At 38.0% G+C, this 144,179-nt stretch overlaps 1 protein-coding gene across 2 annotated transcripts; it reads right to left on the reverse strand.

Annotated features, from left to right (window-relative positions):
- Nucleotides 1-358: 358 nt before the first annotated feature.
- Nucleotides 359-81,234, reverse strand: IL15 (interleukin 15). 2 transcript variants are annotated; one of them, XM_058721303.1, is made up of 7 exons: nucleotides 81,121-81,234; nucleotides 14,737-14,835; nucleotides 13,691-13,788; nucleotides 11,739-11,823; nucleotides 6,425-6,469; nucleotides 4,317-4,454; nucleotides 359-1,367 (listed from the first exon to the last, which is right to left on the reverse strand). In XM_058721303.1, exons 2-7 carry the CDS (start codon nucleotides 14,746-14,748, stop codon nucleotides 1,260-1,262), a joined length of 486 nt encoding a protein of 161 aa, XP_058577286.1. In that variant the 5' UTR covers nucleotides 14,749-14,835; nucleotides 81,121-81,234; the 3' UTR covers nucleotides 359-1,259. The 2 variants fall into 2 exon arrangements, with proteins under 2 accessions (XP_058577286.1, XP_058577287.1); XM_058721304.1 differs by lacking the exon at nucleotides 81,121-81,234 and adding an exon at nucleotides 80,573-81,084.
- Nucleotides 81,235-144,179: the final 62,945 nt, after the last annotated feature.

Here is a 144,179-nt window from a genome sequence, read left to right on the forward strand (position 1 = left end):
TTTCACTCATATGTGGAATTTGAGAAACTTAACAGATGACCATAGGGGAAGGGAAGGAAAAAGAAGATAAAAACAGAGGAAGCAAACGATAAGAGACTCTTAAATACAGAGAACAAAATGAGGGTTGATAGGGGGTGGGGGAGTGGGTTAAAGGGGTGATGGGCATTAAGGAAGGTACTTGTTGGGATGAGCACTGGGTGTCATATATAAAAGATAAATCACTGGGTTCTATTCCTGAAGCCAAGACTATACCATAAGGTAACTAACTTGAGGAAAAACAAAACAAAAGAAAAAAATGAAAAACAAACAAAAACACCATAAGTGAACTAGGTGAAAGAAATGGTGATAGACAAAAATATTTCATTTTAGTCATAGTTTTATTAAAAAAGACCTTGCAAATTTCAGACAGTATACTGCAAAAATATATAAACAATTACTTTATGTCAGATAATGCTGGCTCTAACTAACCAGCAAATTTTTTATTATACATGCATGGCAAAAAAAAAAAAAAAAAAAAAAAAAAGTGAAAATAAAATACCTGCACTTGGGAAAGCATGGAATACAAACATCATTACAACCATTAGTTTCCTATACACGATTCTACCTATCTACCTCAGTGGAGCTTTATTATTGTCACTCCCACCAAAGATTTACTGACGCATATTACCTGCCAGGTACATGCACTTTTTGTCTTTTATAACAGGTGCTTTATATATCAATTACAGAGTAAAACATCGGTTTCACACCTATTTCTTCCTTTCTCATTGGTAGTTAATTCTTCCTCCTTGTGCTACACCTAATGGAGAAGTGAAGGCTGGTGGTCAGTGGTCCTAGGCTGGCTGGAACATACGGTTTCCCTGCCCCAGGGGTGCTCAGCCCCACAGCTTGTGCGATTTGACTATTGCCCTTGAACGAATGTCCCCTATTTTCTTACAGGAGGTAAACATCAATGCAATTTCGAAGGATAAAGTATATACACAATTTTATTCAATACTTTATATTATGCTACAAATATGTACAATTTCAATAATAAATTAAGAATAAATGAACAAAATAAGTACGAAGACAGTTCATAGACACCATGTTGCTCAATGACATTTTTCTGCCTTCATTTCTAAGAGTTCGTGTGATCCAAGATTCCAGATTGTCCTCTTGTTAAAAAAATTGGGGCAGCATGCAAGAAATGAGGAGTTTCACAGCCTCTAAGCCGCAGGAAGATGTTTGCTAACAGTAGAAATGCTGAAGGGGATCAATCACAATCAAGAGTTGATAAACATTTGTACAATATGTACAAAACTCTGCAGAAATTCTTTAATGTTCTTTTCTTCCAGTTCCTCACATTCTTTGCATCCTGTTTCAGTTATATTCTAGTGAATAAGAAGAAAGGATTAGATTGCAAAGACTACTATATCCCTTTCCTGGGAATATCACATCATTTGAACCATACAGTGAGGTCTTGAGACATAAAAACTTTGGCACATTAATGTCATATTTGGAAAAACCACTGGAAAAAAACTGGGAGATCTGGTTTAGGCTTATTTTTCCTATAATGGGTTAAGGACATTGGAGAAATAAGCCATGTCTATCAGACCATGGACTTCCTGCTTAGAGCCCTTCAGTAGTTTCTGATCATCTACCCCATAAAGACTATGCCTCCCTTGCATGGGACACAGGCCCTCCTTGAGGGGTTCCTCACCTGTTTCTTTCACCTGTCCCTACCACCTCCAATGACATACCCTAAGTACAATGAGCTCATGCCTTTACCCCCACATACACATCATGCTATTAGATGCCCCACTGCCTTTGTTCTTCTCTCTGCATATTCCACACTTGCTATTTTAGCTACCACTACTCAGGCTGAGATTACTCAGGTCCTATCTCCATTAGGAAGGCATTCCTAAACCTAGGAGTTCCCCAGGTTGGGCTAAATGTTCCATCTTTACATTCTCAGAACTCTCCCTCATATATCAATCATATCACATCATATCATATCATATCATATCATATATTGATATTAGGGAGTTTTTTGATTTTTGTACCACTAGTCTCTAGGCTTTTCTAAGAGCACAAGGCCACATATTTTTGTTTCCCTAGCCTTTAGCATAAGGCCTAGCACATAGTATTCCCCCAGTCATTGCTGGTTGAACTAAACTATTTAGGTGAATACCACAAATTGTAATTCAAACACCGTTTCATGGATAACTAGAATATTCCGAATGTAGTAATCATAAATAAACTACTTAGAGATCATCCAAACCAGGAAAGCTGTACCAGCAAAAATCAAAATTAGATTTTATGTCCATTAAGCACTTGAAATTCAGATTCACCAACATTTATCAAGCACATACTCTATGCCAGGGACTGTCATATTCTATGTAGCGCTGTCCTATTTGGAAATAATCATGTCAGATAGCAAGGCAGAGATATTACACGATGCATCTCAGTTGACATAACCAGTGAAATGCTCTACATCCAGCTCTTCTGACTACAGTCTTGCCAGCTCCTTCTACTACACGTGCTACACATACCAGGCCATGATGACAGTGACTGTGAACATGCACATTGAATATTCTACCAATAACAGAGAGGTAACCTATCACAAGAGTATTTTAAACATCAGTATAGGCATTTCATAAATATATTAAGTGTCTAGAATATGCCCGGCATCGTTCTGGGAGCTGGGATACAGCTCTAAAACACACACACATATACACAGACACACAGAAATACCTGCCCCTTAGACACTGACATTCTAGTAGGGAAAAGCAGACAAGTAAGTAAAATGTCAGATAGTGGGGCGTGCAGAGAAGGGGACAGGGTGTGGGGGTGGATTGCAACTGTGAAAAGGTGACATCACTGAGAAGGAGACATTTAAGCAAAGACCTTAAAGCAACCTGGCATTTTTAGAGCAGTTCAGGGTGTCCAGCCCTACTCGCTCAGAGGGTCTTGGAACATTCAGTTTCCTCTGCCTGTTAAACATACTTCCCCAGATAGGAGGCTCATTCCCTCATGTCTTTCCAAATGTCAGCGTAGCAGGTAAACCTCTAAAATAGAACCCCAGCCCTCTTACCTGCCTTCTTTTTGGCCACTGATTTAATAAATAACTGAGTCATTATTCATTTCCTTTTGCTTGCTTTATTTATGATTTACGTTTTTACTTATGTCCCTTAAGAGCAGAGACCATGTGTGTTTTTTCACTTCTGTTATCCTGAAGGCCTACAACGAGGCCCCAAAAGTATATGTTAAATTCATGAATTATTGTTATGCCTTCTTTGTTTGTAAAACTTCCTTCTGTCCACTCTGCTTTGGCCACTAGTGTTTCGCCATGAAAACCATCATTCTTTTACTTCAGGGCCTTTGACCAGCACACCCTCAGGCCTGCTGTGGGAGTCCTTCGCATTTTCTCTCCTAGAACCATACTTCTCGTGGTGCATGGCAAGGCCCAAATTCTACTTGAATTTTTAATATTTTTATTATTATCCTCTTGTGGCATTTGTCCGTCCAGTGGATAAGAAGAAGACCTCCCCTGAAGCGAAGCCGCTTGGGTATGAATCTGGCTCCCCATTTTACCGGCTGTGTGGACTGGAGAAAGTGATTCAAGCCCTTGGTGCTCCGATTTCTTCAACCTTAAAACAGAAACAAGGAGGGGCACCTGGGCAGCTCATTTGGTTAAGAGTCTGACTCTTGATCTCGGCTCAGGTCGTGATCTCACAGTTCATGAGTTTGAGCCCCACATCGGGCTCTGTGCTGGCAGTGTGGAGCCTGCTTGGGATTCTGTCTCTCCCTCTTTCTCCCCCTTCCCCTTGTGCATTCTCTCTCTCTCAAAATAAATAAATAAACTTAAAAAAAAAAAAAACAGACACAAGGGTAACTCACAGATTTATTGTGAGGATGTAATGAATCACCATTTAAGCCTCAAAGAACAGTGTCTGGCATAGAGTAATTACTGAATAAATGTGAATTGCTATTATTGATGCTAAACACTTAACTATGTAATTAGACCGATGTCTATCCACTGCACCTGGTAATAAACACCTTGGGGCCAACGACCTCACTGGTTCATCACTGTCACTCTAGCACAAAAGGGCCTGGAATCACGCAGTAAATGTTTGTTGAATGAATACACTGATAGACCACTTTAGGATTTTGGACACACTACTGATGGTGCCAGTTCCGAAGGTCACTCCGCTGGCATTAACTCCCTCTCCCGAGTGCCTCTTCGAACAATCTGCTTGTTCATTACATCCAGCTAATGACTTCTCCCAACCAAGACATAAACATCCGATATAGCTCTGTATGACGATTGGGTAACTCACCCTGTTAGAAGATAAACTGCTGTTTGCTAGGATAATAATGTTTTCTACTGTTTGATGAATGGTCTCATTTTTGGACTCAAGCGAAATAACATGTAACTCCAGGAGAAAGCACTTCATCGCTGTTACTTTGCAATTGGGCTAAAAAAAGAGTTACAAAGAATCACTTTGAAAAAAAAGTATCTTTCCATTATGCACTTTTACATAGATGCAATTTTGATTTTTTAAAAAGTTAATCCAAATATTTTATAAAGAAACACAAAACCCCTAAGAAGTTTTACACAGGAGGCAATTTTTTGCTTTGTTTTGTTTTTAAATCAAAACCAAAACAAACAGACAATAAAACAATCTAAAAAGATGGCAATAGTATACAGAAGAAAGAACACAAAGCTAGAAAACATGGAAATAACAGGCCACTTTTTCTCAATGAGAGCATTTCCTCCTTGTAAAATGGTAGTAATACCAGCCTGAGACTCTCAAAACATTAGTATAGATAGTGTGCTAAAAGAATTTTTAGAATCAGACTGTACTGTTAATATCTGAAACAGTGACAGCTGCTGGTCATGCTAGTTCCATAAGTCCCAGAGCTCCAGGGGCAGAAGAAATCCCAAGAAATTTATTAGAAAAATCAGGGTAGGAGTACTGCCCATTCACGGGCTGGCCACATCAGAAAGGTACCTTTCAGATACCACAAAAATATGTTTCCCACAATAGTGACTTTAACAAAATCCCCAACTTAAAAGAAAAGAAGCATTAATGATCATCTGGGGATGTGACCATGGATTGTCTGACTTTAGGTTCTCACTGCCTTGTACAATGCCTGGGATCCTACAGGCACTTCCAGAATGCTTACAGAATGGATGAAGGGAGGAGGGAACACACCCACATGCCTGGCATTGGCCATATTCCTTATCTCCCACAGCAGCTGCTCAGAATTGCAAGGGTAAATACCATCCCCACAGACAGATACGTAGGTAGGTAGGTAGGTAAGTAGGTAGATAGATAAAATAATAAATAAAACTGAGGCTCATAAATGTTTAGTGACTTCTTAGGCAATGCACCTAGGAAGTGGCTGAATCAGAGTTTACATCTAAATTTCAACCTCAGCTTCTTTCTATAAGCCATGAGTTACAAGGTTATCTTCTTGCAAAAAAAGCAATCTCAGGTTGCTGAGTTTGGGTGGTTACCTGCCTGCTCTCTACTTTGAAAGAAAAATGGAAAACATACTAAAGCCTAAGGAGGAAGACAATGTCTATGTGTAGCACCACTATCCAAGGGGTTGATGAATATCTGGTTTTTCTAGCTTGTGGTGAAGCCCTCTTCCCAAAGCTGAAAAAGCCTTCACAGGTGCAAATTCTTCCATTTCAGAGAAGTTCTAATTGAGCAATCACAGAGAGTGGACTCACTGTTTTCCTCGCACACAACATAGAGTTTGTTTTCCGTGAGGTGAAGAAGTTGGGGATTTGTTTCTTGTTTTTTAGTAGCCAACCCAGAGGGAAAGAACAGCAACATAGCTAAAATTATACATGCCTTAGGCAATGTCAGTGTATTAATGAAACAAGTTCAAGATCACTTTTTAATTCTGATAGGTTTTATGAGCTGTGTTTATTTCTTTTCTCACATCGAGAGTAACTGGCCAGAATTCTTTTCTGACAATTGTAGAGATTCATGCAAAATGTGGAACATGAGTGCATTTAAGCAATTTGTAGAAAATATAATTAAGCGTGGAAATACAGTCCAGGACTGGAAACAAGGGCTATGGCGGACAGCTTTAAACTGAATCCATTAACCTGATTTGTGCACTTAATTGCATCATGATCTAATTGCATCATAAAATATGTAGTATGTTTTGTTTGACATTGATGGAAAAGGCTGTTTTATATTTTGATTTGGTACCATTATGAAAATAGCATCTATGTAAGCTCTTTGTCCCCAAGTCCCACAACCTCAACAATTACTTACAAAATGCATTGATCGCATGTTGTCAGAACACAACAAAAGTTAGACTTAAAAACTATACATCCTTCAGTAAGTTTATGAAAATATACTTCTTCAACTTTTGAAAACTGGAAAATATAACAATTTTCAAAAAAAAAATAAACTCTACTCACATGAACATCACTTTCAGTATATAAAGTGGCATCGATATGTAAGGACTGAAAGGAAACAAAAGTAGATAATATGAAAAATTATGACCTCCTTTAGATATAGTGAAAACAACTTACTGAACATTTTAAACTTTTTAAATTACATTTTTTTAATTTTGAGATAATTTCAGTTTCATATGCAATTATAAGAGAAAATGTAGAGAGATCCCACAAACCCTTCACCATTCCTCAGTGGGAATATCCCGAATGCCATAGTACAATACCATAACCAGGAAACTGACACTCATATGATCCACCCACCTTGTTGAGATTTCATCAGTTCCATGTGCACTGATGTGGCTATGTAGTTCTACTCAGTTTTACCAGATGTGTAAATTCATGTAACCACCTCCACAGTTAAGGCACAGAACAGTTGCATCACCATTAAAATCCTCCTCCCACACTTCCATAGCCCAAACCACCTTTCTCCCTACACACTCCACCCCCCACTTTCTAATCCCTGGCACCCACTTCTCTCATCTCCATTCCTATATCACTTCAAGAATGTTATATAAGTGGAATCATATAGTACAGAACCTTTTGAGACTGGCTTTTTGAAAAACTTAATAGACTATTCTTTGAGCAGTTGTAGGTTTCTGGAACATGAGAAGAAAGTACAGAAACTTCCCAAACTTCCTTGTCCCCCTGCACAGTTTCTTCTATTATTAGTATCTTGCATTAGCGTGGTACATCTATTACAACTGATGAGCCAATACTGATACATCTGTAACAAAAGTTCGTAGATTACATTGGGATTCACTCTTAGTGTTGTATATTCTATGAATTTTAACCAATATATAATGACATGTACCCACCATTACAGTATCACACAAAATAGTTTCATTATAAAAATCACCTGTGCTCCATCTATTCATCTCTCCCTTTCCTCTAACACCTGGAAACTACTGATGTTTTTACTGTATCCATATGACATTCTTATCCATTGGATACATTCTGCATCCACTGGATATTCTCATCCATTGGATATTCTTATCAAATGGATACATTCTGTATCCATTCTTCCAGAATGTCATAGAGTTGGAACCACATGTAGCCTTTTTAGATTGGCTTTTTTCACTCAGTGATATGTTTTTAAGGTTTCTCCATGTCTTTTCATGTCTAGAAGCTCATTTCTTTTTATTGCTGAATAATATTCTATTGTATGGATGTACCTCTGTTAGCTTATTCAGACTGGCTTTTTTTCACACAGCATAATAATACTTTGGAGAGCCATCCAACTTGTTGTATCAGTAATTTTTTTTCCTTTTATTTGCTCAGTATTATTCCATGATTAATGTACCATAGTTTATTCATCTGTTCAAGGGCATTTGGGCTGTTTTCAGTTTTTAGCTATTATAAATAAAGGTCTATGAACGTACATGTGCCTGTTTTCCTGTGGAGGTAAGTTTTCATTTCTCTGATATAAATGTTCAAGAGTGCAACTGTTGGATCACATGGCAAATGTGTTTTATATTGGTGGCAAATTTGTTTTATAAAAAACACCCAAACTATTTTAGAGTAGCTATAAAATTTTACATTCTCATCAGACATATGTGTGATCCAGTTTCTCCACATCCTTGCCAGCATTTAGCATTATTACTTTTAATTTAAATATTCTTACAAGTGTATAGTGATATGTCATTGTCGTTTTAATCTGCAACCTCTAAATAATATGCAGCAATTTATTGGTACTTTCTTCCAGAAAAAAGTCTTGGGGTGATTTATAATTTCTTCCTTTCTAATCTGCCCACGTTTAGTTCTTGTTCTTGCCTTGCCAATTTAGCTAAAGTTCCAACACTGTTTTGAATAAGAGTAGTGAGAGGTGACATATTTGCCTTGTTTCTAATCTCAGCGGAAAAACATTCAGTCTTTACCCATTATGTATGATGTTAGCTCTAAGTTTTTTGTACATGCTTGGTATCAAGTTGAAAAAGTTACTTCTCTATTTCTGGTTTGCTGAGAAATTTTACTAGGAACAGGTATATTTTAAAATGTTATTTCTCCATCAATTGATCTGATCATAGGATAGTCTACTTTAGCCTGTTGATAAGGTGGATTACATTGACTGATTTTCCAATATTAAGCAGGTCTTGCATATTTGGAAACAATCCCTTTGGTCATGGTGTGTAATTTTTTTTAATACACTGGTGGATTTTATTTGCTAATATTTTATTGAGAATTTTGCATCTAAGTCATTAGAAGTATTTTCTGCTTTCTCTTTTGGTACTGCCTTTGTCTGGTTTTAGCATCTGGGTAATACTTGCCTCCTAATATGAGTTAGAAGATGTTCTTCTATTTTTGGAAGTTATTGTAAAATTGGTGTTAATTCTTCTTTAAGTGTTTGGTAGAACACTCCAGTGAAACCAGCTGGGCGTAGGGATTCGTTTGGGGGAGTTCTTTTTGGCGAATTCAGTGTCTTTTAATAGTTATAGCAGTTTGGGGATTGTTTATTTCATCTTCGTTAAATTTTGGTAGTTTGTGTTTTTGAGGAATTGGTCCATTTCTTCCAAATTGTCAAATTTAGAGAATAAAGTTGTTTATAGTTTTTATTATCCTTTTAATGTCTGCAGATTCTGTAGTGATAGTCTCTAATTTCAGTCCTGACATTAATGGTTTATATCATCTCTCTTTTAATCTTTGTCAGTCCTGCTGGAAGTTTATCAATTTTACTAATTTTTTTCCCCTAGTAATGAGCATCATGTTTCATTAAGTTTCTCTATTGTTTTCCTGATTTCAATTTCATTATTTTCTGCCCTTATATTTACTTTTTTCTTTCCTTCTGCTTGTGTTAGGTTTATTTTGCTCTTCTCTCTCCAGTTTTTTGAGGTGGGAACTTGGCTAGTTGATACAAGATCTTTCCTTTTTCCTAATATAATCACTTAGCTTTACAAATTTCCTTCTCAGTAATGCTTTACCTGAATCCTACAGATCTTGATATGTTGTATTTTCATTTTCATTCAGTTCTATGTACTTTTTTTTATAAACTTTGAGACTTAATCTTGACCTATGGAATACTTAGAAGTATTATTATTTAATTTTCAAGCGTTTGGAGACTTTCCTGCTATATTTATATAATCGACTTCTACTTTATTCCACTGCGGTCAGAGAACATACTCTGCATGATTGCAATTCTGATGAACTTGTTAAAGTTTGTTTTATGGCCCATGATATGTTTAGTCTTGGTGAATCGTGCCTGAAAAAAATACGAATTCCCTGTTGGTGGGTGAAAGGTTTCATCTATTGTTGGCTGACTGTGTTGTCGAGTTCTTCTATATCCTTTTTGATTCTCTGTCCAGTGATTCATTTGTTACTTAGGAAGCGGTAAAGTCCTCCACTGTAATTGTGAATGTGCTTTTTCTCCTTTCAGTTTGATTCGTTTTTGCTTCTTGCCTTGTCAGGCTCTGTCATTGGGTGTGTACACATTTAAGATCACATTTTCCTGGTGGATTGATCTCTTACCATTTTGAAATGCACCTCTTGATTCTAGTAATTTTACTTGCCGTGAAGTCTACTTTATCTGATATTAATATAACTACTTCTGATTTTTAAAAATTACTGTGTGCATGTGCATCAGCTTCCTAAAGCTATTGTAATTAAGTATCAAAATGAGGGCTTAAAACAAAAATAATTTATTCTCTTACAGCTTTGGAAGCTAAAGGTCCAAAATCAAGATGTCAGTAGGGCCATGCTGCCTCCAAAGGTTCTAGAACAATCCTTGTTTACCTCTCCCAAGTCTCTAGTGGCTCCTGGCAATCTTGGGCCTCTTGTGGCTTATAGCTGCATCATTCTGGCCTTCTTTGGCTTGTAGCCGCCTCCAATTTCACATGGCCTTCTTCCCTGTGAGTCTCTCTATGTTCTGACCTCTTCTTGTAAGGACAGCTAGACATTGGAGTTAAGGCCCAACCCACCCCAGTATGACTTCATCTTAACTAATTATATTTGCAAAGACCCTATTTCCAAATAAGTTCACATTCTGAGTTTCCCAGTAGACATAACTTTTTTATGGGGGCAGGGGGGCACTATTCAAACCATTATAATATGGTATATTTTTTTCTCTTTTCAATTTCAACCTACTTATGCCACTGGGTTTGAAGTATTATTATTTAATTTCCAATTGTAGACAGCAAAATGGCAAAATGTGGTTGGTGTTTTGTTATCAATTTGGCCAATCTCCCTCCTTTACTGTGTTCTGTTTCTCCTCCCTTTTGAGATGCTAATGCTAGGAATGTTGAACCTTTTATTATCCCAAAGATCCCTGAGGCTTTTTTCCCCCCAGTCTGTTTTCTATTACTCTATCTTCAAGTTCACTGCCTTTCCTCTGTCACAGTCATCCTGCTCATGAGTCTCTCCAGTTTGTTTTGTATTTCAGGTATTGTATTTTTCAGTTCTGTCATTTTCATTTGGTTCCTTTTACATATTGTATTTCTTTGCTAAGACTTCATTTTATCCAGTTGTTTTCAAAGGTCTGTGTAATTGCTTGGTACATTTTTATGATGGCTGCTTTAAAATCCTTGTCAAATAATTCTAACATCTAAACCATCTCCATTTCAAAGTCTATTTCAGAGACTTTTCTCATTCCAGTTGTGTTTTTCCTGCTTCTTGGTACAATGAGTGATTTTCAGCTGTATTCTGATATTTTAGCTTTATGTTAGGAGACCCTGGTTCCATCTAAACCTTCTATTTTAGCATACAGCCACCCTGTTTGGGTTGAGGCTCTGACTTACATATATTTGCTGTGGTTCCCATGACAATTTAGTTTTCAGAATCTTTGTGGTGCTAACTTGAAATGCTCAGTTCACCAGATGCCCCTGGGATGCCCACTGGCCCCTGCTGTATCACCCAAGGGGTGGAGGACAATTCTCTTGGCCAATTGTCAGTGGGACTCCTGTTTTCTTCCCCCTGCTAGCTCTGCCAGGCCAGCTGGTGTCTCTAGATGAGAGACGGGGTTCTCTGGCCACAGGACAGAGAGCTCTTCCCTGGGACAGGCCATCCCCCCTGCAAGTGCCTCCAGGCTACCAGGTTTCTTTGGTAGGAGAAGGGAGTCTCTGGCCTGTGGTGATAGAGAGCTCTTCATACTGGGCCACTTATAAATTGAGTTTTAAAGATAATTACGATCCGAAAATTGTTAAGTAAAAGCATTGAAGGTTTTACCAGGCTCATGAATTTCTACAAAAATATTGCTTCAAGTGAGATTTCATTAAGACTGACAGCGAAACACAGGGAGAGGCATACTCCACAGCAATCATACCAGATAGCTTATGGAAAAATGAGTACTCACTTGAATAAGCTTGTCAATTATTTTCAAATCACTTATTACATCCTGCCAGTTTGCCTCTGTTTTGGGAAGACCTGCACTGATACAGCTGAAAGCAAAACCAAAGAGCAAAACATTTTGAATAAGCATAATACTGGCTTGATGAATACATAGGCAAAAGAGCAATCAAGATTTTCTTATTCCGATCAGCGAAAAGATAAGTGTTATCCTTGCCTTTGTGCATTCAACAGCTTTGTAGATGAATATAAACACAGAATATACAGTACAACCCCTTGACACTTTAGACTAATTTAAGGGCTGACCAACTGGGATTAGAGAAAAACCTAATTTGGGAGGATAACTATAAATAACCTGGTGCAATTTATCACAATGAAAAACACACAGCACGTAATGTGTGGTAGTGCTCAGTAAATGTTTTTGAATAAACTGCTGATATTCTTTAAGTAGAAGATCCATCAGACTTTTAAGTCTATTAAATTGGTGCAATTTTATATATATATATATATATATATATATATATATATACACACACACATATATATATACATATATATTTTTTTTTAATTTTTTTTAACATTTATTTATTTTTGAGGCAGAGAGACAGAGCATGAACAGGGGAGGGTCAGAGAGAGAGGGAGACACAGAATCTGAAACAGGCTCCAGGCTGTGAGCTGTCAGCACAGAGCCCGATGCGGGGCTCAAAATCACAGACCATGAGATCATGACCTGAGCCGAAGTTGGATGCTTAACTGACTGAGCCACATAGGCGCCCCTATATATTTTTTAATGTTTATTTATTACTGAGAGAGAGAGACACAGGGCATGAGTGTAGGGAGGGGCAGAGAAAGAGAGAGACACAGAATCTGAAGCAGGCTCCAGGCTCTGAACTATCAGCACAGAGCCTGACACTGGGCTTAAACTCACAAACCACCAGATCATGACCTGAGCCCAAGTCAGACGTTTAATGGACTGAGCCACCCAGGTGCCCCAGGTGTGATTCTTAAAATAAGCAATAATCACTTTCATGGAATGACTCTGATAGTAAATATTCTTTACTATAGATTCAACATGCACCTTGCACATTGCTCAGGCTACGACTATGCTTGCCCTAGCTTCCTTCATAAATATTACAGACTTGAGCCAAATCTACTAGTCTTGAATGATCATACACTTACTCATTTTGGTAACACTGAAATTTAACATCAGGACAAAAGACTCATCATACACTGACCAAGTGACTGTGGAATGATTCTTCAAACTTCAGGAACCAATAGCTGCTCCCTGATGGATCTTGTACAGAAGCAAGATAGCCAATACTAATTTTCCCTGTGAGCAAAGATGCACTACACACATCCACAGCTCCCCACACCAGGAGGGCATCAGTAAGGGAAAGTGAGCTGGGAGTCATACTACATAACTACAGGTTGGGTACTTTGAGCCAACTGTGTACAGAGTGTTAGCTACATATAAGAAAGAAGAAGAAAGTTAATAAAGCACAGAAATGTCTGAATGTTTATGAAGAGGAAAAGCAAAAGGCCTAAATAAAGAAATGTTTCCAATTGAGGGAGGATAAGGTTCAAAGGACAGGAGACTTCAGTGCCAGGGATAGATAACAGAGTAACACGAACAAGCCCTCAGTATCTATTTTTTATGTTGTGAAAATCATGTAAGATGTGAATAAGGAATGTACTTCCAAGTTTAGGTAAATGTTAAGAGATCCAGTTTATTGGAAGGGTATAACACTTAGCTGGGATATTAGCAGAATGTAGAAATGTTCAAGTGGGTGTTAACCAAACTTCCTCTGAGTGTTCATAATCTGCCCTCTATTGTTCCCAAATACTTAGAGCCTAAGGATTTAAGCAAACTGGACATAAACCAATTTAATAGAGAATATGCTGAGTAACAATGATCATGGCCATTAACATGATGATATTTAGGCTGAAAGATACAATTACCTCAAAATGAAGACAGGAATGCAAGCTTCAGTTAAAAAATGGCTGTTCAGAAGTAAACACAAGTAGCACTGGATGGAAGTACTTCTCAAATATGGTTTCTGAAAAACAGAATCATATGCAAAGCAGCTAAAACATGTTTAGTTAAAAAATGATATACATTTAAAATGATATTTTATCATGTTGTAGGTTCCAGGAGGTAAATTGATCAAAACTTCAGAATTAATGCTCTCTATTAGAATTAATGAAGCTAGAATTTATCTTTCTTCCTTTCTCCCTCCTGCCATCTCTGTCTCCTATGTGCAAAATTACTTACTATATATTTTTCCAGATGCATTTCAATGACGATAATTTTAAGAAAATTCCCATATTACTAATCTATGTATATACTAATATCACTACTTACTTTGTTTCTATTATCCTTATTCTCCTCATATTTTTTTTTCCTTTTTAATAATTCAACATATATTTTTTGTTTGTTTCTAATTCTCTATGGCATGCTCATTTTTTTTTTCCTTTGGGTGTCACTGAAAATAGTTACAGAACCAACTGAAGATACTCTGTGCCATCCTAACAAGTGATACATAATAATTTTTCTTGGTGATTTAGGGAAATATTCATCTTAGAACTTCTCAGAGTTTTGATATGTTTGCCTGCCTCTTTCACACTGTCAAAGCCTTTACAGTTTCAGAGAGCCCTTGAACCACTAAGAATCTGTTTCATTTAGTCTACACTGGAAGGATGAATAATACCTAGACCTTGCCATCAAAGACTACACCATTCATTGAGTAGATGAAAACTCGAAGAACAAAACAGGGTGAGAAAAGTGAAATGATACATTTACAATGGCATGAAGAGCCCATCAGGGTGTTAGTAGAGTTCAAATACCTATTCCACTTACTTTCAAAATAAGAATAGTCCACACATGAATAGACCCCTGGGACACAACAAGATCTTTGGAGAATTGTCATATAACTTATCATGAAGTATCTGAGATTCAAGTGATCCTTTTGAAAAGTCCATATACTATCTCTACTAATTTTCCTTACCGAAATTCTCATTACTCAATGCCAGAGTAAATCCTTAAGTGTTGAAGAAGAGCTGGCTATGACAGTGGGATTCCAGCAGCCATCCATCCAGAATACTTCCTACAATACAATCGAGGGTAAGGAATTAAAAACACGGTGGACTAGTGAGGAAAAGGACTAGTGAGGAAAAGGAAGGAAGAGAATTAATATTCACTGAGCACTTACTTTTTCATGGGCACTCATCAGTCACTTAATATATACATCACTTTTAAATTATGTTTTAAGTTTATTTATTTATTTTTGAGAAAGGGACAGAAAGAGTGAGCAGCATGGGGCACAGAGAGAGAGAGAGAGAGAGAGACAGAGACAGAGAATCCCAAGCAGGCTCTGCACTGTCAGCACAGAGCCCGATGTGGGACTTGAACTCACAAACTGTGAGACCATGACCTGAGCTGAAACCAAGAGTCGGACCTTTACCCCACTGAGCTACCCAGGCGCCTCTATACACATCACCTTTAATCCTCACAACAATCCTACGGGGTGGGGTTACCAGCATTTGGGTAAACTGCCCAGGCCCCAGAGCAAGTCCAAGACCACCAGGATCTGAGACCAGGTCTGTCTGAAGACAAAGCCCAAACACTTTCCACTATAGTATGTTCTTGAATTGGCAAATTCCAAAGTTGCATATTTACTTAGTAACCAGTAGAAGTCACCAAATACCTGGCTTCATATAAACCACTGACTGTTAATTTAATTTACAACAGAAGTATCTACTTCTACAGACATTGAACAGCTGTTTTCAGTCTTTAAAATAAATCACTGTTAATTGAAATGTTATTTGAGACTTTCATAAGTAACAAATTCTATTTTTTCTAATTCAAGGCAATGAAGAATGTGAGGGTTACACAGTCCCATATTCAACTCCATTTTATTAAAGTAAAGATTAAAACTAAGACATATAAAATATAAACAATTATTTTTGCCATCCTTTAAAAATAGTATGTATTTGTTGACCTCTCCACAAAAATCAAAATCTGCTTTGCCCCTGACATAAATATTCATTGCAATTAAGTTTTGTAAACTCAATTAATTAAATTATTTTATTTTTCACATGACTGTTTTATGATATATGATGTATAAATCTTTATTTTTTTAATGTTTTATTTATTTTTGACAGAGAGAGTGCACACGCACATGCATGCATGAGTGGGGGTGAAGCAGAGAGAAAGAGGGAGACAGAGGATCCAAAGCAGGCTCCGGGCTCTGTGCTGACAGCAGTGAGCCTGACAAGGGGCTTGAACTCATGAACCGTGAGATCATGACCTGAGCCGAAGTCGGACGCTCAACCGACTGAGCCACCCAGGCACCCCTGATATAAAATCTTTAAAAGAAAAACTAGTATTTATCTACATGTTAAACAAGACACTATGAGAGTACCTTCAACAGGAATGCCTCTTTTTCAAAAACATATTAAATTCAGTCATATGACCTGAATCATATGCACGATTTTAATTAAAGCAAACTCTCCTTATTCCTCTCAACCAATAATCATTCTCTTTGCCTGTATTATCTCAATGCTTCAAGTTTTTACAAAACTTCAGAGTTATCTCGTAATTGTCCAAAGCCTCTTAAATTCCTTCCATCGTTTTGAGCTATGGTATCCCAAACTTCACATTGATCAAATAACAGTATCTATTGACCTGGGACTGAGTGGTACTGAGGGTGATGGAGGTGTTAATAAGGCCTTGGGAAACTACTGCAGTAAGCAATGAGGACTTCACTTCTGGGCTTTTGCGGCAGCGCATCTCCCCACGTGCAGGGTGTCTGACCCTTACCAGTGTGGCAGTGGACTTGTACTGCCCCGCCCAACCACCTCCAGCTGGCATAGGTCAAGGAGACTAAGTGCTGTGCTCAGAATGCTCCTACCAAGCATGGTGGAATGCAGCAGAAAACCACATCAAAAGCTTCAAGCAAAATAATGTTAATAGAGACCAATGGAGGGGAAAAGGACACTTTTACAGCTTTGCCACCAACAAAAGAACTGATGTGGTTTCCTAGGCTAAGAGCAAAAAATCTGGCTTTCCAAGCAGCTTTGGAAGCATTCAACCTGCCACCTACTAGTGCTGTGGACCAGTAATTTTACTAAAATATGTGTGAGTGCAAGCACGCACGTGTGTGGGTCAAAAATCAGTGTGGATCTTAAAAACTGAAAAGGTAGAATACCCTATTCCTTTCTCTTTAGCCAGGACTCAGTGTTAATTATTAATATAATTAATACTAATGACGGTAATATTATAATATGTATTGCTTACCTAGTGCTTTCAGTTTATAACATTATTTCCTATACAGTACTACATTCAATGCTGGCAATATCTTATAGCGAAAGACATTACTCTTATTTCACAGTGATGAAATTGAGGTTCTGAGAGGTTAAATGACTTGCTTCAGGTAAATGTCATGCATGTGGCCATGAAAATCTACCTCACAATCCAAGTTGGGCAGAAGGAGGAGGGATGCAAGAAACTGAGAAGTGTAAGCCCCTTAATATAGGAAGTAGCTGGGGCACCTGGGTGGCTCAGATGGCTGAGCATCTGACTCTTGGTTTTGGCTCAAGTCATGATCTTGGTGGTTTGTGGGTTCAAGCTCCACATCCAGGTCTGCTCTGGCAGCGCAGACCCTGCTTGGAATTCTCTCTCTCTCCTCTCTCTCTGCCCCTTCCCTGCTCTCTCTCTCTGTCTCAAAATGAACAAACATTAAAAAATATATACATATGTGAATAATAAAAATATATATGTGAATATATATATATATATATATATATATATATATATAATAAAAAGCCCTGCTCTCTAACAGTTTAAAAACAGGTCTTTCAAATTTCTTGTGTGAAACAGAATTCAAGTTCTTCCACATCCATTATTCCATGTGATTCTCACAAAACACTCGCTAGAAGTGGCTGAAACCAGGTTAATTACTTTCTGAGAAGACAAATCTAGGTATGAAATAAATTATCCACTTCCCTTTATGTCATATTTTTGGAGAACTGGGAAAGCAGTGTTTAATCCTGGCGTACTAATGGCATATGGTCACGAAATGTCCTCACAATCAGCGTCTTTGGTTTGCCCTTCATTCAACTGGGTGCACGACTCCAGGAAATAAAGAAAGACTAAATCCCAGCCCTACACCCAAGTTGTTCACAAAGTTTGAGCAGGAAATTTTTTGCGATCTTGTGATTGGGTGTCACTGCAGGGTGGCTGTTGACCTTATGGTGGCACTGCAAAGCTAGCAGGATGTCACTGCCCAGGGGTAAGACATTGGGAAGAGTTGACAAATCAACACAGCTGGGCAGCTCTAAGAGCTCTAATTCCGGAGTGACTTGTGGAAAATAATTGTGCACATCTTGCATTCCATACCAATATTGTAGTCCTTCCCGGTGAGGAAATATAACCTAATGCACTGCCGTTTGGCCTTGTTTTATTCTGTTTCATTATTTACTCGCCTTGTCACACATTTAAAGTAAATTTAAAAAGGCTTAGCACAAAAGAAGAGTTATAAGTATTGGTTAATTTGGTAAACACATTAATCTGTTCACTCAAAAAAAAAAAACTAAAAGTGAGGGCAAACCAACGTTGCGTGCTTCTGGAGAATATAGAGAATGGAAGACAGCATTGCTGCCCCTTATGCATTTAGTAAATATTTACTGAGTACTTACTATGTGCTAGACATTTCTCTATGACCTTGGGATACATCAATCAATGCAGAGGACAGAGAACCTTGGTTTTAGGGGGAAAGAGACCATTTGTAACATACATAAACCAGTTAATTATATATTTGATTAGAGAGAGGTAAGTGATATAGGGAAAAGAAAACACAAAGTAAGGCAAGAAGGATGTGGTCGCGATTTTGAATAGGTGATCAGGATAGAGTTCAGTGAGAATAAAATCACATCAGAGATGTAAAGGCAGGAAGGGAATGTGCCCTAATACACCCAAGTAAAGAGCATTTGAGGCACCCGGAAGAGCTAGATCAAAGGCACATTGGCACCTGCATGTCTGTGAGTCTGAGGATCAGAAAAGAGGCTGAGGGAGCAAGCAAGGCAGAGCATAGTCTGAGATGGGGTCAGAAAGGTGGACAGGGAGGGGTGGCTCAGATTGTGCCCTTTCAGCCACTCTACACTCTAAGGATCTGAAGTGAGAAGTCACTGCAGCATTTTGGGCAAATAACTGATACCTTCTGAATGACATTTTAAGCAATCTGTCTTGGCCCCTGTGTTAAGGACAGGCAAGGATGGAAACAGAGGTCCTGAGACTACAGGAATGCAGGTGACACACAGTGGTGGCTGCAGTGTGAGGGGTGGCAGTAGAGACAGGGACATGTAGTTGCAGTCAGGAAACATTGATATGACAGAACAGGATTTCCTGACAGACTGGATGTGGGCCATAAGACAACAAAATACTCCCAAGTCTTTGCCCTGAGCACCTGAGATCTGAAGCTGCCGTAAACTGAAACAAGATGGACTATGGGCCGAACAGATGCTCTGAAAGGAGGGGTCGTATCAGGAGTTTTCATTTTGGACATGTGGAATTTGTGAGAGGCCAAGGGCACAGCCACACAGAAACGTCAAACGGGCCGTTGGATGCAAGAATCTTGAGTTCGGGAAAGTGGTTTGAGCCTGAAATCGATATGGAGCTCATGATGCTGGTGGACTTCACAGAGGGAAAGGTAGAGAAGAGGACCAAACCTGAGCCAAGGTATTTCAATATTAATTAGTTGGGGGGAGGGGGCAGAGGGGGAGAAGGACCAGCAAAGAAAATCTCAAAGGGAAGACCAGTGAAAGGGGGGGAAAAGGAGAGATTGTGATGTTCTAGAAATCAATGAGAATTATATCCAGGACAAGAAATGACAATCACATCAAAGGTGCTGAGACTTCAAAGAAGATACAGATTGAGCCCTGACCAGTGAGCTTGTAACCTGGGGGTCATGGGTGACTCCGACAAGAGCACTCTCAGCAGAGTGATGGAGACAGAAGCCTGCCTGAAATGGACTGAGGAGAAAGTAGGAGGAAAGAATTTATGAAATGCTAAGTACAGGCAATGTTTTGCAGAATACTGCCCCAAAAGGGAGAAACAAAAGATGGTGGTAATAGGTATTAGAAGGTAGAGATGTGCTGAGGGAAAAATCGAGGATGTTAGCGGGAGAAAGGACCATTGCCACGACCGTTGCCAGATGACGTTCTTGAAAAGGCAGGTGAGGATGAGAAAGGAATTTCATGCACAAGTGGGGTGGTGGCTAGGTCACCTGTTGTCATGGAAGGAAGGCTGAGGGTCAAGGTAGTGCAATAGCTAGGTGGTAGATAACTGTGGTGGTATATGTCCTCCACTACTGCTTCAATATTCTCAACGAATCAGGATAAAAAGTCATTAGCAGACAGTGAGGACAGGGAAGGTGTTGGCTTGAGGACAGAGGAAAATATATGACATAGGAGAATGACAAATGTAAGTAGGGTATGAGAGCCATGCCTATTGGAAGGAAGTCCATGGCCGTGAATGGTCAGAGAGTGAGATTCATCAGCATGTGCGTGTTTTCTGCAGCCACATTAAACGGCAAGGATCAGGCAGGCCTGCCATAGGTGGAGAAATGGATTTGATCATGGTCATGTATGCTAGCAAGCACAAACAAGAGAGAGGCAAGGGACTTGAGGTTATGTGAGAAAGTACAATGGAAATATGGCCAGTAAATCTAAGTTTTTGTTTTTACTGTAAGACTTCATGGAGGAAGTGTTCCTGGAATCATACCTTAAAGAATGATTAGATTTTAGGGGCGCCTGGGTGGCTCAGTCGGTTGAGTGTCCGACTTCAGCTCAGGTCATGATCTCGCGGTCCGTGGGCTCGAGCCCCGCGTCGGGCTCTGTGCAGACCGCTCAGAGCCTGGAGCCTGTTTCAGATTCTGTGTCTCCCTCTCTCTGACCCTCCCCTGTTCATGCTCTGTCTCTCCCTGTCTCAAAAATAAATAAAATGTTAAAAAAAAATTTAAAAAAAAAGAATGATTAGATTTTAGATGTGAGTAAAGACAGAGAGACAACATTCTAGGTTAGGTAGAAGAAAGAGCCTGAACAAGGACATACGCACACAAGTGCAGTGTGTATTCAGAGGAAAATGTGTCATTTGATAATAGTGTGAAAGCAGTGATAAGGAAGAATGGACAAAACTGTTGTGAGTATATAAAGCAGGGATTGCCAAACATCTTCTCTAAAGGGACATATGTCAGCCTTTGTCTTACATTCTCGGTCACAACTACTTAAGCCTGCTATGATAGTGGGAAAACAGCCATAGATGATGTATGAATGAATGCATTCAGAACAGACAGTTGGTGAATTTGGCCCACAGGCTATCGTTTACAGACCTCTGACTCCTGGGGATCTCTTAATCAGTCCCAATTGGAATACAGCTGGGAAAGCGGTATGTTTAAACGTCTCAAATTGTCCTACCATTAACGGTACCAGCATTTTTTTCAGTAATTGCTTTTTAGCTGTTTTCAATTGACACTAATATGAAATTTTCAAATATGAAATTACATTAAACACAATCTGTGTTTGATATTAAAGCTTTAAAAAACACCCAATTTGGACTATGTTACTGTGGGTTCCTTTTTTTTTTTTTTTTTTTGAGAGTGAGAGAGCGAGGGAGAGGGGCAAAGGGACAAAAGGAATCTTAAGAATCTCAAGCAGGCTCCATACTCGGCACAGGGCCCAATGCAGGGCCCAATGCCACAACCCTGGGATCATGATCTGAGCCAAAATCAAGAGTCAGACGCTCAACTGATGGGGCACCTAGGTGGCTCAGTTAGTTAAGTGGCCGACTCTTGGTTTCGGCTCAGGTCATAATCTCACAGTTCCTGAGATCAAGCCCTGCACTGGGCTTTGTGCTTAAAGTGTGGAGCCTGCTTCAGATCCTCTGTCTCCCTCTTTCTGCCCCTACCCCACTCAAGCTCTTGCTCCCCACCCCCCTCTCTCAAAAATAAATAAAATTAAAAAAAATTATTTTTTAAAGTCAGACACCCAACTGAAGGAGCCACCTGGGTGCCCCACATAAGGTCACTACTTTGACTTTTAAAAATTAATTCATATAAGATCTGAAGTTGGTATTTAATTCTCTCATAAGGCCACACATCATGTTAACAGAGCCTGTAAATCTCACAATTTATCAAAATAAAAAAATAAATGATTAAGATGTTTCTTCTTTTAAAAATACCATTTCATATAAGGTTTACAAAATACATATTTTCAATATATATTTTCAATTAAACAATGGTTAAGTTTTCGGGAATACTTAAGACAAGACAAATTGCTTAATTATAGTGAAAAGCTTCTAAAGCAAATCACAACAATTTACATGCCTATACTGCCAAGGACAAAGGTAGTGATAAAATCTGGACACCTCAGTTACCATGACTACTCAAAAAACATTAATTAAATAGATGGTATAAAAAATGAATATAGAGACACTTCAGGTAGTTTATCATCTAACAAAGACGATGGTACGTAAATGTAGCTGGAGGGCATATACGCTCATACCACTCTATGATCATGGTTCCATGTAGCAATATGTTCATGTGCTTTTTTTTGATTATTTGGTGCAAATGTTCTTGAAAAATGTGTTGTGTGTTTTTGAAAAATGGTAGCTAGTATAATTCTCTAGGGCAGGTATAATGGACAGCTTGCCCAGAATAGCACAGCTATAATATTTAACCTACTGTCTAGGAATAGGTAATGAGATCTGTTCCTCTACCCCACTTTCCAAAAGTACTGCATTCAGAACGCTTGGGAAAGGTGAAGAAATTCTCCCAAACCAGAGCACAAAAGGAAAAATATGGAAATTATGAGATAGATCTAGAAATTCCAACATAGTACTGAAGCAGAACTCCAGAAAGAGCAAAGAGAATAGAGAGCAAGAATTAATTACAAAATGATTTTTACAGGGGCGCCTGGGTGGCGCAGTCGGTTAAGCATCCGACTTCAGTCAGGTCACGATCTCGCGGTCCGTGAGTTCGAGCCCCGCGTCAGGCTGTGGGCTGATGGCTCGGAGCCTGGAGCCTGTTTCCGATTCTGTGTCTCCCTCTCTCTCTGCCCCTCCCCCGTTCATGCTCTGTCTCTCTCTGTCCCAAAAATAAATAAAAAAAAAAAAAGTTGAAAAAAAAAATGATTTTTACAAATTCTACAGAGTTGGAAAAGGACGCTAGCTTTTACATTGAAGGGACATAAAAAGCATAGATAAAAAATGTGGTATTTTTAATTTAAACTCTCTAATTCCAGGATAAAGAAAACCATGCTAATAGTATTCATGGAGTAAAACCAAGTTACTTTAAACACAAGAATCAGAATGAATCTGATTAAATCTGTTACTTAAAAGACAATAGAACTAACCTTCACACTTTAATGGAAAATGGACTTGACCCTAAGAAGGTATTAAAGAAAGAGGGAAAAAATACTGTTTCATAACAATATCTTAGAAAATGTAAGATCCACAGAATGTGAAAAAATAGTGTGAAAATGTATTTTGGGAAAATAAAAATGTCCAAAATAATAGAAAAAGATGTGGGATGTAAAAATAGGAAGCATAAAACAAATAACATTTATATTTGGGTCTAAATAATGGCACCATTCTTCTGAAGTATGTGGGTTTTTACCTACTTTATTCATTCATTTATTTTGCAAAAATGTGAGATCCTTGGGACACCTGGGTGGCTCAGTCGGTTAAGCTTCCGACTTCAGCTCAGGTCATGATCTCATGATTATTGGGTTCAGGCCGTGTTGGGCTCTGTGCTGACAGCTCAGAGCCTGGAGGCTGCTTCCGATTCTGTGTCTCCCTCTCTTTCTGCCCCTCCCCTGCTTGTGCTCTTTCTCTCTCTCAAAAATAAATATTAAAAAAAGTAAAAATAAAAATAAAATTTGAGATTTTTGTGGTTAAAAACCCTACTTATCGTGTCCATTACGTACCTCCAACACATAAAAGCACACTAGATACATAATAAGCACATATTCTATGTTTGTTGGATTTGATTTTTCATTTGTTTGCAACTACATTGTTCTTGTCCTCACAACCATCAACCTCTTCACTGCACTTACTTCTCCATCCAGATGTCCCAGTTAGTCACTGTAATACTATGCTACGTGGCATCCTAAATTCCCTCCACGTTTCATCTTTCTGCTATTTTTATTTTGCTAATTTCAAATTACAAGCTACAAAGCACTGCTGGAAAAAATGCATCATTATAACTTCTTGAGAACTGCTGGGCCTTTTCTACATCCAGCCAATAATTTCTTGCTCTCCCTGACATTCTCCACCACTTTTAAAATCCACTTTATTGAGGTATAATTTCAACATAATAAAAAACACCTATTTTAGGTATACAGTATGCAGGATTTTAACAATTGTATACATCTTAAAATCACCATGGCAACCCTAAAACACATAGATAGAAAACATATACATATAATCACAAAAATTGCCTTCAAGCGCCTTTACAGTCACTCTATTCCCAAACCCAATACCAGGTAACTACTGACCTAAAATGTACTTTCCCAAATAGTGATGCGGAAGGAAAAGTACAGATAATCTCTGTGGGAAAAGAAGAGGAAGTAAACACATGCTAGGATCATTATTTACTTACAGAACATAAAACACATTCATGGTGAGTAACTGCAAAACAATCAAGATAAAAGCTTACTACAGAAAAAAAAAAAAAAACTAAATATATATTATCATTATAATTTCCAAACCCCGCCCCTCCCCCCAAAAAAAGGAAAATAAGGCAATGAAAACTTGAGGAATCTAACAGAAGACAGCAGAGGCAGAAAAGGAAAAAAAAAATAGAGGAAGTATAGTAAAAAAATACAGAGTAAAGTGGCAGTGGTAAGTCTAAATATACAAGCGTATCCCTCCACACATGCAATGTGATAAAATTGTGATATGTGATAAAAACTACACCTGCTTCCTGAAAGAACAGACACTGAGACTGAGTTTAAAAAGTAGAGAGACAGAAAGACAGATGAATGTTAAAATATGCTATTTATAACAAAAGGAACAAAAATAAAATGGCACGAAAAGCTTGAAAATGAAAGAACAAAAAATGATATGCTTAAGCCAATATGATTACAGTAATAATAAATTATGGAAAAATTAGAATTCAAGTGGCAAGTACTAAGCAACACAAAGGCTGATACACATGGATAGAAGTTATAATCTTCAAAATATATAATAATCATGAACTTTATGAACCTAATAACATGGTTATAAATTGTATAAAGGAAAAACTAATAGAAAAACAAGGGGTTATTATAGATTTTAGAACATTTTTCAGAAATTTAAATATGAAAATGAGTAGGCCTATGGTCTGTGGTGTGCAAGTAAGCTGGTTCTTTAAAACAAACAAACAAACAAACAAACAAACAAAACACTGATACATAGCATTTGCCAATTTCTAATGTGGAAAATACCCACTCATTCTGATTTCAAGCCACCAATGGTTTAACAGCTAGTTCACTAAATGCCTGACTAGCTACTTACTTCCACAAGCCAATTAGAACTGTTTTCAGCAAACCATTGCCTATGGTAAAATTTAAAAGCAGAATGAATAATGTTTCATGTAGTATGTATGTCTTTTAGATTAAATAGATATAGATAGATGAAAACATTCTACCCTACAGAATAGCACATAAAATACTCATAAAAGTTGCCCATGACCTAGATCTAAAATGTCCATGTGCCAGACCTAAAACAAAGCCTCAAAAATTATAAAAATCTGAAAGCATATATGCCACATTATATGATCACAAACCAATAAACGTTGGATTACTGAATGGAATCATATTGAATTACAATAATATTAGTAACTTTGAATTAAAATCAATAATAAAAGAAAAGAAAAATTCTAAAATCTGCCCACTAAAAAATGTAAAATGATACTTTTAAATAATGCTAGTATAAAAGATAAAGTCAATATGAAAAGTACACTTCATTAAAAAAAACTGGGGGCACCAAAATCTGATACCGATACTAAATAATAGTATCTCAAAAAAGAAAATTATATGGCAATCTCTTGTGAACACAGATGCAATTTTCCAAAATAAAAAATTAACCAATTCAGGGGTGCCTGGGTGGCTCTGTCAGTTAAGTGTCTGACTGTTGACCTCAGTTCAGGTCTTGATCTCACAGTCGTGAGTTCAAGACTCGCATTGGGCTCCATAATGGGCATGAAGCCTACTTAAAAAAAAAAAAAAAAATTAACAAATTCATCAAGCAGTGTTTTCACAGAGTACAATTAAACGACTAAGTAGATTTCATTTTTGAATTGAAAGGATGATTAACATCAGGAAGTTTATTAGTGTACTTGCTATATTAAGAGATTAAAGGAGAAAAGTCATGTGGTTGCCTTCATAGACAGGACAAAACTCAGCATAAATTCCTAAAATACAAAATGTCAAAATATTCTCCAACTGATAAAGACTATTTAATACAAACCCGCAGGATTCTTATCTGGGGCCATTTTCACTATAGGTACAGAACAAGGAGGCACACAATCAGGGCTGCTAGTCAACACTGATATATGATCACAGCTACGTAGGTTCAAATCCTGGCTCTCTCACTTACTATCAGGGTGACCCTAAGACATGTATATACCTTGGTTATTTTTCTTTCTAAGTCAGTGAAATGGAAGATGAGCTCAGAACATACCTCCTATGATTACTGTGAAGATGAATGCTTTACATGTAAAGCACTTTAGACACTGCATGAAACAGGAAAGAGTCGTAACAATATTTATTAACATTACCTTGGCAATTCATCAAGAACCTTTGAGAAAATATGGCAAGCATCATTATTACAAATTACAAATTTAAAAAGTAAATTACAAATAAAGAAAGTAAAACTCAGAAGTTGAGTAATTTGCCCAACATCACACATGCTAAGAAGGAAGTTTCAGAATTTAGTCTTGGCTCCTTCATTCACTTATACATTTATCAAATATTTACTGAGCCCCTAATATGTGTCAGTAAGTAATTCTTCCTCTAAGGATACAGCACGGAAAAAGGGGGAAAAAAAAAAAACAGAAAATGTGTAATTCTAAAGTTTGACTACAATGTCCTCAATTACTATGGAGAACAATAAATGTAGCATGTGTGAAATTAATCTCTGTTTTGTACAGGATGGCAAGAAAGACCTCACCAATAAGATGGCATTGCATTTAAAGAAAGAGGGTTAGCAAACAGTATCTGAGGAAATAGCTTTCCAGGAAGAGGCAACAAGAAATGCAAAGACCTTGTGGGAGAAGTGTGTTAGGAACAGCAAGGAGGCTAACTGAGTCAGAAATTCAACAGGTAAGGTCAGGGTTAGGTAAGGGAGAGTGGCAGGAAGTATATCATCAGGTAAGGACTTGGGTTTAACTGGAAAACTTGTGTGAAGCATCTTGAGCACTGGAAGGATGTGAATTGGCTTAGACTTTAAAGGCCGCACTCTGGTTGCCATATTGAGAAAGACTGTGTGGGCAAGCCTGGGCACAGGGAGACAATGTAGCACAGGGTTGCTACAATAATCCACAATAATAGTAATAGAGATGCAGAGAGGTATATGTCCTGATGAACTGGATGTTAGGTATGAAAGAAAGAGAAGTGTCAAGGATGACTCTGAAGGCTTTGACCAGAAATGGTAAGAAGAGTATTACCATTTATTAAAACAAAGGAAGCTGTGAGAGGAACAGGTCAGAGAAAAGAGGAGTTTGGTTTTAAAAAGATTAAGTTTCATGGTTATTAAGTAGTCAACTTTATCAAGACATTGGGAGAAGCTTGATTTCAGCCCGAGATCCCAGAAAGAATTATGGGAATATTGATAATATACCAAATAAGCAATGAATCGGTGAGTGCAAAGGAAACCAGAGGCCTATTGGTCTTTACGATTCAGTTCTGTACAGCAGATATTTACTGGGTATCCACTATGTGCCCGACACTAGGGTTATAAAGGAGAATAAGCAGAGTCCTTGTTCTTGAAGAAGTTACAAAAACACACATATACTTTCATTATGATATCATAAATACTAAGACAGTTTGGGTATCCAGATTTTTAGGTTGAGAGAAATCCTAGAGGAGATGACAAAAATAGATTCCCTGAGAGAATAAATAAAGTTAGCCAATCCAAGGAAGAAGAGAAGGACTAACCAGGTAGAGGGGAAATAATGGGCAAAGGCACAGAGGCAGGAAACAATTAGGGAGCATGCAGGTAAACCCCAACACTGTGAATTTCCATATCAAGTTAGAGAAAAGGAGTGGTAGTGGTATAGTAAATGATAAACGGGAGCCCTGCCTCACAGGAGAATTTGCTGTTCACTGGGTTCATGAGTGCTGTGGCATGATTAAATCTGCATTGGATATAGATCATCTTGACCACTGGGCAGAGGGTGTACGTAAAGGAAGCAAGACTGAAGGCAGGAAAATGAGTCAATTATTATTACGGTAGTCAACATAAGGACTAAACTGAGGAAGAAGTGATAGGAATTGAAAAGTAATAATAATATTAGTTATCATAGTAATACTTCCCTGCAAAATTGGCAGGTCCTGTTGGCTGTCCTAGAATGTACGCTGAGGTGGGGAGGAAGAGTCTAGGATGACTAATGGCTTGTATGCTTTGATGGTAGGGTAGTGGGATCCCTAATTGAGATTGGACCCAGGCTGGGCTCATTTGAAGGGAAGATGATTCACTCAGTGTTGGAAATGTCAAGTTGGGAAGGCTGGTGGGACACCAAAGAAAATGTTCAGGCACACAGATGAATATGCAAATCAAAGCTGAAGAGATGGCAGGGCTGGAGACAGAAGGCATTGGCTTAAAACCGTGAGTTCGGAGGAGAGCAAGCTAGAAGAACATGTAAAGAGAAAACTACGGTGAGAAAAGAGAGAACAAACATCTTTAACCTTTCTTTAGATAATGGCTTCAGTGAAAGGCTCCTAATTGCTTCAGGTTATTGGTCACAGCTAACGTGATCACACAGCAAGCAATTATAGCACTCTCATGGACTCTGATGGCACATTTCCTTGAATGTAAGAAGCACGTTTTTTCAATGTGAACATTTCTGAAATAGGGTCACGTCTTATAAATGATCCCTATCGTCATCCTCAGAAAAGCTGCTCTTAAAAAGACTGTGCTTAAAAAAAAATGACGATGTTTCACCACCGGTGCACTGGAAAAAGAAACTATGAGGGATTTATGTGCAGGACGTATATTGAGAAGTGCCTTTAGGATCAGTATCTGTGAGGGAAAAAAAGCTCAACTGGGCAGAGGGAGAAGTAAGGCCATCACCACCTGGGCTTTGTGGAGCTCTAAAGCTGGGATAGCTCTCAGGAGTTGCACCAAGTTGGGGAAAGGAGGGCCTTTATAACACTCCCTCCCAAGAAACACTGGATGCAGGCTGCCCCAGGGGAGTGGGTGTGACGTTGGACAAGGAGAGTCTCTCCCAGAGAGAACTGTCCCCTGAGACTCTAGCAAGCAGTACTCCCAGCAGCAAGCATAACAAACTCTTCATTCCTTAAGATGAGTATACCCACAGCACGCATCCAATACTAATGATTATTTAGGAATGAAGGAAATGCAGCATTTTTATCTCAGCATGATGTGATCTTACTATGATCATGAAGTATTAAACATAAATTTTCTCTGGCACAACCCATTTCAAAATCAATTTTAGTAAAAATATAGGCCATCTGAAATCCTCCCCTGTTGGGGATAAAGTAGAAAAAAGAGCATTATTTCTTTAAAAAAATTATGTAAGGTCAAAAAAGACATCCACTGCAAAATTCCTAGGGATTTCCTCAAAAATATTTGGCAATGAAAGAGTAAAATAATCATGGTAAGAGCTAACCTACTGAGCACTTAGAATGAGAGGCAGATTTACCACAAACTCAGTGGTGCTCCCATACCTCTGTCTTGCATTGCCAATGGTGAGGAAGCAACAGTCCTAGCCCTGTAGTGGGACCCCTGCTTTTGGTCACCTTCTACCTCCTAGAAGTCATACTGGGTTTGTAAGCAGCTACTACCTGCCGGCAGGCTGCCGGAACTTCCTTCAATCTGTTTGGACTCTAATGATAATCTAGCCCCATTGGACCTCATGAAGAATCTGGACCTTATCTGTGACTCTAAGGATGTGAATGCAATGCATCAGGGCCACTATGGGTCCCAGGTTCTCAGCCACTTTATATGCCTTGCCCCCATCTCTCATAGCAAGACCTCATCCACAGGGTAGGGATGGGGAGCCAAGAGGGAACAGTAAGGACCTGGCCAAGCTGTAGAGGCACTGCCTGTCTGAGATCATGTCAAGTGAAACCCAAAAGCTGGATTTCTCCACAGTTTCCCTCCAAACAAGAAGGACCGCCTGAGCATGACGCTGTGGAAACAGAAATGCAGTGTTTCTAGTAATGCATTATCAAGGTAAATGAATACTTCCTAAACCATCAATAATAAGAAACAAATTTCTACCCACACTGCTATAGACAAAAATAAATTTTCTATTTGCTTTATAAAAAAATATTAAAAATCATTACCATATAAAAGAGGAAATCTGAGTGTATGCAGACAAAAATTTGTAGGAAATAAAGTATATAAAGATGAGTTAGGGGGGTGTGTGGGTGGCTCAGTCGGTTAAGCTTCGAACTTCTGCTCGGGTCATGATCTCAGTTTGTGGGTTGAAGCCCCGCATCAGGCTCTGTGCTGACAGCTTGAAGCCTGGAGCCTGTTTCAGATTCTTTGTCTCCATCTCTCTCTTTCTCTCTCTCTCTGCCCCTCCCCCACTTATGCTCTCTCTTCTCTCAAAAATAAACATTAAATTTTTTTTTGAGCTCACGTTCTTTAAATTCTATGCTATACTGAAATAATCCATTTATAGATTCTTTTGATGCACTTTGATATGTAGCCTTTCATTTATCATTCAACACTTACTAAGCCCCTTTTTTGGTTAAGGGAATGTGCCAGGTGCTGGAGAGTATCAGGCAGATATTATATAGTTCCTACCCCCCACAAACCACAAAGACTAATAAGGAGACCCAAAATGCTGCAACGGAAAGCACAATAAAATACACAGGTTTTAAAAAGTGCTACAAATAAGTAAAGGAGAAATAGTGAATTAAACATTCTCATCTGCCAGGTGAAAGAGAGTGAGCAATGGTGTATGAACATAGGATACGTTTTCCTTTCATTCATGGAACATTGGGGAGCTAATGTGACAATATTTTAGAATTTCAACTCAAGATAGTGGATATATTTGGGTAACAAATTTTTAAAGTTTCATTTTAGGACTAATTAACACATATTTTCTGAGTACCTATGATGTGACTGGCATTTTGATAGGTATTTGGTGATCACATTGGGAAAAAAGTTTGTATCTGGAAACAATAACAGAGCTCCTATAATCTACCCTCTTTTGTAATGAGGAAGCTGAGGCCAGAAAGATACGTGGCATATGTTACAAGAGTCGTCTTTTTCAGGAAGCCTTTCCCTAAATGATCACAATCGGCTACCATTTTACTTTTTTCTAAACTCAGCACACTTTTATGGCTCTTGTCCTTTAGTTGGGTACTTGTTTTTTTATATGGAGATCATGAGCTTTTTAACTCTTTTTTAAATGATCAATGGTACCTTTAGATACATAGCATCTAAAAGCTATACGCTTTTTCCTCAGAAAAATGCACATAAGTACATGTCCAAAAACTTAAATAAAATCATCTTAATATTACAAATTCAATCCTCCAGAGGTCTCAGGATCCCAGATTAATAATCTCTCTTCTGGATTGCTGGCTTCATAAAATGACTTTTTTCTTATCTATGCCCATAATACATGCGTAAAATACATTTATCTGTGTATCTCCCATAGTGCTTAAAGTTGCAATCAATATGATAGAAGCTTAATAAATTTCCACCAATTCGAATTATCCGAGAACTAAATTGTAGCCAACTGAAGACACGGAACCAGCCTCAACTGCCTGCCTGGTCATGTCTTACACTATTTCATGATTTCTCTTAAAAACAAAAAACACCTAATCATTGCCATTGTGGGCTCAGTTTTACAATGGAGGTAAAATAAATGTCCAAGTACAAACTTGGTATAACCACTTAGATATGACGGTACACGGAATAACAATTCATGTTTAGGATAGGGCAGCACCTCTAACACAGAAAGTACTCAGTAAATATTTGGAGAGTGACTGTGAACCCATAAATAAATAAATAAGAAATAAGAATGAATAAATGCTACTGCAAATGGAGAAAGCTTTGGGATGTAGTGGCGATTGTGGTTACTATTGAAGAGTGAGCTGTGAGGAACACCAGATGTTGTCTGGAAGTGTTGACTCACTATATTGTACAGCTGACTAATATTACACTATTAGTATGTTAACTAACCGGAATTTAAACAAAACTAAAAAAAATAAATAAATAAGTGACTAGAATTTGAATAAGAAGGAGGCTAGCCCAGCTAATATTGATCCAGCATAAATAATAACACCTGAGTATGAGAAAACCTAAGAGGTGCCATTGAAAAAAAAGGTATCAAAGGAAGTCAAAGGAAATTGTAGAGAAGCAAAATTTGTCATCCCAGGACGTGTCTCTTTGGCATGTAGATTATTCTAAGCTGATTATTTTTAAGAAACAGAAGGTTCCAGAAAAATCTTTGGCCTTCCCCCAACTGCCTGAAAGAATTTAGAGGACCCACCCTGGGAAGGGAGCTACCACCAGAGATAACAACAGTATATAATATGAGCTAGGAGTGGTAGAAAGGGAGGAATTTAGCAAAATCTGTTTGGTAAAATCCTTCTCTATGCCCCATTGCTTCTGTATCACCTAGCAAATATTTGTTTACCAAACATTTGGTCTTTTTCATCTTGCTGTGAATTGTCTTCCCTCCCATTGTAGTCCCAGACCCCATCCTCTTCTCCTTAGCTCTGGATGGCACATAAGCCTCAAATGCCTGACTGCTTATGGGCCTCATAATCTTATGGAGCCCCCTACATACATAATTCAATTTTATTGTCTCCTGTTAATTTGTCTCATGTCAACTTAATTCTTAGACCAGCCACCAGAATCTTAAAGGGTACAGGAAAATTTTTCACCAATAAAACACATTTGAATAGTCAGGCTGGTGTAGGATTACATATGACCTACAAAATGAAGCTGAGGGATCTGATTTGCTTTTCTAAGCAATGGGATACTATTTTAGATTTTTAGACAGTAATGTTACCTACGAGTTGTCCTTGACAGGAATTAGTAATTAAATGAAAAACTGAAGAGAAAAATGTCACATATCATTTTTTTAACATCAGCTAGTATGAATAGTCAGACTAGCTGTTCATCTATTAAACTATTACCTTAATCTGATAAACAGTCCTTCTACTTTAATAAATACATTTGTGATTCCTGGTAATTGACAGTCATCCCTTTTACAGGAAAAGGGAAGACCTGAGAATTTGTAGCTGATTTAATGTTGAGCCCATGTGTTAATTATTAGCTGAAAAAGTACAGGGTTGAGTCATAATTAGTTGGTATCCATATCTATATGAAATTTTCTAGCATCCTCAGCACATATGCCTAATAGGATCTCTCTTCTGGATTGTGACCCTCTTTGGCTACTAATGCTCTTCATTATTCAATCTCTACAAATCCGTTCACGGTATGATTGGGATATAGTCCCCTCTAGAACTCTAACTAGGAAGCCAGCATCCATCTTGCTAATTCAGATGGAAAGATAAACACTAGAGGTCATATCACCCCCAATGCATGGCTGGACCAGGCAAGAACACACATGCTCAAGGGGCAAGAAGGTTTACTTACTATTCAAAGTAACTACAGGACAAGTAGTTAATCAGCACTAATGAAATCTCTCACATACAGAACAAAATCTCAGATTCCAAGTCTATTGGGATGGTACAGACGTCCCAAGGACCAGATGGAGTGGCACCAGAAGTTATTAAGTAGCATCTGCTAACATGACCCTCAGGGCCTCCAATCAACAGTGTCCACCTTCTCAGGAGACCCTTGCTCCAAATTTTGCCCTTAAAACCCCTCACCTCCAAGACATCAGAGAGTTTGGGACTTTTGAGCATTAGCTCCCCATTTTCCTGGGTGGTGCCACACCAATACAGTATCTTTGTTCACTGTAAACGCTCAGTGTCAGTTTTTATTGGCTTGCTGTGCACTGAGTGGACAAACTTTCATTTGGTTCAGTTACAAAACTTTGGTGGGAAAATTTTTGTAACATTATTAAAATTAATTCTATTGGTGGAATTCAATTATCAATATTTTCCAAGGTTAGATTCAATAAAGTATATTCACAGTTAATCACTGTTAAGTAAAGTTTCCCTAGTGTTCACATTTTCTCTCAACAAATATGGATTTAAGAGGGAAGTATATATAAGAAGAACAAAGCTGGATATTAAAATATTAATAATTTATATGAGAAGCTAATAGTTAAACTTGCCCTTGTTAACTCCGAACAAAGGTTCAGAAAAAAAAACCACAGTTTTTTAGCAAAATAGCAAAAAATAAAATAGCAAAACCTATTTTAAAGGAGGAAAGACACACGAAAAGAACAAAATCTTACAATAACAATCTCTATGGTAGAGTACATGCATTCAAATGTTGTATCTAATGTTGACTCTTCATCAAAAATTTTGGGGGCGCCTGGGTGGCGCAGTCGGTTAAGCGTCCGACTTCAGCCAGGTCACGATCTCGCGGTCCGTGAGTTCGAGCCCCGCGTCGGGCTCTGGGCTGACGGCTCGGAGCCTGGAGCCTGTTTCCGATTCTGTGTCTCCCTCTCTCTCTGCCCCTGCCCCGTTCGTGCTCTGTCTCTCTCTGTCCCAAAAATAAATAAAAAAAAAAACGTTGAAAAAAAAAAAAAAATTTAAATAAAAAAAAAAAAAATTTTGAACAATTGTCTAGAAAAATCACTGCTCAGCAGAAGATACTTCAATATGAGCTATAAGTCTGTGAATTTAATTGAAATCCACAGTCTGTATGGTGCCAAAAGAAAATAATGAGTCTTGGCCTCAGGAACAACAAAATGGGTCACTTAATGTCTGGGAGTTACATACAACAAATGGAGAGAATAAGCCTTCTGTACTAACAACCCTTATCAAGCCAATTAATGACTTAAACTGAGCACCGAGAGATTCTGTGGGCTATTGTCTGAAAAGAAAGAAAGCTTTATAATAGGGTAAAAAGGCCATGCAGAGGAATTGCCTTAGGAAAAAAAAATGTTTTCTCAGTTTCCAGTAGAAATATATGAAACATAAATTATATGGGAATGAGAAATATGTTAAGAATCCTGCTATTTCACTTTGATTCCCTTGGGCACCCATTATCATGCTAGAACTGAATATTTACATAAAATAAACACCATTAGCAGAAAAGAAGATGACAGAAAATTCCTTTCCCACTTAGAGCATTTCAACATCTGGGTTACCATGGGCCATTAAAGCACAATGAAACAGTCTGCCTGGACTGCCACATACCTTTTTATTTATTTATTTTTAAAGGAAAATGTGAGGAAATATCTGTATAGTTTAGTCTCCCTTTGTATGCTGAGCAACCTGTTTCCAGGCAGAACAAAAGATTACTATGACTTCTATTTCTCTTTTAAAAATGTCTTCTCCTTTTTACTCAAGTTAATTAAACACACCAACTCATATGAAAAAAAGAGAAGGAAAGAAACCATGTTTCATGGGTTATCTCGTGTTCGAGTTCAGAGCAACAATCTCAAAGTGTTTGGGGGAAAGAAGAAAAATATACAGTAATGGAAAACAGGCAGTCTCTCAGGCTCTCCCTGTTTAGGCAAAATGGGACCACTAATAAGTTACAGAATTACAGGGAGAATTTAGGCGTGTACTGGCTGGGCTGAAGGTCATAGATATCAGCTAATAAGAATACGAAGATAGGCTACTGAATAGCTTCTGGCCACAAAACGTAGGTGGAGAACAAGAAATTTTAATACAGAAGAACTGCCATTAAAGAATGTTGCTTTCAATTTAAAAATCTTCCTAAAATCTTCAGTTGATACTCACTGGGGACTCCCATGCGTGAAGCAGTTCTTGGGAGCTATTCCTAGAGTAATAAAAGAGGAAATTACTGAACATCAAGGATTTTTGGTCTTTGACAATGTAAATATCCAAGGAGGACACCCAGAAAGCTTGGTTCTAATGTACACCACGGGTGAGTGGAAAAAGACTATGGAGCCCCTCCAGGAATACTGGGGCGGGGCGGTGGGGGGGGTGGGGGGAGGTGGTGTTTTGGAGAAAGAAAGCGAAAGGATGAAGGGTGTGTCCAAATATACTGGGCAAACACAGCTCTGAGTTAAAACTAACACTCAGGTTCTGAGCTTTTAATAGCACACGGGTGGCAACTCTAAACATAACTTCCGATCACATTTTATAGGACTTCCCTTTATAGCCAAGACATAAAGCCATCTCCATGAAGGAAGCTTTACAACAAAACTTTCCATCAAGTGTTCAGCAGAAACAGAACCCACTGACAAGTCTCTGATATTCAAAGAACAACAACAACAACAAAATAAAAACAGTAATCCAATATTCATTCAGTAGAATGAAGCACATAAAACACAGGAGATAGCTCACTCCTGGACATGGTATTGGTGGCATTAGGCTTCCTGCCTTGAACACTTAGAGTCACACTCTCCCTCCAGCTATAATAAAATATTGCTATCCAGCTAGAAAATCAACACATTGGCTTCCAAAGCACATGGACTCGGTAGTTTTCCTATCAGAATCCTACAGCTTTATGAAGCCACGTACTGATAGAATGGCGGTGTAAAAAGAAAATAAAACCAAAAGAAAAACAGACAAACAGCTGTTTCCCCTTGCATTAAGGCATCACTGCAAACATATAGTAGTATAGGCTCTTACATAGTGAAAACTCTTTTTGTTCTCTACGTACTGAATGACAGCATGAATAGTTACGTTCTGTTTTGGTTGCTATTTTCCAAACTTTATTACCAGAAAAATCATTCCCTATGTGTATGTTCCCCATAATATCCTCCCTTCCAGGGAAAGAAGTTATAGCTCAGACCCCGTTTCTAATTTAACTGTTCATTTAATTTTCTTTAACACTTTAAAATATCAACAGGATGCTTTGACTTGTCACAAGTGGGCCATCAACTTGGAAGAGAACCCATAAGAATGACAATACCAGTGTTTCATACAACGTAGTTCACAAAGAAAGGCGCAATCAACTTTACCAAGTTGTCTTTAACAATTCAATGCAAGACAACTCTGGCCATAGTCTGCTATCATGATATCTGTGCTTTAATATATTGGTATTTTATCCTAGATAGAAGAAATATGAACATCTCATTAAAGGACAATGATGCATAAATTGTGACCAATAACAATCCAAGTAAAAGATTTCTGGTGAAATAAGAGAGACAGGATAAAAATGGAACACTTATTCAAGAAGAACAAAGTGTGCATAAAAGTCAGAACCCAAGAAAGTATTCTTGTGTAAAGAAAGAACAATCCTATAATTTAAGTATGACAAACCCCATATACGTGCCAATGAACTTTACTATAATACTCATGCAAGTTCAACTGTAAAATTTTGTCATATGTCTTTATGAGATCCAGCAAACAAATTTCTAAGCAGTCAAACCAAAATAAATGAAATATTTCCGGCAACTCAGAAACTAACCAAAATATGTCACAGATGTGTTTAAAATGTAATAGAATTTTAGCACTGCCTATTTCAGAGATGTCTAGTGATCCCAAATTACTTAGCTATTGAGAAAACCAGGACTGGACTTTGTTTCGCACACAAACTGCACTGTTCCTGATACAGTTGAGGAGGTTATAGTCTGTACGGCTCTGCTTGACCTAGTAAATCATGGGGAACAAAGCAGGTGCCTATTAGTGTCTTAATGTGGTGGGGGGGAGGGGCGGTGGAGAAGAAGATTCAAAGCTGCCAATAAAGAAATCAATGGTTCTCTCAAAAATGTTAGCTTCAAGAGCCTAAGAAATACATGATACATAATTGTTTATGTTATTTAAAATCAATAAGATAACACTTATCTGTTTTCCTTTATTGTGGTATACCCCACTTCCAATATTCTGCTTCATAAAAACATGCTTCAGGGGCGCCTGGGTGGCGCAGTCGGTTAAGCGTCCGACTTCAGCCAGGTCACGATCTCGCGGTCCGTGAGTTCGAGCCCCGCGTCAGGCTCTGGGCTGATGGCTCGGAGCCTGGAGCCTGTTTCCGGTTCTGTGTCTCCCTCTCTCTCTGCCCCTCCCCCGTTCATGCTATGTCTCTCTCTGTCCCAAAAATAAATAAAAAACGTTGAAGAAAAAAAAAAAATTAAAAAAAAAAACAAAAACCATGCTTCATGTGGTCTCCAGTCAATGGTAGCTTTGTTTGATCAAGAATGGAATTTTTCTTAATTGGCTTTATATCTTCTGCAATTAGTTCCTTTAGCATATTGCTATAGGAATCATACTCAAATTAATTCTTAAAAGTATATAAATAAAAAGAAAAACCATTATTGCACTCAAATTTCCAAAAGAAACAAATGAGCCTGACTCTCAGTTAACCAAATATTTAAAGTGTGTTTATAAGATAAACAGTGGGAAGACAGGGTACAAAGTAGAAACCAAAGCCTGAAATCAAATAGGGCAGACTAAACAGACATTAGCACAAATCACAGAAATATGTAGAGCATAACAAAACCTAATTTATGTGATTCTTGACCATCTGCATCTCCTATTTTACAGGACCAGTGTGCATGTAAAGCTTGTGTTGGAACCCTCCAAGGCAGTATTTTTTACAGCAGTCTGTGGCACCAACACAGTCTGGCTATATAGCAGTAAGGCTGGTCTCCATAATGCCTATGGATAAAATCAAACCCTATGATCAATGTGATATAGGGACAAAGGTCTGTCATTCACCCAAAACCCAGGCTTGACCTCCAAATCTGTCAATTACTGTTTTGAGTAATAGGATGTAGCAAGCACAATTATACATCCCACCCCACCCCCCAAATCCCACCCTAGATGTGCATATGATGAAATACCACTGCTGCGGTTGTGTCACATTATATGGGTATAGTCGACCTTAATAGGGAGATTATTGAAGGCGATGGTGCAGGGGGAGAAACAGTGGCTAATCTAATCACACGAATCTTTAAAAACAGAGAACTCTTTCTGCCTGGCAGAAGAAAGGGAAGTCAGGGAGTCTCAGATCATAAGGACCACACATGCCTTTGCTGGTCTGAAGATTGAGGGAGCCATATAAAAGGGAATACTCAGGGCACCTGGGTGGCTCTGTTGGTTAAGCATCCGACTTTGACTCAGGTTATTATCTCGCGGTTTGTGAGTTCGAGCCCCACACCAGCTTAGAGCCTACAGCCTGCTTCAGATTCTGTGTCTCCCTCTCTCTCTGTCCCTCCCTGGCTCATGCTCTATCTCTCAAAAATAAACATTTTTTTTAATTAAATTAAAAAAAGAGGGAATACTGATGGTTTCTAGGTACGGTGCATGACCCCTGCTGACAGCCAGCAAGGAAATAAGGACCTTACTCCTAAAACAAAGAACTAAATTCTGCCCACAAGCTGAATGAGCTTGGCATGGATTCTTTCCAGAACCTCCAGATAACAACAGCTCAGTCTGGCAGAAACCTTAATTTCTACCTTGATACTCTGAGTAGAATACCCAGTAGAACTTGTCTGACTTTTAATCCCCAGAACTGTGATATAGTTAATGGGTGTTACTTTAAGTCACTAAGTTTGTAAATATTTATTACACAGCATAGAAAACTAATATATCCCTATATGTTCATTTATTTAACTTCCAGAGCTTCTGAAAAACATAATAATACAAATAATAAATGGTTGTAATGAGAAATAATGAGGTCCTGCACGCAACGTGCCTAACGCAGTATTTAAGGTGCAGTAAGCATTTAAGATGCAATTACTGTACCTTTAAATACTTTATTTTCTGAAACTTCAGAGATTTCTGACACATTTTATAAGTTGACCTTTCTGAAATCCTCTGCAAACTCATTTGGTTAATACTTCTGCCTTCATTCCCCTATGCACTGAAGAGATATACAGGTTTGTGAAAGCAGAATGAAGTTTTATAGGAGATATCACAATAAAATAATCAGAGGATTCCACAAAGCACATGTGAAAATCCGTTTCATTAATCTGTATGTGCATCCTATGCATGCTGCATTTCAGTTGACCATTAAAAAAACAACAAAAGGGATTCACATCCTATTAAGTAAACAGAGGTTGGAAGTGCTCTAGGTTGTGGTTTTATACTACAACAAAGAATGCCCAGAAAACTGCCTGAAACCTACACAAATCTAGTGTCAACCAAGCTGGCACCCAAACCGGAAAGACCAAGTGCTACGTGCTGAGTTTCATCTGCTTGTTCAATGCTCCACATTATTGGGAGCAACAAACAAACAAACAAAATCACTCCCCATCCCCACTCTATGCTCTATAAGCCTTGGTTATGCACGAAGAGGAAAAAAAAAGTTGAATTAAAATACATTTATCTTTCTGTCGTTGAGGAATAAACGTGACAGCTATTAAGAGACAGCATTTATTTCCTATTGCTAAACCACTGAAGATACGGTAATGATCAACTAAGACTTTAAAACTCTTCAACTAGTAGATTTCCTATAGATGCAAACAGATCCTTCACTCAAGCCACCAGCTAGATGTGGGTGCAAGTTTTCTTTAATTATAAGCAATTACTATGAGCTGTAGAGAAGGCCACCATATCTTATCTCATATTATTATTTGCTAGTAATGATTACTGAAGCACAGAAAAAAAATATACAACTGTTAGCCATGGTATATAGAAAAATATTTACATTTTATCGAATGTGGAATGAAGACACACCACATTACAAACATGGTCCTAAAATTTTGTCCTGTCCCTGTGCTCTTACTTCACCATTCCTCCCATCAAGAGCTGGAATCTACTTCCCCTCCCACTAATGTGGGCTGGTCCTGTCCCTATAACTTTCTATGACTGAGAGGATGTGGCAGAAACAATGAGTAATCTCCAAGGGTAGGTCCTAGGGGGCCCTGCCACCCTACTGTCGCCATCTTGAAAGAAAATCCAGGGAAATTACTAATGAAGAAGCTACAGGGAGAGAAAAACTCAGACCACAGCCAGTCTCAAGTTCCTAGATATGTGAGTAAGGAGATCATGGATAAGACCGGACAAGACCAGCAGAAAAGCAGCCCAGCCAATAGACAGAATCATGAGAAATAAGTGTTGTGGCTTTAAGCTACTAAATTTTGGATGTTTTGTTATACAGCAACATATAACTGATTCACTATATATAAATTTTTCAATCACGAGATTTAGAAAATATGTTAGTAATTTCTTGTCAACGTAACCCTCAGACTACCACATGAAATCATCTAAGCTTCCCTAGCACTCTGAAGTACCTTCCACACCCTCATTTTTTCCTCATATAACCTATGAGCTAGTTATTGCTATTCAGATTTAAGGAGGAGGAAACAAAGGCTGATTAGTTTACCTAGCTAGTAAGTGTGCCCACAAAACTGAGTCTTCCCACTGGTCTGTGAGCTGCTTTAGGTAGGGGTTATCCTACACATCTTTGTACCTCAAGTATATGCACGGTGACCAAAATAAAGAAGGTTATTTTTAAAAGGTTGGATGGATAAATGGGTGGATAGATAGATGGATAAATGGATGAATGGATTAATCTGCTGCTTCTGCTATTTTAAATATTGGAGAAAAATGATATACATGTAGCCCACCCCCACATCCAGCCCCTTCAAGGTCTTTCTTTTCCATGCTAGCTGTTTTGACTATTTTTCATCTGAGTTAGTACCTAGATATTTTATATTCTCGGTTGACTTCTCCTAAGTCAAATTCTATTTATCAATGTTTCCCTCAAAACTTAGAACCTGAAACTGAACATAATATTGTGCTTATCTAAAATAATTTTTTTTTGTAATATGAACTCTGAATCTGCGAGACAGTAATATTCTTTGTAGATTTCAAAAGTTTATCTGAAATAAAGAAAACAGAATAATTTCTGGGTTTTAACAGGAAAATATTCAAACTCTCTAGAAATCTGTTGTAAAATGCAAAATGCTTTTGCCAAATTTACAATCAATAAAATTCAGTTAGGAAAATGTACTTCCTCCATAGTAATCTACTTGAATTGAGGGAATAAGCAGACTCATTACTTTTGGCTATTTTAAGAATCTTCTTTGGATTGCACCATTGATTTTGGTTAATTTGTATATAATTAAAGAACTCAAATTGTTTTATTAAATTATTTCTATTATGCATATATTTCGGTCAGTTTTAAAAGAATACTATTCCTTCCAATCCCACAGTTAAAACATAAGTAATCCCAATGCCTTGAAGCCAAATGCAGCTAGCTACCATTCTTATGTCCTGTTTCATTCTGTAGTTTATCATGATGAGAGCATCATAAACCAAAAGCTTCACTTTTTGTCTCTGCAACACCCAATAAGTCAAATATTATTTTACATCAATTTCTATGGAACTATGAAATCAAGAATTCTCTGAAACAGTTTAATTGTTAAGTTCTAATCAATATTTTTAAAACATATCTATGTTAATTTTACTGAATATACTTTTGTATATGTTGATAGAGAAGTTTTTACAATGTAACTTTACAGAGCTCACAAAATGTAGAACATCATTTTATAAAATCTATTTCTAGGCAAAAATTTTCTCACTTTAAATATTTATATAATTTTATTTTAACAACAATATTCAATTTGAATTAGAATACTGTATATAGTGTCCGTGCTCACTAATGATTTCTCAAATCACATCATGCTAAAGATGAAGAATTCTAAATCTCTGACCCCAACAACTCTGCCAAGGTTCTGTTCTTTTGCAGTAAATTACAGCAGGTGTTGGCAAACTATGTCTTGATGGGGCAAATCAGGTTGCAGCCTGTTTTTGTTCTACAATTTTACCTTTTTTAAAAAATCAAAAGCAGAACTTAGAAAATTTAAAAAGATTATGTAACAGATTCCATATCTGGCCCACAAAGACTAAAATATTTACCATCTTGCCCTTGACACAAAACGTTTGTCAATTCCTGACCAATTGGTATTTCTACCTGAATGGCCTATCACTATCTCAAAATTAATCTAAAATCAAAATTTTGGGGGAGCCTGGGTGGATCAGTTGGTTCAGTGTCTGATTCTTGATTTCAGCACAGGTCACAATCTCATGGTTCGTGAGATGGAACCGCACATTGGGCTCTGCACTGACAGCATGGAGCCTGCCTGAGATTCTCTCTCTCCCTCTCTCTCTGTGCCCCCCCCCCGTCTCTCTCTCTCTAAATAAATAAACTTAAAAAAAATAAAAATAAAATAAAAATTTTTCTGCCCAGGCCTACAAAAACTCTTAGAGACTATAGCAGAGAAAGGAATACTTCCCAACATGCCCCCCCACACACAAAATTCTGCCAGACAATACTCTCTTCTGACAAATCTCCATTTATCTGAAATTCAGCAGTGGCCAGAACCTCTGTCTGACCCCAGATGGCCATCTCTATGTTTTCCTGTATCCCTGCTGCTATTTGTAACAACTTAATCTAGGCTTGTGTGTCCTTAAGGCTGAAGTGCCTTGAGTACAATCTCTCTCTCTCACTCTTTGATTCTACTCTTTGTATTCCTTATGGATTCATTTAAAGCAATATTACTGTCACCCATATTTTATCAAATCTTCCTCCTGATTACTATTATGTCTAAATTCTATGGCACCTTCAAAGTCCTACTTAATCAGGCACCTGCATTTCTAAATTTTCCATTTGGTTGCCAATAAGAAGTTACCTATCTCCCTCCAGTTGGGTCGATCACTTTACCACATTATACTTATGTTCCAATACTTTCAGATATATTAAAGAAGGATAATTTTTGGAATGTGGTTAATAATATTAAAATAATAATTGCTAACAAATACCAAATACTATGTATCAGTTACTTTTCTAAGCTATACATATATTTTTAACTAAATTTTTTGTGATGGCAACTTTCTAAGGAAGGTAATTATTATCATCATTTTAAAGGTGAGAAATCTGAGGAACAGAGAAATTACATAACACACCTAAAGTTACACAGCTAGTAAGTAAGTAGCATCACTAGAGCAGGAAACCAAGCAGCCTGGCTTACGTCCCTGTTTTTACCCCTGTGCTACACTCTTCTCAGTTAAGTCAATATTTACTCCTGTTTGGAAGATCCCTACCACCTAGCTTTCTGGAGGCTTCTACCCTGAAAATGAAACTTGGTCTAGATAGAGTTTCTCTCACAGTAAAGAGTGAAAACACTATCTATGTATAAATGCTAGAAAACAGGTTGCCCTCGGAATCGGAAAGATGTGATGCAAGTAGATGTTTCAGCCAGGAGGGTAAGAAGGCTAAGAGAAACAGAGGTTGAAGAAGACATGTGTGCAATAAATTCTCCAGCCATGGGTGGATACCCTTGGGAAAGTGGGTTGAGAGGGCACTTGGTCCTGCCTCCCTGCTTCGCAATTCCTCATGGATACCAAATGTGATATCCATTCGGGAGGTAGCCGAATGTGATAAAAAAAGAAAAAAAAAAAACCAAAGGATTAGCTAAGCAGAGGAAAGGACTGAGGTAACACAGCCAAGCCTCCTCTCTGGAAGGAATTCAGGCGTGTCTGCCTAAACCCACAAAGGAACACAGAAGATGGCTGAGAAAGAGCCAGCAGCTTGCACAGGAGAGGCAGTGGTGAGGTGGCGTAAAGGAAGCTGACCCTAGGACAACAGACATGGCTTAAAAGCATGGCCTGGTAACACAGACGAAGGCTCAGAGGATCTGTGGCATCTATCTTTCCAAACGCCTTCCACTCTAAAGAAAATATATCTCCACAAGGATACGCATATATTTTCCGGGAAATGTGGCACTAAGTATTATCTCTATCTCAAAAGCAATCATTTAACAAATTTTAATAAAATTACAAAGTGGCTTAACCACAATTATAAAATATGTATTAGTAAAAGATAATCATGCATCCTGTATACTCATTTAATACACAAATTCCAACTCTGTAAAGTGAGCTTTACTAACAACAAAGACAGCAGACGAAGCTTAATATCCCATAAAATGTTAACGTCGGGTCAGCTTTTCCATCGAATATTTAAGTGATCTACTGCATCAGAAAATTAAAATTTAGATAGTGAATTACATAAGCTTACTAAGTGAGGTTAGCAAGTGAGGTTCATGTTAATATACATATATGACCAGCCCTCAGTATATATGTGTATATGGCTACCCCTCAGAGTGTTTTGACAACTTCCTAAATTATGTGCACAATACCAAGACAAAAATAACACATTTCCTAATATCACCCACTATAAGAGAACTAAAAGAAAATAAAAGTGTTTGAAAGGTTAGCATTTGACTTTACTCCACCCTTCCTTCCTATAACTGAATAAACAGAGTCCTGAAAAGTAGAAGACAAACTTGTTTCCTAATCCTGCTGACTGGACAAAGCAAGCACATTTTTTGTTTTTGTTTTTTTTTTTTTAAGGTGAGTGGCATGCTGAGAGTGAAAAAAGGGGTGTGAGTTAAACCACAGGTGCTCAAACACAGGGTGGGCGGATATGTGCTCTGACAAAGACAGGCCACTGCTATCCAAGATTCCAGTCAGACTTGCTTTGCTGAAGTTCATTCACTGTAAGTTATCCCATAGAAAAATCATACCATCACCTCAACAGATGGCAATAATAGTCATTGCTTACTGAGCGCCAACTATATTACAAGGGCAATGAAAAACACATGAAAGGCTTCAGCTCATGTGCCATTTATAGAATGCCTATGAGGCAGGTATGATTTCTATCTGCACTGTATAAATGCTGACACGACTGCATAAGCCACTAGCCCCAGGTTCCAATGCAATGCTGTACTAACCAGTAGAGCAGGGCTTCAAATTCCAGTCAGTCCAATCTCTTAAATACTGCATCAGTTGTGCCCTAAAAATACCTTTGACAAAATTCACTACCCATTCTTTTTTTTAAAAAATAGTAAATTCTTAGTAATGAGGATAGAATAATTTCTTAATCAAATCTTCCTTAAACTAATACCAACTTCAAACCTACTAGCAAATCACTGTAAGTATCCCCACTGTATTCAAGAATAAGAATAGATACTCTGATGGCTATTTTTCGGCACTTTCTTGGAATTTCTAATTAATACACATAACGTATAAAAATAAGAAACTACAATTATAATTATATTCAAAAACATAAAACTATTACTTACAGATTATACAATTGTATTTTTAAGTTTTGTGGTTTTCTTTCTTCCTTTTTTTTTTTTTTTTTTGAGAGATAGAGAGAGAGAGGGAGACAGAAAGTAGTGGAGGGGCACAGAGAGAAAAGGAGAGAGAAAGAGAATCCTAAGCAGGCTCCACACTGTCAGTGGAGAGCCAGATGCAGGGCTCAAACCCATGAACAGTGAGATCATGACCTGAGCCCAAACCAAGAGTCAGATGCTTAACCGACTGAGCCATCCAGACACTCCTCTACAATTGTTCTTTTTTATTCTACAATTATTTAATTAACAAAGCTAAGCAAATTACCTGAGACATCATACTGGACTAAAACAGCAAGGTTTTTTTTTTGTTTTTTTTTTTTTTTTTAATGTTTATTTTGAGAGAGAGAGAGAGAGAGTGAGCAGGGGAGGGACAGACAGAGAGGGAGAGAGAAAATCCAAAGCAGGCTCCTCACTATCACCCCAGAGCCTGACACAGGGCTTGAACCCAGGAACCATGAGTTCATGACCTGAACCAAAACCAAGAGTCTGACATCTGACTGACTGAGCCCAGGAGCCCCTAAAATCACAAGTTCTATGAGACAGTTTATAAAGAAATGAATGAAAAATAAAAATTAAATAACTACTTATTTTCATATTCATCATTCTATATCTTAGCAAGATAGAAAATTATCTAATTCACATTACTGACAAAATTATACAATACTCAGGAATGAATAGGATAAGGAATGTACTAGAACTATATAAAAAAATCAATAAAACTAGCTTGAAAAGCAAAAAGGACAATCAAATAAGTTGAAATGCATATTTTATTCCTGGATGGTAACAATGTATATTACAGAGATATCATTTTTCCAAATTATTTCACAAGAAATGAAATTGGAAGTAAAACTGACAAAAAAAATTGACAAAGGAAGTGAAATTGACACTATTATTTTTAAGTTTATGTGGAAAAATACACTGGTAAAAATAATTTTGAAATATAAAAGTAATAAAAAATAACTAGGCCTAGTAGATGTTGAAATTTACTACAAAATGAAAATAAGCTTGTCACTGAAGGATTGATAGCTGTCTCAGTGAAAGAAATCTTAAAGCAGCAGGTAAGAGAATGTTTGCTATTTCACAAAAATTCTATACAGTCGCTGGTTAGCTATTTAGGAGAAAAATTATATTCTCATCTCACTTCATATGACAAATTCCAGTTTGTAAAAAAAGACATCTAGAAAACAATATGTAAGTAAGCATCTGATTTCTGGATAAGCTTAAAGCAATTTTTTAAAACCTCAACAAAATAAGATTGATAGATTTGACAAAATAAAAATGATTAATTTCTATAAATTAATGTGCAATGAATAAAATAGGATAAACAGACTAAAAATGTGGAAATAAACATCTTAAAATGTACTAGTTCCTTATATATGAAATGATTATAAAATTTTGTAAGAAAAAAATCTCTATAAAAATTTGAACAGATAATTTCAAAGAATAAAAATATAAATAACAAATGAACGCTTTATTTTTTTTTTTTTTTTTTTTTTTTTTAAATTTTTTTTCAACGTTTTTTATTTATTTTTGGGACAGAGAGAGACAGAGCATGAACGGGGGAGGGGCAGAGAGAGAGGGAGACACAGAATCGGAAACAGGCTCCAGGCTCCGAGCCATCAGCCCAGAGCCCGACGCGGGGCTCGAACTCACGGACCGCGAGATCGTGACCTGGCTGAAGTCGGATGCTTAACCGACTGCGCCACCCAGGCGCCCTTTTTTTTTTTTTTTTTTTTTTTTTTAAATTTTTTTTCAACGTTTTTTATTTATTTTTGGGACAGAGAGAGACAGAGCATGAACGGGGGAGGGGCAGAGAGAGAGGGAGACACAGAATCGGAAACAGACAAATGAACGCTTTAAAGAATTCAACCTACAGTAATCAACAATGCAAGATAAAATATGATTAAATTTAAAAATTCTCAAAAAATTACATTTTATTTTTTCTGGGAAGGTAAAACATGGTTGAATAACAAAACAATACGAAAAGGTATTCAGTTAGAAATTGTGTTGTGATTCTTTTCCCTGTCTATCTATATTCTCTCCACATTCTTCTTTTTATTTAAACAACCTTTTGTATTAGCTCCTGTGAATTCTTGAAAGTTTCCTAATGAAATGCAAGCAAATTGAAAAGCATATACTTATATTCCCATATTCCCTAAATAAAATTAAAAAACAACTAAAAAATTGCATGAGGTTGAATATTTTTAATGAATTGAAAGACTATTTCTTGTTACATACACTACTTGTATTTCTTGCAAACTGTCTATTCATTATCATTATCTTTTTCCATTGTTCTACTGTTTTTATTTCTCCCCAACCCCACAGTTTCTAAAATATATTAGAGAAACAACTCTTGATGATTTCAGAGGTAAATACTTTTCCCCAGCTTATCATTCTTCTTTAGAATTTCTCCAGAGTTGCTGCTTTTTGATTTTGTTGTCAACCAAAGGATTTAGTGAGTCAGATTTGTCTCTTTTTTTCTCTCTTTTAGATGTTAGAATAGAATCATAGTTAGAAATCTTTCCAGTTACATTTTTGGGGGTTTTCTAAGTATTAAGTCATCTACAAATAACAGTTTCTCTTGTCTAGCTTTGTTGATTAATAACTCTGGCATACTATAACAAATAGGTGTGAGAGCTGTGCGCCCTTATCTTGTTTGTCTTTTAGCGGAAATAGCAGAAGTGCCTCTAGCATTTTGCCATTATTTTGCTGTCTTTGGGCTGAGTTTGTGTGTGTATGAATGTGTGAGTGCATAAATAGTTTGTCATGGTTACAAAACGTTTAACTCTTACCGTATTGAGTTATCTCTTTTTTTAAAAAAAAACATCCAGAATGGCTGTTGAATTTTGTTAAATGAACACTCAGCATCTATAGAGATTAACACATAATTTTTCCCTTAGATTAATTAATATGATGAATTATTTTTAGTAGAGTTCATCATTTTTCATTCCTGGAATGATCTCTCCTTCATCATGATATATTACTCCTTGAATGAGTTGCTGGAGTCTTTCTCTTGATAATTTTCTGAAGAGTTTGCATTCCTATTTATAAATGAAAGCATGGATAGTTTTCTTCTTGTGAAATTTTGACCAACCTCAGGTGTCAATGATATTATGACTTCATGAAAATAATTTAAAGTTTGTACTACTCTGAAAGGAGTTAAATCATACTTCTTTAAAAAATCATCAGAAAGAATATAATACACAAATGAGGAATATCATAATATCTAGTTAATAGTTAATATCTAGAGTACAACTTTAAGAAGATGCATGTTGCTGGGGCGCCTGGGTGACTCAGTCAGTCAAGTGTCCAACTCTTGATTTCAGCTCAGGTCATGATCTCAAGGATCATGAGTTTGAGCCCCACATTGGGCTCTGTGCTGACAGCATGCAGGCTGCTTGGTATTCTCTCTCTCCCCTCCTCTGCCCCTCCCCTGCTTTCTCTCTCTCTCTCTCTCTCTCTCTCTCTCTCTCTCTCAAAATAAATAAACTTCAAAAAATTAAAAATTAAAAAGACACACATTGTTATATTTAAGGTAACATATAAGAGTAAAATAAGATTAATTAACAAATTAATAGAAGGAATAATAAAAAACTGATTAATCCACCCAAAGGCAAGAAAGGAAGAAAAAGCTACATAAAGAGATGGGTCAAACAAGAAACCATAGTTGGATGGTAGATATAAACACAACCATATCAGTGATTATTTTAAATGAAAATGGACTAAATACTCTGAAAAAGACTAAGATTGTCAGGTGGAATTCAAAACAAAAATGTAAAACACAGCCACATGTTGTTTACAAGAGATGCACCTGTAACATGAGGACAAAGACATGCTGAAGGTAAATGGAAGGGAAAATATAGATCATGCAAATATATTGGAAAAAGCAGATGTTAAGCCAAATAACTTTATTAGAAAGACTGGAGGGTATTTCATACCCCTGCAAAGCTCCATCCACCAGGGGGATACAATCTAAAAGATAACCCTCTAAAAACCATAGCTTTAAATTTTATAAAGAAAATGAATAGAACTAAAGAAAAAACAGGCAGATGTCCCATTACTGTGGGTGATTTTAAAATATCTCTCTTACAAGTTAATAGATTGACAATAAAATAAAAATTCAGGAATGATAGGGTAGGTCTGAAAAAAAAAAACAAACAAATAATAATAACTTGATCTACCTGACACGTACCCAACAGTGGCAAAATTCACACTTTTTTTTAAGTTACTACTGGAATATTGGCCAAAATTTACCATATGCTGGGCCATTAAGCAAGTCATTACAAAATTAAAACGACCAAAATTATTCAATGTTTCTTCTCTGATAGAATTCTGGCTGCAAAATCAATAACAAAAAAGGTAACCAGGGAATTTTTAATTGCTTGAAAATCGAGCAGTATGTTTTGTGAGTAGCAAGTGAATCAGAGGAGAAATCCCAATGGAAACCAAACAATAAAGAAATGAAATCATCATCAGGCACAGAAGTATTCCATTAAGGAGTGGGATTCCAGGCAAGCAGGAGGAAGTGAAAATGGGAAAGAAGCAGGAGAGGGGAGAAAGCTAGCAGAAGGGCTACTGTGAGGCTGGCCATTTCTAAGTGCGCACAGTGACAAAAAACGCACCTTCGTGGTTATTCACAGGCGGAGAAAAGGGCAAGAATTTGTTACTAACTGCTGAATCACACTAATCAGGATGAGCTACAGAGCCTGTTAATTTGTTCACATTTTCATGTCAGGAGGAAAGTCCAGGCAAAAAGTCCATGACTTGGCCCCACCTGGCGGGATGCACCTTGGGAAGTCCCTCGGAGTTTTTAAGAGGTGGTTCATGCATCTCTTCTGAGCTCCTCAGCTTCGTCACTGGAACCTGCCACCAAGTTACACAGCCCCCCTTCCATCCAATTGCATTCCACTCCTTTTTGAAAGATGTACTCTGTGAGATCTGCTACCAGTGGAACAAAAAATCTTTCTCCATTTCTTACAGCAATGACTTCCTGCTGGAGCTTAGTTCCCACTGGGAACAGGGTTCTTTCCTTGTTGGACTACTTATCTGCCTGTGACTACTGACATTTGCAACAGGGCCCCTCCCATACTGCCATTCCTCTGTGTCACTCGGCAGGGCTTCGTGCACAAATTCTGCTGGCCTCAGTTGCTTTTGCCTACGCTGACACATGTTTTGGATCTTATGGCTTTTCATTGTCTCTGTGGTTTACGATAGACTTAGTTTTGAGTCTCCCTACAATTCCATTCTGTATGGTTTCTAGGAGGAAAATTACCTTTGGCCCAAACTACTGCCCTATTCATTGTGGAACCAGGAAGAATTGTTTTAAAACCGTTAAATGTCACTGGTGAGGATGCAGTGTCATTAAGACTCACGAAATGGTGACGAAGGTATAAATTTGTACATATTTCCTGCAATATGTGTTGAGCCCCGTTAAAATATTTAAGGTGTCAGACATCTTAATTCTCCTCCTAGAAAATTTTTCTTAACACAATTGTCAGAAGTCTGGACAGTAATTTATTCAAAAATAAATTCACATAAATATTATTTTGAATAACCACAAATTAACAAAATCATAATGGACTGTGATACATTTTTTGTCATTTTATTTATTTATTTATTTTAATGTTTATTTATTTTTGAAGGAGAGAAAGACAGAGTGTGAGTGGGGAGTGGGGCAGAGAGAGAGGGAGACACAGAATCGGAAGCAGGCTCCAGGCTCTGTGCTGACAGCTCAGAGCCTGACACGGGACTCAAACCCACAAACCATGAGATCATGACCTGAGCAGAAGTCAGACATTCAACCCACTGAGCCACCCAGACACCCCTATTTATTTTTTTAATTTCATTTATTCATTTTGTGAGACATAGTGAGCAAGTGAGCATGAGCAGAGGAAGGGCAGAGAGAGAGGGAGAGAGAGAATCCCAAGCAGGTCCTCCTAAGCTGTCAGCACAGATGCTGACATGGGGCTTGATCCGATGAACCATGAGATCATGACCTGAGCTGAACTCAAGAGTACAATGCTTAACAGACTGAGCCACCCAGGCACCCCTTTTTTAAACCTCAGTATTATCCTCACATTAAAATAGTATTAAAAATACTCACAGTATTAATACCTCACAGTATTAAAAATAATACTTACATTACTTTTATGTAATGTCACAGGGAAATGTCACTGTCTGCTGTTAAAAAACAAAACTACAAGGCAAATTTTCAAACCTTTTTATATCAACTATGTAGAAAAAACAACAATGCAACAAGTTGCCGATTAGTAATTGCCTTGCTGGTAATATTTTCCCCACTTTATAGTTTTCTGTAGTGTTCACTCTTACTATAATGAGCACATACTACTTTGATAATCAGAAAAATAGTAAGAGAAAAATTTTAAACTTGACATAAATTGAATTAAATGATGGTGACTCAAGGCCACCCAAGCCTGGAGGTTGCAGTCCTGGACAAAATAAAAGAGGAAGGGGCTTTGAGTGAACGCATGCACAGATGAGAGCCTACATAACCTGGTCTGTACCCAAATTCATCTTCCTAAGTGCATTTTTTTCTCAGAATATAAGAAAGGAAACAAAGATAATAGTAAATACTACAAGTGAGATTCAGTTAGCATAAATGTCAATGCAGCCAAAATCTCTTGAGCATAGTCTAGTATGTTTCCCAACAGATTACCCAAAATAAAAGCTACCTTCAAAGGAACATCCCACAGAAATAAAACCTTTCTGGATCCTTGTTACAGTAACCCAGGTGCTCATTAAGGAGCATCTTAAAATTGATGGTCTGCTTTTACTATGCAAATTGTAAGAGATACATCTTTATTTCTACCGAGCCTGTATTCTTCTCAACCCTCCCTCACATCAGACAAGAACAACTCTCACAGGCCTCCACAAAATACCCACATCAAAACACCTCTGTTTTGAAGTACCCCTTGGAAGCAATAACTAAAAAATCTAGGAATCAAGGAGAATCAGAAAAACAGAAAGCACATGACACTTGGCTTATGACTTCAAAACAAATGAGGGGAGATTCCTGTTTAGTTTCTTGCATACTGCAAGAATGATTTCATTTAAAGAAAATTCCCCCGTTTCTTGCCCTGGCATTGACCATAATGGAATTTTGAAAAATGTGTTTATTCATTTTCATAAATATCTAGAAATGACAAGACATCTAGAAATTCAAAACTATGTCGCTATGGTAAGAATGTCACAAGTTCTACCTCTCAACATCCAAAATGTTCTCCTGCTGCTTCTCTGAGCTCCCAATGGTGGCAAGATCTGTTATGTGTCTACCCTAAGACTATCAGTAGGTTGTTTCTTGAATTTGGGGAATACTTTTTTTTTAATGCTTATTTGTTTTTGAAAGAGAGAGACAGAGCATGATCAGGGGAGGGGCAGAGAGAGAGGGAGACACAGAATCCGAAGGAAGCTCCAGGCTCTGAGCTGTCAGCACAGAGCCCAACGTGGGGCTCAAACTTGTGAACTGAGAGATCATGACCTGAGCTGAGGTGGGACGCTTAACTGACTGAGCCACCCGGGTGCCCCTTGAATTTGGGGAATTCTTAATAATTCTAGGAAATAGAGCCGTTTCAAGGAAGCATATGAAGCATGCTCTTCATACTTTTTCTTTCAGTTTATATTTCCTTTATTTTCTGATGGCAGAAATGACTGCACAAGAGAGGAATTAGCTTTTTCCTCCTAGGATTCTTGTAGAGTTTCAATTCTTATAATCATTTTTACTTGCTCTGTTGTGTATCCTGATCTGTACACATGCCACAGGATTTCTTCTGAAGGAATAAATGTAAATTATAACTGAAAGTAAAAATGAAAGGTGTGCTTTCACTTTATTCAAAAAGAAGTCAGCTCCTTGAATTTCCATTTCTGTGACTTTCTTTTGTTTAATTCCTGAGACTGAACTTGACTTCACATTATTCTCAATATTTTCAAAAGTTTCAATGGGTCATCCAAAATATCTGATCTACATCATTGTCTAATTTCCTTACATTAGTGAAATCATTCAGAAATTGGGTGGTTGGATTACATATATTGTTTAGTTTTGCGCATCTCAGTTCCTTTAAAATTAACCTAATACTATAGCAGAAGGTGAGATACACATTGTCATCTTCTTATATGCTCAGGGTAGGCAAGTTTTGACCCACAGTCCAAACCTCACCCACCACCGGTTTTATAAATAAAGTTCTATCGAGACAGAGCCACACCTATTCATGTCTATGGCTGTTTTCCAGGAATAAAGGCAGATTTGAGTAATTTCCACAGATCATTTGGCTCATAAAGCCTAAAATATTTATTATCTGGCTCTCTTCAGAAAAAAAATCTGCCTACCTTTGTAGGTACAGTGCCTCCTGTCCTCAGAAAATGCTTTAAACATTTTACGACAAACAGCATTTTCCTATAAACCAAGATGTTCATGTTTAAAATACTAAGAATGTGTGTGTGTGTGTGTGTGTGTGTGTGTGTGTGTGTGTGTGTATAAAACTTCAACCGGTTTTTCACATCTTCCTTATTATTAGTTACATTATTACATAAAAGAATCTATACTACATGATATAATTCTTAAAAACTTATTTATACAACCTCCTGTGGGCTGGCTGTGTGCTAACATTGATTTATTTGCTTCTTCTGACAATACCAGTATGGCACATGATGAGATATTGCTTTAAAAAGCCAGATGGCAATATGTAGGAATGCATTCTGTAGGTGTCAAAGGTGGGGATTAAAAGATTTAAAATTACATATTGAATAATACTTTGGATTTATGATTACCTCCATATCTGATCATACTAGAAAAGACAGGAAGACTCATATGGAGAAAGCCTCAGAAGTCCACGGGAATTTTTATTAATCTTTCCTAAAATCTTCAAACTCCCCCATAATGTAACTCATACCCACGCTGACTACAGCTACTTCATGTTGGAAGACAAGTAATCACACACTATTTAAAATAAACTATAATGTTTCATGCAGTTTCTCGTTAAAGTTGTTCAGTTCCCCAAACATAGCACAAAGTACATTGATGTCAAATGTATCTGTGAACTTGATACCAAGTCACTGGCCAACTCCAAGGAAGGTGCTGAGAATACTCTGTTCTACGAGCGGAGTAGCAAAGTCTCCACTGGTACCCTCAGCAGGAAAACACAAAATCATAACATCATATTTTCAAGGGATATGTGATTTTGAAAGGGTTTGAATATGCCAACATGTTGCAGCATCAGAAAACCCTAAAGTAGGTATTTCCTATTAAAAAAAAAAGGTAATCAAACTTATATCATTTTTAAAAGTTAAGGAGTGTAATTTCTATATTATAAAATGATAAACATCTTAACCAAAATTCAGTATGGTCCATGATATAAAGGATATTTATATATTTATATTTTATACTAATAAAATTATCTCTATAGTCTCATTTTTTACAATTACTGATTTAATAAAAGTTTCACATAATTGTAAGGCAAAAGTATAACCATTTGATATACATTGCCTATATGATGGAACGTTCCTGTTTTATTTAAAATATTTATTTGGTGGAGCCTGGATGGCTCACTTGGTTAAGTGTCAGATTCTTGGTTTTGGCTCAGGTCATGATCTCACGGTTCATGAGTTCGAGTCCCGAGTCAGGATCTACGCTGGCAGAGCAGAGCCTGCTTGGGATTCTCTCTCTCTCCCTTTCTCTGTGCCCCTCTCCCTCTCATGCTGTCCCTGTCTCTCTCAAAATAAATAAATAAACTTAAAAAGATAAATAAAAAATAAAATATTTATTCAAAACTTATCATGTATAAGGACCTAATAACTGGTTTTGATCCTTAAGGAACTCACCAACCAGTGGGGGAAAAAAACTGCAACTAATCCTCTTAGTGTTTGAATAAAAGACTAAAGAAAGGCCTATGTTAAAACACAGTGTGAGGTAATTAATTCTAAAGAGGTAAGGAAAATGAGGGATTTGGAAAGACTTCAGTTTGAAGTTGACATCTGAGCTAGCCTTTCAGAATGAGTAATGTTACTCTAGCCAAGGGAGTGATGCCTGCAGAGGCTCTGAATTCAAGAAGGCAGGTGAGGAATGGTATTTTAAGGGGATTTTGAATGTGTCTCTACTCTTGCCCTGTAATTGGTGAATAGAACCTAATGTTGGGGGTAAAGAAGCATTAAGTTGCCTCCTGTTGTAAAGAAAGTCTTACAGCTTGGTTCAGACACCCATTCCAGTGCTAACTCAGAGGCAGGCAAGCCCTTACTTTTACTTTCTCCAACCACCAACTCCACCCCAACATCCTTCCCGAGTCCATATACAGAAGACTAAAAAAACAGAAAAGAATAGAAAGGCAATGGTTGGAATCACTAGCCAAGGGCATAATGAAAAACGCTATGAGACTATACACAGAAGAGACAGTGCTATAGACTGAATTGTTTCCCCCCAAATTCTTATGTTGAAGCCCTAACTTCGGTGTGATGGTGTTTGGAGATAAGGCTTTGGAAATGTAATTAGAGTTAAATGAGGTCATAAGGGTGAGGCCCTCATGATGGGATTAGTGCCCCTATAAGAAGAGACACCAGAGAAATTATCTCCACCCTTTATCTCTCCACCGTGTAGGACATAGCAAGAAGGCAGCCATCTGCAAGCCAAGAAGAGACTTCACCAGAGAAATGACTCAGCTGCCACCTTGATCTTGGACTTCCCAGCCTTCAGAAGCCAGGCATGGTATTTTGTTATGGCAGACTGAGCTGAGTAAAACAGACTGGCATCTCATTTCCCAGGTATACGTATCACCTTAAGGGATTGCAGATTTGCTGTTAAACCTACCTGACCAAAGGTATTACAATTATTATTGTAATAATGGAGAAAAGCATCAGATTTTATTTCCAGTATTTGATTCAGCAAAGCTGTGGATCCAAGCTGGCCTCTTTGCAAGGGGACCCAGATAATCAGACCTAGTGGGCTATACCACTAGGGGAGGGAGGTGAGGGGGGAGGAAGAGATTAAGCCTAATTATGCTCGGAGGGCCAGGGTAGAGACCACTGCACCTGTGAGGAAGAACTCACACATGTTCCATAGAAATGACCAGCTTTGGAGACCTCCCCCACATAAGGTATCCATGGTTAGTTACTATCAGCAGGAAGAGAAGCACAACCAACAGAGGATGACCTCAAATCAGAAAATATCTGGCCTTTGTGCCCTAGCCCCCCTCTCAGTCCCAAATTCCATCAGTGAAAACCAGAAGGAAGTTAGAAGGCAAGAAAACATGAACCACACCCTCTTCCTCCAATGGGCCCCACAGGTCTCACTTCAATTGGCAGAACGTAAGATGACACCGGCATTTTACTTTTATTTTTTTTTAACAAAATTTTTTTAAGGTTTATTTATTTTTGAAGGAGAGAGACAGACCATGAGCAGGGGAGGGGCAGAGAGAGAGAGGGAGACACAGAATCTGAAACAGGCTCCAGGCTCTGAGCTGTCAGCACAGAGCCCAACGCAGGGCTCGAACCTGGGAACAGTGAGATCATGACCTAGGCCGAAGTTGGACTCTTAACCAACTGAGCCACCCAGGTGCCCCTTATTTTTTTTAAGTTTATTTATTTTGAGAGAAAGAGAGCATGTATGCGAGTGGGGGGTGGGGCAGAGAGAGGGAAAGAGAATCCCAAGCAGGCTTAGCCCTGTCAGCACATAGCCCAACCTGGGGCTCAAATATAGGAACCATGAGATCATGATCTGAGCTGAAACCAAGAGTCAGATGCTTAACCAACTGAGCTACCCAGGTGCCCCAGTGATACTGGCATTTAAAATGGGCTCCACAGTTGAATAGTTGGAAGTGACCAGCATGCTATAGGATCTGACACTTTGCAAACAAATCATTGCAAATGGATGATGAGGGCAGTGGTTCCAGAAACATTTCAGAGTTAGCATAAAGAGGTTTTACATACCATCTGTTAGCAGACGAAAAGGAAGGAGTCAATGATTGGTCAGAAAAGATTAATTTGTTTTGGATCTATTTAGGGCAAATTCATATTTCATCATTTCCTCCTACCCCCTAACAATATCTTTTCTAGTTTGTTCCCTTTCAGATTCCCTTTTTAACAATTTTTCACCTGATCCATTACCATAGTAATAATAATAAGCCTAACATAATAAGCATAACAAGAATTCTTATTAAGCTTTGTGTTGAAAGAACAGATTAAGGTTTTTGAGAAAAGTGTTCAATTTAAAAGTTAATCTTAGACACAGCCATCAATCTTAGCATGTTTTTTTTTCTTTTCCATCTTCACCTGTACATGATGTTCATATAACAGCCAACTCCTTAGTCCTGATTTTATTTGCCATGTCACTGTCTCCTCCATTATCTTGTAACAACTTCGTTGAGAATTTTGCTTAGAGATTTTTCCATCTTCTCTATGAAGCTCCATCAACTCTATTAGGCACACCTAAGAGAGGTCCATTCCGTGGACCCTCTTCCCTCTCCAATCAAAAACAAGCTTCTGTGACAGCCACCACAACTGATGATTCCTACATAAGGCATGAGAATGAAAGCAGCAAATACGCTAAAAGGCACAGGATGGGCACTCATGTTTTCAGAGAGATGGGGGGATAGCTTCTTCAGGAAACACTTACCAAAAGGTAACAAAAATATTTAAAAAACAAAAGAAACTAACTCAGGTCTCATGACATTTTGCCCCAAGGATCTGCTTGAGATTAAGTGGCATACTCTTAAAAATGCTGTCACAATACATCTTCTCCATAAATGCACAGCAGTGATAGCAGATGATTAGGGCTGACCTAGTCAGGCCGATGGCCTCTATGTGGCCAAATACATGTTTAGGAAAACTAGTCCCATCCCCTGGAGTTTAATTAGTACATATTTAAATGGAATTAGAAGCAAAGAATGTTAGATATTCCAAAGAACTTCCAGTTGGGCATCCATATTTCATAGAGAAAGAAATTGGGTCACCAAGAAATCAAGTGACTTGCTCTGAACATCAAAATTATGAAGGAATTGATACTCATTTCCATAAAGAATGTGAAGGTGCTATTCAGAGTTATAGTGAACATTGAAGCACTCATCACCCCAGCTGACAGCTCAGAGCTGAGTCTCTTCCCAGAAATGTGCCCCCAGTGGAAGGGAGCCACCTGGGACAAAGTCACAACACCTCCCTGTAGGGGACTGGCCTCCTTCCCTGGAGTTGGAATATCCCTAAAGGGCCATCCCAGCTTGAGAGCACTTACTCTCCATGGGACCAGTTGGCTGAGACCTCTGTGCAACTGTATCACAGTTCACCTTCTCCCTCTGTCTACCTTACTTCTATCAGCACTCACTTCCATCAAGTGCCATTCCTGAGAACATGCCCCAGTAGGTCTCTTGCATGTACATTTCTAGCTCAGAGTCTGACTCCCAGGGAACTCAACCTACAAAAACAGTCTATTCTACTACTTGAGAAAAGCGAAGCCTGGGAAACACTTGGATTACATTGACATAAATTACTGTGGGATTTTCTTTAATTCAACAAGGTGCACTATGGATCCCCAATGAATATCCACAGTTAACCGAAAGTTATTTAGCCAGAGAACCCTCTATTTATATTGAACATCTTCTCAGACTGTTTATGGAATCTCCTCTGGGAAACATGAAGGCAATTCACTCTAGCTCACATTAGAATATGATTGCTAAAGTTACTATTGTCAATATGTCCTGTAATAGCAAAAGACTGGGAACGACCTAAAAGTCCACAGAAGACTGCTTAAATAAATTATGATGTATACATATAATGGAATATTGTGCATCCATAGGAAAAAATGAGAAGGTCTTTAAGTGCTAGTATGAAAAAGTATCCAAGGTGTATTATTTTAAGTGCAAGAAACAAGGTTACTCAACAGTGCATATCTGTTTTTTAAAAAAGAATTAAACACATGTTTGTGTTTCCTCGTGTATGCACAAAATATTTATAAAGGTATGAACTAAGAAACGCTACCAGGGGGCGCCTGGGTGGCGCAGTCGGTTAAGCGTCCGACTTCAGCCAGGTCACGATCTCGCGGTCCGTGAGTTCGAGCCCCGCATCAGGCTCTGGGCTGATGGCTCGGAGCCTGGAGCCTGTTTCCGATTCTGTGTCTCCCTCTCTCTCTGCCCCTCCCCCGTTCATGCTCTGTCTCTCTCTGTCCCAAAAATAAATAAAAAACGTTGAAAAAAAAAAATTAAAAAAAAAAATAAATTAAAAAAAAAAAAAAAAGAAATGCTACCAGTAGTTGTTTCTATAAAAGGGAATTAAAAGCAGCTTGGTACCCTCTGAATTTGAAACCACAGGAATGGATTACCTTTTGAAAAAAATAAAATATTAAAAATTAAAAACAAAACACTGCCAAGTATTAAATAGCAGGTATTTAAAAACTTTGTCGAAGCATATGAAGAGACTCTCGAAAAAAAGTGTGTAATATCACTAAAAAGTTACTCAGATTATGAGCTCCTTGAAGACAGGAACTATATCTTTTTATTCATTTATTCGTAATGCCCAAAACCTAGCAGAAGGCCTGAAGCAGAGAAGGCAGTCAATAATTTGTTTTTTAATCCTGTTGCTTCCATACAGCAACAGATTTAAAACAGCCTTTTCTTTCTTTTTTTAATATTAAACTTTGTTGGGTTTTCGGGGGTTTTTTTTGTTTTTTTTTTTTTTGGTTTTGTCTTTTAATGTAGGATGCAGGGGGCACCTGGGTGGTTCAGTGGGTTAAGCATCCAACTCTTGGTTTTGGTTCAGGTCATGATCCCAAGGTTCATGAGTTCAAGCCCTAGTTGGGCTCTGCAGCTGGCAGTGTGGAGTAAGTTTGTGATTCTCTCTCTTCCCCTTTCTCTCTGCCCCTCCCCCACACATGCTGTCTCTGTCTCTCTCAAAATAAATACACAAATTTTTTAAAAAATGTAGGATCCGGGGAAACTCTACAAATGGGGAAAGAATACCACATTCTTTTACTCCTGCCTTGGTTTTTCTATTAGCCTATAGTCAGCAACACCTAAAAAGTATCTGGAGTTATGCTGTCCAATACAGCAGCCGCTAACCATATGTGGCTATTTAAACATAAATGCAAATTTGAAAACATAAAGCTAACAGTTCACTTCCTCAGTGGAGCTAGCCACATTTCAAGTGCTCAAAAGCCACACATGGTTTGTGGTTACCATATTGGACACAGCAGCTAGAGATGCATGCACCACGGCAGAAACCTTGTTTGGATGGCACTGATGCAGGTAGAGCAGACACTTTGGTTTCAGTCCCATCTAGATTGAATTCCAACTCAGCCACTTACTAACAATAAGGTTTGGAGGAGATGAATTCATCTCCAAGGGCCTCAGGAAATGATAGTGTCTACCCTCCCCGGGTCACGGTAAGGGTCAAGTGAGCTCATTCACCGAAACCTACATAGAACAGTCTCTGACACACAGGGAGCCCTTGAAAATGTGACCTCTTAGTGATTATCACCCCCATGAATGTGACCCCCCTCACCATGAACCAGTGCTCATATCACTCACAATCAGGCTGTTCCGTCCCTCCCATAGGTCCCACAGAGAAAGGAGCCATCAGCACCCTTGCCATCTAGTTCAGTGTTATTAAAGCACCAGTTTACAGTGAGTACAACTTACACCGATTCCTCCTCCAGGAAAGACTCGTTGTGAAAAACCTGTCAGGTGAACTAATGTGTGCTACTGATGGGGTGAAGTTACATTCTGGCGCAAGCCCTTTCTTGGGTCAAATCCTGGAGACAAACATGTTCGTACTGTGGGTTTCAATGGTCTAGGTGGATAGGTTTTTAAAATTCTCACAAAGAAGACAGCTGTCACACTTTGCCATGAAAAGGGCGACATGTAGTACAGCAAAACTGAAGGGGCAGAGGCAGCTGGGTCAGTCAAGGTGAGGTTTTTATAGCTGACTAATGTGAACTAAGTTTTAGAGAACATAAACCGTGATGAGAGAAGAGATAAGGGAGAAGAATGGCAAAGGAACAATACCAAGAGAAAGGAAAGAGAAAGGAGAGAAGACTTATAGCTTTAGGCCTTCAAAAATAAAGAAATACTTTCCTTTTATCCCAGAGGCCAGGCCATTCCCTTGTTCACTTGTGGCTTCCAACAACAGAAAACCAGACAGACTTGAATCTACTGGTGGCCAGTTTGGGCCTCTTTAGCGCTACAATCTTCATATAATAGAAATATTAAATATATATAATTCTAAACTAAATACATACATATAATTTTATTATATGTATACATGTGTATATATATACATACGTATATATACACATATATACATACGTATATATACATACATATATATACATACGAATATACATATATATACATACAATATATACATATAATTACATATATGATCCTTCAAACATTTGCAGGTAAAGATAAATGAGCCAAGGGGCACCGGGGTGGCTCAGTCAGTTAAGCCTCCAATTTCAGCTCAGGTCACGATCTCACGGTCTGTGGGTTCAAGTCCCGTGTGGGGCTCTGTGCTGACAGCCCAAAGCCTGGAGCCTGCTTCAGATTTCTGTGTCTCCTTCTATCTCCTGCCCTTCCCCACTCATGCTCTGTCTCCGTCTCTGTCTCTCTCTCTCTCAAAAATAAATAACATTAAAAAAAAAAAAAAAGATAAATGGACCAAAAAAAAAAAAAAAAAAAGAAAAAACACCCAAAAAGTGCCCACGTGTGTGTGTTTTAAATGAATGTTCTTGTTTTGAATTCTTCAGGTATTTATATAAAAAGACCTATATAAAAATTAATCTTCATCATAAAAATAAGTCAATTATTACTAACCAATTCTCTAGGACTGCTACTATAGATAATTGTTTAACTATTAAAGTGTATGTTGTGATTTACAACGGCCATAATGGCACCAGTTTCTATATGATTGCTCAGTGTTGCCACAGAAGACATACCTTATCTGCTGCAGCATGAAATGCCGTATGACAATTTATAATGATGCACACTTCTTCTTACCTGCTGATAATAACCTATCAGGGAAAACGACAGCTTAATTATATAGCATATCTCCTACTGGCAAATAACTGGATTTGAACATTTCTATGGCTTCTCACAAATCCTTTACAGAAGCCAAGAGGAACGATTACCACGATCCTCAGAAATAACACTAATAATTAAGTAAAAAAAAAAAAAAAAACCTAAGGCAAAGTGGATCTTTTATTAAATACAGATGAACTTTAGCCCACATAATTCCTCAGTCCTCTGTCTCCAGACAGCTTTACCAGAGCTGGCTGTCATCCTTCTAATATTCTATTTTTCTTGCTTATTAGGCCTTTGGTATCTTCCATTCCAAATAGTTGGCTTATTATGAGATGCATCAAGTGATTTACTCAGAGCATTGGATCTCTGAATCAACACAGTGGCCACGAATTGGCTGTTGGAGTCCCAAATGTCTTATTCCTAAAGCACTGCTTGCTGAGCTGCTTCCTGACAAGAAAACTAAACTTCTCAAGTCTCCACAGCAAAGCAGTAGGTGCTTATAAAACTGATGAGAAGCAGACTGTCTCTATTAATAAAAGTTATTTGCGATTGGGAGAGTGCTTGGACTCTTGAGTTCCAGGGTGGTCCATGTCATGGCTGGCCAGAGAACTCGGCTATCTTTTACAGAGATACTGGTTCCCTCCTCTCCACCAGGGCTCAGTGAAATTACCCCAGACATCGTGAACCCAGATTAAGGCATTTCATCAGTTTTAGTTCTTTATCTCTTCTTTCCTTGGTCTCACTAAATATTCTTATTCACATAGTAGTTACCAAACTACTACTACGACTAGATTGCCCTTCCTTTATCCTTTCTAATCTTTGCTTTTCATTCTTCTCTGCTTTTTAGCACTTCTTCCACACTCCTCAGCTTTTGTGCAGAGAAAAATGGGCTACACAGACATCATCAAACACGTTGTGTGCCCCATTCCTTCTATGGGATTACCCATTTGTTACAGTGTTTAAAATTCTAACCCTTTCTGTTGGGTGTATTTGTACAGAATGCTCCAAATGGCTGTATTTTTGTAGTCTAAAATGTCACATTTCTTTTGAAGTTGTTTTTTTCCCCCTCAGAGGTGGTTATGGAAAGGTAAAATAGGCGGCTTGCTTCTTTGACCAGAGCCATTCCTACGACAAAGACTGTCCTATTAACTTAAATGACCAAATTACTAATGAGAAGATTTCTGACAAACGTGGAATGGGAACAAATGAAACTTCAAAGCCTTGTAGAACATATCATCTAAGATAGAAAACAGCACAGAAAATTATCTCCATTCAGTTATAGAACATAGCCCTCCAGGCAACTACCATTAAATGTGTCACTCCATGTGCTGGGACCACGGACATTCATTTCTATAGACATAGAATTTCTCTCTTTGGACTTGTGTAAACAATAGCAGTGGCATTCACCATCTTTTCTTTGACTAGACTCTATGGAGACTACCATGTTTACAAACTATTCATCACTAGAAAATTACAATTTCCAAAACTATGGTTCATGTAACATTGAGACTGAAGGCTCCTTGATAAAATTTGGAGCCTCCCTCATCTTACCAAAACCATGGAATGGACTGAAAGCTTAGAGAATTGAACTCTGGTCCTGGTTGTCTTTAGACAGCTATGTGACCTTAGCAAGGTACTTCATGTCTTTTAACCTCAGTTTCTTTATCTTTAAAATAAAGAAACTAGACTGGAAGGTGTCCAAAGTTCTCCCCAGTGTTGAAGTGCACCTATTAAGGTCACAGGTAGCTTACGAGCACATGGTCAAATTTATCCATATTATGTTAATCGTTTGTACTGTCAGGTTTGATGCCTGAGGGAATTCCTCTGCTCTAATCACCTTAGTTCTCCAGAAGAGAACAAAAGTGCAGAGAAACTAAACATAGTATCCAGGCTTACACAAAGAGGTAAAGTTGGGGTTTGCCACGTGTCTTGGATTTCCTGGATTTCATTTGTCATTAGTAGTTCATTCAGCTAACAGGAAGCACAAGGCATGTGAGCTATCATTGTGCTTCCTCTCCACATTACCTTCAATTTCAAACCAGGTCTTCTTATCCCTAAAACCAAGAGTTATAAAATGCTTGGGGCTCACAATCCCATATGTCTTGATTATAACTAAAGGGCAATGTTAGCAGAACTTGAATTGTTTTTTTAAATTTTTTTTTTCAACGTTTTTTTTAATTTATTTTTGGGACAGAGAGAGACAGAGCATGAACGGGGGAGGGGCAGAGAGAGAGGGAGACACAGAATCGGAAACAGGCTCCAGGCTCCGAGCCATCAGCCCAGAGCCTGACGCGGGGCTCGAACTCACGGACCGCGAGATCGTGACCTGGCTGAAGTCGGACGCTTAACCGACTGCGCCACCCAGGCGCCCCGGAACTTGAATTGTTTTAATTTCATGCCTTAAATCTAATGATCCTATACCAGCATGACCAGCAAAATGCTGCTATAATCCAATTTACTTCACTCTACTTATTTCCAAATAGCTACTTTCTAGGTCTGAACAACTAAAGTAAACATGTCATCCGTAACAACTCTGTGTCATCCTAACCCACGGTAGCCCAGCTGACATCTACCTTGGAAGAATGGGAAGATGGAAGCTTCATAATCTCCTTTACCCTGTGGCTAAACCACCACACTCTTGCTTTTACCCTGGGATTCCTGGGATCTTTTCCCAACGTGGTTTGATAATAACAATCATAAATACCATCATACATTTACATATCTATTTATTGGAAGAATCACTTGGGAAAAAGGAGAGCAATTAATCCTAGGAAGTTCCAGTTAAATGAAGAACCAGCAAGAGCAGCTAGCTTTGTATTTGGAAATACACCCTGTAGGTTCCAGAGAAACAAGATAGTTTGTAGAATGCCAATATATGCTCAGGAGCTAATTCCAAATCTATAAAAATCCCTTGGGAGAGAGAAGGATCTGTTTGGCAGACCAGACTTGGATAGTTGGGGGCCAGAAGCAGAGGATAAGATGAGGAAGAAGGTTGTAGTTGTTGTACCCCCTTCCCTCCTTATCTTCCCTGAAAGGTAGGATTAGGTGATCTTGTTTTACTGCGCAGGTTAAACTTGACTGGCACTTTCTGGTTGGACCTGGATTGTGGGGCACTCAGAACCTAGAAAATCGGCAACATAACTGCATGAACCCGTACCCTGGGTCCAAGTAATTGCTCTTCCCATCATTGCTACAAGACAGAGGACTACCTCCAGTAAGACACTGGGAAAGATCCTTGACAAACAAGGTACTGGAATTGGAGAGCCATGGAACTGTTAAATCCAGAGTGCAACAGTATACCCTTCAACCTGGAGAGTACCCCACACCAACGCATTTGGAGGACATAAGCTAGAGCCAAGGGTTTTGTCTCCTGGCTGATGATAATGCTAGCCATGATGATCCCAATCTAGGAAAGAGAAGTTTACAGGGAAGAATATATAGTGTAGTCTCTATAAAAGAGAGATAAAACTTAAAAAATTTATGCCAGATGGGAAAAGCCTAATGAAACAGATAAAACAAGAATTAAAAAAAAATGTTTTGTAGAATGTAAGAAGGATTTTGGAAATATGAATCTGGAGCAAGAAATATGAAGAAATAAGTGGGTATAATAAATATAAAAAAGCCACAAGTCATAAAGTAGAGAATTAAGTAGATAGCCTGAATGTCGGAAACAATACTGCTGGAAAGTGGCAGAATGAGCTACACAGTTAGATCGGGCAATATCCTGGAAGCCATTAGTAAGTAAAAATTAGCTAGGGAAAAAAAAAAAAAGGAAGAGTGAAGTGTACATGGAGGATGAAAGTAGGAAATTCAACTCTGTCTACTTGCAGTCTGAAAAATAAGACAACAAATAAAAAGATAATAATCAAGATTTTTCCAAAATTCTAAACATCAGACCTCAAAATAAAGAAGATAACAGAATAGCAAAGAAAATAACTTAAAAACACATCCCACTCCTAGTTAGGGATATTTTAGTAGCATTCACAAAGATTTAAGACCTCCAAAGAAGACACACAAATGGCCAACAGACACATTAAAAGATGCTCAACATCACTGATCATCAGGGAATGCAAATCAAAACCACAATGGGGTATCAACTCACACCTGTCAGAATGGCTAAAATAAAAAATACAAGAAACAGCAAGCGTTGGCAAGGATGTAGAGAAAAAGGAACTCCCATGTACTGTTGGTGAGAATGCAAACAGATAGAGCCACAGTGGAAAACAGTACAGAAGTTCTTTAAAAAATTAAAAATAGAATTACCATATGATGCAATAATTCTACTACTGGCTATTTACCCAAATAGCACAAAAACACTAATTTGGAAAGATATACACACCCCTATATTTACTGCAGCGTTATTTACAATAGCCAAATTATGGAAGCAACCCGAGTCCATTTATATAGATGAATGGATAAAGAAGATGTGGTATATTTACAATGGAATATTACTCAGCCGTAAAAAAGAATGAAATCTTCCATTTGCAACAATATAGATGGATCTAGAGAGTATAATGCTAAGTAAAATATGTCAGTCAAAGAAAGATAAATACCATTTGATTTCACTCATAGGTGGAGTTTAAGAAACAAAACAAAGAAAAAAGAGACAAACAAACAAACATAAAAACAGACTCTTAACTATAGAGAACAAACAGATGGCTACCAGAGGGGAGGTAGGTGGGGAGATTGCTGAAACAGGCGAAGAGGATTAAGTGTACATTTACCATGATAAGCACTGAGTCATATATAGAACTATTGAATCATTATACTGTACATTGGAAACTAATACAGCACTGTATATTAACTACACTGGAATTAAAAAAAAAAAAAAAATTCACGCCAAAGAGAAACTTCAACAATATTCATCAGAGTGAAAACAGACAAAGGTCACAGTGACATCAGGCTTCTTGAAAGAAACAACAGATACAAGAAGATAATGGAGCAGAGTCCCCACAATGCTGAAGAAAAATAGGGGTGCCCGAGTGGCCCAGTCAGTTAAGTACCCGACTTCGGCTCATGTCATGATTGCAGGGTTTGTGAGTTCCAGCCCTGCATCAGGTTCTGTGCTGACAGCTCAGAGTCTGGAGCTTGCTTCTCATTCTGTGTCTACCCCTATTTCTGCCCCTCCCCCACTCACAGTCTGTCTCTCTCTGTCTCTCAAAAATGAATAAGCATTTAAAAAAAAATTTTTTTAATTCTGAAGAAAACTAACCTTGTACCTAGAATTAAGTATCTGGGCAAGCCATTATTTACATCTGGGAAAAATTAGTATATTCGCAGGCACATAAGACCTCAGAAAAATTCGCCCTTTGCAGCCTGTTTGAAGTAATTTTCGGAGGAAGCAAAATGATATAGGAAGTAAAGGTAAGTAAAAATTTGACATTTACTATTGTTTAAATAAAGCAAAACTTACAAAGCACTTAGAATACTGCTTACACATTAAGTACTCAGTAAAAATAAGCAGCTGTTATCTTTGTTTTTTTATTTACTTTGTTTTTTTTTATTTATTCTATTTACTCTGTTCAATAGTTGCCTCTTACTGACACTGTCATCATTCTCCAAAACTAAAGAAAATGCTTTATTAGCATAGTTCTGTATTAAGTATGATGTTTACTAGAGATTATTTTGCAAATATCATTCATTCATTTACCCATTTGGAAGATCCCATTTAATCTTACGAAACTCGTACTCAAAAGTTTGATAAAACTTTTTCTGCATGCATCCATTAGGATTATATTAATAGGGTTTCTAATATTGGACCATCCATACGATCTATAGGTAAATTCCATTTGATTAAGATAAGAGTGTCTCCTGGCAGGGGCAGTAGCACTGTGTTTTACTCTTACGTTAGCTAATATTTTATTTAATATTAAAAAATGCTGCTGAGGCTTTGTTACTCCGACAGTCTTGATGAACTTGCTTATTAGTTTTCATAGCTGGTTAATTTTCATGGCTTTCATTTATAAATAAAGATAATTTTACCTCCTCCCTTTTAATCTTCATTCCTCTTCTTAGTTCTTCCAGTGAGGTAGCAGACTAGGTGAAGGGTACAGGCTCTGGAGACAGACTTAACTGAGGACCTTGGGCACAGGGTCTTGGTGCCTCTGAGTCATCTGAAGAGTAGCTGGAAAAGCACCTCCGGTAGTTTATGAGGGTTCCACAAGTTAAAGTGCTTGGCACATGGCCAACAATAAATGTTAGCTATTGAAATATTTACTGAATAAAGTTAAGAACAAGAGATACCTAATCCAATCTTGGAAATTTAGGAAAATATCCTCAAAAAAAACAATACCAAACTGAGACCTCTGGACCAGGTGGGTGAATCAGGAGAAAGGGGAGAGGGAAAAGAATGGATGGAATAATGCACTCTGGAGGGGAGACACACATATCCACATGCTTAGTGATGATAGAAAACATGTTTAGAGAATGGACAGCTGTTTAGTACAACCATACATGGATGACCCAGCTATTCATATACCAATATTCATTTCTCCAGTAGATAACAAGTTCCTGAAAGGAATCATGTTCAGTTCAGCTTTTTATCCCTCAGAGCACTTGGCACTGAGCCATGCACTGAGAAAATGTTCAATAAATATTTGTATTTTTAGGAAGGTTTATGGTCCGTTGTTCATCGGCCTGATTGACAACCATAGCATGGAAGCCAATACTTTATAAACTGCAGAGGCTGAGAGTAATGCATCTTGAATTAAGAAAGGTCAAAGTTTAGAGGAGAAATACCTCAATATCAATCTAAATGAGCCATCATAAAACCACACATCTGAAGTTTTAGACGTCCTTCACGAAATAATGAAAAGAGGATCTTGCTTCCCAGGAGTAGAGTCTAAAGGTATACGATATAGATCCTTAAAATGTTGCCATTTGGGGTTACTGCAAATTTTCAAGTGACATCATAAAGCTGTTATAACTATATATTTGTTTCCTAGGATTCTTGGGAAAAGGAGCACTAAATAAGTTAAATATTAACCATCCTAATATTTTTACAAAATTTTTCTCATCTTTTTTGTACTTGGAAATCATTTTTTTTTCAAAATACTTGGCAAAAAAAATTAAGAAAGTTAAAAAAAATTTTATTTGAAGAAATTTAGAGAATAGGGTGTATCTTGTTTCATTTCATTTGTTGAAGCATTTGCTTTGCACTTATAAAATTACTCCCTCAATAAAAACGGGCACAAAATATTAAACAGCCCCTCCCTTTCTTTGTTTTAGTTCTAAAAAGGTTCATTCTAATCTATAAAGTTCATAAGCATCATCCTAAAAATGAATGTAAGGATTTTATCAGTAGCCTGGCCCAAATTAGATCCTTGGGAAATTCTATTTCCCCTCCTGACCTTGACAATAAGGAGTCTGCTGGGAGTGGTTTTCCAACAGCTCTGTGATGATCACTGGTGAGGTATTTCTAGTCAAATCTGGTCAAACTCCTTTTCTCAAAAACTTACTATCACTTGACCCTTCAGCAATATGTGATAGATTATTATTTTTAATTTTTTAATGTTTATTTTTGGGAGAGAGACAGACAGACCACAAGTGAGGGAGGGGCAGAGAGAGAGGGAGACAAAGAATCTGAAGCAGGCTCCAGGTTCTGAGCTGTCAGCAGAGAGCCCGACGTGGGGCTGGAACTCAGGGACTGTGAGATCACAACCTGAGCCGAAGTCGGACGCTTAACTGACTGAGCCACCCAGGCCCCCCTGTGATAGATTATTGACAAGAAAAATAACATTATTAAAGGTTTACTATGTGCCCGTTTTTATTGAGGGAGTAATTTTATAAATACGGTGTTTCCCAAACTCCAGCCCTTCCAACTCCATGATCACAGTTCTTGTCATCCTTTGTCCCATCTTCATCATTTATTCAAGAGGAGAGTCAATACAAACACAAGTCAATAATGATAAAATGTCGCAGATACAATTAGAGAGCTATCCATCGGGAGAGGACAGAACAAAGGAGAAAATGTAGTCAATATTTCCGGGGGGAGAGGAGGTGGCTAGAGGGGAAGTAATGTTGGGGTTTTGCCTGGAGAATTTCGCAGAGAAAGTGACTCTTTTTTTTTTTTTTTTTTTAATTTTTTTCAACATTTTTTATTTATTTTTGGGACAGAGAGAGACATAGCATGAACGGGGGAGGGGCAGAGAGAGAGGGAGACACAGAATCGGAAACAGGCTCCAGGCTCTGAGCCATCAGCCCAGAGCCTGACGCGGGGCTCGAACTCACGGACAGCGAGATCGTGACCTGGCTGAAGTCGGACGCTTAACCGACTGCGCCACCCAGGCGCCCCTGAAAGTGACTCTTTAAAGACTGGTATATTTACAAAATGAACTCACAGCTACAGAAAATAGATTGGTGGTTGCCAGAAGCAGGGGCTTGGTGGGTGGGTGAAATGGATACAAGGCGTCAAAAGGTACAAGCTTCCCGTTATAAAATAAACATGCCATGGGAATGCAATGTACAGCCTGGTGACTACAGTTAATGACACTATACTGCCTGTCTGAAAGTTTCTAAGAGGGTAAGCCTCTCTTGCATGGGAGTTTGGAAGTAGTGGGCGGGGGGGGGGGGGGGGGGAAGGGGCGCAGGGACATTCAATTCAGTCCATAACAGTTACCTTTCCAAAAACTGAAAAAAATCTGAATTCCAAACACATCTGACCCTAAGAGTTTGGGATAAAGTACTATAAACCTTAGTTTATAGTTATAGGTACATGGAAAAGAGTTTAAGCACAGTGCTGGTGGGAGTGCCACAGGAAGTACATGGGTTAGGGAAAACCTCACTGCAAATGGGATATTGAACTAAACCAGTGAAGTAAGGGAGTGGGCTATATCTGAGATAACAGCAGTCTAAGAAGGGGAACAGCAAGTTCAAAGACTCTTAGATAAGAGCAGTGCAGTATGGGTGCTGAGTAGAAAGAGTTTATTTTTGTGAATGGTGTGACAATAAATTTCATATATTGAAAAAAAAAAAAGAAAGACTGTCAGTGTGACTGAAACAGTGAGCTAAAGGAATAATAGTAGAGGAGGTAACAGAGATACAAATCACTTAGGGCCTTACTGACCATTGTAACGGAATTTGGCTTTTAGAGAAGTGAGATGAGAAGGCAATAGTGGTTTTGAATAGAGTAGCATGACCTAATTAATGTTTTAACAGAATCACAATGAGGGTACCTGGGTGGCTCAGTAGGTTAAGCATCAGACTTAGGCTCCAGTCATTATCTCACAATTCTTGAGTTCAGGCCCCACATCGGGCTTTCTGCTGTCAGCACGGAGCCTGTTTCAGATCTTCTGTCTCGCTCTCTCTCTCTGCACCTCCCCCTCTCATGCTCTCCCTCTCTCAAAAATAAATAGACTAAAAATAAAATCACAACGTGCAGCTGATAATCTCCAAAGATGGATGCTGTCATCACTGCCTTCCTTTCGTGAACAAGCATGACAAGTTACCCAGCAAGAGGCAGAGTCTGTGTCCTCTCCCACTGAATCTGGGATGGGCTTCTGACTTTCATTCTGACCGATGAAGCAAACATAAAGTATGGGAATTCCGTACCCAGGCCTTAAGAGGATTTGCAGCTCCCACTTCCTCTTTTATGGCCCTGGACACTATGGAAGGAGTCTGACAACCCTGAGACCATCATGCCAGAAGAAGGCCCAATCTCGCCATGTGAAAAGGCCAAGTGGAAGAGAATGAAGGAACCCAGCCAACAGCCAGATTCAATGTCTTGAACCATCTCCGATAGTCCTTGGACAAATGGAGTCAAATCAACTGAGACCACAGACATTGTGGAGTAGAGACAAGTCATTGTCACTGTGTCCTGTCCAAATTTCTAAACTCAAAACCTTGAACAAATAAAATGGTTCTAAATTTTGGAGTTTATTGTATAGCAATGAAAACCTGACACTAAAATTGGGATGAGACCGGGTGATGTGTAGACACCTGAAGAGTATCAAGGACACAGTGAAGGCCAGAAAGGCATTGATGAACTTCTTCCTGGAGGCCAGACAGAGGCAACTCATATTACGTAGTGGCAGAATGTTTGGCAACACTACAACAATATGGAAGAATGAAAACATACCTCATGAGCTTGTGGGCCTACCTAAGGAGATTTCTGAATGTGATAACTGGCTTCATTCAGCTGCCTAGAATTAATTACGGGAAGAGAAAGATGAACTGAAGTGTTCAAGTAGAAGTTAGAGGGAATCATTCAACACAGGACTTGCTAGGTTAGAAAATAAAACTTTTTGGGGCACCTGGGTGGCTCAGTCAGTTAAGCATCCGACTTCGGCTCAGGTCATGATCTTGCGGTCCGTGAGTTCGAGCCCCACGTCGGGCTCTGTGTTGACAGCTCAGAGCCTGGAGCCTGTTTCAGATTCTGTGTCTCCCTCTCTCTCTCTGACCCTCCCCCATTCATGCTATCTCTCCCTGTCTCAAAAATAAATAAATATTTAAAAAAAGAAAATTAAAAAAAAAAAAAAAAAAAAGAAAATTAAACTTTTTGTCATTCTTGCCTCTCCAGACAGCAGAAGATGCTCAAAGAAAGAAGCAGTCTTAGGACAAAGTTCAAAGCCAAGTATTAGTACAATGTGCTCTCAGGTTAAAGATCAAATCAAGCATGTGGCTGGAAGATGCCTCATTAAGACCTCACATTAAGGCAGAGCCTCAGAGACTCAGCAGGACAAAGGACTTCTTCTTTTTTTTTTTTTTAACACTTATTTTTTATTTTTGTGTGAGACACAGAGACAGAGACAGAGCGCAAGGTGGGGGAGGGGCAGAGAGAGATGGAGAGACACAGAATCCGAAGCAGGTTCCAGGCTCTGAGCTGCCAGCACAGAGCCTGACGTGGGGCTCAAACCCATGAACCACAAGATCATGACCTGAGCCAAAGTCTGACGCTTAACTGACTGAGACACCCAAATGCTCTCCAAAGGGTTTCTGAAACAGTAAGGGTCTCTCCTACAGCATTCGGATTTGCAGCCCAAGTAAAGAGGAGCCTGTCGTAAAAGTCTTGGGTACATAAGTTTTCCATAATGGAATGAACCTCAATAAAATGTATAGGAAGGCCTCAAGGTTTATGAGAAAATTGTACTAAAATAACTCACCACCAGGTAAACGAAAAGGAGGACACAGAAGATCCCTAGATCCCGAACTCAAAGCTGGAAGCAGTCTACCCAAGTGCTGACAAGAGCTATTTCTCATGGAAAAGGAAGAATGACTCAAAGGAGGGGTCTTCAACTTTCCAGTCAGCCCAGCTGAGGTGCCAGACACAGGAATGAAGAAATCTTCTGGGATGTTTCATCTCCAACAAGCTGAATGTAGCCCAGATTGCAGAATCATGACAAATAACAAATTACTATTTGTCAAGCCAGTGGGTTCTGGGTGTTTCTGTTTATTTATTTTGTGGGTTTGTTTGTTTGTTTAATGCAGGCAGGGCAAATAACAGAAGCATTCTGACTGCTGTGCTGTGTTAAGAACAAGCTGGGAGTGGGGGGAGCAAGTATAGCATCAGGGAGACCAACTCTTGCAATAATACCATAAGGCAGGACAATAGTGGCTTGGACCTAGATGGCAGCTGCAAAGGTGACAAGAAGTCAGATGTGGGATATATTTTGAAAGGACAGCTTAAAGGACTTAGTGGCAGATTAAAATGTGGGGTATGAAAAAAAAAAAAAAAAGGAGAACTCCGAGACTGACTAAGAGATTATCCATGCAACTCAAAGAATAGAACGGCCATCAAGTGAGATAAGGGTGACCATGGAAGAAGCAGTTTTGGGGGTTAAGTCAGGAATTCAACGAGTAGGATACATCTACATAGGAATGCAGACTAGACTGTTGTCTAGATGAGTCTGGAGTTCAGGGGGAGGTCATGACTGGAGACACGAATCACCACTCTCGGAAGACACTAACCACCACCAGGCAGGATGCAGTCAGGGAGTGAGTGTACATAGATACAGAAAGGATCCAGTGACTGAGCAGCGGACTCCTCTGTTGAGAGGACAGGGAATAGGAACCAGCAAGCTACTGAAATGGATGATGGGGAGGCAGAGGACAATGAAGAGAGCAGGACTGTCTGGAAGCAAAAATGAAGAACTCAGGTCCTGCTGAAAGAGAACCCAGCCCTAACCACGGATTTAACATGGGGGGGGGGGGGTCTGGGTATCTCTAATGATACAGTTTTATGGAGCAGTAGGAATGACAGGCTGCCTGGTTCAAGAGAGAATGAGAAGAGAGAAATTGGAGACAGAAAGTAGAATTGACTTTCAGAGCTTTCCTATAAAATGGAGACCTAAAAACCAGGTGGCAGCTGGAGAGAAACACGAAGCCAAAGAGAGTTGTTTGTTGTTGCTGTTTATGGGAGAAATTACATTCATGGGAAAGACCCATTAGAGAGAGACAAAAATTGATAGAGAGAAGGAATGAATTGCTATAGCTATATCCCTTAGCAGATAATAGGAATAAGACTGTACATCTGAAGGACTGCCATGGATTTCTGGCTCATTTCCTTACCTCTAATTATTTTTTCTTCAATAAATCCTACCCCAGACTAATTTTCCCCAAGTACTGTTTTTATTATAATACTCCAACATTGGTTTTTTGCTATATTTCCTACCTGTTTTACATTCCTCTGATTACTTCTTAGATTGTTGAATGATCTCTCATTGAAGTCGATACAAACCAATCATGTGAACAACCTTTGGCTGGGCTCACACTTTTATGTCTTTATTCAAAATATAACTGTAGAGACACATAACAAGATGAATTTACAGAGACAAAAGCTATTACAGCATATAAGGAGAAATATAAGGAGAAAATAATTCTACCTGGGCAGTAGAAGGGGTTTCAGAAATTGTGGAGATTGGAGGCTTTGAGCAGGAGGCAGGAAGAATGACAAAAAGTGAGCAGGAATAGCAAGGGTGGTCTAGAGTATAGAGAAGTGTGTCTAGAACTGCATGGAAGAGGAGCCCAGACTGGGAAGGCTATCTAAGACCCCAAGCAGGGCTAGAACCTATTCCTGCCCCCCAACACTGCTCTCAGTGGGAAGCCTCTGCAGCTGCCAGTTCTTTACCATTCCCCCCCACCCCACCCCTCGACAAAAACACACACTATTGCTTAAGCACAATGGGCCATGGCAATCCAGAAACCAAGCATAGGGGCAGGGCAGGCAACAGGTTGAACCAGAGCAAACTGAGATCTTCAAAGGGAAGAACAGGCACCCATGGGGAACCCCATAGCTGTCCAAGGTCTGTAAGGGTATAGAGAGTTCTAACGGAACCAATTTCCAGATCCACTATTTACAAAGGGACCCCTTTTTATAAGCAATATGCCTGAAATGTGCTGACAGCAAGCATTTTCTGGCAAGTTCTCCTTTCCCACTTCCCCTTTCATAATTACCCTCCACCCATTTTACCAAAGAAAGGCACATCACTCTCCCATTCAGAATCTTACCATGTGCCTTGCCTCTCCAGGGTGCCAAATAAAGGGGCAATTTGAAAAACTGGTATTAGAGAAACCTGCCTTAATCAAAGCATTGATATCAACACCACCCAGGTCTACATTTATGATACACATCTTATGATACAATATAGTTTTATGCCTCATAATTACCAAAACTCAAATGAATTACTCTGGTTACCTGTGTACTAATGATCTTTACAATAACATAAAGAATAATTTTAACAAAATTATTTTAAAACTTTTAAACATATACTTTTTGTTGTTGATATGTACAAGGAGAAAATAAGAGGGGAAAATATACTGTAAAGTTTCTACCTATAAAATGTTCAGTTAAAGAATAACTGGGGTCAGTGCTAACAGTGCACAAGGAGTATTTCATTTCTCGAGTTTCTATTAGAAGGTACATGAACGAAATGCCCAGTGAGAGTGAAATGATACAAGGGATCATGGCATGTGCCACAGGGCTGCTTTCCTATGTCACTCTGATGAGTAGAGCCTCCCCCCACCAACCTTACAACCGATCATATTTTCTTCTTGTAGGATCATTTTCAGTTTCAATTCCTCTATTTAACAAAATACGGTCGTCACTCTCCTGATCCCCTCTGCACCCTGTTAGCACTTGGAAAAACCTTAGTATTTGGAAAACAATCAACTGTGTATTCTTAGAACATGATCAGCTAACAGGCATTCAGACTTTTTTAATCCATATTTATATAGTCTATATACAAAATATACATGGAGATAGATAGATAGATAGATAGATAGATAGATAGATAGATAGCAGATCTACGTATATTTTGGTCCTTCCAAAGATGACCTGCAAGACACTACTGGACTCTGGAATAAAACACTGAAAAATATATGTATACATATGCCCTGCCTCCAGACATAAAACATATATGAATAACACTGCTGAATTGAAATGAGATCAAACAGCCTCTTATTTATTTTTCATTCCAACACTGAATGTAACTTGAAAAAAAAGTGAAGTAATAAATAGTAATTAATATAATTACTAATAGTTAATTAGTAAAACTCACCATTAAATAGCTAGTAGTAAATACATCGCAGTACTAGCTAAAACCACACATGTTCTCTCAACGCCCCTATGGAATTTTTCCATTCAATCCATTCAAATAGGAGAGCAGCAAGCACTTAAGCATTGTTCAACCTCAAAAGCCTCACATGGTAATCTGCAATCACTGAGTAAGTAAATCTAAGAGCTAATACTGAGCTAAGGAAAGAAGCTGGCTTCTTGCCAACTCTCATACCATTGGAGCCTGTGAAAAGGCTTCTTAAATAGTTGACTACACCACCTCGGTTGTGATATAATTGGGAAAGGCTTCTGTTCTGATCTCTCCACGAATCCCACCTTTCTACTTGGATGGATGAATGAATAGTTAGATCGATAGATTCACACACTGATCAATCCACCTGTACCTATGTCATGCTCTATCAGCAAAAACTGATGCAAATTAAACAAATGTTTTCATTCAGGAACCGTAAGAGAAATTTCTCCAAGGAACCAAACACAAATAAATACTCATGCGAATATTATTTGATCATAAGGCTAATCTGCCTATCTATCTATCTATCTATGTATAATATAATAAATGTATAATTAATGAAGTCAATCATGCAAGTACTGTATAAGCAGTATTACTTGAAAACCAACCTTCTATCATAAAACTGCATCAAAATGAAGTAGTAGATAGTTGTCACTGACAAATTGTGGGAAATACTTCTCTGGAAATATCATCCTTCATAAACACCAGTGATCTGAAATCTGTCCAGGTTCAAATCCCAGCTCTACCACTTAACTAGCTCTGTGACTTTGGGAAAGTTATTTAATTACCCTATGCTTCCATTTTCTCAGCTATATAACACAGTCCGTACCACAACCTAAGTTTATCATGATGATTTTTAAAAATACATACATACTCGGAACAATGTCCAGTACATACTAAGAACTCAACAAGTATTAGCTATGATTCATATTATGTCCCATAATTCAAGTTGCTGGCCAAAAGACAGGACTGTCTGTATTATCATTAACTAACGTTCAAAAGAATAGTTATCTAATGAACAAACTTAACAGTCAACTCTAAGAGAGAAATGAAAAAAAGGACAGTTTTCTAAGTTTTAAAATGTTTTAAAAACTATTTGGGGTCCAAGAGACATTTCAAAACCTAATTAGAGTTGTGGATATTTTCTTCAGAAAAATCCACTTACATACAACATTTCAGGGCTTCATTCACATCCTTCCTGAAATCTACTCAGAGCCAGCAAACCTGAGATGGAGAACCTTCTAGGGTTTAAAATCCTTCAATTATCGAACTCTATTTCAATAAACGTTAAACCACAGATTTTCCCCATCCTCCAAAAAAGATTATAAACTTGTATTTCATTGACAAATATTGTGTCTTGCAATATAGCTGTTGACATTTATATACAAATCTCATTGATGAAAAGAAAATCATCAAATTGTTCTTCTTAAGTCCCCCAATAATCTGCAGTAAAGTTCCAAACTCCAGGACAACAGCTTCAAACCAGGTTCTAGAGTTGCCACTCCAAATCGGCAGAGAATAGTGAACCAAAGTATGGGAAGGAGCATCTGGCTGGCTCAGTCCACAGAGCATGCAACTCTTGATCTCAAGGATGTGACTGCAAGCCCCACATTGGGTGCAGAGCTTACTTAATATATATAGAGAGAGAGAGGGAGAGGGAGAGAGAGAGAGAGAGAGATGATATATAGACAGATAGATAGATAGATAGACAGGCAGACAGGCAGACAAACAATTAAAAATCAAAGTATAGGAACACTGCCTACTAGAGATTCAGGACCAGTGACTAACCTAACTCCTCTGTGTCACTCTGTCACAGAGCAGATGATACTGCAGGAAAAGGCCATTCTGAGTATGACTAAAATTTTGAGAGGAGAAAACAGAGGGAGAGATGTAAGAATGTGACCTTAAAACACAATCACAACAAACCTTTAGAACTTTCTGAGATATCTTAACTTGATTATGTAAAATTTTAAATTCTTCATCGCTTTTTAAGTCTAAGAAGGCTATTGCTTTTCCTTCAGTTCCTTCTTTTATATATCTTTATATAAATAATGATATATTTATATCTTTTATATATCTTTATGCTTTTTCCTTTGTGCCTCCTTCCTCTGTCTACCATGCCCACCACACTGCTTTTCAATAAAAGAACAGTAGTTTAAAATTTGATCCATATTGTACCTTGATGCTTTCAGTGGAATAGTCCACCACACAGCCACTGCACTGCTGAAGGCCACGATCACCCGGACCTTATCTGTTCATTCAATCAAGTCAATAAAACCTTTTTATTTTAGGCACACACTGACAAGATGAGGAAGCCCATCAGTTACAGGTAGATGGCATGCCCCTTGCCGTAACATTAGCAAGTAGTTTTAAAAACATAATGGAAAAATAGCTAGCGAAAACCACTTTACTTCCAGTTCTGAAACTTCTGACACATCCTGTTTAAGAATCTGTTATAAGCATCGTTTAAGAATCATCTTGCTTTATGGATACGCTGACGTTATCAAAGTCTTCAACGCACGGAATTTCATAGTTCAATTAAAATGAATTGTAAACATTCGCAAAATGCAGTCTCAGTAACAATGGAAAAAAATTAACTGGACTTTCATTTAAATCCATCTTGAATAAGGATTTTACTGCAAGTTTAAGTCTCCTGTGTCTCTTCCAAGTTTCTAATACTGCTTTTCTAAGAGATGAGTGGCTTGATCAAGGCTGGAACTAATAACATAGACCCAGGCCTGAGTGCCCATCAGTAACCATTTCTGCAAGTTCCTCTCCCAAGGACGACAAGTGTCCTCCTGATCAAAGAAGGGGAGGGTGACTTGATTTTGCAAGCAAAGGGAGAGACCCACCCGCAGGGTCCTAGACACATTTGAGCTGACCCACAAGGAGTGTGGGAGGGGGCAGGGAAGAAGCGGGGAGCTGCGGTACCTTTCTTCGAACTCTCTGAGGTCAGTTAGGTGCAGAACTCAGCGCTCAGTGCTGCCAGACTGCGTCTTCTCCGAAACGGGCAGCCTGGGGCGGGAGGCAGGCGCACGTCCCTCGCTCTCCGCGGGTCAGCTGCGGAGTTAGCGGAGAGGAGACACCGGCGCCGGGCGCTGCCTCCCGCTGACCCGCTGCCTGCAGCACCGAAAGAGCCAAGCGCACGGAGGAGCCGCGCGGGAACCGCAAGCGGACCAGCAATCTGCGTTCCCAATCTGCGTTCCTCTGGGAGCAGAGGATGGCGAGGAGAGCCCACGGGAGGAATAAAGGGTCAGAAGGGGGAAAACCTCTGCACGTAGTGCAACGGAAAACTGAAGTCGCAGTTAAGTGTTCCCCGTGAGAGGGCGGGGCGGCCCGGTCCGCAGCTGGTGGGGGGAAATGGGTAGGTCCGCCCGGAGCTGGGAGAGGCCCGAGGCGTAGACTTTCGGGGAAAATTCCATCGACCTTTCAACCACCACCACCTTCCCCCCCACAGGCGGAGAAGCAGAACTCTGTACCTCCATCGAGTCCCGGCTGTAGGGCTGGGGGGCGGCGAGCGGCGCAGCCGGACGGGAACTGCCACCCGGCTCCCTGCCCTGGCGTTGGGCTTCGACTACAAAGAGCGAGTCAGCTGGGGTTCCCCTGGGCGCCCTGAACCCAGGGAGTCCCAACCCTCAGCGAAAAGAAAAGTGAAAGAGAAAAGAGCAAGGAGCAGAGGGCAAGATAAACATCTTCAGAGGAGGCTGGGGAGGGGCGGGATGGCCGCAGCCCCTGAACGATTGCCCAGGTGTTGCAGCTCCACGCCCCCAAGGCTGGGACGCCCCGCAGGTTTCCGCCACTGCCCAGTCCTGGGGCGCAGAACCTGGAGGGAGAGCTTGGACGAAGGCAGGGAGCGCCTGCCCCCGATTTCGTCCTTTACTTTCTGGGGCACCTGCAGGGAAAGCGAGAAATCTCAGAGACCACCCGCCGCACCCACCCAGCCTAGCTTGGCGCAGGAGGCTTCCCCAGAGAAGCCTGGAGACCTGGGCGCGTGGCGTGCACCCAAGTGGCCCACAGGCGAGGGGAAAACGTGTAGGAGCGAGTTGGGCGACTATTCCAGACCAGCCCCTCAACCCGCGCGGCGCAGGCTGTAAGAAGGAAGCCTCCGGTTTTGTTGGAGAGAACGGAGTAAGACACCTGGATGACTAGGGAGTTAGGGTAAACTGGAAGGAATGAGCCAGCCTGTAAATTACTTTTCCAGTCTAGTCTTACACTGCACATGGTCCCATCAAATAGGACCGTGTGAAATGTTATTATAATATTTTACAGTGGAAGGAAGGGACTAGGTTCTCTGAAGCTGAGTGATTTTTATGCTACACAGAGTCATCAGAAAAGACCTCCTGCCCAGTTTTGGAAACACTTTGGAGAAAACCTTGACCACATTTGAATTACCGAAAATCCCTAATAAAAAGTGCTTCCCCAAATTTTCCAGTCATGTCACAGAAAAAAAGGATATGGCTCCTGGAGTTTAATAAACACTTAACCATCTTTCCTTTACAATTGAGTATATGTTTTAAAAAAAATAGAAATATATTAGAAGTGACTTAAATATTAAATGTGCATAAAATTCCACGTAAAAAAAAATTCATTTTTATGAAAAAGTTCATCTGCAGATAGTCACTATCAACAAAATAAGTGATATATAAACATGTAAAGACCATTTTAACAATTCAAAAATTTACCATAGTTGTAAATGATAAAGAAATTGAGCATTCTTTTCTGTCCGAGACAATGTAGTGTTGAATTTTCTTGTAAGAATGCCAAGGATCTCAAATCGAATCAGACTTTTTCATAGCAATTGCTGAAGCTCTAATTTGCAGAATGGGCATTCATTGTGAGAGCAGGCCTGCCGTGGGATTGGATTCTGTAACAAAGATGGTGGCCACAAAAGGCGGACACTATGTGTAAACACGAATATGCAGATTAGGAATGGAGAAGCGGATCTGTGTCTTACCGTCAACTTGGACTGAAGCAGAGCTTCTTGGGCTCCTGCGAAGTGGGCTCCTGTCATACCTCCTTCAGCACACTTACGGATGCTGTGTACTCTGCAGGTGGGAGCTGCAATAGATGTCCAGACAGTATGACATCTCATGGCCACACAGAGCCAGATATCATTGCTGCCAGAGGACACCTCCCATCTCAGAACTTGCTGTGATCCGGCTGCCCGGGAGCACTGGAGAAAGCTGCTCTTAGCTAGGGCTTACTAGCCTATGGGCTCCAGCTGCCCACAGGGCTAAGGGGCATCAATGTCCAAAAGCACACTTTGAACATGTGACCACCGTGAGCTACTAGAGAGGTTTTCACAATGCTCTGGAAAACTCATGGGGATTTTCTTCATAAACCTGAGTTTTAAAGTATAATCTGAGTACATAAGAATAATAAAACTGGTCTACAAATACTGACCAAACTAATACATACGAGTTCTAAACCAAGATGGGCTGAATGGGATATAAAGCATTTAGTTACGTTGGGGAGATAAAAAACATAAATAACAATAAAGTGAAATTGAAAATGATTACAGCCATAAAATAGGCTTTGCTCTACTATTTGCCTCCTAAATAGATAGGTCAAATTTGTTTTCTTAATTACAGAAAACAAAACTATTTTGAATTAGTTATAGAAGTGCCTGCAATTCAATGATGTTGGGTTTTCAGCATAGTTTGTTTTTGTTGCACTACACTCAAAGAGAAAAGTCTAATATATGCAACTTGTATTTTTAGTTGCCACAGGCTGTTTGGCAAGATATTGAAAATTCCTCACACCAATGAACAAGTAAATTCCACTGTATAAATTAAAAACAAAGACCAAGACTGATGAAATAATTCGAAACTACCATAATTCATAAAATTATAATGTAGAAAGAAGTAAAAATTAACTAAACCTCATAGAAGTGACCATAATAACCTTTCTTTGAATTTAAATAATTAACAATAAAATCATAGTTCAATTCATTTTTAATATCTGATTTTTCTTTCCAAAGGCAATGTTTGCCAATTGGGCAGTTGTCCTTTTATTTTTTAATGTATATTTAAATTTTAGTTAATATACAGTGAAAGACTGGTTTCAGGAGTAGAATTCAGTGATACATCACTTACGTGCAATACCCAGGGCTCCTCACTAGTGCCCTCTTTAATACCCATCACCCATTTTACCTCCCTCACCCACGTACCTCAATCAACCCTCAGTTTGTTCTTTATCCTTGTTTGGTTGTTTGTTTAATTTTTGGACTTTCTCCATAGTTTGGCTATTGCTGATAGTGCTGCTATAAATATCGCGGTGCACACACCCCTTCGAAACTATATATTTGTATCCTTTGGGTAAATACCGAGTCGTACAATTGCTGAATCATAGGGTAGTTCTATTTTTAATTTTTTGAGGAACCTCCATACTGTTCTCCAGAGTGGCTGCACCAGTTTGCATTCCCATCAGTGGTGCAAGAGGGTCCCCCTTTTCCTGCAACTTCACCAACACTTGTTGTTTCTTGTGTTGTTAAATTTAGCCATTCCAACAAGTGTAAAGTGGTATCTCATTGTGGTTTTGATTTGTAGTTGCCTGATAATGAGTGATACTGAGCATCTTTTCATGTGTCTGTTATGTCTGGATGTCTTCTTTGGCAAAGCGTCTATTAATGTTTTCTGCCCATTTGTTAACTGGGTTATTTGTCTTTAAAATAAATTACTAAAAAAATAAACAAAATAAATTACTGGTAAGTGTTTCCTATAGCTTTTGAGACTACATGGCAGTAGTTACCAGTTAGCTCATCTGATTCAGAGTTCAAAGTCCATGATTGTGACCTTATTTATGATCCTAAGAATGAACCACAGGCCAAGAACTAGTTGACCTTTGGGTCTTTTTTTTTTTTTTTCAATATATAAAATGTATTGTCTAATTGGTTTCCATACAACTCCCAGTGCTCATCCCAAAAGGTGCCCTCCTCAATACCCATCACCCACCCTCCCCTCCCTCCCACCCCCCATCAACCCTCAGTTTGTTCTCAGTTTTTAACAGTCTCTTATGCTTTGGCTCTCTCCCACTCTAACCTCTTTTTTTTTTTTTTCCATCCCCTCCCCCATGGGTTTCTGTTACGTTTCTCAGGATCCACATAAGAGTGAAACCATATGGTATCTGTCTTTCTCTGTATGGCTTATTTCACTTAGCATCACACTCTCCAGTTCCATCCACGTTGCTACAAAGTGCCTTATTTCGTTCTTTCTCATTGCCCTGTAGTACTCCATTGTGTATATAAACCACAATTTCTTTATCCATTCATCAGTTGATGGACATTTAGGCTCTTTCCATAATTTGGCTATTGTTGAGAGTGCTGCTATAAACATTGGGGTACAAGTGCCCCTATGCATCAGTACTCCTGTATCCCTTGGGTAAATTCCTAGCAGTGCTATTGCTGGGTCATAGGGTAGGTCTATTTTTAATTTTCTGAGGAACCTCCACACTGCTTTCCAGACTGGCTGCACCAATTTGGATTCCCACCAACAGTGCAAGAGGGTTCCCGTTTCTCCACATCCTCTCCAGCATCTATAGTCTCCTGATTTGTGCATTTTGGCCACTCTGACTGGCGTGAGGTGATATCTGAGTGTGGTTTTGATTTGTATCTCCCTGATGAGGAACGACGTTGAGCATCTTTTTTTTTTTTTTTTTTTAATTTTTTTTTTAATGTTTTTTTATTTATTTTTGGGACAGAGAGAGAGAGACAGAGCATGAACGGGGGAGGGGCAGAGAGAGAGGGAGACACAGAATCTGAAACAGGCTCCAGGCTCTGAGCTGTCAGCCCAGAGCCTGACGCGGGGCTCGAACTCACGGACCGCGAGATCGTGACCTGGCTGAAGTCGGACGCTTAACCGACTGCGCCACCCAGGCGCCCCGACGTTGAGCATCTTTTCATGTGCCTGTTGGCCATCCGGATGTCTTCTTTTTTTAAAATTTTTTTTTATTTTTTTTTAATGTTTTATTTATTTTTGAGACAGGGAGAGACAGAGCATGAACAGGGGAGGGTCAGAGAGAGGGAGACACAGAATCTGAAACAGGCTCCAGGCTCTGAGCTGTCAGCACAGAGCCCGACGCGGGGCTCGAACTCACGGACCATGAGATCATGACCTGAGCCGAAGTCAGCCGCTTAACCGACTGAGCCACCCAGGCGCCCCCATCCGGATGTCTTCTTTAGAGAAGTGTCTATTCATGTTTTCTGCCCATTTCTTCACTGGGTTATTTGTTTTTTGGGTGTGGAGTTTGGTGAGCTCTTTATAGATTTTGGATACTAGCCCTTTGTCCGATATGTCATTTGCAAATATCTTTTCCCATTCCGTTGGTTGCCTTCCATTGGGTGTTTCCTTTGCTGTGCAGAAGCTTTTTATCTTCATAAGGTCCCAGTAGTTCATTTTTGCTTTTAATTCCCTTGCCTTTGGGGATGTGTCAAGTAAGAACTTGCTACGACTGAGGTCAGAGAGGTCTTTTCCTGCTTTCTCCTCTAGGGTTTTTAAGGTTTCCTGTCTCACATTCAGGTCCTTCATCCATTTTGAGTTTATTTTTGTGAATGGTGTGAGAAAGTGGTCTAGTTTCATTCTTCTGCATGTTGCTGTCCAGTTCTCCCAGCACCATTTGTTAAAGAGACTGTCTTTTTTCCATTGGATGTTCTTTCCTGCTTTGTCAAAAATGAGTTGGCCATACGTTTGTGGGTCTAGTTCTGGGGTTTCTATTCTATTCCATTGGTCTATGATGTCTGTTTTTGTGCCAATACCATGCTGTCTTGATGATGACAGCTTTGTAGTAGAGGCTAAAGTCTGGGATTGTGATGCCTCCTGCTTTGGTCTTCTTCTTCAAAATTACTTTGGCTATTCGGGGCCTTTTGTGGTTCCATATGAATTTTAGGATTGCTTGTTCTAGTTTCGAGAAGAATGCTGGGGCAATTTTGATTGGGATTGCATTGAATGTGTAGATAGCTTTTGGCTATCTACATCTGACATTTTGACAATATTTATTCTTCCAATCCATGAGCAGGGAATGTCTTTCCATTTCTTTATATCTTCTTCAATTACCTTCATAAGCTTTCTATAGTTTTCAGCATACAGATCTTTTACATCTTTGGTTAGATTTATTCCTAGGTATTTTATGCTTCTTGGTGCAATTGTGAATGGGATCAGTTTCTTTATTTGTCCTTCTGTTGCTTCATTGTTAGTGTATAAGAATGCAACTGATTTCTGTACATTGATTTTTGTATCCTGCAACTTTGCTGAATTCATGTATCAGTTCTAGCAGACTTTTGGTGGAGTCTATCAGATTTTCCATGTATAGTATCATGTCATCTGCAAAAAGCGAAAGCTTGACTTCATCTTTGCCAATTTTGATGCCTTTGATTTCCTTTTGTTGTCTGATTGCTGATGCTAGAACTTCCAACACTATGTTAAACAACAGCAGTGAGCATGGACATCCCTGTCATGTTCCTGATCTCAGGGAAAAAGCTCTCGGTTTTTCCCCATTGAGGATGATGTTAGCTGTGGGCTTTTCATAAATGGCTTTGATGATGTTTAAGTATGTTCCTTCTATCCCGACTTTCTCGAGAGTTTTTATTAAGAAAGTGTGCTGAATTTTGTCAAAGGCCTTTTCTGCATTGATTGACAGGATCATATGGTTCTTATCTTTTCTTTTATTAATGTGATGTATCACGTTATTGATTTGTGAATGTTGAACCAGCCCTGCATCCCAGGAATGAATCCCACTTGATCATGGTGAATAATTCTTTTTATATGCTGTTGAATTCGATTTGCTAGGATCTTATTGAGAATTTTTGCATCCATATTCATCAGGGATATTGGCCTGTAGTTCTCTTTTTTTACTGGGTCTCTGTCTGGTATAGGAATCAAAGTAATACTGGCTTCATAGAATGAGTCTCGAAGTTTTCCTTCCCTTTCTATTTTTTGGAATAGCTTGAGAAGGATAGGTATTATCTCTGCTGTAAACGTCTGGTAGAACTCCCCTGGGAAGTCATCTGGTCCTGGACTCTTATTTGTTGGGATATTTTTGATGACTGATTCTATTTCTTTGCTGGTTATGGGTCTGTTCAAGCTTTCTATTTCCTCCTGATTGAGTTTTGGGAGCGTGTGGGTGTTTAGGAGTTTGTCCATTTCTTCCAGGTTGTCTAGTTTGTTGGCATATAATTTTTCATAGTATTCCCTGATAATTGCTTGTATCTCTGAGGGATTGGTTGTAACAATTCCATTTTCATTCATGATTTTATCTATTTGGGTCATCTCCCTTTTCTTTTTGAGAAGCCTGGCTAGAGGTTTATCAATTTTGTTTATTTTTTCCAAACCAACTCTTGGTTTTGTTGATCTGCTCTACAGTTTTTTTAGATTCTATATTATTTCTGCTCTGATCTTTATTATTTCTCTTCTTCTGCTGGGTTTAGGCTGCCTTTGCTGTTCCGCTTCTATTTCCTTTAGGTATGCTGTTAGATTTTGTATTTGGGATTTTTCTTGTTTCTTGAGATAGGCCTGGATTGCAATGTATTTTCCTCTCAGGACTGCCTTCGCTGCGTCCCAAAGCGTTTGGATTGTTGTATTTTCATTTTCGTTTGTTTCCATATATTTTTTAATTTCTTCTCTAATTGCCTGGTTGACCCACTCATTCTTTAGTAGGGTGTTCTTTAACCTCCATGCTTTTGGAGGTTTTCCAGACTTTTTCCTGTGGTTGATTTCAAGCTTCATAGCATTGTGGTCTGAAAGTATGCATGGTATAATTTCAATTCTTGTAAACTTATGAAGGGCTGTTTTGTGACCCAGTATATGATCTATCTTGGAGAATGTTCCATGTGCACTCGAGAAGAAAGTATATTCTGTTGCTTTGGGATGCAGAGTTCTAAATATATCTGTCAAGTCCATCTGATCCAATGTATCATTCAGGGCACTTGTTTATTTGTTGACCGTGTGTCTAGATGATCCATCCATTTCTGTAAGTGGAGTGTTAAAGTCCCCTGCAATTACCACATTCTTATAAATAAGGTTGCTTATGTTTGTGAGTAATTGTTTTATATATTTGGGGGCTCCTGTATTCAGCACATAGACATTTATAGTTGTTAGCTCTTCCTGATGGATAGACCCTGTAATTATTATATAATGCCCTTCTTCACCTCTTGTTACAGCCTTTAATGTAAAGTCTAGTTTGTCTGATATAGGTATGGCTATTCCAGCTTTCTTTTTACTTCCAGTGACATAATAAATAGTTCTCCATCCCCTCACTCTCAATCTGAAGGTGTCCTCAGGTCTAAAATGAGTCTCTTGTAGACAGCAAATAGATGGGTCTTGTTTTTTTATCCATTCTGGTACCCTATGTCTTTTGGTTGGAGCATTTAGTCCATTTACATTCAGTATTATTATAGAAAGATATGGGTTTAGAGTCATTGTGATGTCCATAGGTTTCATGCTTGTAGCAATGTCTCTGGTACTTTGTCTCACAGGATCCCCCTTAGGATCTCTTGTAGGGCTGGTTTAGTGGTGACGAATTCCCTCAGTTTTTGTTTGTTTGGGAAGACCTTTATCTCTCCTTCTATTTTAAATGACAGACTTGCTGGATAAAGGATTCTTGGCTGCATATTTTTTTTTCTGTTCATCACATTGAAGATCTCCTGCCATTCCTTTCTGGCCTGCCACGTTTCAGTAGAGAGATCAGTCACGAGTCTTATAGGTTTCCCTTTATATGTTAGAGCATGTTTATCCTTACCTGCTTTCAGAATTTTCTCTTTATCCTTGTATTTTGCCAGTTTCACTATGATATCTCATGCAGAAGATCAATTCAAGTTACGTATGAAGGGAGTTCTCTGTGCCTCTTGGATTTCAATGCCTTTTTCCTTCCCCAGATCAGGAAAGTTCTCAGCTATGATTTCTTCAAGTACACCTTCAGCACCTTTCCCTCTCTCTTCCTCTTCTGGAATACCAATTATGCATAGATTATTTCTCTTCAGTGCATCACTTAGTTCTCTAGTTTTCCTCTCATACTCCTGGATTTTATTATCTCTCTTTTTCTCAGCTTCTTTTTCCATAATTTTATCTTCTAGTTCACCTATTCTCTCCTCTGCCTCTTCAATCCGAGCCATGGTTGTCTCTATTTTATTTTGCAGATCATTAATAGCATTTTTTAGCTCCTTGTGACTGGTCCTTAGTCCCTTGATCTCTGTAGCAAGAGATTCTCTGCTGTCCTCTATACTGTTTTCAAGCACAGTGATTAATTTTATGACTATTACTCTAAATTCACTTTCTGTTATATTGTTTAAATCATTTTTGATCAGTTCGTTAGCTGTTGTTATTTCCTGGATGTTTTTCTGAGGGGAATTCTTCCATTTTGTCATTTTGGATAGTCTCTGGAGTGGTGAGGAACTACAGGGCACTTCACTTGTGCTGTCTTGAATAACTTGCGTTGGTGGGCGGGGCCACAGTCAGACCTGATGTCTGCTCCCAGCCCACCGCTGGAGCCACAGTCAGACTGGTGTGTGCCTTCTCTTCCCCTCTCCTAAGGGCGGGATTCACTGTGGGGTGGCATGGCCCGTCTGGGCTACTTGCACACTGCCAGCCTGTGGTGCTGGGGATCTGGTGTATTAGCTGTGGTGGATTGGCAAGGTACATAGGGGCTGGAGGGCCAGGCTCAGCTCGCTTTTCCTTTGGAGGTCTGCTTCAGGCGGGGCCCTGCGGCACCGGGAGGGAGTCAGACCCGCCGGAGGGATGGATCCGCAGAAGCACAGAGTTCGGTGTTTGCGAGGTGCAAGCAAGTTCCCTGGCAGGAACTGGTTCCCTTTGGGATTTTGGCTAGGGGATGGGCGAGGGAGATGGCGTTGGCAAGCGCCTTTGTTCCCCGCCAAGCTGTGCTCTGTCGTCCGGGGTTCAACAACTTTCCCTCCCGTTGTCCTCCAGCCCTCCTGTTCTCCTAGCAGAGCTGTTAGCTTATAACCTTCCAGATGTCAAGTCCCTCTTGCTGTCAGAACACACTCCGTCTGGCCCCTCCGCTTTTGCCAGCCAGACTGGGGGGCTCTGCTTGGCCTGCGGGGTGCCCCTCTGCCCCAGCTCCCTCCCACCAGTCCGTGTAGTGCGCACCGCCTCTCCGCCCTTCCTACCCTCTTCCGTGGGCCTCTCGTCTACGCTTGCCTCCAGAGAATCCGTTCTGCTAGACTTCTGGCGATTTTCTGGGTTATTTAGGCAGGTGTGGGTGGAATCTAAGTGATCCGCAGGATGCGGTGAGCTCAGCGTCCTCCTATGCCGCCATCTTCCCAGAAGCCCCCGGTCTTTGGGTCTTTAAAAACCTGGCCCAGGACCCCTCAAGTTTCCATTTTGATTAAAACATGCCTGAAATGAAGCTTTACCTCAAGGTTGCTCCCCACCTCTGTTTTGTTTTTTGGGGTTTTTTGGTGATCATGATAATAGGATAATCTTTCTCTTAAAAATTAGTTAAGTTTTCAAGAAGTTGTTATATTGCGTTTTTTTCAGAGGTGTGGCAATACTAGCTAACACTTCTTACAGTTCCTACTGTGTCGCTGAATCTCAAATATTAAATTCTCACAGCAATACTATGAGATATGAACTATCATATCCATTTAACAGATGGAGAAACCAAAACCCAGAGAAATTACACAACTTGACTAAGGTCTTATACAACTGACTAGCGAACAAGGATTTGAACTCAGGTGGTCTGGCTTAAGTATACATCCCTACCCTCTGCTGCCTCTAAATTGACAACTACCCTGTGAAGGGAAGGGTTCTTGAGAAAAAAAAAAAAAAAAACAAAACACTGACTTCCAGTCAGTGTCTTTCAGTCTTATCTTGTTTGTTCTGGAGTAATTGTCACTACCACTAAGAAGGAAACTCACCAGTTCCATGAATGTGTGCTTCCTGATCTCCTTGTATTTCTGTAATGAAACTACTATGGATGTGGAAGCCCCACTAAAAACAGATATCTGAATAAAGTGACTGGCAAAAGGCTAGCAGAGCAGATTAGACACTGCAGAATTGGTTCCTGCTAGAAACAGGTGATTTTGTTTGAATTGAAGGGTCAGATGTACCCATGGTAAAGGAGAAGGGACACCTACTTTCAAGCTACAGGTGAATTATAAGCAATTAAATAATAACATCCTTAATTCTTCATATATGTAAATGTATATGGAATCTTAAATGTTTGGGTACTTATTAAGTGGGAGAGAAGGGGTTTAAGTAGAATTGAGAGATAATTTAATGAACTGACAATACTGTGCTCAGTAGTCTTTTAAGGCTGAACTCACTAATCAAAATTTAGTTCAAAAAACGTTACCTACTTTACTTAGATCTATAGTGAAAGCATATCATAAATGTACACAATATGAATTGTGATGGCATTTATTTCAATGATTAACTGTAAAAGGGATTTTACTTTTCATCACAGGTACTTGGAAAATGCATATGGAAAATACACATCTTCTTGAATTAACTCTATAATTTAATTTTATGCACGTTTTACAACATGTAAAAGATGTGATCCAAAGTCGATAGCAATGATACGTGCTGACAAAAAAAAAAAAAAGTCAAACTGACATTGATATTGATATTGATTCTGTGGCTGGCAAATAGACCCTGAGTAAATGTTTGTTGAATTTACTTTGGTGAGAAATAATTTCTTCCTAGAATCAGGGAGGCTGGGTGGCTCAGTCAGTTAAGCGTCTGACTTCAGCTCAAGTCATGATCTGCGCTTTGTGGGTATGAGCCCTGCACCAGGCTCTGTGATGATGGCTCAGACCCTGAAGCTTGCTTCAGATTCTCTGTCTCCTTCTCTCTCTGCCCCTCCCCAACTCGTGCTCTGTCTCTGTGTCTCAAAAATTAATAAACGTTAATTTTTTTTAATAAATAAAATTAATTCTGGCTAGAATCAAAATCTGAGAACTTATAGATCTACATGTAGATATGTATATCTGTATGCACATATATACATATACATACAAATCCATATATCAACACACGTTATATATGTATATGTGTATAAATGTACATAATACTTCTTTGCAAGTGTGAAATAATTTGATAATTTAATTCTGTGATCTACATATATATTTTACACTATAATCACTTTTTATTGAGTTTTTAACTAAAATTTATTCAAAACATTTATCAAAATCAATTTTCAGAAGCACTCTTGACAAATATCAAATATGCCAATAAAAGGCTTATAATCATCTACTAAAATACCATTAGTTTTATTATAGTTATTGTTGTATGGGCAATTACCTTGATGAAGCGGTAGCCTCCAATTACTATCCTGGAAGAATCAGAATGAAAAGCCTTTCTAGCCAAATGAAGATAAACAACATGATTTATTAAATCAATCTAAAATTCACAATGAGAAGCAAAAGAAGAGACCCCAGGCACCAGGTTAAGCATACTTAACAACAGAGTACATGGGTGAAAGACCTCACTAACCCAAATCCTAGATAATACAGTGTTCATATAACCTCTTCTTCTGTCTCTCTCTTTTTCTCTCTCTCTGCCACACCTTCCTTCTCTGATGATGGTGTAGTGGTGAAGACCGAAATTGAGGTTTGAATAAAGATGGGGTACACCGATGAAAGTTATCTAGGACCAAAACACACGCTTGCTCTATTAAAGACATTGGAGTGAAGATGTATATTTCCAATTAGCCTCCTAAACAGCTATGGATTTTATCTACATTTTATGGACACAGAACATGTAAGGCTAGAACAGGACTATACTTGATATCACCAATGAATGGCCAATTTAAAGATGATCTATAAAAACGTCTGCTGAGAAAGTCATGATCATAACTATGACTTTCTATCCCTTCTATCTATAAGTAGTATCTTTGTTCTTGTTTATATTTTATTATACTACCCATTTTTAACATGTCTTTCAGGTTACTTACTATCTATTTTTAACACATCTTACAAATTTGCCTACGCTTCACAAGGTACTCACTTATGTATTATTTGTATTTAATACACACCCTATGATTTTTGCCCATATCTCAAAAGCTGCTAGACCACTTACTATCTATGATTAACACTTCTTAGTAGCTTTATCCATCTCATTGTTTTCTTGTCCTGTATAGAAGAATCGAATTTTCTTTAATAATATATATTATAGCAATTCTTTGTGCTAATGTGTTTTATTTATTTGAGACTGGTATGCTTGGAAACTTTTATCACATTTATAAGTATTTGTCCTGCATCAGGAATGATGTCCTCAACCGAAGGCCCTCTTGACTTGTAGGATCATGGTTGCTCTGATTCTGAAGCTATATCCTGCACACTTACACCATTCTATCTTGGGTCTCAGTGACTCCATGGAATGAATCCAAACCTACTATATTCCTTTGGGATATATATATATATATATATTATATAGATATATATATAGATATGTATATAGATATAGATATAGATATAGATATAGATATCTATAGATAGATAGATATGTATATATATATATATATATATATATATAATAAGAACAGACATATTCTTAAATGTTTTGGTGCTTAGTAGAGGGGAGAAAGAGTTTAAATAGAACCAAGAGATGATTTAATGTACTAACAATATTATTCTGAACAGTCTTTAAAGGTTGATCTTATCAAAATCTAGCACATTAATTACCTTACTTAGATTTATAAGTATATTTTATATATCTAATGTAAATATATACATATATGAGTGTATATGTATATATGACCCACCTCTGAAGCTATCTTCTACCTATACTTTACATTCCAAGTATATATATTTTAGAGGTAAAAAGTAGTGTTTACCAGTTTCCCAGAGTGTGTTTTGACAATTTATGAAATTAAACAATAAGGTTCTAATTACACCATGGATTAAAGAATAAATCACAGAGGAAATTGTAAGATTCCTTGAACTGAATGATAATGAAAACAAAATATACCAAAAATTGAGGAATGCAGCTAACATAGTTTTTAGATAAAAATTTATAATTATCAATACTTATATTGCAAGTAAAAAAGGTAAAATCAATAGAATAAGCTTCTACCTTAAGAATCTAGAAAAAAAGGCAAAACAAAGTTAAGAGAAGGAAGCAAATAATAAAGACAAGAGATGCAATGGAAAACAATATCAATGAGAAAAGTTACAATGAAAAGATCAATAAAATTGGTAACTCTCAACCTAAATTGGTCAAGAAAAAAGGGAGAAAATAAAAAATTACCAATATCAATATTAAAGGAGGAGCCATGACAATGAATACTGCAGACATAAATGAAAAATAAAGAATATTAAAACAATTTGATGAGGTTTTGGGGTGATGGTGGGGATTCAGAGCCGATGGCCAAGAAAGAATTCTTGAAGACGTCTTTGGTGCAAAAAAAGGTGATTTTATTAAAGCACAAGGACAGGACCCGTGGGCAGAAAGAGCTGCACTGGGGTTGGGAAGAGAGAGTGATTATACACCTTCAGGTTGGGAGGGGTTTGGTAATAGCATAAGTCTCTAGGGAATTTTGGAAGCAAGGTTTCCAGGATCTTGAGGGGCTAGCTAGTGTTAGGAAAACACCATTTATTACTGTTTAGTAAAGCCTCAGTCATGAGACCTTCAGATGTTTAGCAGGGGCATATGGTTGGAGTATAATTGCCAACATATACTTGGGGGTTAAAGATAAAGGAAGTTTGCAAAATAATTTTTATGTGTTTAAGGAGACTCATAGGATCCTAGGGGCGGGGCACGGGGAGGAGTCAGGATAACATTAAGCCAAGACTCCCTTTTGCCCGCAGCAAAGTATCATCATCAAGGCAGCTGAGCTCCTAGAGGAGGGTCACTATGCCTGTTTCAAGGAATTGTCAATGGGCTAATAGGCAGAAAGGGAATTTAATTTTTCATTTGGCTTTATTTCCCACATCACCTTGTCAAGCACTTAAACCCCCTTACATCCTAATGAGGGTGATATTGGGGCTCCAGGAAATGGAGTCTATAGGTTTCTGAAGATTAGGCTATAGATAAGTTTGCTTTTTTCTTGCAGTTTACTAAGTTATCTGTAAACTGAAGGAGACTCCTGTCCTGCATGACTGTGATCTCTGTCAGTCAACCATTTGCTTTCTTTCCTTTCCTTTGTTCTTGGGCAGCCAGGAGTGTCCAAGGTATATCACACATATCCCACCTGGGCACAAAGGGGTGCTATTAGCCTGTACTTTGCCCTCAGCTTACTTTATGCTCCCTTATCAAACTTACAGCAATAAATTTAGCAATTTAAAAGAAAGAGACAAATTCCTTAAAAGCCGTAAGTTAAAAAGGCTGACATACAAAAAAAATAATAATAATAAAATGTTTTAATTATATCTATTATAGAAATTTAATTCATAATAAAAATTTTTCCCACAAAGAAAATTCTAGGTCCAAATGGCTTCACTGGAAAATTCTAATAAAAAATTAAGAAAAAATATTGCCAACTTTATACAAGGTTATAAGCAAACCTTTAAGAAAATATAAAAGAAATAAACACCTCTCAACTTATCTTGTGGCAGAAATATCCTGTCAAAAACAAAGATATTACATGAAGAGAAATCTACACAGAAATATCTTTGAAAGCCAATCAATATAATTCTCCACATTAATTGAATAAAGGGGAAAAAAGGCATTTATCAAAATTCACCATTTAGCTATAAGAAAACCTCCCAGCAAACCAGAAATAGAAAGAACCCTAAAAAAGTCTACAGCTAATATCTTTATAATGAAAAATGAATGCTTTACTCCTAAAATCAGCAAATATGCCTGCTCTATTCAATTGGTACTGGAGATCCTAAGCAGGGCTATCAAATAAGAAAAAAAAAAAAAAAAAAAAAGAAAGAAAAAAAAAAGGAAGTCACAAATATCAGAAAAAAATAAACTGCAGACAATAGATTCCTGAGGAACCCATAAAAAATATTTGTAGAACTATAATTGAATTTAGCAGGTCACAGGATATAAGATAAATATAAAAACAAAAAGTATATTTTTGTATATAGCAATGAATAATTGGAAATCTAAAGTTTTTAAATGTAATTTGCAAAAGCATCCAACATAAAATACTTATGCATAATTTTACTGACACGTACTCTGAAAACTACAAAATATTGTTGGGAGAAACTGAAGATGATCTAAATCTGGGGTTGGCAAACTGTGGCTTACAGTGGTGGCCTGTTTTTGTTTTTAGAATATAGTCACACCTATTTGTTTACATGTGGCTAAGACTGCTTTTACAGTTGAGAGGTTGCAGCAGAGATCATAAAATTTAGCAAAACTTAAAAGATTTACGACTTTGCCCTTTACAGAAAAGTTTATCAACACTTCATCTAAATATCTGGAGAGATACCATGCTCATGACTTGGATGATTTGTTGTTAACATTACAATTTTCCCCAAATGTTATCTACAGATTCAATGCAGTCTCAGCAGACTTTCTTTTACAACTTGGTGAGCTGATTCTAAGATTGATATGCAAATATAGAGGAGCTAGAAGAGGCAAACTCCTCTTGTAAAAATAACAATGTTGGAGGATTTATACTCCCAGATATCAAGATTTACCATGAGGCCATAAAAGCCAAAGCAATGTGGTAATGGCATAACGATTGACAGACAAATCAATGGAACAGAATGAAGAGGTGAGAAGAAAGTCCATATATATGGTCAATTGGACTAGACAGCTGTGCCAAAGTGAAAAAAAAATGAAAGGATAACAAACGAAATAGGACCAACTGGGTATTTTAGGGTTTCAACTGGGTTGAAAAAAAATTATTTACATACATCATTCTTAAAAACCAACATAAAAATGTGCAGAGACCTAAATATAAAAACTAAAACTATAAGCCTTTAAAAGAAAAAAAAATAGAATAAAATCTTTGCAATCTTGAGATAAGTTAAGATTTCCTGGACAGAACACAAAAGGTACTAACTCTGAAGGGAAAAAAAAAGAAAGGTGATATAATTAGATCTCATTAAAATGTAAAATTTTTCTCTCTTTAAGGTCCAAAATGACTACTAATATACTAAAATTTCTGGAGAACCCTGCAGTAAAAGTCCTATTTAATATTGTTTGACTTCTTTCACAAATTTGTTGGTTTAAGAACCATTTTAAAGTAGAATACCAAGTAATCTTTTACAGAATTTGGTGTGTTGTTTGTTTTTTTTTTTATCTTTTACAGAATTTATATTCCAAAAAACACACCAGCAAAGTACTATTGAAGACACATTACTTTCTTCTGTAATAAACTTTACTTACAACTTGATTTATTTTTTATTAAAATTAAGAAGTCCTCATATAAAATTTGGCTGGAGAATTTCAAATTTAAACCTAGGTCACACTTGCTCTGGTTAAAGGAGTCTAAAAAACATCGCCAAGAAGAGGTGTTAATCCTACAAAATTCTAAAAGGAAATTCACTATATTTCTACTTTACTTTGAGAGAAACTGGGGCACAGAGAAACTAGGTGATTCACATCTAATGATATATCCAAGTAATGGCAGGCCTCAGAACAAATGCCTTGAGAAGTGTTAAGAATATTACTAAAATTCCTCAGCCGTAAGTCTTAAATTAAAAGAGACAATAATGATTATATTCCAAAATATTCCGAATAAGGACCCATCAAACACCAGCATTTGTCCAATGTAAGATAGTATTGTCACAAACACTGCATTAATTACATAAACCACAGAAGCAACCACTCTCATATAGCTAAAACAGCATAGCAAATTTTAGATAGGAGTAATATGGTACCTATTTGGATTCTTATCCAATATAGCACACAGAAAATGTGCTATATTCCAAGAAAGCATTTGAAAATTTACTATAGATTACATAAAGTCAGAAATTCATGCAAACATTGAATGCCCATTTTCCTGAAAAATGGCTTTCAAAAGGAAGAGTTGGCTTATTCTGTGTAAAACATGAATAAGAAATGAAGTTATAGATCAGGCAAAGGAAAATTTTACGTTCACAAAGTTAACTTTTATGTTCAAAGTGGTGAAAACAGAAGAAGTGCTGGAAATAGTTACACATGATGTCTGCAGGTACTTTCAAGAATAAGTAATTCTGGGTATGAAAATTGTGTTGGGAGCCTTGCTGCCACATTTGCTTATGTCACCCCAAAAATACACATCCTCTCTTTCAAATTTACATTTGTTTGCATTTATACCTAAGTTTAGTTTGTGAAATCTAAGACTTGTGGATTTGAAATAGACTTTAACGGATCTAAAACTAATGTTACCAAATTATCCCTTCACGAGCATGTGTGGATTAACTGCACTCTGAACCTCCCACAGATTATACAGACATAGCATGGTATAGCCCCTCCTTTCCAAAGGGAAAATATAAGACATAATTGCTACCATTGAGAAGTTTGCAATGTTTTGTGGTTGATCTTGTAGATTAATATAACTGCAAATAGTGGTTTACAGAAAACCCTACATGAAAAACTTTGCTAGAATTTTCTATTACACTTACTTTGAGATAATATTACAGTAGCATTTTTGATTGGCTAGCTTTTTTTTCTGTGATTTCTTAGTGGGAATTTTCATGCTAGGTGTGTGCTAATTCTTATGCACTCAAAAATGGAGAGAAAAGGAATTCTGGGATTAAAGTCTCAAACAGATTTAAGCGAGTACCATTAGTCATGCAAACGTATCTCACAGATGTGGAGTCACTGAGATAAGATATTGTTTTGTGTTATCAGCTTGATGAAACATGGAAAATATAAAATTGTGAAACAATCTAATGTGGCCGTAGGTGGGTGCTTTATTCATTTGGAAACTGAAAATCAGAGATAAACTTGTTCAGGGTCACATAGAAATTAAATGGTGAATCCAATGTTTGAATCCATCACTATTAGAAAAGCCTCGTCTTCCCTTAAATATTGCAAGCTCATTGAGGATTGGCCATCTAATTAACAATTACTCTATTGTTCACTGTCCACCCTATGGCTTGCATACTCTTGTGGTTTAATAGTCAACTAAATTCAACATGGTAGGAATTATTATCTCCAGTTTATGCATGGCAAAACTTGGGTTCAAAGAGATTCAGTTGTTGCTATAGGAAATATAGCTAGAGAAATAGCATAAAATGCCATTTCCTTAATTCTACTTGTGTTTCAATAAAACACACACAGACTTACATATACTTTCTTGGAGACTGAATCAATAAACAACCATGGTTGCGAGGAGACCCGGTCAATTAAAATAGTCTTATGATATTACTTTAAGTATGAAATGAATTTTTTTCTGTCAACCTGTGAGTATTTAGCTTTATAACTGAGACATCTGATTTTTTTGTGTAGTCTGAATTCAATATTCTTTAATATATGGAGAAAAAAATCATGTCTGCACCTACAGTTTCAACAAAAAAGTTTCAAAATAAACGGTAAAACACAGACTTTATTGGGTAGCTTTTTGAATTAACACAGAGAGAAATGGATGATAAAGTGTTCTTTGACTTGCAAAGGAAAAGAAAAGATCAGACACCAACTTTACATACTGATGTCAACCACAGCTGAACCTTAAGGTAATTGCCTATAAAATCAGATACTAACTCCTTAGGCCGTTATTTAAAAAGTCTCTGATTAGCTGTTCTACTGAGTTTCGTTTCTCTTTTTAATCTTGTGTAATTATATTGGCCCTAAAAAAAAAAAAAAAGCATCACTTTGCTGCCGCCTCCTCCTGTCACTTCAAATATATCTCACTAGCTCCTTTTCTGGTGACTTTAAGCCAAATCCTCTTTCAAAGACCAGCTCAAGAGGTTTCTCCTTCAAGGAGACTTTCCATGTTCAATTCATGTTCCAGTTCCTTTAGAATAATTCCTTTGTACTTGAGCACACTTATTTGTGCATCAGTGAGTGTTTGTTCTCAAGCTGTGTCAGGTGTGGTTCTATGTCCTCACAAGATGGTGGTACTTCCAGATGGTTGGCTGGAAAGTAGATAAATAAATCAGATAAATAAATGTCTCAGAGCTGGGACAGACTGAAGAGAACACAGAGTTTTTGTTTGTTTAACAATCCCTATTTCGTGGTGCTAGTTTTAGGATTAGAGATGAGGGCCTGGCATATGGGAGGCAGTAAGCTTACTCTGGAAACACGGGGCTTTGGAGAGAGATGGGGGTGCTGTGGGAGGTGGAAGGGAGGGAGAGAGATCTGGGTTCAAATACTGGATTCACTGTTCATTTCTGTGTTATCTTGGACAGGTCCATTTTTACCTGCAGTTTCCACATTTATAAAATGATGACAAGCATACCCCAGTTTTTAAGTGTTGTGAGAATTAATTTAAGATAATTTACACGATAAAGTTTTCATTAGCGTGAACAAGCTGAGATTGGGCTGTCCTGAACAGAGGCCAGCTGTTCGGTTGTCAGGAGCCCTCACCATATTAATTTCAACAAATTTAATATGGTCCAGCCGTGTGTTATATGATTTGAATGTTTAATAATATTAGGGTTATATAATATCATGTGTCAAGATTCTCAATAGCCCCATCAAATAACTACTATTTTTATCAAAACACTCTTTGTCCTGGAAGGTATATAAATGGGCACCACCACCAAGTCCCTTCCTGTCTGCTCCCATCACCCAGCAACCTTCCCTGTGTTTCTTTCTGAAGGTATAATTGTGATCAAATGTAGCTCTGGCCTAGGAAACCCCTTTCTCCTTTCTCTCTCTCCCTCTCTCTCTCTCCCTCCCTCCCTCCCTCCTACTTTCTCCCTCTCACATGCATCCTTTCTCCTACTTGAATTGAATATAGAAATACACAGAAACATGAAGATCACTTGTAATCTTCGCACTAAAAGATAATAAATGTTAAGTGTAGCGCCAGTCTTTTCCTTGTAGTGAGTATACTGTACATAGAAAATCTTTTTGAAATGTATTTTTAAATTATATTTTTAAGAGTATAAAAATAATATACACCCTTTGCACTTATATTGACATCCCAGGTCATTTGACATCTTTCAAAATCCAAATTTAATGAATGTGTAGAATAATACTTCATTTTTTTTTTAATTAATTAATTAATTTATTTTTTAATATATGAAATTTACTGTCAAATTGGTTTCCATACAACACCCAGTGCTCATCCCAAAAGGTGCCCTCCTCAATACCCATCACCCACCCTGCCCTCCCTCCCACCCCCCATCAACCCTCAGTTTGTTCTCAGTTTTTAACAGTCTCTTATGCTTTGGCTCTCTCCCACTCTAACCTCTTTTTTTTTTTTTTTCCCTTCCCCTCCCCCATGGGTTTCTGTTACGTTTCTCAGGATCCACATAAGAGTGAAACCATATGGTATCTGTCTTTCTCTGTATGGCTTATTTCACTTAGCATCACACTCTCCAGTTCCATCCACGTTGCTACAAAAGGCCATATTTCATTTTTTCTCATTGCCACGTAGTATTCCATTGTGTATATAAACCACAATTTCTTTATCCATTCATCAGTTGATGGACATTTAGGCTCTTTCCATAATTTGGCTATTGTTGAGAGTGCTGCTATAAACATTGGGGTACAAGTGCCCCTATGCATCAGTACTCCTGTATCCCTTGGGTAAATTCCTAGCAGTGCTATTGCTGGGTCATAGGGTAGGTCAATTTTTAATTTTCTGAGGAACCTCCACACTGCTTTCCAGAGCGGCTGCACCAATTTGGATTCCCACCAACAGTGCAAGAGGGTTCCCGTCTCTCCACATCCTCTCCAGCATCTATAGTCTCCTGATTTCTTCATTTTGGCCACTCTGACTGGCGTGAGGTGGTATCTGAGTGTGGTTTTGATTTGTATTTCCCTGATGAGGAGCGACGTTGAACATCTTTTCATGTGCCTGTTGGCCATCCGGATGTCTTCTTTAGAGAAGTGTCTATTCATGTTTTCTGCCCATTTCTTCACTGGGTTATTTGTTTTTCAGGTGTGGAGTTTGATGAGCTCTTTATAGATTTTGGATACTAGCCCTTTGTCCGATGTGTCATTTGCAAATATCTTTTCCCATTCCGTTGGTTGCCTTTTAGCTTTGTTGGTTGTTTCCTTTGCTGTGCAGAAGCTTTTTATCTTCATAAGGTCCCAGTAATTCACTTTTGCTTTTAATTCCCTTGCCTTTGGGGATGTGCCGAGTAAGAGATTGCTACGGCTGAGGTCAGAGAGGTCTTTTCCTGCTTTCTCCTCTAAGGTTTTGATGGTTTCCTGTCTCACATTCAGGTCCTTTATCCATTTTGAGTTTATTTTTGTGAATGGTGTGAGAAAGTGGTCTAGTTTCAACCTTCTGCATGTTGCTGTCCAGTTCTCCCAGCACCATTTGTTAAAGAGACTGTCTTTTTTCCATTGGATGTTCTTTCCTGCTTTGTCAAAAATGAGTTGGCCATACGTTTGTGGGTCTAGTTCTGGGGTTTCTATTCGATTCCATTGGTCTATGTGTCTGTTTTTATGCCAATACCATGCTGTCTTGATGATGACAGCTTTGTAGTAGAGGCTAAAGTCTGGGATTGTGATGCCTCCTGCTTTGGTCTTCTTCTTCAAAATTACTTTGGCTATTCGGGGCCTTTTGTGGTTCCATATGAATTTTAGGATTGCTTGTTCTAGTTTCAAGAAGAATGCTGGTGCAATTTTGATTGGGATTGCATTGAATGTGTAGATAGCTTTGGGTAGTATTGACATTTTGACAATATTTATTCTTCCAATCCATGAGCAGGGAATGTCTAGAATAATACTTCAATTAAACTTTCTTTAGTTGGACATTTAGACATATTAAAAATTTTCAATATTACACAATCAGCATCAGGGTAATCATCTTTAAACATATACAGTTTTGTATGTGTTTTGGTATTTTTAGTATAGAGTCTTAGCAGTCACCAATCACAAGGCTCTTAATTAAACTGCTAAGTTTCTTTTGAGAACTTACCACCCATGAGCATTCATGGTATATGACAGCCCCATTTCCCTGTGCCATGCCAACAGCATTCAAATTAGTTGAATTAGAAGTTGTTGTTTTTATAATTGGTAATCATACCAATTATCTGCATGTAATCATAATTCTGTACACTTTCCAAAACTACATTTCTTACTGTTTTTCAATACTTAATGAGTTGGAGTACAATTCCAGAAAAATTTTAAGTAGATATTGGTGCCTTGCTTCTTGACTTTATTGTGAATCATTCTGGTATTTTAACCTTCCATATAATTTTGGTTGTTGGTAGAAAAACACTCTTTATCATATGAAACAAGTAAGTATATTCTCATTTAATACGTTATTTTATTATAGAAGTGTTTTAAGGTTATTAAATGCCTTTATGATTCAACTGAGATTGCCTTGCAATTGAATTTCGTTGTTTCATTTAAATGATAAATTACAATACATTTTCTCCTTTGGCATACTTCAGTCATATGTTATATATACTAAACTATCACGTGGTGTTTATTCTTTTGCACATCTGATGAATTCAATAGTCGTTGACTGGATTTCAGAGATCCACATATGCACTCCTCAAGTATGTTGGTGTCTTTATTCATTCCCTTCTTTGATTTATGTGATACACCTAGGGCACCTAGGTGGTCAGTCAGTGTATTTCTATATTCTATATATAGAAATATATAATATTTCTATGGTAGTATAAAGTTTTTAATATTGTTAATATTATGTTTAACATTGTTTTATCTCCACCGATGCTTGGTCTATTATGAATACAACAATGACTTTTATCCAAAGGACATTAACTTGAATTCTTTCTTGATATTATTGGAAAAGATAAACAGTTCAAACAGTGAATAAGAAAAATCGGGGCTCAAATTTCAGCAAGCAACTTCTTTTTGTTGTTGTTTTGTTGTTCATTTATTTTTGAGAGAGAGAGAGGCAGAGACAGAGGGAGAGAGAGAATCCCAAGCACATTCCATGCTATCAGTACAGAACCCCACATGGGGCTCAAACCCATTAACTGTGAAATCATGATCTGAGCCGAAATCAAGAGTTGGGCACTTAACCAACTGAGCTACCCAGATGCCCCAAGCAACTTCTTTCAGGCTTAATCTCTTCTCCCTGTAATTGGGGGGTAGAAGGCTAACCTCACATGTCAGTAGACTAGTGACATGACGTGTGCTCAGTATGTATGCTGTGAATTGTCCCTACTGTCCACCTTCCTCCTCAGCACTATCTTTACTTTATAAATTGTATTTCTGGCCTGTGTTTTTCATGTTTATTGTTCTTTCATCAAGCCCTTCACCTTATTATTTTATTTCTTATGTAAGAGAACCTGAAATTTTTCTTCAACACAGAGAGGCAATTTTTTTCATCAGGTTTTTCATCAGGGCCCATTCCGCTATTGCTATTTTACTGGTCAGTTGCCCTTCTAACCACCTCCCTTTCCTTCTGAAATTCTTCTTTTTCCATAGCAGCTAGTTGTCTCTTTCTCAGCCTGTACTCTACATTTGACCGATTTCGTATTTCTTTTTTTTAAAGTTAATTTTTTTTTTAACATTTTTTATTTATTTTTGGGACAGAGAGAGACAGAGCATGAACGGGGGAGGGGCAGAGAGAGAGGGAGACACAGAATCGGAAACAGGCTCCAGGCTCCGAGCCATCAGCCCAGAGCCTGACGCGGGGCTCGAACTCACGGACCGCGAGATCGTGACCTGGCTGAAGTCGGACGCTTAACCGACTGCGCCACCCAGGCGCCCCAACCGATTTCGTATTTCTTAAGAATGACAACGAGTTGAATCTTTTTGGATAAGCCGTGCAGTTGTCTAAAAGTTTCTTTTGCTTTCTCTTAGAAATAATTTTTCCAGAGATTGGATTTTCAGAATAATATGCTCTGCTTTCTTTTATACTATAGTCTTTTCTTTTCTAGAGGGACCATATGATGATGATTTTCATCTACTTTTAAAATTATATACCACTTGGTACATAAAAGAATATATGTAACATATATAATAAATAATATGCAAGGAAACAGCACTTCCCCAGACTGTTGAAGTTTCCTGTAAACCCTCTCCCATTAACTGTTTTTGTGCCCTCCCCTTTTGTTAATACATCTCAGATCCTCCTTCTAGCATCTTTCTCCTTCTTGTGAAAGCATATCCTTCAGATATTCCTTCAGGAGGAATCTGTTGTGGTAGATCACTTTTTACATGAAAACATTTTTAATTTGGCTTTCTTTGAAAGATACTTTGCTGGGCATGATTCTAGGTTTAAATAAACTTTCAGCATGTTGAGGATGTTGTTCTAGTGCCTTCTGGCTTCTGTGAAGAGGTTGTTGAGAAGTGAAATATTAGTCCAGTTACCACTCCTTTGTTCATAACCCATCTTTTTTCTCTGTTTTTTTTTTTTCTAACACTTGCTATTTTATTTGGTTCTCTGCACCCTTTCTAATTTTGTACCTATATATGATCATTTACTTTATTTGGGATTTGTTGGTATTCCTCAGAATGCGTTCACTAGGTCTCGTGAAATTCTCACCTATCCTCTATTTAAATGTTGCCTCTTTAGGGCACCTAGGTGGTCAGTCAGTTAAGCATCTCACTTACTTCGCCTCAGGTCATGATTTCGTGGTTCACCAGCCTGAGTCCCATGTCGGGCTCTGTGCTGACAGCTCAGAGCCTGGAGCCTGCTTTGGATTCTGTCTCCCTCTCTCTCTCTGCCCCTCCCCTGCTCATTCCTTCTCTTTCTCTCTCAAAACTGAACATTAAAAAAATTTAAATGTTGCCTCTTCAGTCTATTTTTTTCCCCAGAACTTTGATTAGCTGTGTTGGACTAGCTTGTACTATCTTCCATGTCCCTCAAGCTCTCTTTTATACTTTTTCATCAGTTTCTCTCTGTGAGCACCAATTATATGATTTCTTAATTTATATCTTCTGGTTTGTTAATTCTCTTTTAAACAGTTATTTTGCAAATATGGCTTTAATTTCACTGACTACATTGTTCATTTCTAAAAGCTTAATTTCACTTTTTGTCAACTATGCCTGCTCATCTTTGATAGATGTTTGATCCTTACTCATGTTTTTAGTCTAGATTTTGTTTACATACATTTATTAGTCGTGCTTACATATTTATATCCCTAATAATTCCAATATCTGTTCTGTTAATCCTGTTATCTCTCACTCACAATTCCTTGTTTTATTTATGGGTTCTGTGAGCTCTGATTCTGAGCATGTGTTTGCTAAAATTCTGTGGGGCTTTGTTGAGGCTTGATGTGAGGATGTGTTCAGCAAGAAAGAGTTTGCCCACTTTCTCTATGTCCCAGAAAGCTACAAACGCAGATCTTCTTTAAGCCAAATTTCTTTAATTGAAAATAACGTGAATTCAAGCTCAAAGCCCATTAAGGAGCAGCCCTACGGACAAAAAATATTTGGGAAAACTATTGCTTCTTATCCCTTTACCCAAAACCAGTCCTAGTCAGAGAAGTCTCCCATTTCATGGTTTCCCTGATTTGGGTCATTACGACGAGTCTGGGCTTTCCATAAGACTCTCCAATCTAATTCCTCACAGCACACTGGCCCTAATCTTTGCCTTGCCCTCTTTTAAGCACAATCATTAAAACCAAAGCTCTAAACTACTAGAGATTATCTCCCCTGGGCCAGTAGCTCCAACTTTCAGTTACCTCTTGGACTTGTGCTCTTGCCTCATTCCTGACTTCAGAGAATTTCCATAAATTTCTTTATATATATATATCTATATATATATATCTATATATATATATATATATATATATATATCTCATTTATATATGTGATTGCTATTTTCTAAACTTTTACTCAGCATTTTAAGAGTTTTTTTTTTTTTTTTGACATACCTTACAGAATATTTCAGAATTTCTGGGAACTTGTAATGTTGCTTGAAACCAATGACCTCAAGTGAAGATTTTACCATTGGCAGTGTGTTTACCTTGGTCAAGCTACAAGAGAAATGTCCAGCTCGTTCAGTTCTGCCTCGGTCAGGAGTAGAGTTTTCCTTTCGTGGCTTCGTCCCCATCTAAGATACTTCAACGTCAGAGGCCAGTACAAAAGTCTAGGATTGTTGCAAAGGAAGCTGGACACAGACAGTGGATTACAAGGAACGTCTACACAGATAGACTGCTCAATGCTGAGTCTCTAGCTGATGACACCGTCTCATTTACCCCTTACCTCTTGACTGGGTCCTTCCTTTCAGTTCTCTCTGCCTTCTGTCTCCCTAGCCCCAATCACATTTGGTTTTTATAAGCAAGAAGAAAAATATTCTGCAAGGGTACACAGTAATCTTTCTGTGCTAATGGCTCCTCTGAGTCATTATTTTTGTTTCTGTATTATCCATCGTAGAGGTGGGGAAATAGGGAGGGCAAATCTCCCTTAAAGTATCATTGAGAGATCAGAGATCTCAGAGAAAAATGCACAAAAACATGTAGATAAATTCTTCAAGATTTTAGACAGGTTCTTAGTAGGTAGTTTTCTTTTTCTTGGGTCTCATACCAATGATTTCATGCCAATAATGTTATTTTATTCTGGTCCATAACTATTGTTTTCCAATTTCCTGTGCTCAAGTTTGCAGATTCAGTTCACTCAACCCTACAGCGTATCTTTTGCCTACTGTATTTGAGGTGATCACTTCATTGCAATTGTACAGTCTCTGCCCCACCAGATCAACAGGAGTGTTATTACTCAGCACTGCAACTGCTTTAGTGACTGGATCTGTTCCAGGACTTTGATGTTACCTTTATTGTGCCATGAAGTCAGAGTTTATAGGAACAATACTGCTCAATAAATGTATGCTTGAAGCTTCTGGTAAATTCATGTGTTGGCCGCAAAAGTACTCAAATGTGATATGAACTCTCCTCCTTCAGGCAGATCTGAAGCTTATCTAGCAATTATGATTTGAGGATTATTTTTAAGTTACTAATTAAATTAAATCTTCAACCAGAGCACAGCTATCACAAATGATTTGCAAACTGATAAGAATGAGAAAAACCAGTATAACAAGTTTTCTCTTTTACTCTTGACTATGTATCTGTCAATTGGCATATGCTGATTCCTTCTCTCTTTCTCTCTGCCTCTATTCCTCCCTCTCTCTCCAAGTTGAGCTCTGCTTTCAGAAGGGAAATGAAAAATGCCACAGTTTTCAAGATCTATTTTGCTCATATTGGAAAACATTTGTTTGACAGGCACAGAGTGAAAAGCTTCAGAAACTTGCAATAAGCTTAAACGGAGAAAAAAGATTCAAGAGATTCTATCTTTAACCCTTTATATTGAGGAATGGAATGCTGTATTAAATATAAATTTTTATTAAAAATTCATATACAAATCATGTAATTAATTTTATTATGTGTTTTTTTTTTTAATTTTTTTTTCAACGTTTTTTATTTATTTTTGGGACAGAGAGAGACAGAGCATGAACGGGGGAGGGGCAGAGAGAGAGGGAGACACAGAATCAGAAACAGGCTCCAGGCTCTGAGCCAACGGCCCAGAGCCTGATGCGGGGCTCGAACTCACGGACCGCAAGATCGTGACCTGGCTGAAGTCGGACGCTTAACCGACTGCGCCACCCAGGCGCCCCATATTATATGTGTTTTAAAAGTATTATAACCAAGTTACCAATGTCAATAATTTTCTAAGATTCTTATCTTTTAATTCTCTGGCAATCTGAAAAACAGAATAAATATAGTTTTTAGGTTATACTTTTATAAAATAAGTAGAAATTAATGCATACTTACTTTTTAAAAAGTCGATATGCTCTTAAAAAAGAATGTACTCAGAAAAATGATACTACTTGTTTAAGGTGGCTCATAAATCTTTATTTTTTAATCTCAATCTCCTAATTTATGTATTATTTTTTCATAATATGGATTCTGAGTTTTGAGGATATAAAAAAACTTATTAAATTTTTTGGTCCTAACAACTTCCTTACAAAATAACTATAAGATACTTCTTTTGGTCTAAGGATGTCATGGAAAAATTACTGAGATACTAGCAATGCCATGAACTGAAAAACATTGGGAATTTCTGATCTAGTCTAATATTCCGTACAATTGCATATGGTAGTTCCTGAACAGAGTCAAAGACTTATAGATGAGACAGGTCTATAACAAAGACAGAAGTGAACTAGAAAATAAATAATGATGTAGTGATTATAGTGCCTCCAAATCATGCTATTTTTTTAATTATGAAGCACAGAAAATATCAACGCTTTTATGGCTTCTTAAATTACCCTGCCTATATCTGCTCAACTCAACATTAGAACATCTTACTATTCTCTTCATATTAAGAAAAATACCCTATTTGTTGTGATCTCTTATTTGGTTCCAAAGCGCATACACAGAGAAGCTTTGGGGAATTCACGGAGATGGGAAAAACATATTTATAAAAACAAAACAAAACAAAACAACCTGCAGATTTCCTAAGTGAGTCAATTAAAGTTTATATTTGTTGTTGTTGTCATTGTCATCCATGTAATCTCTAATTACTAAGAGTTTATTGTTCATTTAACACATTTTTCTTGAGTCCACAGTGGACAAGCATCATATTCTACTAGTGTTAAGTGTTCCATAATGACAGACTTTTTATTATGGCACATATGATAATCAAATTCAACTTGTTCTTTAAAAACATATATTTTAGGGGTGCCTGGGTGGCTCAGTCGGTTAAGCCTACGACTTCAGCTCAGATCACGATCTCGCGGTTGGTGAGTTCGAGCCCCGCGTGGGGCTCTGGGTTGATGGCTCAGAGCCTGAAGCCTGCTTCCGATTCTGTGTCTCCCTCTCTCTCTGCCCCTCCCTTGTTCATGCTCTGTCTCTCTCTGTCTCAAAAATAAATAAAAACATTAAGAAAAAAAATTTACAACAAATAAATAAATAAAAGCATATATTTTACATAAATTGAAAACTAAAATCTTATTTTTCTTTATGTGATGAACTCGGGTTAAGATGTCTTTTAAAATTAGATTACTGGTAACTTGCAGATTAAATGAGAATTATATTTTGTTAAAAATTTAACAAATGAGTGGCAGTAAAAATACTCAAGTTATAATGAATACGGAATAAAGTGTACAAGTCCCATTTAGTATACTTCTTCATCCCCTACCACCCAAATCCCATTTCTTCAGAAGTCACCTTTACCTACACTGTGAGATGTAGATATTTATTACTTCAGGCATTTAAATACACACACAAAAATAAATAAAATAAATAAATTAATAAATATATAAAAAATAAATTTGTCCTCATTCATAAGTTTTGAAGCATTATATTTATATATATCATGTGCAGATATACATTATTTATTTCCCTATTTTTATTGAGACATATTGATATATAATATTAAAGATGCACAAAATAATTATTTGATATAGGTATATATTGTGAAACAATTACCACAATAAATTTACTTAACATCTATCAACTCACATAGTAACATATAAATTTATATACATAGGCAAGTTTATATAGATAGAAGATATATATATGTGGGAATACAGAGGACAGGAGAGAGAAAGTAAGCCAAGAGCATGTGTGCTGAACACAGTACATGCTGAACACAGTAGCTGCTCAGCCAAAGAAAAAGCAAGACATGCTGAAAATAGCAGAAGAGTTTTTCCTCAAGATGAAATGCTTAGATTACCAAAGAAGGTTGAGTCCACCCTTACCCCTTCCTTCTCCCGGTGCATTCTTCCTAAGTTTGCTAACATATGCGCAGGCAGGCACGTAGAGTCATGGTGTATTTCACGTGATTTATTAACTTGTTTTTCTGCTTTCATTTTCACATACTATTGTTCACTCCCCAATAAACACAAGAGAGCTATCCAGGTTGGGGCCGCACCCAGCCCTCTCTTGCTTGAGGGAGTTTTTCTTGGTGCAGTCCTCCCTGGCTTCTCTTTGTTCCACACCATTTGGACTCTGAGTAATCCTTTCAATCTCACGTGGCACTGAGCAGTGGGATATATACGTATATCTTTTTCATGAATTCATACTTTTCCATAGTATGCGTTTACCATGATATAGCCAGTCTCCTGATTGTGATTTAATTCGATCGTTGACAGTTTTTGGTTTTTGTTTGTTTTTGGTTTGTTTGTTTCAGAGAGAGAGAACACAAGAGAAAGAGCACAAGTGGGAGGAGAGGGGCACAGGTAGAGAAAGAGAGAGAGAGAGAGAGAGAGAGAGAGAGAGAGAGAGAGAGAATCTTAAGCAGGCTCCATGCCCAGTGCAGGGCTTGATCCCACAACCCTACGATCATTACCCAAGCCAGAATCAAGAGTCAGACACTCAACTGATACAGCCACCCAGGTGCCCCTACAGTTTTTGCTATTACAATATATATCTTTCTGCACATATTGAGTAATTTTGTCATATATATCCCTGGAGGCAAAGTCCTTTGGGACAAAATATATGTGCATCTGAAATCTTGTTAGATATGTCCAAATTGCCTTACAAAGTAGTTCGAACTGTTTGTATTACCAACTGTACAGCAGAGTGCTACTTTCCCTGCAAACTTTTAAGGCGAAATGTTTGCAAATTCATTTTTGGCCTATTACATGATCAAATGTGTGACTATTCAATCAACACTAGAAAATGTTTTTAGGTTTAATGTACAATATTATTAACAGAATTTGCCAGGTCATACATACTGATACATTGTGTCTGTATTATCTGCCAGTTTTTAAGAGAACTTTATTAGATGACCCAACTATGATTGTCCCTTTGTCAGGTACTTTTAAAATTTCTAACAGTTTTTCCTTTACTTTAAAGGTATTATGTTAGGTGCATTAAAAGATTCATGAGCTAGAACATGTTGGTAGATTGTACCTTATAACAATAATATAAAACTGTCACATTGAATTTCTTTTGTCTGACTGGGAATGCATATTTTCTGATAGTATCATGAAGCATTTCTTTTAGTTAGTTTTTTGCTTGTTACATTATTTTTGGTCCTTTAGCCTTAAACCATTTGGCTTCATATTGTTTTACAGGTGCCTCTTTCAAAGCACTAAGACTAGAATTTTGTTTTAATTTTTTAAAATATTTATTATTTATTATTGAGAGCAAGAGAGAGAGAGAGAGAGTATGAGAATGGGAGGGGCAGAGAAAGAGGGAGACACAGAATCTGAAGCAGGCTCCAGGCTCCAAGCTGGTAGCACAGAGCCTGATGCAGGGCTTGAACCCATGAACCGCGAGATCATGACCTGAGCAGAAGTCAATTGCTCAACCAACCGAGCCACCCAGGCACCCCTTTTTAAAAAAAATTTTTTAATCTTTATTATTTATTTTTGAGAGAGAGAGAGAGTAGTACTAATGACTAGAGTTTTAACATTTGTTTTTTAAAATTTATTTTATATAGCTTAGTCTGAAAACTTCTGTCTTTTGAAAAGAATTAGCCGTGGTTATTTAAATATTTTGACTATCTGACCATCTATTTTGTTTTCTTTTTTCCTTCAGTTTTTGTTTGTTTTTCTTTAAATATTGAAGTATAGGGGGCACCTGGGTGGTTCAGTCGACTGAGCTTCGGACTTGGGCTCAGGTCATGATCTCGGGCTTTGGGAGTTTGAGCCCCACACCTGGCTTTCTGCCATCAGTGTGGAGCCTGCTTTGGATACTCTGTTGCTCTTTCTCTCTGCCCCTTCCCCACTTGCGCTCTCTCTCTCTCAAAAATAAACAAACATTAAAGAAAATAATGAAGTATACTTGATATGCAATGTTATATCAGTTTCAGGTGTATACATTAGTCAATACCATGATAAGCATAGTCATCTTCTGTCACTAGACACTGTTACCACAATATTACTGACCATATTCCCTATGCTGTTATTTTTCATCTCTGCCACTTATTTGGTTTGTTTTCCATTTACACATATTCTTGTTTTCTTCTTTATTTATTCCTTTTTGTTATACTGGTGGCTTGAATTAGATTTCATTGGTTTGGAAATTTCATATCATGTTTTTATTCATCTAGGGTTGTTTTGGTTGTTGTTGTTATTTCTTAAGGTATAATTCACAGTGGTACAAAGACCTTGCATGTGCAGTTGGATCAGTTTTTAAAATGCAACTGTAGGGGCGCCTGGGTGGCGCAGTCGGTTAAGCGTCCGACTTCAGCCAGGTCACGATCTCGCGGTCCGTGAGTTCGAGCCCCGCGTCAGGCTCTGGGCTGATGGCTCGGAGCCTGGAGCCTGTTTCCGATTCTGTGTCTCCCTCTCTCTCTGCCCCTCCCCCGTTCATGCTCTGTCTCTCTCTGTCCCAAAAATAAATAAAAAACGTTGAAAAAAAAAATTAAAAAAAATAAATAAATAAAATAAAATGCAACTGTAGAAACTACATCCTTGCCAAGATTTCTCTCCTCTAAGAAATTTCCTTCCCAGTCAATCTCTGCCACCCAGCAGCAAGCACTGTGCTCATTTCTAGAACCACAAATTCATTATGCAAATCCTAGGATTTCATATAAGTGGAGCCACACCGCCCATGCACTTTCATGTCTGCCTTACTTTGGTCAGCATATGTCATAGATTTCCATCCGTGTGGCTGTGCCAATCAGCAAGTCATTCCTTCATTTTGCTAAGTAGTACTCCAATGTATGAAACACCAGAATCTGTTTATCCACTCACCTCTTGTTGGATATTTAGTTTGTTCCCAAATGTGTGCTGTTATGAATAAAGCTACAATAGACATTTTTGTGTAAGATATTTTCTTGGTGGAATGCATGCTAAGGACGGTAAAAAGTCTGCGATTTTACCCTTTATCAAGTTTGCTTGGCACAGTTGTGTAGGTTCTGGCAGAGAAGGCTTGAGACTACTGAGTCAGAGACTAAAGACTTTATCCCTCAGGGCACAGCAAACAGCGTAACAGTCTACTTGCATGGGTTGCCCAGGCCTCCAAGTCCTACGGGGTAATATAGGGAGACCCAGCTGGATGTTACGCATGCCGTGGGTTTGTGACACCAAATGGTGACGACATCAAATGCTGAGAATGTGGAGCAACAGGAGTTCTCATTCATTTCCGATGGGAATGCAAAATGGTACAGCCACTTTGGAAGACAGTTTGGCAGCTTCTTATAATACTAAACATATGTTTACCATATGATCCAGCAATCACACTCTTAGGTATTTATCCAAATGAATTGAAAACTTACATCCACACAAAAACCTAGGCATGAATGTTTACACTAACGGTATTCATAATTACCAAAACTTGGAAGCAACCAAGGTGCCCTTCAATAGGGGACTAAACAAGCCACAGTACATGCATTCGATGGACTATTATCAGTGATATAAGGAAATGTGCTATCAGGACTGGATAAGACATGCTGGAACATTAAATAGGTATTACTAAAGAAACCAGTTTGAAAAGGTTGCATACTGTGATTCCAAATATATGACATTCTGGAAAAGGCAAAACCATAGAGAAAGCAAAAAGAACAGTGGTTGTCAAGGGGTCATTGGTAAGAGGAGAGGGATGAATAGATGGCACACGGGACATCTTTAAGGCAGTGCAATCATTCTGAACGATACTCAAATGGTGGCTACGTGATATTAAACACTTGCCAAAACCCAGAGAATTGTATAACATAAAGAGTAAACCTGAATGTAAACTAAGGTCTTTATTAGTTAATATCAATATTGGTTCATCAATTGTAGCAAATATAGCACACTAGGTCAAGATGTTAATAAAAGGGGAAACCATGAGGTGGGTGTGGTGGTGAAGGCTGGTAGGCAATATATGGGACTCTCTATATTTGCTGTGCAATTTCTCCATACCCCTCAAACTGCTCTAAAAAATAAAGTCTATTACAAAAAATCCTTAAAAAAATGGTTCAGAATTAAGGATATCAGTGCTTCTGGACACCTTACACACAGAAACACAAAACCTGAAGGGCCATTTGGGCTGTTTCCATAATTTTGCTATTGTGGATAATGCTTCTATAAACATTGGGTTGCATGGATCCCTCTGAATTAGTATTTTTTTTATTCTTTGGGGAAATACCTAGTCATACAATCCTGGATTGTGGGGTAGTTCTATTTTGATGTTTTTGAGGAACCTCCATACTGTTTTCCAGAGTGGCTTGCACGAGTTTACATTCTCAACAGTGCAGGAGGGTTCCCCTTTCTCCACATCCTTGCCAACAGCTGTTGTTTCTTGTGTTGTTGATTTTAGCCATTCTGACAGGTGTGAGGTGATATCTCAATTGTCCTCACATTATGAACCTCTGCTTTTTACACCACGTGGCTTCTGGCAAATTTTCTTGTGAGTATACCATCCTGTCAGTTAATCTGACTGAAAGAAGTTAGGACAAAATATATTTAGTTGTCTTACACAACATTTAGTAAAGCTACCATCAACAGGACTTTACACATCAGGGTAGGATCAGCCTACCATACCCATTGAGTGCCATTACCCATTGTTGACTGGCTTTTGTGATCAAAGGTACATTATTTCCCAATTGCAGATGGCCCAGAAAGTAAAAACCATGACATAGATTATACTATGGGACACAATAACATGGCTAGAGTTGGCTCATCAGACTATAACAATACTGTAACCTGAAAATGTGTTAATGTAAGTGAGGCATGACTGATAGCCCTGAAAGGGTTCAAAGGCCTAACATACACCATCTTCTAGTAACAACAGGGGCAATGCTCTGTGTGATGTAGTGTCCCCAGGGCAAGACAAATTGGTCAATTTTGGATAGGAGTCCTAGGTCTGAGAGTGGTACCCTCTAAATCAAAAGCAGGAGTCCTTTACTTTGTGCCAAGTCTCTGATGGTTTATGTGTTGCTACGTCTGGTACTATGGTGAATCAGACAGCAATGGTGGCATCTGAGTGTAGAAGCCTCCATTAGTAGCTTGATTCCATGTGGTATCATCAGAAAACAAGCCCTTATCATGAGCATCTATTTGTGTGACTCAGACAGTACCATTATTAATCATGATTTTATTTCTATAGTTCATGGCCCCCAAAAGAACTCTCTTTAATTTGCCATCTGTAGTTTTCCAACTGACAAACCAAACAGCCAGTTCATTCACAAATGTTGAAGAGTTTTGGAAAGACCAATGAGAAATGCTTTGAGTCCTGCAACTGACAAGTAACCTTTTCTATTTTTGATCCTGCATAGCTGGGACTGAGGCTGAACTGTGGCTGCAATCCAGTAGACAACATCGGGTTTCAGCTTGACCAAGCTGTACGTGAAGTAGGCCCAGATATTTAGAGGAGTCTTCTTGAAACAAGAATATCCAGTGGCTAAGCTTCAGGCAGCACAGTAGGGGATAAAGTTTCTCCCAATGAGATAGCTTCTGCTTTTTCCCGTAAAATCAAGAAGCCACTGGAACCAGATCAATTTCATTCTTGAATACACCATTTCCATTTGACAAGGACAGCCTTACATAGTCTTCCCACGTTGTCCATTATGGAGTCTGAGTTGAACCACCCCAAAATGGAAATAGCAGGCCAGAGAGGGATCCTTGAGTCAGGGATTTATTTTTGAAAAGAACCCCCAAACAAGCTAATAGCTAGATGTGATTGGGAGGTGGTAAATCCAAACCTCAAAGTGTACCTGCCAGGAGGAGCTGCCTCCCTTAGCCAGAGTCTTCAACTGGCAAGATTATTGCTCATAGAGACTCACAGCTCAAACAAGTCTTCACTATAGTAGGCTTTACCATAAACATTATGAATTTCCTTGTTATTCACTCGTGTATTTTATTTTCCTTTGGTCTAGATCAACTTTATTAAGCCATACTTTCAAAAACAACTTAAAAAGTAAAGTTCTTTGTTATTCCCCCTTTTCAGTACCATATGGCTATTAATACTGTTTCTATAATTTAAGATGTATAATTATTTTTCCTAGAAGATTTAAAAATAGGGGCGCCTGGGTGGCTCAGTCGGTTGGGCGACTGACTTCGGCTCAGGTCATGATCTCACAGTCCGTGAGTTCGAGCCCCGCATCAGGCTCTGTGCTGACAGCTTGGCGCCTGTTTCAGATTCTGTGTCTACCTCTCTCTCTGACCCTCCCCCGTTCATGCTCTGTCTCTCTATGTCTCAAAAATAAATAAATGTCAAATAAAAAAAAAATTAAAAATATAATTAAGGACAAAAAGCATTCAATATTAAATCACAAATCCCAAGAATGTGCTTATGTCAGAGTACTTTTCTGGAAAAGTATAAATAAATATGAAACTCTCATGTCATTTTTACCTCTCCATGTCATTTTTACCTCTCCATATCATTTAACAAAATAACATTTTGTCAATAAACATTTATTTAATTTTTTCTATGTGTCAGAGATATCCTACAGCACTAGAGATTCAAAGATGAATAGGTAATACCCATCATCAATTCATCTGGAAGTAAAGGGGTGATTGCAATATACAGTAAAGGTGTTTTGTTAGAGATAAATTCAGGATGCAGTGCTTACAAATAGGAGATATGGCAAAACTAGGCTGACTCAATTTCCTAGGGAGGTAGTTGCTTAGCAGAGTCTTGATATAAATAACACTCGGTTCAAAAAAAGAAAGAATGGTCATGTTTGTCCCAGGAAGTGGGAGCTGTAAATTCAAAGACGCAGAACTTAAGTGGAACCTGACAGGTTTCTGGGAACCACAAGTACCGCACTTCAGGTAGTATTTGGCATATGCTGTAGACCAGAGATTCAGAAGCAATTTCGGACTCAGATGCCCTTGGAGGCTCACAATTGTTAAGGTGGTCAAATCATCGTATACATACTCATACCTGTAGCAACTCAAGAAAGTATGCACACCAGATGTAATTCAAGGAAATCATTTTCAAATACTGAAATAGCTAAAAATAATATTAAGACAGAGTTGTGAACCAAATTTAGCAACAGGTGGTGAATCTAGACTCCCAATTTAGAAAGTAAACACTGTGAAACATTGTGTCAGAATCTTGTGGCTTAACCATGTGACCATGAACAGGTAATTACATTTCTCTGACACTATCCTCATCTGGAGTCACTTCCAGTGCTAGATTCTATTCACACAATGCAGTTTTTTTTTTATTATTATTATTATTTTTTTTTTTATTTTTGGGACAGAGAGAGACAGAGCATGAACGGGGGAGGGGCAGAGAGAGAGGGAGACACAGAATCGGAAACAGGCTCCAGGCTCCGAGCCATCAGCCCAGAGCCTGACGCGGGGCTCGAACTCACGGACCGCGAGATCGTGACCTGGCTGAAGTCGGACGCTTAACCGACTGCGCCACCCAGGCGCCCCAACACAATGCAGTTTTAAAAATACTGGAAACTCAAACCTAAAGCTACATAATGTCATTGAGGATAGAGAAAAAACCACATTCATCTTATTTTACATTACATTTTGATGGCATGCATTCTATTTTACCTGATATTATATTATTTTTGTGCCACAGTCTCTCCTACTGTAATATAGTCCTCAAAAGGCCAGAAACCCATGCTTTTTTTTTTTCCATCTTGATATGTCCCTCAACATTTCATCAATGTCTCACAAATAGGTAATCTTGAATACTGATCAAAGAGAATTTTAAACTTTAAAAAAGAGAAACATTTTTGAAGATGAAGCTGCATGCATCTTTAGCTAAATAATCTTAAGAAAATGGAATTTTTTTTTAATTTTTTAACGTTTATTTATTTTTGAGACAGAGAGAGACAGAGCATGAACGGGGGAGGGGCAGAGAGAGAGGGAGACACAGAATCTGAAACAGGCTCCAAGCTGTCAGCACAGAGCCTGATGCGGGGCTCGAACTCACAGACCGCGAGATCATGACCTGAGCCGAAGTCGGACGCCCAACCGACTGAGCCACCCAGGCGCCCCAAGAAAATGGAATTTTAGAAAGCAATCTTTTATTTATTTTATCTTATTTTTTAACCATAACAACAACAAAAAAGTACCAAACAAGAAACAAAAAAACCAAAAACTGTTTTATTCTCATGTGACACCAGGTCAAACATCTTGAAAGTAACTGCACTTAATCATAATTTTTAAAACAAATGGATATGGCTGGAATTAGCTAATATTTTATTTAGGAGCTTTTTAAGCCATGTCTGTTAGTGAAATAAGAATATACTTTTCTGTTCATTTGGTCTCATCTTGAAGTATTTCCTGGATTTTTCTTCTTTGAAAACACTAGTTGTTTTTGATAAAGTATTTATGTGGCAAGACTTCTGCATTCGTTTTTACTGCTGTGGAACAATTTACTGCACAGTTAGCAGCTTAAAACAACACAAAGTTATTATCTCAGTCTCAGTGCGTTAGGAGTCTGCTTGGAGACCTGGGTCCTCTGCTCAGTGTCTCCCATGGCTGAAAACAAGATGTTGGCCAAGCTGGGTTCTTGTCTGGAGTTCACTGGGGAAAAAAATCCACTTTCAAGTTCATTCTGGTTGTTGGGAGAATCTAGTTCTTGCTGGCTATTTGCCAAAAGCCATTTTCAGCTCCTAGAGCCTGCTTGCCATTCCCTGCCATGTCAACCTCTCCAAAATTTGGCAGTCGTTTCTTCATGGCAAGCAAGAGAGCGTCTGTTGTTTCAGATCTCTGAGTCTCTGTCTCTGACCTCTAGATCTAGACTTAAAGGGGCTCGTGTGTTTGCAAAAGGCCCACCCAGACAATAACATAATTTCACCACAGAAGTAAAATTCATCACGTTTACAAGTCCAGGGGGATTATGTGGATGTGTACACACAGTCAGCGATCTTGGGGGGCATTTAGAATTCTGCCCACCAAACTTCTAAGGCAATTATGTTCTTACAGGTGACTGGCAGTTTGGCCAGGTATAAAATTCTATGAACAAAAATATTTTTATTCAATATCTTAAAAGTATTATTCCATTATCTTCTAACTTCCAATGATGCTGTTGAGAAACCTGATGTAACTCTAATTTTTTTTGTAGTTTATCTGTTTCTTGAAGCCTTTAGAACGTATCTTTAATTTTCTTCAGTGTCATTCTAATGTGCATAGATTTTGAGGGTTTTTTTTTTCTGTGAACCCTTTCGATCAGAGTCTCTCATAATTTTTTTTAATGTTTATTTATTTGAGGGGGGTGCGGTAGAAGGGCAGAGGGAGGGAGAGAGAGAGAGAGAGAGAGAGAGAGAGAGAGAGAAAGAGAGACAGAACCCCAAGTAGTCTCCACACCCAGCCCATCACGTAGCTCAATCTCACAAACTATGAAGATCACAATGTGAGCTGAAATAAGGAGTCAGACACTCCACCAACTGAGCCACCCAGGTGGCCCAGAGTCTCTCATTTTTAATTTTGATGATTATGTCCATTACTTCTTCAGTTATAGCCTCTTTTCAATTTTTTTCTTCTTCTGAGATTCCTATTAGCCAAATATTTAGGATTTTCTTCCTGCTATCCATATTTTTTACTTTTCTGTTATTACCCGGTGCTTTCTGGGAGAATTCCTCAATGTGTTATTCAACATACTACTTTCGTTTTTGGCTGTTATCCATCTACTTAACCTGATTTATTGTTTTAATAATTTTATTTTTCATAGTTTCTGTTTTCTGTTTTTTTTTTTTTTAATTTTTTTTTTAACATTTATTTATTTTTGAGACAGAGAGAGACAGAGCATGAACGGGGGAGGCACAGAGAGAAAGGGAGACACAGAATCAGAAGCAGGTTCCAGGCTCTGAGCCATCAGCCCAGAGCCCCGACGCGGGGCTCGAACCCACGGACTGCGAGATTGTGACCCGAGCTGAAGTCGGACGTTTAACCGACTGAGCCACCCAGGCGCCCCTGTTTTTTATTTTTAAAATACATTTTGATTCTTTTTTATATTGCGAAGTTCTTTCTTTATATCTATTTGGAACATTATCAATGCTATTATAAAATATTAGTCCATTCCAATATTTCTTTTTCACACTGCGTATTCTATCCACTTTGTTTTCCTCCGTTTTTGAAGTTGTTTTACTTGTCAAGTGCCTAGCTGTTTCAGCTCACGTTGTGTGTGTGTGTGTGTGTGTGTGGCAGGGGGTGATATGAAAGAGAGAGAGGAGAGATAAAGAGAGACAGATTCACTGCTTTGGTAATACAATTAGGTAGCTGCCACAGTTGAGTCCTGGTCTGTGTCAGTTCCAGCAACGGTTGTAAGAAAAGGGAAGGCATGACTCTCAAGTCAGAGAGGAATCATACCACATGCACCAAAGAATTCAAACTCCTCTTGTCCTCTCCCATTTTCTGCTGCCCCCAAAGGAAAACTCTACTAGTGAAAATTTTATTTTGAAAGCTTTAGAAAGAAGAAGTGTATGTTGAAGTATCCCCTTTGTTTTTCAGCTTGTCAAATGTGATTTTCATTAGGGAGGAAAACTTCCCATAATTTCCCTACAGGGTTCTTGTTGTCCAGGACTGAGTAATGACTCCATGCTCCAACTTCAGGGGAAGCTAGGAAAGCAATTACCTAGAATTATCCAGAATAGTCACCCTCTATTATGGGAAGCAGGCTCTTCAAGCCAAGAAATTGAGTGCAAGGGACCAGAAGTAGGATCCAGGAGTGTTTGCCAAGCAAAGTACTGGCAAGATGATATAGGCATATAAGGACTATTATCCTCGCTGTAAGAGGGAAACTAAGACTCAGCATTTATTATACTAAAATGCCATGACTATTAAAAAATAAAGTTCCTTTCAGCCACTGAGCATGAAATCAGGCTGGATATCTCCCAATGGGCCTCACAGGGTCATTTGTGACTTTGGTGAGAGAGTAGAGATTTGGATGTAGTGCCAGCATCCTATTAATAGAACACTCAAACTGATAAAAAGAGCTATTTATTTATTCAGAAAGTGAAATGTAATTTTCACATGGACTGAAGTATCTGTACTTACAGGACCAGTGCATTCTTTCTCTATAGGTACACCTAAAATGAGGAAACCTGTATGAATACATGCATATAGACATGAATCAGCAGATTGTTTTATGTGCACAGAATCAACACAGAGGATTAATTCACCCATCGAATGACTGGGACTGACTTAGCTAACTGACCAGGTAACTTACAGCCTAAACTAGTTGCCTTTAGTTACCAGCTAACTAAAGCTTCTCCCTCTCTGGATAGTGCTTGGATGGGCACTAACAGTGCTGTGCCCCCAGCCTCCATCCTTAGGCCTTAAGAGATACAGACACCTCTTTAAGGAGTTTATACATCCTATCAGGAAATACATCTTGCGAGTTCTGTGCTTTTAGGTAATGTCAAGATCCTACAGTTTGATGATCAAGAAAGAATCATATTTCTATCATCTCATGTTCTTGGTGGGGAGTTGGCACCTCCGTGTGGCCTCTCAATTCTGAACACTGGTATAGGTATTTTTCAATCACTCATTTTTCCTTTGCCGCATTTCTTATAAGTGATGTGTTTTCAAATTGTCCCTTTTCTCTCTTAATTTTGTTGCTCTTCATTAAGAACACAGGGCAAGCTTCGTGAAATTAAAATAACTATTAAAACTGAATAATATTTTTCTAGTAAAAATAGTACAATAAAAACTTTACTATAATGCTTAATCTTCTCTAAAAGCTCCACTCCAAAATCTGTTCATTTCAAATACATTGTGTCTTATTTCCAAAAAGACCGCTAGATAATAAAAGTTCATATTATTGTATTTATTGCTGTACTTGACCAGATATTCAGAGTTGTTTCGCAGTAAGATGAAAGTATTATTACTTGAAATAGGTATCTACTTTAAACTGGTAGCTATAATTCTTTACAAAGACAAGTTGTTAATGGCAAATACATTCCAAAGTCTTCATTTAAAGAAATTAATATATGAATAGATGTGTGATACAAGCACATATTCATTTTAAAAAAGAATAGCTTGTCTTTTCCCCCTAAGGAAACATTTATATGATAGTTACACATAAAAAGCCAAGTTTAGAGAAAATATACTTTTGTTGCTATGGGTTGTAGAAGTGAATACTTTACTAGAATTATCTAAAAATTGTCTCAGTGTAGCATTTAACTTCACATTTGGGCCACAGTCTCTATTTTCCAAAATTTTATCCATTAATATTAACATGACAGGTACATGATAAAATAGTATACTCAATATACATTGACAACAGAAATACATCGATGTGTCTCCTACCTGTAGGTACCAGGATTCCTTTATTAGCATCTTTGAAGAACACATAACATGCCTTATTTGAAAGAAGGTTTAATGGCTTTTATAACATTGTTATACTAAAAACATCTGACACTGGTATATGAAATGATCTGAAGAATTATATCATTTATAAATGAGCTTATGTAACAATGAAAACAATATCACAATGACATACAGTATGATTGGGATTCTGTCACACTATTCTCAGACATGAGGAAGAAAAAGAGTTTCTTTTTTTTTTTTTTTTTTTTTGATAATTAAACTGTTGTTTTTTATAAGAACTGGGTGGAGGGGTTGGAGTGAGGGTAAAAATATAAAATTTAGTGTCATCTCATAAATTTTCCCCAGCACAAACACTTAAATAGTCAAGTCTTGAGATATTACTCAGTTTTTTTGTTTGTTTGTTTGTTTTTTTTACGCCATCCCCTTGCCCTATGATTGTTTCTGGGAGTTGACTATGCCCTTGTGGGTTGACCAGCAGGTGAAAGGGTATAGGTACTAGCTTAGGATGTAATATCCTTATACTACCCTTGGTTCTTCTGGGATTCCTCAGCAATGCCCTTTCTCCACCTGCTCACTAGATTCTCTGCTCATCTTCTATGTCAAAGTCTGTGACTAGTGATCTTGTGGTCTGCTCTTTGACTCTGGCACCTCTCCTTAGGAACTGACCATCTGTCACTTTCTGACTGGGACCCATTCAGCTCTCACGGTGCCTTAACCCACTGAGGTTTGCTTTGTAATTCCATTTGTTTCTGATTAAGTGTCATCTGCCTTGCCCCAGGTCCAAGGCCTTTTCTCTCATTACTATGGTGAGTATTTCTGACTAATTTGTCAGCCAAGCTTGTGAGATACCTATCAAGTCTCCACAGGATCATTTCACAGTCTTGAATACATCATACATGGAAGTCAGGGGGCAGTCAGCCTGGAAACCTCCCTCTACCTAAGTGCACTGATGAATATATTTCAATTAAAACACCCTGAATTCATGTGCGAGCAAATCCCCAATGTTTGCCACCTGCCAGAGTACTAGTAAGAGGCACAGTAGAAACTCAAGGAGCTCCTTTACTTTTCTGGTGACTTCTAAAACCACTCTCTCTCAACCCCTAGGCTTAGGAGAAAAGGGAGAAGAAAGAGAATTTTCCTCCTTTACCCCATCTCTTTTCTTCTAAGAAAATGCCTTGAGAACAGAAGATATCAGTTTCTTTTTTGTATAGCATCTTTCAAATTGCTAATCACTACCCAACAGTCACCAGGACATGGCATTAATTTAAAAGGCAATTGTTAGGGGTGCCCGGGTGTTAGTGGGTTAAGCGTCTGACTTTGGCTCAGGTCATGATCTCATGGTTCATGAGTTTGAACCCCGCGTCAGGCTCTGTGCTGACAGCTCAGAGCCTGGAGCCTGCTTGAGATTCTGTCTGCCCCTTCTCCACTCACACTCTGTCTCTCTCTCTAAAGAATAAACATTAAAAAAATTTTAAAGGCAATTGTCATTTTTTTAATGAAAAAGAGTGGAAAATATCAAAATGCATTGCAAAACTAGAAGGGTGCATTGCAAACCAGAAGGGTGCACGAATATTGTTTTGTGATACTTTTCTTGTGTGTGGGGTGTGTGTGTGTATGCATGCATGTGTGTGTATGTGTTGGATATCTAAAGGAAATATGGTTTTTTGCTGTGACTTAAAACATAAAATTTTTTTTTTAAGTTAGGGTTAAAAAAAGTTTGAATGCCATGCCTTTTGTGTGGTCTTCCTTCCTAGGTCCAAAGTCAGAGAAGACTGAGGTGTCCATACCCTTACAGTATGGAGGAAACTTCATAATCAGTCCACTGGGCCTAGAGCCTAAACAGGAGCCAAAGGAATTTAGCAAAACTTTCTTTATACAAAAAGGCTGGCTGTGAATGCCTGATGGCTAACTAAAGAAGTCAAGTGTTTTTGTGACCATATTCCCATTTTGCCAGAGATAGTCCTGGATCTCACGTGTTGTATCAATTTACCATTCCATTGCATTTTCTTCTCAGATGGCTTTTTTCATTCTTTAGCAAAGTATTATTATTAATCATAGTATCAGAATAATTAGGGGTGAGTTTGGTAGACCTCCACTTTATATTTCCATATTCTACTATGGTCTTGTTTAGAAGTGGTTGACACACACATGGAGGGAATAGAGTTCTGACTTAACTCATGGTTGACTCTGAACGATGACCCACAATAGCCTACCTCTCTTTACTCAACCTACTTCAGACTGAATGGAATTAACATTTGTTTTAAAGGACAAAATGTACGGCATGTGTGACAGAATGACTGGTGTTCCAACAAGAGTAGCTAAGACAGCTAACTCAACTTTCTCAACTCAGTAGGCAATGTGAGAGGTTGGGAAGAGTTGTACACAATATTGCGGCCCCAAAGAGCCACTTGGTGTACCACCTAGTTGTGCTGGGCCTGTGCAAAGCCTGTATTATGCCCAAAACCTCCAGCCAGCACACCCCCCAATATGTGTGGTGCTCTTGGGTAGATCAATTTCATTCATACTTTTGGAAGTTGGGATAATAATGCTTATCTAGCCAGAGTATTTGTGAAGATTAGTGGAGAAATGAAAGTATGGTATCTGAAACACTGAAATATAATAAGTTACAGCAATTACTGACGAATAAACTTTACATGGTTGCCTTTATTGCTGTTTTATATGCCCTCAGTTAACCTTCCCCTTTACTTAAATGAACTCTCAATTTTCTGTTAGTCATTTAGCTGTTTGAGGTACAAGTTAGGTATTCCTGACTTGCTTCCTTAGAAGGCCAACATTCTCCAGAATCTTCTGTTTTTATATAGGCAGTATTCCATCTCTAGCAGAACTGGCCTTAGAAATTGTATTAGGGTTACATTCTCTGATTTGAATAATACTGAAATGAGTCCTTTCTCTCTGTTGTGGAGAAAAAATTTTCCTATTACCTTCAAGATTCATTTGGATGGTTTAAGAATTAAACTGACATGAGACAGATCAACAGGAGAAAATCAAATTTAATCACATATGACAGAAGCCCTATAAAAATATGAGGCTCACATGCATTCAGGCAACTGAGGCTTATGTGCCATCCAGAGCTAAGGAGAAGAGGCTAGGGGTCTGGGACTTCAAAGGGAGGGAAGATAATTTACAGGAAGATGAAAAAGAGTAAATTTTTGGTAAACAAATGCTTGCTGGGGTATGCAGAAACAGTGTAACATAGAGAGGAATTTTAACAAACAGATTTTGCTAAGTTCCTGCCCTCTACTACCTCTAGCTCATATTATACTGTAGTTACCTATGGTGGTAGCTCCCTTCCTAGAGCAGGTCCTATACCTAAATTCTTTTAGGCAGTTAAGGGGAAGGTCAAAGCTTCTTCCTGAATCTTCTATCCCTTAAAAATAATAAGCCTAAAATCTACATGTCAAAGAGACACATTTTAGGGTGACAAATTTTGCTCCCCTACATCTCCAAATGTCTCCTTTCCCATTTGCACAGTATTGAAGTTATTCTGCTGCTACAATTGGAATCTTGAATTTAAGTCTTGAAGGTTTTTGGAATTTTAAGAATAACAGGACTATTGGGTTGCAAGGGATTCCCAATAGGCTTTATTGGACAGAAGGGGAAACTGAAATCCAGAACAGTTAAATAATTTTCCCAAGCTTATACATTTCAATTCTGTTGACTTTATTTTTATAGATAAGGAAATGGAAACCAAAAGAGGTGAAATAACGTAGGTCCTGTATCACAATGTAAACATCCTTGGAACAAACTATGAAATCAAGCAATAAAATCCGCTGCCTGAAGTAAAATCTGGACCTGAAGTTAGAGGTAAAATGTAATGGAAGTGTATTTTGTAAATATTAAACGGATGCATTTTTATTTCTTCATTAAATCATGTTCACTGGTAGCCTTAATTTTCAGAGCTAAGCTCAAGGCTTATTTCTCGAGGGAAGAAGAACAAGGATACTGCCTAAAGCAAAGAAGCCAACAATCAACCTTGAAATTTAAACCTGAATTTCTCAGTCTCTCTAGCAATAATTTAGTCATGCAAATCAGATGTTAATAAAGAAACAGATTTCTTAAGCTATTTTATTTCACTCTTTCATAACTAAAGAGGCTTTTTGATGGGCTTGATTATATGATATTGTATAAGGGAGATCTCATCCAGCTCATAACAGGAAAGGAAGGGAGTTGGCTCCTTAGGGTATTAGTGAATGGTGATGAAGTTTCTTGGGGTGATGGTTGTGTTAGGAGCTGATGGCCAAGAAAGAATTCTTGAAGATGTCTTTGGTGTGAAAAGGTGATTTTATTAAAGCACGGGGACAGGACCCATGGGCAGAAAGAGCTGCCCCAGGACCATGAAGAGAGACTGACTATATATATAGCTAAGGTTGTTTTTCCCTCTAGCAAAGCATTAACATTAAGACAGTAGGGAGCTCCTGGAGAAATGTTTTACTCTGCCTGCCTAAAGTATTTGTCAATGGGCTCTAGGTTTAAGGAAATTTAATTTTCCCTGACATTTTCTTCTTGCCTTTGTTCCCCATAACACTATGGAGGGGAAGGTGATGTTGGGGTTCCGGGAAACTAAGACTACAAGTTTCTGGAGATTATTAGGCTATTGATATGATTGCATCTTTCTTGTCATTTACAAAGATATATGTAAACAGATGGAGACTCATGTCCTGTATGACTGTGATCTCTATCAGTTAACCATTTGTTTCCTTTCCTTCGCTTTTAGGCAGCTTTTAGGAGTTTCTGAGGAATATCACACATATCCCACCCGGAGGGGCAGGGGTGGTGTGCTAGCGTTTACTTTGCCTCAGTCTACCTTATGCTCCCTCATCAAATAATACAAAATTGAGGCAGAGGAAGCAGAATAGGAAAATCAAACACCAGGTCCCTGGTTTGCCCTTGCTCACCTCCAAATGTGTCTGGTACCAAGACTTGGGAAATAGCATCATCTGATTACATTACTTCAGGTCTCCCTGTCTCTATACGCGTTTGCCATGTAACTCTGTAGTGCCCGTCCCATAGGCAGGGTGACTTGCCTTGCCACTTGATTCTGAACTCAACCACCGACTGGCTTTATCCAACAGATTGAAACAGAAGGGGCGGCAAGGCAGTCCTGAGTGTCAACTTCAAGAACTCTTCCTGTCTCTGTTTCCTTTCTTGTGCCTCAGTCCCCACCATGAGAACATGCCCAGGCTAGTCTATTGGAGGATGAGAAACTAGAGCATAACTGAGTTGCCTTAAACCTATCAGCAGCTTAGAGAAGTGAACACCCAGCCAGCCCCACATAGGTGAGTGAGCCCAACCAAGATCAGTAGACGTGCCTAGCTGATTCCAAACATGTGAGCAATAAAAGTATACCTGTAAGGTATACCTGTATACCTCTGAGGTTTGTTGGTTATTTGTTATGCAGCCTTATTTTTAGCAAAAGCTAACTGGTACGGGGTTTTAAAAACATTAAAATAGGTATGATGGTGGTAGTGGTATGCTTTCCCAGAAACATAGGGAGAGGCTGTTAGGCAGGAGAAGTCATTCAACATAGCTTTGGGGGCAATAGCAGCAGCTGAACACAGTGATACAGACAAGCCTGATTCTGTCCTCCACGTTCCTTATTGCCTGCATGTGAAATGAAAACACTGCGATGTGCCCAAATGACATGGTGAGGGCAAGCAGAGGTGCTAACAGAGCCAATGGATCAGAAGAGTCTTCGGGTCTGGCAGCTGGAAACCAGCACGTGATTAAGCAAGCCAGACCCATCCAGGTGCACATGGCATCAGCAATACCAGCCCTGGGAGCACAACAGAGATTAGTGCAGAGCCTTTCAGAATAGCTTAGAATTTCCAGGGTCCTTACCTCAAGGTAGCAGAAAGTGAGTATCAGATTGGTGATGAAAATGGCCTCTTTTTCGCATCTACAATTTTGGCTGGCAGAAGTAGCCTTAACCCAGCCAACTGACTGAACTCTTTCAGGTCTCCACACAGGATGCAGTGGTCCTGGTGTGGGCTTCCCTACAGTCTCCACCTCAATCATCCTTTATTTTAAGATCCATCACTAGAGAAAGACTTTTATCCTATAATTAGAAATAAGAAAACCAATCAAATACTCCTGAAAGCACAGTTGAGGTCACACAAAGGTATAACATGGCAGAAAAAGGAAACAAATGTACAGAAAACAAACTTTTAACGTACAATTTTTGCCTCTTGCCCTTAGATTATCTTTTCCCAAATTACGCCCTTTGGAACACATGTGCCTCATGAGGTAAGACGAAACAAATACATCATAAACAAAACTCCTTATAGCAAAATAATATGGAATTCAACCATGATAAAGATAGGCCTCTCAAAATTTACATATTAAAAACTATAAGGCATTTTGGTGTTAAAACAAATTTTTCAAAACTGTTTAACTTTTACCAGCTCATCTCAACCCAGAACTGTGTTTTCATGACGTGCCCATTAAAAGTACACACTGCCTGTCTCAGGAACTCTGCTTTGGGTAGGTCTACACTGTCCTTACAACCCAGCCAGTTTGCTGTCTACCTCACTAGGAAACATACACTATGTTTGTCTCTCAGGAAAAAGTGGGATTGTTTGAAATAATGAAGTCTGTATCTTTTTGCTCAAGATCAGCAGGTGAGTATTAATTTGTGAAACTGAATAAAGGAAACCTCATTCAAAACGGAGTCAGGAGGCCAAAAGGGGGAGGTCTCACACCCTACCTCTCCTGGTAGCCTTTTGCAGCCCCAACAGGAAGAGACATAGGTTGTATTCTCAACTGGAAGAAACCTACTCTACTAGCTCAGCAGAAGGAAGGAAGATTTTTCTCTTTGCCCAGCAACAGTTCAACCAATGAGAGACTGTCACAACTTAGAGAGTGAAAAGCCACTAGACTCTGAACCCCCGGTTTACTCTAATAGACTTTTTGTTTATAACAGCCCCCCCCCCAACTTCCCTCTTTTACTCTATAAAAGAGGTCCCTCTACTTTGCTCTCCAGACTTGCCTATGGCTTTGACTATAGCTTGCTTGCCCTGAATTGTAATTCCTCTGCTATTCCTAAATGAACCCATGTTGCCGTAAAACAACTAGCTGTTTTACTTTCAATGTCAACATTACATAATTCTTTTCTGGTCAATGAAAAAGGAAAATAGGATTGTAAGAATATGCTAAAGTTTAAATTGTTGTTTACTCTGATCTTTAAAAACTATTTCTTTTCCTTTATGTCAAGGCCTTCTTGGCATTATTCCCACCATTCAAGTTATTTCTAATTTTTAAAAGAAGAATAAAGCTAACGAACAAAATAATAGAATTGATACTTTCCAGAATGGCCCTTCCTTGATCTCACATCAATTAAATCTGCAAGTACTCCTTTATGAAGTTGCCATATGAAAACTCAGACACAGAGTTTGAGAATGCTGTCGATTTTTTAGAGTGAGGAAATGATCTTTGTGGGGGAGGAGAATGAAGAGGAGCAAGAGGAAAAGAGGAGACGATGGGGAAAATGTAGAGAAGGAGGAAAGGGGAAAAGAGAGGAAAAGAGGAAGAGAAGAAAAAAGGAGAGGATGAGGAAAGGGAGAAAAAGAGGAGAAGAAGGCCCTGCAGTTTCCTGGTCTGAAATACTGACTTATTCTGCGCCCAAGGAGTTCCTACAGCACAGTTCTGATTACCTTCCCTAATGATGGCATTCCCTATGAAGACCGCTGGCTATATCTTAATAATGTAGGTGGAGGAGAAATGGGGAATGGATAGTCATGCGAATTTCTGAGAGTGGAGGGTAACTATACCTTCAGGAAAAATAATTGTTTTGGCCATAATTATGTAAACGAAGCATTTGATATGATCAAGCTCACAATATTCCTTATGTTTTGAAATATCCACAGCTCTGGCCAGCTAGTGCCATAATCTTAAGATGCCATAATAGTTTTATTTATGGGATCACTCTTCTATTTTAAAGTTTTATCTTTGTGTTCTGGTTTTAAAAATAATGAATGGAAATGCACTATCGAATTTCCCTTCCCAAATGTGGTGAACAAAACTAATTTTAAAAAAGTCAAAACTTCTAACAGTTATCACATGAGTACAGGTGACTGAGAAAAACACAGGATTCTAGACAGAGCAAGGAAATACTGATCAGCAATGAACTACTGCTTTCCCCCAGAGAAACCATGCTCCTGAGCCAAGAACTGTCTGATGTTCTCATGGAGACTCTCCAAATTTTGAGAAAAGCAACTGAATAGGGTCCTGTGTTTCTTATCTACTGATTATGGGCTAAACCACTGCTGGGGTGGGGGTGGAGGGACAAACAGGACATTTTCTAGAAGGAGCAATGTGGGTGACTCTGTGTCTGACATGAATTCCAGAGCTCCTCCCCGAATTGGGCAAAGCACTCACACTTTAAGGATTATTCTCATGAGAATGAAAATCACTCCCAACATTGCCCTGAATCCTGGAGGATGTGGCCTGAGTACTGGCACAGGACATTTAAGAAATCTCAGGACAGCAAAGACCTAGCAGCAAGGTATGCCAAAAATGTATCCCTATTGCCTCAGCTGTACTTTTACCTCCATTCTCTCAAACAAGCAGCTAGAACTGCAATTGTCTTGTAGAGTTTAAACTACAGTTTGGAAGGGATTCAAAACCTGGGTGTCAGTTTTGGTGGGAAGAGAATCTAGCAGGACCACTCTAAGGCATACTTGTGTCAGATAAGAGAAAGCATCCACTACAAGATGCAGCACCATGAATGATAACTTGGCTGAATGTCAACCCCAATTGCCTCTTGGACCAGACACTCTGTTCAATAAAGCAGTTACACAAGGATATGTTGAGGCCCTGAAGTGAAAAAGAAAGCTTCACTATATTAGAGCTAATATGATGACTCATGAAGAGCCACCTAGCTCTGAGCTAAATGAAAAGAAATTTTGTGGAAATGATGTAAACAGAATACGGCAAAGATGAAGGAAAAGAACAGTTTGCAAAATTTGCACTCATAACCTAAAGAAAATCACAAATAGAAGAAAATTCCACAGAGCTGCTTTATGCTATAGAAGAATGCAGGATGACTATGAATTCAATAAAATAAGAATTTAAACACAAGATGACAGTACAATAGAATAAGATAATAAGGGAAATTGCCTAACTTGAGGAAATAAATTGGGGACAAAAATAACATCATTATAGAATTAATATATAAATTAGAATCATCAAGGAATAAAATAGATGATAAAAATCAAATTATTGTCACAGAAAAGGCCCAAGATAACCACAATAAGTACAAATAAAAAATGATAAAATACATTAGAGAGAAAACTGAGAAAGATAATTCAATGTAAAGATAACAGGTATCCCTGAAGGCAAGCACCCAACAAATGAACATGTAGATGTACTCAAAGATACAACATATGAAAAATTCTCTGAAGTGAAAACAAAAATGATTTTGCAGATAAAGAGAATTCAGTGATGAGATACATCCTAACTAAGCTACCAAGTTTCAAAATTAAAGAAATAATTTTGGGGGCGCCTGGGTGGCTCAGTCAGTTAAGCATCTGACTGTTGATTTCAGCTCAGGTCACGATCTCACAGTTCGTGAGTTCGAGCCCCTCACTGGGCTCTATGCTAACAATGTGGAGCCTGCTTGGGATTCTCTTTCTCCCTCTCTCTCTCTCTGCCCCTCCCCTGCTCTCTCTTTCTCTATCTCAAAATAAGTAAACTAAAAATTAAAAGAAATAAATAATTTTTTTCAGGGAGCCAAGAAGAGAAATAAAATTTAAAAATAGAAAAATACATATTTGTCCAAATAAATCTCCTCTTATGTTTAAGTGAAGGAACTGTCTGAGCTCCAAACTAAAGCCAGCATCTCCACTAACCCATTAGGTGTCATACCCAAGCAGCTATAAGGACAGCCTTCACCAATTATCTCTCTCTTATATCATCACGGTGGTTTTTTTTTCCTTCTGGACATTTCCTTTCATTATATAAAAATATTATATTTCCACTACTGCAATGATCTCAGCAACAGATATGTTAATAAATAGCACTACCAATAACCAAACAGCAAATATCTTTTTTTTGAGATATTTTATTTTATTTTATTTTTATTTTTTTTTCAATATATGAAGTTTATTGTCAAATTGGTTTCCATACAACACCCAGTGCTCATCCCAAAAGGTGCCCTCCTCAATACCCATCACCCGCCCTCACCCCCCTCCTACCCCCCATAAACCCTCAGTTTGTTCTCAGTTTAAAAAAAAAAAAAAAGAGTTTAGAGTGGAAGAGAGCCAAAGCATAACAAACAGCAAATATCTGATTTATCTCTATTTCTCCCTTACATTACTGCTTCATTTCATTCCTTCATTTAAAGATAAGCTTTTCAAAAATATTATATATATACATCCACTGATTTATTTCCTTTGTCTCCTTTTTCTTTTTATGTGTTTGTTTTATTGTAATACACATTTCATGTAGTAAAACTCACACAGCTTAAATGTATACATAGTTAATGGATTTTGCCAAACGTGTATGCTTGTGTATTCATCACCCAAATCAAGATGTAGAATATTTCTATCATCCATGAAAGTTCTCCCATGTACTTTTCTACTAAATAACAACCCCTTAAATAGAAGCAACCATTATTTGGATTTATATTATCCTAAATTAGTTTTGCTTTTTAAGACCTCAATATAAGTGGATATTGACAATATAAACTCATTTTGGTTGCTCATTATTGTCTTCACCTGGGTTGTTTCCAGGCTTGGGATATGAAAAATAAAACCACTAGGAAACATTGTGTATAAGTCTTCTGTGACTTGTGTTTTTCATTTATCTTTTCCATTTAGTAGTGGAATTGATGGATCATGAGATAGATACCTGTTTAGCTTTAAAAAAAGAAACTGCCAACTGTTTTCCAAAGTGGTTGAATTATTTATTCTCCTACCAGTAATACATGCCATTTCCAACTGTTCCACATTTTCACCACACTTGAGATGGTCAGTCTCTTTTGGTTGTTTTATTGCCTTGTTGCATTAGCTAAAATCACCTATATAATACTGAATAGAAGTGAACTTCCTTGCCTTTCCTGAAATGAAGGTAAAAGTATTTAATATTTTACCATTAGGCATGATTCTAGCTGTACATTTTTAAAAGATACTCCTTATAAAATCAAATTAAGTTCTTTCAAATGACTAGTTTCCTGGGTTTTTTTTAAGCATAATTGAATTTTATGGAACACTTTTTTTGCACTTATTGAGGTAATAATTTTGTTTTTATCCTTTATTCAATGTAGGGGTTAACTACATTGGTTAATTTTTAAATATTATAGACAACCACGCATTTTAAAGGTAAATTCCCCTATGCCATAATACACTATCTTTTTTATATATTAGTGTATTTCATTTGCTAATATTTTGTTCAGGTCTTTTACGCCTAGGTTTGTGAGAGATATTTGGCTGTATTTTTCTTTCTTTGCCTGCTTTTATATTAGGGTGATATATCAGCCCCAAAGAAGACTTTGTAAGTATTTTTTCCTCCACTGAGGAAAAATTGTATATAATTGGTATTATTTCTTATATAGTGGACACGAAGCCTTCACAAGAAGGTTTTAAGTAAGTTTCAGTTTCTTTAGTAGATGTAGAGCTATTCATATTTTTCTGTTTCTTATTATATCAGAATTAGAATTATGTGGTTTTCAGGGAATTTGGCCATTTCATTTAAAATGTCAAAATTGTTGGCATAAAGTTATTTCCTTATTACCCTTGAAATATCATACAACTTATAGGAATATCTCTGTTTTCAGAGATGTTCTGAAATGTCTCTGAAACATTTTTTGATACATTGTATTTTTTCTCTCATTTCAATCCTGTAAGGGTTTATGAATTATGATAGCATTTCAAAGAACAAATTTTTAGATGCTTTGTCAACTTTCCTTATTTTCTAACTGATTCATATTTCATTGATTTCTATTCTTATCTAGTTGCTTTCTTTTTTTTTTTTTTTTACTTTAAATTTGTTTTCCCCATCTTCTTGGATAGGTAGCTTACCTCCTTGATATTAAACCTACTTTGTTTTGTTCTAATAAATTGCACTTAAAGTGATGCATTTTCATCTAAGAATTGCTTTGTCCACATCTCAAAAATTTTTATATGTTGTTTTTACTATTTAGCTTAAATAATTTATGAGTTATGTGATTTCTTCTTTGACTATGGGTAATTTAGAAATATTATACTTTATATCCAAATATTTAGGAATTTTTCTCACAGTCTTATTGATTTGTACTTGTGACAAGACATTTTGAATTCTTTTATTTCCTTTTATTTTTTTTAAGTTTATTTATTTTGAGAGAGAGAGAGAGAGAGAGAGAGCACGTGCACACATGTGAGTGGGTGAAGGGGGAGAGAGACAGGGAAGAGAAAGAATCCCAAGCAGGCTCTGCATGCTGTCAGCACAAAGCCCTATGTGGGGCTCGATCTCACAAACCATGGGATCACGACCTGAGCTGAAATCAAGGGTCCAATGCTTAACTGAATGAGCCACCCAGGCGCCCCATTCCTGACTCTTTAATCCTCTCCTCACAGACTCATGAGTGTTGCTAATGGAGTCTGTATTTCAACATCTTTTAACAACATTTTTCAAAAAGAGAAAGATGGAAGTCTTTTAAAGTCAATACCCATATGATCACCACCTAGTTTCCATCACTTACATTTTATTATATTTGTTTTATCACAGATTTTCCCATCTGCTTCCATCCCTCTATACAACTATCAATCTTGTTTTTTCGGGCATTTCGAAGTAAATTCTAGATATCAGTGCAGCAACTACTTCAAATCTAGTAGCCTTACCTAATGTGAATTTCTCCTATATGCATAAGTAAAGGTTATCAATACAAATTTTAACAGAGGTCAAGATAGATGATCGACAGACAGACAAATGATTCAGAGAGACAGAGAGAGATTGAAATTCTGGTACTTGATATCTCTCTGATTTGTATTTCACCCCCCATGGTGGTGCAGTATTGACACATTAACTCTCTAGTCCTTTGTTTAAAAATAAACACTCAGAAAAATACAGATTTTCTAACAGATGTACTTTAATGAACTAAGTCAGAGGCAGAGACAGCTAGGTCTCCATATATGTTTTCTTTTTCTAATAGAATTTCCAGAACTTTGGACACAAGGCTAACAGAAATAGACACTGCATTTGCCAGCTTCCCCCACAACTGCTTTTTGTTATGTGTAATCAACTTGTCTCCGACTTCTGGGAAGAGTTTATGAAGGAAGAGAGCATCCCTTCCTCCACTCCTCCTTCTCCCTTCTGCTGGAAGGTGACTGTTAACAGCTAATGGCCAGTTACCATTTTGGACTGTGAGGTAAGCACTGGTGGAACAGCAAGGTAAGAGAAGTCTGGGTCCTGATGCTATTGTAAAGCCTTGATCACACTGTATAGAGTTCCTAGTAGCCCAAGGTTCTCTGTGCTTCTGTTTGTGTGAAAGCAAAATAAAAACCTCTACCTCATTTAAGTCAGTCTTATTTGGGGGTTTCTGTCAGACACAGCTAAACCCAAACTTTATATAAAATTTGTGATCAAGTGGAAAAGAAAAAGTGAGTATATTAATGGATCATCTGAGTAATATAATTTTTAAGACTTCAGTTATATCAGTTTCACAAATGTAAAGTAATCCCCTATATCTTTACTTTTAGCATACATATGGAAGTTTTATTCTAGTTGTATCTCTGTAATTAACTTCTCCCCTGTTGGATTATATGACTTGGTATGAGAAGCCGATTGACATAATATGTGTAAAAGAGTTGTCTAAATTATATAAGATGGGATTTTGTTATTTTATGTTGCCTATGTTCACCTTTTTCATATTTTCATATTTATTTGAAAGAACACTTTCTACATTAAGGATATTTTTCTTTATTTGTTACAAATAGTTTGACTCTTTTCAGATCATGATTTAAATCTAGTTTATGACATTTTTTGACTTGAAAATTCTTTTAATTTATACCATAAATTATATAACTAATCTTATCTATGAGTTCTGTCTTTGCTTACATACTTCAAAAAGGCCTTTTGTACTCTCAAGATTTTGTAATATTTGTGAATATTTTCTTCTAGATTTTGAGGACATATTATTTTTTAAATGTTACTCTTAGACATATTGATTTGTTTTTTTATTAGATAATTTATTGCTGAGGTAATCTTTTTTTATTTATATATAATTGACATAATATTATATTAGTTTCAGGTATAAAACATAATGATTCAATATTTATACATAATGCAAAATGATCATTTTTGTTTTCTGTTTGTTTCTGGTTCGAATAAGTTTTTTCTAATAAAGAAACAGTCAAATAACCCTACAATCATTCATTAAATACTTTTTCCCACGGATATAAAATGCTCATTTTACTATATACTATGTAGTCTGATATACACTTAACTATTTTCGATGTCTTTTATTCTCTTCCATTGAATGTTACTCAGATTCTTTTGGCAAGAATACTTCTGCATTATCTGAATACTGCAAATTTAGAAATTTTTTATATTGAGCAGACTTCTTTTAATTATACAGCTGATGTCCCACTTTTGTGAAGTCTTTCTGCAACATTTCAATTTTCAATTGTTTTTATATTCTCCAACTTTCAAAAGCATTTAAATTTTTACCACATAATTAAACACAATCATTTTTCTCCCAAATTATCATACTTTCAGAAAATATATATTAACTACTTACTATCTGCCAAGCAGGTATAATTCAGTGAATAAAATACCATAATGGGTGTTATACAGAGTTGAATAGATACACTTTGTATGTTACCCCAAAGAGATTTTAATTGCTTGAAATAATAATGGAAAAACACCTGAACTATGAATGTAGGAATAGATTGTCATGGTTCTACCAATTTTTGGCTGTTTCCTTTTAAACAAGTCAATGAATCTCTTTACATTTCTTTTTATTGATGCATATAAATTGAGGGAAGTAAAATCAATGAACTCCAATTCCTAACATAGTTCATAGTTTATGACCGTTGTCATCTTTAAACGCCACAAGAAGTGAAACTGGAATTTTATGTGTTCAACAATAACAATAACTTATTTTTTGTGGAATGATCAAATATGTGTGCTCTTCTCCAACTGATTCTCCCAGTGCCTCTATGTGATATTATTAGAATCATTTATTGGACATTTCTGCTTAATGAATTTTCACTGGCTTATCTGAAATGAGGTGAAGATGAGTATTTTCTTTATATTCCCATTAGATGCCTCCAATGACTTTTGCTCTATACTGATAGATACTTACTGAATGTCCCACCTCTTAGCAGAAATTCCTAAGACATATGGAGTTATACTAAAACTTTCTGAAATCTGAAGCACTGGGAATATTGCATCAAATCAATTAAAATTTTTTAGTGTTTCTTTGTTTAATAGATAAGTCTGTATTTGAACCTCATATTGAGACAAGAGCACAGAGTAGAGCCAAACAGCTTCAGTCCAATTTCTTTCTCTGCTATGTATGGTCTGTGTGAACTTGGGCATGTTGCTCTGCTTCTCTTTACTTCACTTTGCTTTAAGATGGAGACAATAACACGTTCTTCTCTGGGACCGTTCTGAGGTTTAAATGAGTTGGTGTCTGGCACACAATAAGAACTACATAAACGGTCCTCTATTTCATTATGTCCAACTATTGATACAATGTAAGCTCTATTTAGACAAGAATGTTTTGGTCACTGATAACCTCCTAGCAGGAAGTAGGCATTCAATAAATATGTGTTGAATAGACTTGTTGAATCAATGACCTATTAAGAGAATTTTTAGGTTAACCCATGTTTTTTCACTCAACACTATTGAGATTTCAGACTACACAAGTCTTTGTTCTAAAGGCTGTCCTGTGCACAGTAAGATGTTTATCAGCATCCCTGATCTCTATCCACTATGTGCCAATAGCACTTCGCCCTCGAGTTATGACACTTAAACTATCTTCAGACAGTGCCAAATACTTACTGGGTGATAAAAATCATACCCTCCTCACACACATACCCACTGAGGACCACTAGGATATGTATAACTTTACCCTAAAAGTATAAAATCTACATATGAGAGGTGTTGATCGTCCATACGTCATCAAATACATTTTTTTGTTGTTGCTGTTTTTAATTTGTGATGAGGAGACAGCAAAAACATTTATTATTTAATGTGAAATGAAATCCTTAAAGAATAAACAGCCTAAAGTTAAATACCCTTAGACACTGAAAAAACTACTGTTCAGTTAATCAATTTTTCATTTCAAGAGATTCATTTATTCATTTAACAGTTGGTATATGTAACTAAACAAAACAGTCAAAGATTGCTGTTCTCATGGGCCTGACATCTGAGGTGGGAGAATATACTGTTAAATAATAAAATATTTAAATGAGAAAATTTGAAGATCTGATTGGCTACATTAAATGATCCATGAATTGGACAGGATCCCATCCAGCAAAATAGAAAGGAGCTCCTTCGAGCTGTAGAAAAGGAAAAGTTTTTAAAGGTAGAGAAGAAGCAGAAAAAAGGAAATATTAGCAGAAGTATCTTTTCAGGCAAGATTGCCCTCCTAACGGGAGCCAGTGTGGGGGAGGGGGAGAGGAGTTCAGTTTCAACATCTTGAATTTCAGATGACTACAGAACATCAAAGTGGAGATGCTGAGCACTCAGCTGTCCATCTATGAGTGTGAAGTTTAAAAGAGAAATCTGTGCTGTAGATAGGACTTTGCTGATCATTGGCACAGAGCTGGTAAATAAAGCCCTGAGAGCCACCCACAGAGAAAGAAAGAGGACCAAGGAAGGTTCACTCCCAAATGTAGAAGTGGAGAGAAGGAACAGAACCAAGGAAAGAGACTGAGAAAGAGTGACTAGTAATTTAGGAGAAAAGTCTAAAGGTGTGTTGAGCTAGAATCAAAGGTGGAAAATGATTCCAGGAGAAGGGAGAGAACAGATCCTGCTGCAAGGCCCAGCCAGAAGCAACCTGAGAAATGATCATTCAGTTTAGTGATGTGGAGGTCACTGGAGACAGTGTTAGTTTGGGTCCCCACCAGCAGACCCTAAACAAGAACTTGAGAGAAGGGGTTTATTTGAGAGGTATGGAGAAGGTCAAGAGTGGAATGGGGAATGACAGAAGGCAGCCAGTAAGTGTGTTAAGCCATAAGTGTGTTATGCCACAAGGGACAACTGGAGCTTCATCTCACAAGAATACTCTGGGAGAGTGTAAAACACAGGTCAGAATTATTCCAGCCAAGGGGCAGGGGAGTTGTGGTATTTTATTCTTCCCGAGAAGAATAAACGCTATAGGGGAGGGTGTGGATGATATTCACTCCCTGATGTTTCTTGCTTTCCTCTCATATGAATGGGACTTTCCAAGGATCTGGAAAGAACTTTCAGCTGGAGGTGCTGATTCCGGTACTTTCCAGGCAGAGCTGCAGCACAGTGAAATGGTTAACAACCTAAACAGTGTGGGTGGGCACTTCAGGGGGAGTGGTGATTCTGAGGAAAGCCAGGCTGGAGGGGGTATGACAGAGGGGGGCAGGGGAGGAGCTGATGACATGAGAACAGACTACTCTTTAAAGAGTAATTCTAGGGGCACCTGGGTGGCTCAGTCGGTTAAGCGGCCGACTTCGGCTCAGGTCACAATCTCGCGGTCCGTGAGTTTGAGCCCCGCGTCGGGCTCTGTGCTGACAGCTCAGAGCCTGGAGCCTGTTTCAGATTCTGTGTCTCCCTCTCTCTCTGCCCCTCCCCTGTTCATGCTCTGTCTCTCTCTGTCTCAAAAATAAATAAACGTTAAAAAAAAAATTAAAAAAAAAATAAAGAGTAATTCTACTGAAGAGGGGCAGAAATCTGATGCAGCAGCTTATGAAGGAGGTGACCCTGAGATAAGCTCTAACACAAGGATGGCAATTGTAACACTTTAACTGCTGCTACTGATCTGGGAGAAAGCAAGAAACTAATGCTTCAGAGAAAAGTGGGGTGACTTACAAGCCTGATGACTTCAGTAGGGATGGACTGTGACCCACACATGAAGGAACCATTTGTGGACAGGAGCCAACAGGTTGGTGAAAGAAGAGGGTACAGGTACTTGGAGGTGCGTCCTGAAATAAAGGAAGTTTGCAGTGCTTCTTAACTGATTGCTTTATGTTTCTTAGTAAAAACACCAGCAGAGAGTAAAAATGGGGAAGGGTTGTCTGCAGCTTAAGGAGAAAAGAGAAGGTACAAAATAGTCATCTAGAACAGTGGAAGTGTGAACAGACTGGGAATATATAGTAAGACTGCCTGGCAGGTCAACAGCCCATTTGGGATTCATGGTCATGAGCCATGAAGTAACAAGCAGAGTCAACATGATATGTATATTAAAAAAAAAAAAATTTTAAAACAAGTTGGTACAAAACAACCTCCCCAAATACACATATAATTAAAAAAAAAAAATTCCCCATCATAATCAGCTGCCTGAATTGCAGAAATGGAAGCATTAAAGGCAGTGGTGTGCTAGGGTTGGCTTGCACCTGTGCTGATGTTGAGAGCTTGAAATCAGCATGGTGAGATCATCTACAACAGGGAAATTGGCAAATGCTACATATCAGAGTTTGGGGGTTATTTTTTCCCCTGGACACCTGGTTCTTAAATATTTACCAGCAGACTATGCTTAGAAGTTGTATACGAGGCCTTATCCTATGCTTTCTTATTTAACCCTTAAGAAAAATATTTCTTAAAGTATTAATACTCAAAGGTACAGTTGATTTGTATTCAATTGGTGTCCATTCAATGATACACAACTAGAATCATCAAAAGTTTTATCAAAATTTTTCATACCTTAAAATCTCATATGTCAGGTCTTACTGCCCAGAACCTTCATGGGCAGAGACAGAAACAGCAATATTCTGGCAAGTATGGATGTCAAGAAATGGCATTTTGTACTAGAACCCAAAGAGAATGCTATATTCTAGTGAACTCTTTGTTTTGCTCTATAATTCCTTAATCTTCTAGCTCTCCTAGTCATTCCACAGCCCTTGGAGATGCTCCTGGGTGGGAGATCCTCATGGATAATCATCACACATCCCAGTGAATTGCAATTCAGAAATAACTCCTGCTGAAGACAACATATAGTAAAGCAAGGAAAAGGTTGATATTATTGTAGGGATAACCTAAAATCTACTCCATTCTCTAATGTAAATGATTTTTACACTTTAATAATTTTATTATTAACAATTTACTTGATCCCAAACCAAAAGTGTATCCATTGGAGATGAGAATCATTTGGAAGTTGAGATCATCACTGTGAATTCTTAAATGTCTTAAAGAGATCTTTGCTCATGGCAAAACTATGCCCAATTACTTAGTTTTTAAATTAATATAACTTGTATTAAAGTTGTAATTATAAAGGAAACTGGTTCTCTTAGGCTTTTAACTAACAAATCTTGTTCTACTATTTATAAAACTAATAAGCAAAGAGCAATTATTTTCCACTTTTCCTTGATGAATATCCAATTAATTCAAGTTGAATAGACTAAATTACTTTAAATAATTAATCCTATTGACAAATTTAGTAAATTACATTTTCTAAAATATTTTAGACTATACTTAAAAGTTTAATATATTTTATTTTTAAAACACTTAAAAAAACTTTCTGACAACTCAAAATGAAACCCTTCACAAGAAAAACCTGTCTGTACATTGCAAACAGCCTTGTAAATATAATAAAGTATGATTTTAAATAGAGTGCATTGCCAGTTCTTATATTTTTACAAATTTACTCAAATTCTCAAGTATAGTTTTAGCTTAAAAACACAATTCCAAAATCCATGACATGTTTTAATTTATACTAAGAGTTTTTCACTTACCAAATTCCTTTAAACATTACCAATTCTTTAGCTACCAAATATGAAAAACTGCCCCAATAATTTAAAAGTTTATTCCAGACCTTAAACTCAAAGTAAAAATGGTTAATATATTTTATCATAACTGTATTTAAATTAAAACTTTCTTGTTTTGATAAACTACATAATCAAGTGAAACCCATTCACTATTTCAGAAGAGTGAGGTTGATGATTCATGATAATGATATGATTACCTGAGGGTCAGGGCCCAGAAAGACACACAACAGAGTGATCATCTGAATCTCAAACTGACATGCTTAGTCCTTCGTTAGACTCACTAGGTGATCAAGGGCTTTAAATCCATACTGATATCCAATTCCTTCACCTAATTTGCTTAGATTAAAATCTGTATTCTCAATGAAGTTTTATACAACTTCCTTCAACTAAACTAATTACCACTGTTTTGAATTTTTAAATCTTTCAAATTTGGGAGATGTGTGCCACTAGAGATGTTACTACATCAATGTCTTTCTCTGTGCAAACATTTTCTTCTTATCCCAGAGAATCCTTAGTATCTCTTACAACTTGGTTTGATATTTGAAATACAACTTTATTGTTATGCAAATACTGAAGCTCAGTTTCTTCTTTCTTAAACATGTTTTTTTTTTTTATTTTTGAGAGAGAGAGAGAGCACAAGATGGGCAAAGAGAGAGGGA

This window comes from Neofelis nebulosa, chromosome 3 (assembly GCF_028018385.1).
Source record: "Neofelis nebulosa isolate mNeoNeb1 chromosome 3, mNeoNeb1.pri, whole genome shotgun sequence".
In the NCBI taxonomy this organism is placed as follows: Eukaryota; Metazoa; Chordata; class Mammalia; order Carnivora; family Felidae; genus Neofelis; species Neofelis nebulosa.

Bases quoted from the DNA above. Each gene is read 5' to 3' on its own strand.
- IL15 (XM_058721303.1), bottom strand. The intron at 11,824-13,690 runs GTAATTGTATCT...TTTTGCTTTCAG, and splicing joins ATTCCTGTCTTCATTTTGAG to CTGTATCAGTGCAGGTCTTC. The intron at 6,470-11,738 runs GTGAGTACTCAT...GTTTCCTTTCAG, and splicing joins TAATTGACAAGCTTATTCAA to TCCTTACATATCGATGCCAC.